The 144179-nt window shown below is 38.9% G+C and overlaps 4 protein-coding genes across 6 annotated transcripts in view; 1 reads left to right on the plus strand and 3 right to left on the minus strand.

The window, feature by feature from the left end:
• plekhn1 (pleckstrin homology domain containing, family N member 1) overlaps nt 1-819 on the minus strand; it is a 12727-nt gene extending 11908 nt beyond the window's left edge. Inside the window, exon 1 of the mRNA XM_056268067.1 lies at nt 629-819. Within this exon, the coding sequence (XP_056124042.1) occupies nt 629-702 (74 nt within the window). The 5' untranslated portion in view covers nt 703-819. The remainder of the gene's footprint in view (nt 1-628) is intronic.
• An 8396-nt stretch (nt 820-9215) lies between these two features.
• Nucleotides 9216-33713, minus strand: klhl17 (kelch-like family member 17). Its single transcript, XM_056268068.1, has 12 exons — nt 33522-33713; nt 27088-27349; nt 22550-22671; nt 21766-21987; nt 16563-16679; nt 16159-16372; nt 15935-16079; nt 14894-15061; nt 14622-14710; nt 12907-12980; nt 12612-12793; nt 9216-10293 (listed from the first exon to the last, which is right to left on the minus strand). Exons 2-12 carry the CDS (start codon nt 27299-27301, stop codon nt 10065-10067), a joined length of 1776 nt encoding a protein of 591 aa, XP_056124043.1. The 5' UTR covers nt 27302-27349; nt 33522-33713; the 3' UTR covers nt 9216-10064.
• A 394-nt stretch (nt 33714-34107) lies between these two features.
• On the plus strand, nt 34108-87588 carry noc2l (NOC2-like nucleolar associated transcriptional repressor). The gene is made up of 19 exons (XM_056268066.1): nt 34108-34178; nt 35184-35312; nt 35483-35678; nt 35843-35965; nt 38389-38503; nt 38594-38687; nt 38776-38854; nt 38952-39062; nt 39179-39292; nt 39866-40054; nt 40901-41040; nt 41853-41964; nt 45717-45830; nt 48746-48847; nt 55254-55397; nt 69900-70013; nt 72591-72720; nt 87098-87193; nt 87336-87588. The coding sequence occupies exons 1-19, from the start codon at nt 34159-34161 to the stop codon at nt 87464-87466; spliced, it is 2253 nt and encodes a 750-aa protein (XP_056124041.1). The 5' UTR covers nt 34108-34158; the 3' UTR covers nt 87467-87588.
• Nucleotides 87589-91341: 3753 nt separating this feature from the next.
• The window catches only part of samd11 (sterile alpha motif domain containing 11), a 58278-nt gene continuing 5440 nt past the window's right edge, over nt 91342-144179 (minus strand). For 2 of the 3 annotated variants that reach the window (XM_056268063.1, XM_056268065.1), the window contains exons 3-13: nt 133434-133606; nt 121346-121455; nt 112147-112239; nt 108150-108305; nt 102586-102730; nt 96957-97069; nt 96462-96540; nt 95535-96259; nt 93544-93668; nt 92998-93108; nt 91342-91938 (exon numbers count right to left, since the gene is read on the minus strand). In XM_056268063.1, coding sequence (XP_056124038.1) covers nt 91696-91938; nt 92998-93108; nt 93544-93668; nt 95535-96259; nt 96462-96540; nt 96957-97069; nt 102586-102730; nt 108150-108305; nt 112147-112239; nt 121346-121455; nt 133434-133606 — 2073 coding nt within the window. In that variant the 3' untranslated portion in view covers nt 91342-91695. The remainder of the gene's footprint in view (nt 91939-92997; nt 93109-93543; nt 93669-95534; nt 96260-96461; nt 96541-96956; nt 97070-102585; nt 102731-108149; nt 108306-112146; nt 112240-121345; nt 121456-133433; nt 133607-144179) is intronic. The other variant, XM_056268064.1, reaches the window with a different exon arrangement.

Below are 144179 nucleotides of genomic sequence, written 5' to 3' on the forward strand. Positions count from 1 at the left end.
CCTAAGGCTACTCTGGAAACAGAAATAGATCTAACTTCATTACACTAGTGAATTCTATTAGCAGATGAGTGTATCAGTCAGTGTGAAGCGAGATCCTGACACTGAGCAAATGAGGTTTGCAGACAGCATCATTACACCGCTAAATTCAAACTTCCAATCCGTGTTCTTCTGATGAGCTATAGGTCTATATTACAGTATTTTGTCTTAAATATTACTAAACATTTTATTTAAGAAGTAAAATGGCAAAAGATGCCAAGTTATGATTATATTATATTATATTCATATACAAGTAAAAAATGTTTGTCAACGGGGTAAGATAAATAAACTTAATTCAAAATATATTCTCTGAAAACTAATCTTACACATTCATTTCTTATACACAAGATTGTATTTTTTCGCTTTTCAAGTGAATGTTTCTTGTTTTTAAAGGCATTTTAACATATTTTTTGCAGTGTTTGAACAGTAATATTGAAGACTCCTGCAACTCCTGGCATATCAATTCAACATCAAACTCATGAAATCACATTAAACATCAGAACATTTACATGACTTCCCTCTATAGTTTGTATGGCATGCCTTCATACTTCCAAAACATCCTAGTTTTAAGGTAGTTTCTCATGGTTCTTACCTGTTCCTGCGTATGAAACTCTTGCTGGAGAACCTGAAGTTGTGTTGGGGAACGCATGACATACTACTCCCCATGTTGATCCTGGATAGTGTGTGTATCTCCTCGACGAAAGAGTGTTGGTGTATCTGTCTGCTAATTCAGTGATCCCTGTTGTAATCCAGCCTCTCTGGAGTGAGTGAGTGTCTGTTCACCAGAGAGACGAGACTGATACTGAAGCAGCAGACAGGCGAGAGGGGAATGTATGAGAGAGGGAGTGTGTCAGTGGGTGGAGATAAAGTGAGGTGTGTGTGTGAGCAAAGAAGAGGAGGGAGGGAGGGAGATGAGGACAGGGGACCGGAGCAATGAAGTTCACACCTTCTGCGTGAGATCCCCTCACTAAGTAAAGCCTAAATGACAAAGGGGAACGTGTAATTTTTCACACCTTATAGTGGGCAAATGGCACTGATTTGAATGTTTGAACACCATGATGAAAGAGCATTAAAGTCTGAATGGAGCCTGCTGGTGTCCCTTAAGAGGTCAGGCCAAACATGTCTGGACATGGACATGCTCTGAATACTACTGGCTGATTATATTATTCACTCACTTAAGTAATTAATACACTTAGGATGTCTGTAAATTAATGTCTGTGAAATTAAAAAGTTCTGTAACAGTAAAAAAAAAGACAATCACAAACGTGGTGAAAACGTGTTTTTATTTTGATTTGATTTTTTGTGTTTATTTTTTTCGTATTTTTTTTAATAATAATAATAGCGTATGAACATTTTGTGGGGTATAAATTGTGGGGTATTATATACATTTTATGATATTAATTACATAATCCATTTTCATAACAAAACAAAATATTGCATGTTGTTATTTACTTTTCCAGTTTTGTTAGGCATGGGCTGATTTTACAATTGTTATTTATTTTTTTATATCAGCATCAAAATCTACATTCATGGCTAAAAATACTAAAATAATAGTAATACTAGCGTGTACAGTTAAACAACATTACAAAATCTCCCATAAAAATGTGATATAATTTAGGAACATAAATATATGTAAAGAGCAGAAGGTATTTCTGAGCATGGAGCAGCATTACACCCATTTGTATTTGCTGTGAACCTGTCACGTGTGACTGTATGGTTTTCAAAGGTGTGAGATATGATCTAATCAAATTAAAAGAGCAACACTCCCTGTATGTAATCAAGAAAGCACAAGTGAAAGTAATCTCATCCTGTGAGGGTTTGTATCCCTGATATCCCAATCTCCCAGATGTCAGACATGCAGATTGCCTCAAGAATATTACATTATAACAAATGCAATTACAAGTTCTATAGCCTCCCTCTTTGTATGTCTTAATGATGATTAGCTATTGCATGAGGAATTTTGTGTTTGAATACATTCTCTGAATGGTTCTTCAGGTCTAATGATGTGTGAATGTATGTAAACTCCATGCATTTCAGCTCTTACTATTTATTGTTTCATTCCCACAGCATATTTTCAAACAAACCCTCAGAAATTGGATTTCGGAGGTTATTGTTCTAGTGTGGGCGGCTGCTGATTCAAACCAGTAGAACCAGGAAATGTAAGTGAGGCCATGCCGGAGGCAACAAACTGTCACATTCCAACTCACACATTCCTAAATTTACTGAATTGCTACAACACCTTTATACACTTATCAAGAATTTTACCAGCTTATTGAGAATTTCCTTGGTTCAGACTAATAGCTTAAGTTGGAAGCAATAAAAATCTGAAGAAGCATTGCCAAAATATGAGGATAGCAACATGTTTTATTAACTCTCATAGGTCCTCTATCTATTTTTTTTTATAATAATAATATGGGAAAGGCAGTTGGTGATAAAAGAAATATATTCTGCTCTTTCATTGTATCAGCATGTCTGTCATGGAAAAACAGAGATGATTTATCATTCCCCCATTCTCACTCTGAGCACAGAACTACGCATGAGTCACAAGCTGTTCACTGTGTATCAAGCTCTGAGCCTCCTTAAGGAAATTACAGCGGGGAAAAAAAGCAGGGAAACATCTGACATAGTCTGGGAAAATCTCACTTCCAGTCATATGGGTTTCTGTCTGCTCCTGATGCAAAGTTTCGATTACTTTGGAATACAGGTCAGATCATCCCTCACATATGCAGGTGTAAGGGAAGGGTAAGATCCATGATTTTCCATCTTTACAAACACTGGTCCCCTCTATTCAGACTTTTTGGCCAACCTAGAGACCCCCAATATATTAATAAAATAAAATTTTATTTATTATAAAATATACAGGTCCTTCTCAAAAAATTAGCATATTGTGATAAAGTTCATTATTTTCCATAATGTAATGATAAAAATTAAACTTTCATATATTTTAGATTCATTGCACACCAACTGAAATATTTCAGGTCTTTTATTGTTTTAATACTGATGATTTTGGCATACAGCTCATGAAAACCCAAAATTCCTGTCTCAAAAAATTAGCATATCATGAAAAGGGCTATTAACCTAAACATCTGAATCAACTAATTAATTCTAAACACCTGCAAAAGATTCCTGAGGCTTTTAAAAACTCCCAGCCTGTTTCATTACTCAAAACCGCAATCATGGGTAAGACTGCCGACCTGACTGCTGTCCAGAAGGCCATCATTGACACCCTCAAGCAAGAGGGTAAGACAGAAAGAAATTTCTGAACAAATAGGCTGTTCCCAGAGTGCTGTATCAAGGCACCTCAGTGGGAAGTCTGTGGGAAGGAAAAAGTGTGGCAAAAAACGCTGCACAACGAGAAGAGGTGACCGGACCCTGAGGAAGATTGTGGAGAAGGACCGATTCCAGACCTTGGGGGACCTGCGGAAGCAGTGGACTGAGTCTGGAGTAGAAACATCCAGAGCCACCGTGCCCAGGCGTTTGCAGGAAATGGGCTACAGGTGCCGCATTCCCCAGGTCAAGCCACTTTTGAACCAGAAACAGCGGCAGAAGCGCCTGACCTGGGCTACAGAGAAGCAGCACTGGACTGTTGCTCAGTTTTGCATGTCATTCGGAAATCAAGGTGCCAGAGTCTGGAGGAAGACTGGGGAGAAGGAAATGCCAAAATGCCTGAAGTCCAGTGTCAAGTACCCACAGTCAGTGATGGTCTGGGGTGCCATATCAGCTGCTGGTGTTGGTGCACTGTGTTTTATCAAGGGCAGGGTCAATGCAGCTAGCTATCAGGAGATTTTGGAGCACTTCATGCTTCCATCTGCTGAAAAGCTTTATGGAGATGAAGATTCATTTTTCAGCACGACCTGGCACCTGCTCACAGTGCCAAAACCACTGGTAAATGGTTTATTGACCATGGTATTACTGTGCTCAATTGGCCTGCCAACTCTCCTGACCTGAACCCCATAGAGAATCTGTGGGATATTGTGAAGAGAAAGTTGAGAGACGCAAGACCCAACACTCTGGATGAGCTTAAGGCCGCTATCGAAGCATCCTGGGCCTCCATAACACCTCAGCAGTGCCACAGGCTGATTGCCTCCATGCCACGCCGCATTGAAGCGGTCATTTCTGCAAAAGGATTCCCGACCAAGTATTGACTATTGAGTGCATAACTGAACATAATTATTTGAAGGTTGACTTTTTTTTTTGTATTAAAAACACTTCTTTTATTGGTCGGATGAAATATGCTAATTTTTTGAGACAGGAATTTTGGGTTTTCATGAGCTGTATGCCAAAATCATCAGTATTAAAACAATAAAAGACCTGAAATATTTCAGTTGGTGTACAATGAATCTAAAATATATGAAAGTTTAATTTTTATCATTACATTATGGAAAATAATGAACTTTATCACAATATGCTAATTTTTTGAGAAGGACCTGTATATAATGTCATTTATAATATATAATGTTTTTACAGCATTTTGGATCAAATAAATGCAGTCCTGGTGAGTGTATTTGAAGGATAGGATTTGAAGTAAGCGGTAAGATAAGCACGTTTTGTTTTAAAATTAGTTTTAACATGTTTTAAAATATTGTCAGTGTCAGACAATTGTCTTTCTGACCCCAAACGTTTGACAAAATAAACCCCTTTAATAGGTTTTACATTGTTACCAGTTTCCACAAAAATATTTTTCTTGAAATATTTCAAGAAAAAAGTTTCTTGAACACCAAATCATCATTATTAGAATGATTTCTGAAGGATTGTGCTACATATACTGTTAAAAAATTATACTATCACTAAGTTATGACAACATATGTTTTTACATTGCTTTAACTCTTCAAAATAAGTTAAGCAATTTTCAAAAAGAAATGATAAGTTATACAAGATTCAACTCATTTTTTTAAAGTAAGTTTAATGTAATTTAAGTTGAAATGACAAACATCCAAGTTGATTGTACTTAAAAATTTAAGGCATACTAAATATGCCTTGTATACTATGAAGAAATTCATTATTGTTGTAGAATAATTATTGTCTAGTAACAACAACCGTATTCTGTTGTAATAGAATGTTTATATTAGGCCATAGAAAATGGTTTTAAGTTGTCACAAAGGAGAAGGAAAGGATACGGAAGGAAGTGGAAAATCAAGCCAAACACAAGAGTGTATCTGACTGCCCACACCATTTTATGTGAGCAGCTCTTCTTACTCAAAACAATGACTGGCTTCCTCATGTGAAAGAGATCTTTTTGTTTGGATCCGATGGGGCTAAATGCTTAACCTGTGAATGGACTATTCCTATAAACAAATGGAGGAAAAATATGTAATTCTCAGTCACCATTCACTTATGATTCATATCCCTAATAGTCATTTTGACCATACTTTGACCTGTGCCTTAGACACCTAATCTACTATGACAGTATCTATTACATAAATTCAAGTAGACCGCTATTTGAAATAAAGATGTAAAAGAAGTGTACAGGGAAAGTTAAAAAGATCCCAAGCATTATAAGACAAATCAGATTTGAGTTCCCAATGTTCTTTCAGAGTCACGAATACTTCACTCAGAATTTCACACACACGTATCAGAGCTGTGGATTGAGCAAGGCTATCGGCACGGCCCTGTCTGGGAAGTCTCTCTGCAATGTTTTTTCAGACTCGCCGGGTGCGTTAGGGGTGCTAACTTCACACCTCTGGATGTTTTCAATGGACCACGTGTGCAAGAGAGAACCATGGGTGTCAGAGCTCTCACAGAACAAAAAAAACATGGTGTAAGAGGTGGAATAAACCCGGCTTTGAAGGGATACATCAAACAGGTGACTTTTTTTTTGTAGAATGCCTTTGTGGATTTTTTTTTTTAACTCGTTTAACAGAAATGGCTGACAGAGATGAAGATAAGGATGTTGTAAATGTCAAATGATGTATTCGGTGATGGAGAAAGTAGAACGGCAAGAAACCAAATCATTCCTTGTTCCCAGGAACACAAGCAGACGCTGAATAATCCACTTCTAAAGGACTGTGCGAACATCCGATTTCTTTGTTATTCAATATATTAGAATTCTAGAGAAGACAATTTAGGACACTACCATTCAAAAGTTTGGTGTTAGTAAGTTTTTTAACACTTTTCTGTATTAAATTGTTCAAAAGTGATAGTAAAAACATTTGACATTTTTTACAAAAGATTTCTGTTCTTTTAAACTTTATATTCATCAAAAGATTTAAAAAAATCAGTTTCCACAAAAGCATTCCATTAAGCAGCACAACTGATTTTTTAGGATTCTTTTGAGTAGCCTATACCATTTTTAAAAAAAGAAGCATTTATTTAAAATAGAAATCCTTTGTAACATCATAAATGTCTGTACTGTTACTTTTGACCAATGTAACGCATCCATGCTAAATAACAGTATTAATTTCTTTAAAAAAAAAAAAAAAAATTCTAACTGACCCCAAACTAAGTAAACAGTCTTTCTATCTAGCTATCTAATACAATACAAAACTGCAAATGCATATTTATGAGCTTGGATTTATGTAGACAGCTAAGGTGAATAAAGCTGAGGTTTGTTTATGGTGACTGGGTATACACTGGACAGAGACGGGCCGGGTGTTAGTGTCTCCTCTCTGCTGTACAGCTATGCCTGCAGCTGCCTTTCCAGACCGTAAACTCATCATAGGCCCTCATATCAGTACGCCACAGGGCTGGAGACATGCGCAGTGGAATGTGACAGAGCCCCCCCCCCCCCCCCCCCCCCCCCCCAGCCCCCAGCCCCCAGCCCCCAGCCCCCTACCCTCATTAAAAGAGCTGCCTAACAACAGATGGCTACAAGGGATATTACGCAAACACACCGATGCTAAAATAACACAGGACAATACTGCATAGTGCCGAAATGAACCTTCTCCTTAAAGCAAACGCTAACGTACATCCTGCTCGTATCAGATGTACTGCCCAAATGTGTCTGTATACGTGTGCGTAAGCACACAGCACAGGTGTTCGTGTCGTGAAGCTGAGGTCATGGTGGTTAAAGCGAGAGTGCTCAGCTGTCTGCTTACATCAGTCAGAGAGCAACACATCTAATGATCCTCTAATGGGCTGAGCTTTGAAGGTCGCTCCTTTAATCCGAAAAATCATTTGGTTTATTTAAGGGACAGATCGACTAAAAATTCTATTCTGTCTTTATTTACTCACCCACACATCGTTCTAAACATGTATGATGTTGAAGCTCAAAAGAAGATAAAATTAGTGAAGTGTCCAATCTGCTTTTTTCTATGTGTAAGTGGATGATGACCAGAGGCAGTCAAGGCAATAAGCAACATAAAGCATAATTAAACTAGTCCATACAACTGAAATGCACTGTTTTCTGAAGCCATTTGTGAGAACAAACTGAGGTTTCAGAACAAATCTCGCTTGACAGCTTTGGTCACCATTCACTTTCATTGTACAGCGGCTTGGACATTCTGCTATGTATCCGTCTGTGTTCTTCTGAAGAAAGACTCTTTTGTGCCATTACTTGAAGTATTTTAACAAATTATAAACCCAGTAACAGTTTTGTCGTCATATTAAAAGGATAAGTTACCCCTAAAAATGAAGACTGTCATCATTAACTCACTCTCATGTCGTTCCAAACTGTATGACTTTTTTCATCTGTGGAACATGAAAAATGGTTTTTGAGAGTTTCTTTATTTTATTGTCCATACAGTGGAAGTCAATGGGCACAAGGTTACCAACATTCTTCAAATATCTTTTGTGTTCCGGAGAAGAAAGCAAGTCATACAGGTTTGAAACAGGTTGTGAGTAAAAGACAGATTTTACATCAGATTGAACATCCCTTTAAAGTGTAAATCTATTTGGTCAAATGAGATTAAACTCTCGTTCCACCTGAAAACAGCTTTATATCATTTACAGTAGTGTTTTTTTAATTTTATACAGCAGTATATTGCTCCATTTTACATTAGTGCAAAAAATTCATGTTTGTTCTTAAATATAGCAAAACATAACCGGCACAATATAACACATTCAACAACATTACAATAAAAAAACAAAAAGACAAAAGAAAAGACAGCCAGTTACGTTGACATTGCACAAAGTTTCAGGATATTTGGTTATATACATACTGTAATTCCTTTCTGTGGGCTCGTGGTCCTGTGGTGTTATGTATTGTCAAAGTGCAGGATGCTTCACCTCTACAGAACTTCTACACACACTCTAATCTCCCTGGACACAAATATATACTGACCTTAAACATGTTTCTCAGAATTAAAGTCCTTAAAAAAGGAAATAAAATCCTAACTTCTCAGAAGTTTTGAAATCATATAATACTACGCTACATTTTAAAACCTACATAAAATGGCAGAGAGCAGAATTTACTTAAAGGATAGTTCACACAAAAATGTTAATCATTTACTCACCCATATGTCGTTCCAAACCGTATGCATTTCTTTCTTCTGTGGAACATAAAAGAAAATATTCAGCAGAATGTCCGAGCTGCTTTTTTCCATTTTGTCCAAACTGCTCTTTTTCACTGTCCCTTGTTCACATTTACTTTCATTGTACAGATAAAACAAAACAAAAAACAGCTTAGACGTTCTACTAAATATCTCCTGTTTTTGTGTTATACGTAGCATAGAACGTCATACAGGTTTGGAACAACATTTTCAATTTTGGGGAAACTATCTCTTGTTTTGGGGTGATCTGTGCTCTCATCAGTTAAACTAATCACAAAACCCACTGTTCACTCATCTGCCAATCTGAGGTAAGATGCATTGGTAGTGGCTGTTACCAATGACATCACAGCACAACACATACATACTGTCTAGATCCAATCGAGCTGCCGAAGCCGACAACCCTAAGCAAAATTTAGAAAATGCAGTATACAATGACATGGTTCAATGTTATCAACTAAAGACTTTTGACAAAAATATTAAGAAATGTGACATACAACATATAGGAGCTTACAATAGCCGAGTTACTCACATTGAAGGGCTTGATATTGAAGTGTCAGTATTACCGATTACCCGTTAGTTAATCAGAATTAGTTCTGAGCACCGATCACCCATTCGAAAAACACGAGAAAGTGCAGCTTTAATGTCACAGCTAGTTTTTAGGTATGGCTATAGTCTTTATTAGAAAGACATTTCTCCTGGTTTGTGATATAGACGTGTCATATTAGAAGAGTTTGTACTCATGTAGAGCTCAAACTCTCAAAAGCTTGTAATGCATGACTGTAGAAACCAAACCGAACATGTCCGCTGGATAAAACACGAAATAACTGTTCTCCATAACACTCACATTTCATACCAAACACCAGTGCTTCTCTGATATGCAATAAGTACGATAAAACTATATCTCCCCTCCTAAGTCAGAGGTGGTCCTTCAAACATCTCTGAAATAGTGTCATATGTTTATATTACATTTGATAAATAAATGGGAAAATACATAAAACATATATTATGTTATCAACTACATAACTGAGCAGACTCAGCTGTATGTAGTGTAGAGTCCAGCCCCCGCTTTGTGAGAATTTTCTGCTTGTAAATGTCCATGCGCATCTGTGGTGAGACAGGGCAGCATTGCACATTACTACCACCTAGTGTGGCACAGCAGCACTACATTATTGTGTTCTGCCAAGACGAAATTTCTGTAAACATGCGTGGCAGAACCTGTCAAGAGCTACATTCCTAAAGTTGTTCATACTTTTTTTTCTGTTTAATATATTATTTCTTAATATTTCAAAAAAGAATCGTAAACATAAATTAAATATACATTTAGATATACATCATACACAAAGTGACCGAAAAATGGCAGAGCAACATTATTTTGCACTTTCAAGCACTGGGGTTTATAGGGTGAGAGTTGTGAGAGTGTGGGATTTTTCTTTTCATCCTTTTTTAACCTTGTGATCTGTTGGAATGCTGCAGTATTCCTCCAGGCAGAGGGAGGCCGCTGTTGCCCACGAAACACTCCTCGCCCGGTGCTCAAACCGAGCAGTTGCGCCTCTTTGCCACGCAGGGCAGGCCGCTGGAGCTAAGCCGGGTTTTTACCCTTTGTCAAAGACTTGTGGAGGAGACGGAAAGAGTGGGAGAGGACGGAGGAGGAAAGTTGAGGAGCTCCAGGACAGCGACTCCGACGCTGCTACGGCGCGTGAACATGCATGACGCCGCCACCCACTTGTTGCTACGAGGGTTGTATTTTTCTATGGAATTGAGACTAGAGCTGCCATCATTGCCTCCAACCGCGTATAACCAGCCATCCATGGCGACCAGGTCATGGGTGCTCCTGAAGAACAAGAGAAGAAAATGTCCATTAGGAACTTACAGGTTTGGATTGACAAATAAGTTGTATGACTCTCTTCTGTCACAAGTGAGACACAAGTCAATGTGTCTCCTTTCTGGGAAGTCAATCAGACTTTAAGATAAGTGATAAAGGTGTTCCACAAGGATCATCCTTAGGTCCTCTTTTGTTCTCAATCTTTATTAATGATCTATCTCAAATCTGTTCTGACTGTCAATTTCATTTATATGCAGATGATACTGTATTATACTTTTCTAGCTCTGATATTTCTCAAATTCAGTCCTCTCTCCAATCTGATTTCAATTTGGTTCAAGGATGGCTTTCCTCGAACAAGCTTCTTTTGAATAAGAGAAAATCATATAGCATGTTGTTTTGCACTCGATCTGATCCTTCGATGTTAAGTAACTGGTCTATTAGCTTTTTTGATGGAACAACAATAGAAAAAATTGAAGAACTCAAATATCTAGGCCTCTGGCTTGATTCTCAGCTATCCTTTAAATCTCATATTAATTTGATTACTAAGAAAATATTTGGTTGTCTGAAATCACTTTATCGTTCTGCTGACTGCTTCTCACTAGAAGTACGTAAGAGAATTATAACCCAATTAATATTCCCGATACTGGACTATGCTGATGTGGTCTATGGTAACACCTCTGGAACAAATCTCCGTCCTCTTAATGTTTTATATAATAGTCTTTGTAGATTTGTGCTCAGGTGTCCTTACAGAACCCATCACTGTCTAATGTATGAGTCATTGAACTGGCCTACGCCGAAGACCAGAAGACAACTCCACTGGTTAACACTTATTTTTAAATGTATTCATTTTAATTTCCCGTCATATCTGAAAGACCTTTTAATTCCTTTCAGCTCTCAATACAACTTAAGGCACATGGACCAACTGTTTCTAGTAACACCTAGAATCAGTAAAGAAATTGGTCGTCGTGCATTCAAATTCAAAGGTCCATCTGATTGGAATAACCTTCCTTCCTCACTAAGGTCGATCACTTCTCTTTATATCTTTAAATCATATTTAATTACTCAATTTCAAACACTTTGCTCGTGTTTCTGAACTGTTTTAGGTCTCATACTACTCACTGTCCAGTGTACTGTATATATGTGTGTATTTGTTTACAAATATGGATTGTATACTTTACTCGTGCATGCAAGCAGATGTATTTATAAGGGGGTGTATAGTATGCTTATGTGTACAAATGTCTATCTCTATTTTTTGTAGAGGGATTTATTTATTTATCTATTATTTAAAAAATAAGAAAAATATTGTTATTATTTTTTATATTCTATATTTTTTATATATATATATTTTTTTTTTCTTATCTTGTCTGTGCATAATCTGTGCATTATTGGCTGGTGAGGGGGTGGGGGGCTAGTTTCAGGGAGCATTGTTGGAGTGTGCGTGGGTGTGTGAGTGTGTGTGTGTGTGTCTTTGTACTTATGTGTTTGGAATTATCTCTAATATTTACTCTATCATCTTGTTTTGTTTGTCATTATTGTAAGGACCCCCTCGAAAATGAGATGGTACATCTCAAGGGGCTATCCTTGAAATAAAGAATAAAGAATAAAACACAAAAGAAAGTATTTTGAATAATGTTTTAGCTGTTTTGTTAATACAATAGCTATGTTTCCATCCACTTATTTGCATGCGCATATTGGGAAAACACTGGATGGAAAAGCAAAGATGCGCATGAATTCTAAAAATACTCATGCGCTCAATTGAGGCGGATAATTGTTTTATCCGATAAGAAGACATGCGCATAAACTGCGATGGAAACACATTTACCGAATAAATCCCTCGATGCACAACAAAAACCTCACGTGACTTTGCCTGTGGATGTGATTGGACAACTGGACTAACCAGCAGACCTATTTCATTGCACAGCATCTCAAATGTTGGATTGATCATCTGAAATGCCTGAGCCAAAGTCTGTCATCAGATTGGTTTGGTTTAATTCCCTCCCAGAAGCATCTCACATGATTGTGTTCCCAAACACCAGGCATTTATGATTTGGGATGGGATGGAAACGGTGCTTTATTTACAAATGTTTTATGCAATGTTTTATTCCCATTTTGCGCATGTTAAATTCACAATTTTGGATGTAAACATAGCTAATGAAAGTCAATGGGGTCCAAAAAAAGCCCAATGGACCCCAATGACTTTCATTGCAAAAAAAAACAAAAAAACACTTTCCAACATAATTTTTAAAGGAGAGAGATGCATATAGGCTTGGGATAACATGACGGTGAGTAAATGATGGCAGTCGAATGCTCGAATGCCACTTTCGAACCTGCGGATGTTCATGGGGGCCACTCCCTCCCAGGTGTTGGTTTTTGGATTGTACCGTTCCACTGAATTTAGGCAGCTGGTACCGTCATTGCCCCCTGCAACATAAAGCATGCCCTCCAGTACAGCCACCCCTGCACTGCTCCTCCTGCTCAGCATGTTGGCAATGGCAGTCCAGAGATTACTCTGAAAAATATAATACCGTCTTTTTAGTCATTTATTTATCCATGGAGAGAAAACATAAAACACACCCACCCTGGAGACATTTTCAACATATCATAGAGAAATGTGTCACATACCTGAGGGTCGTATTTTTCAACTGTGGCTAAGTGTGAGGAACTGTCGTACCCACCGACAGCGTACAAACTGCCATCTAACAGAAGAATGTAGAGCAATTTAGAGCAAACACAGACGACATTAACCATTTCAAGAGGCAAATATATATAAAATATATAGTCACTCCTACTAGCCACTTTGGCAGGTTGAATTTTATATAAAATATATACATTTTTCAATTGTAGTCTTTTAATAAAGGCATCTGAAATAATAAACTAGGTGCGATGTAGTGTTATCAAAAATATAGATTTTTCGATACACATCGATACTGAAATATCTGAAACACTTCAAATGCTCATTTTCCGCAGAATACACTGTAACAGCTGCGCTTTCTCACGCTCTCATCTCTCTGACAGCGAGTTGACACACAAACCCGCCTCCCCTCACTCACTCGTTTCATTTGCTTCAGATAAATATTGTTGGTGTTACAGAGCTTGAATTTCGGTGTGGGATTGCGCATCATTTTACTCATTCCCAAAGTGCGCACATAAAACCACCTCTCAGTATTAAATTGAGTTTGTTTTCGCTGCTTACTGCGCTTAAACAGTCAAATACACATAAAATAATGTCAAAATGCAGATCTTGACAAGTATTCTCGTAAACACAGTCAGTTATGAACGTAAACAGTTGAGAAAGAAAATGTAAGTGTAACAGTATAATGGATCCGTGCGTCAGGTCTTAAAGGGTTAGTTCACCCAAAAATGAAAATTCTGTCAGTAATTACTTACCCTCATGTTGTTCCAACCCCATAAGACTTTCATTCATCTTCGGAACACAAATTAAGGTATTTTTGATTAAATCTGAGAGCTGGATCACTCCTTTATAGGCTTTTTAAGGGATCGAAACTGGCCGGCCGAAAAGTTATGCAAGACATCGTTAAAATAGTCCAAGTGACTACAGTGGCTCAATCTTAAGTTTATCAAGCAACAAGAATACTTTTTGTGCGCAAAAAACAAACAAAAATAACGACTTTATTCAACTACTCATTTCCTTCCCTGTGGGCCTTGAGATTTCACGTAGTGATATTGCGCAAAGCTTCTAGGTTGCACGTCACACGTAGGCTCACTATTGGCCGACGCTGGTCATGTGTGTGATGCGTGTGACGTACAACCTAGAAGCTTTGCACAGTTCCACTACGTGAAATCTCAAGGCCCACACAGAAGGAAATGAGTAGTTGAATAAAGTCGTTGTTTTTGTTTGTTTTTTGCGCACAAAAAGTATTCTTGTTGCTTGATAAACTTAAGATTTAGCCACTGTAGTCACTTGGACTATTTTAACGATGTCTTGCATAACTTTTCGGCCGGCCAGTTTCGATCCCTTAAGAAGCCTATGGAGGAGTGATCCAGCTCTCAGATTTAATAAAAAATATATTAATTTGTGTTCCGAAGATGAATGAAAGTCTTACGGGGTTGGAACAACATGAGGGTGAGTAATTACTGACAGAATTTTCATTTTTGGGTGAACTAACCCTTTAAAGTGACAGCAGCCTAATATACCTGCTGGCAAATTATGAGATAATATTAAAAATATCTATATGGCAGTTTTTCCCCATGGTATTGAAGTCAAAATTGTGGCCAATGAAAATGCTGATTGGCTAGTAACTGTGGAAAACCACTGGCCACAGTGGCTGGTGAGCAAAAAAGTTAATGTCAAGCCCTGAGCATTATATATTTTTTACCTAATGTGGCCACTCTAACATATCTCCTTCTGGTGCTCATGGCAGCAATGGAGGTCCAGGTACTGGTCAGAGGGTCATACCTCTCCGCACTAAAGACAAAATCAAAGAGAGAGAGAGAGAGAGAGAGAAATATTATTACATATTATTTGACAATTACGTAATAAAAAAAGAGACATTTTCCTTGCATATCGTCATCTTATTTCCAATCAAAATATTATTAATACAGTTATATTTAAGAAAAAATGTCACATTTATTTGACTGAATAGCATACCTGTTGAGACAGGAAGCACCATCATATCCTCCAGCTGCATACAACAACCCATGCAGGACCGCCACACCTAAACAGCTCCTCCTTGTTCCCATGGACACTTCAGGTTGCCACACATTTGTTACTGGGTCATACGACTCTACAGTAGCCAAATCAGAGGTGCCATCATACCTGTTTTGGGAAAAGACAGAGAGGAACAATAGATCTTTCATGCGTCTTTGAATAAATTGCATCTTTATCATGCAAGTAAAGACAAGACCGTCATCATTCATAGAATTACATTAGTCAACACCTGACACATTTCCTAACTAACCTGAAGTAACTTCTTGATTGCCTCAGCAGGGAAATCTGAAGGAAATAACATAGCTTTCTGCACATTCTGTTCCCTTTGTAATGTAATATGAAAATAATGAAAAATAGCACAGATTTGATTTATGTATGTACATTTATATGCGTCTTTGGTTGTAGTCACACTTGCTGTTTTTTTCAGCATCTCGCATCATGGGCGCCGTATTTTTAATATGCTGCATCGAGTTTAAGACTGTTCAACTTTCAATCCTGTCAGGATGTTTTTGAGTTTATTGGCTAGTTAAAAAAAAATAGTTTCTATGGAAAGCCATTTTCTCCACATAAGAAAGAAATGTGCTTTGGTAAATCATCCTTATGACAAAATACATTTTTTTCATAGAACGTTATATGAGATAAACGTTGAAAATTCTGACAAAATGTCAGTTATGACAAAGATAAAAAGTAGTTATGAAAAGTCAAAATTACAAGATATTAAGATATAATTATATAACATAAAAATTCTGACATAAAATTCAAAATTTAGATAAAATGTCAATGGGCTTCCCTAGATTTCCAATTATTCCAGGGGTTTAAAATTATAAAATGTTTATTCTAAAGCACTCACACTGATGCCACATAACTCTGAATTTTCAAAAGGTGCACAAAACACAAGGGGCCCTGTCAGTTAAGATTGGTGTTATTAATGGAAAAAGCAGTTGATTCTCTGAAAAAGATGAGGCTTTAGGATCTGCGTACCCGCCCACAGCATAGAGCTTGTTTCCGATAGCAGCCACTCCGACTCGTGCCCGCCGTGTTGACATAGACGCAACCATGTGCCAGCGGTCGGTCCTGGTGTCATAGGCCTCACAGTCTCCATGAATAGCAAAAAGACTGCCCCCACCTGAAAGACACGCATTTAAAGCAATCCAACAACATACAGACATTTGTGCATGTGTGTTTTTACAGTCTCGTTTACAGACCTACGGCGAAGAGGACCGGACTGGCTCCCTCGCATCGACGCGGTCGGGTGCGGCTGTTACTGAGCACGCCCCTCTGCTCGGGCATCAGGTGGTACTTCAGTGCCTCGATCAGCAGGTCTTTGCACTCGGAGTGGTGACGCACCAGCAGCTCTGTATCCACATTACTCATCAGGAAGTCTCGTGTCAGCAGGGGCAGACGTACACACTTCATCAGCTGAACAGAGAAATGGACGGAGAGTGAGAGGTAAGACGTGTGCGTGTGTAAAAAGGATCAGAGAATACAAAGGAAGGGAATAGAGAAACAAGTATCGAGTTGCAGAGACATAATCCTTTATTAAGCACTAATTCTGTGATTTACTGTGATATTGCTAAAAGCGCAGTTTGACAGGAGGAATCACACCCACCCGGGGCACATGTTGCCTCCGCCCATCAATGTCATGCTTGACCCAGCTCAGCACAGCCCTGTACACCTCCTCCTCTGATGGGACATTCAGGTTATCACTGGAGATCAGATCCAGCACCTGCAGAAATCACAAGAAAGGGTTCATAACTGATCTGAAAACTAAAGATTATGGTTCCAGAGTAAGGGACCACAATGGAAATAAGTCTTCGGGCTTTATTTTGTTATCCCTGACTACTTGTGTATTTTTTTTTTTTTTTTTATGTATGACACAGTTTCATACTGTTTCATATTTTTATATTTAAGTGGTCAAATAAAATCAATCAATCAATCATTTACATTTATTCATTTAGCAGACGCTTTTATCCAAAGCGACTTACAAATGAGAACAATAGAAGCAGTTAAACTAACAGTAGGACAACAATGCGTAAGTGCTATAACCCCTCTCAGTTTAATTTTAGTGCAGTTTTTTTTTTTTTTTTATCAGTCAGACTAAAGTCTTTAATTAACATTTTGAAAGACAAATTTGTGTTTTAGTGTGAATGAAGCGCATTTAAATGCACTTGATTTTAAAATAAGTCTCTAATGCTCACCAAAGCTGCATTTATTTGATAAAAAATTACAGTCAAAACAGTAATATTGTGAAATGAAATATTATTATGTTATATATTACTTCCGTTTTCAGTGTTACATGATCTTTCAAAAATTATTCTAATATGCTGATTTGGAGCTCAACATTAACATTTCCTAAATTATTAATGTTGAAAACAATTGTGACATTTAATATTTTTTGTGGAAACCAAGGCATTTAAAAAAAATATATTCTTTGATGAATCCTTGCTGAATAAAAGTTTTATTTTCTTTAAAAGAAATCTTACTGACCCCAAAATTTTGAATGGTAATATGAAAATAAAATTTTGATTTAATAATGTAATTGAATTTTACTTGATAATAATATACATTCCAATTATGTTCCAAAGTTCTTCACATTACTAGTTGTGTTTTGGCAAATTTTTTGGTGACCCAAAATAGTATACCAATCCAGTTAACACATCTTACCTTAAATCCATTCTGCAGTTGTTGTTTTTTTCAAATCGGCATTAAAAAAAATTAAAAACCATAGTTATAATTGACTTACTTTCAAAACATTGCTTTGTTAGCCAACTTCATGTTAACATGTCAACTTCTGGGTCAACCAATAGTGCTGAGTGAGTTTCAGATTGAACAATGGCAGAAGGGGAGGTAGGGGTGGAAGAAGTGATAAGTGTTTGGGAAACCATACCATTATTTTGCAATTTCATTTTCTGCTGTTAGTGATGAAGAAATTGCAAAAATTACTTTATAATTATTATTATTTTTGCAATATGAATTTAAGAGACTTCAGCCAATGCCCGAGACCAGCTCATGGACATGGACAGAGGTTTTAAGGATTACAACCCAAATGACCAGCATCACAGCTGCTCGGGACAAATGTAATACCATCACCATCATCTAATCTACACACTCAGAAGCACTACAACAGCCTTTGCAGAATTCCTGTCACAGATTGTTTGTTCATTTGGGGCAAAGGGCACAGTTAACATGACTACAAGCATTTCCTAGGTCTTGTGGGTTAAATATGGGGCCAGTGGAAGCCTCTAGCCTGCAACAGCTGTTAAGAGAGAGAGAGAGAATCACAGACAGAGAAGGAACAGCAGTCTATGTCATCAGCAAGCCCTAATGGTCCTCTGTAATCAGTGTCTGAACAGCAGGGGGATTTCATGGAATCATGTAACTTTTCAAAACACAGGGACACTAATACAAGCAGCACTCCGATTATTCAAAAGAATGCTCTTCTACGAAGAGAGCGGATTAGAGCTGATGAAATTAGTGTTGTATGAGAGCAGGGGCTGCTTTCTGCTGATTAGCAGTCTCAGCTTCTCATTGACGTGCAGTTGTCACCACATATTCGAGCAGGATGATTGACAGTGTATTGAAGTGCTGATGCAGAGAGCACTTATATCAGTGTCACTGCGGTGTAATGCATGCTGACATTTTCGCTTTGGTGAGTCGAAGAAGAGTTCAAAGTTTGGCTGATTGGCATGGTCCAGTTAGCTGTAACTATATCATCTGGGGCCAAAAAAAAACAGCAATCTCAATTCACAGCCATTCAAACGTTCCTGTGTATTCTGACTGAATACATTTTCCCAAGCAATATATAAAATGCAAAAATTGCAATTATACTTTTGGGGATATATAATCATGTATAAAATATATTTTACGTACACTACACTACCATTCAAACGCTTCGGGATGGTAGGATTTTTTATTTATTTTGAAAGAAGTCTTGTATGCTTGCAAATGAATTTTATTTGACAAAATACAGTACAAACAGTAATATTACGAAATATTATTACAATTTAAAACAAGTTTTCTATTTTAGTATATTTTATAATGTTATGCATTCCTGTGATGGCAAAGTAGAATTTTCAGCAGCCATTACTCCTGTCTTCTGTGTCACATGTTTCAACCGAAATCATTTAATATGCTGATTGATGCAAGACAATTTTCTTCTTATTATTAATGTTTCATAACGGCTGTGCTGCTTAGTAAATACGTTTTTTTCATTCTTTGATGAATGGAACGTTCAAAAGATCAGCATTTATTTGAAACAGAAATATTTTCTAACGTTATAAATACCCTTTTAGTCACTTTTGATCAATTTAATGCATCTTTGCTGAATAAAATAAATTTCATTTCTTTAAGGTGTCTTTTTCGAAACCTTTCATGCAAGTGTGTAATATAGCTGTTTGTTAATGTAAAAGGTCTGCAAAGTTTTGAAGATCAAAGTGCAAGACAAATAAATTTATTGTCTCCTAAAATAAAGAATCGATTCAAAACTGCCGAAACAAGTCGTCAGCAATTCCAGTCTCTCTTCTTGCCCGCAAATAATGTCTACTTTGACCCAAGCCTGGAAGAGTTTGGTTCGTGTTGTCAAAAGGATGAGAACTCACGCTGGCATTTATATGGAAAAACCGACTCCATCGTTCCTGATCGTATCACTGTGTATGAGGTGCTGAGGAAGCCTCCAGAGCCGAAATTCAGATATGGTTATGGGTGTTTTGTTTCCGACACGCACTGTAAGCAGTAGACCAATCACAAGACTGGGCCATCTGACCAATCAGTGCAGAGTAGGCTTTCGGAAAAGAGGGGTTTAGAGAGACTGAGTCTTCAAACAAAACGTTTTCAGACTCTTTGAGAAATGAGGTTATGGGCAATGTATATTATGAGAAAATGTTTTTTGATATTGGATTCAAACCTATTGTAGGAGACCTTCAAAACAAAAAAATAGAAACCTTTAAATGAGCATAATAGGGGCACTTTATTAGTATATTTGTTATATATAAAGTATATATATGTATTTATAAAACGGTTAGTTCCAATCCTTGATTCTGATTGGTCAATAGCTGTGCTTTATTCACGATAAAACACGGCTATGACCGCTTCACCCAACGGTTCTATGTATCACTACACAACACCCCTAGCAACCACTCTTAGCAACTTAAACAGATGTTTCATCTCATTGATATTGTTCATTTAAAGCTAGAGCAGAGCATTGTGAGAGATCGAGTAAGCGAGTGTACCTGCATTTACAGTAGACGTAGCATTTTCCTTCAGGTCAGTCCTATATTCATAATAAAAAAATGCGTTTGAATGTCCGCTGCATATTTTGTCCTTTTAACAGTCATGGGGTTTTCCGTGCATAACGTTAGTCATCTGTCAGTTGCGTCTGTCTTCTCCGTGATCACAAGTTCGAGTCCTTTCAAAAGCCTTCTCTACAGACTCACTCACTCACTCACTCATAAAGACAGTCTTTGCCGCCATCTATTGGCGAAATAATATATGTAACTTCTGTTGCTGTTCACGTTCCGGGACTATTTTTTCCAGCGGAAGGCAGGCTTTTAGTGATTTTACTTCATGAAAGTTGCATAGATACATATTTTTCGGCTTTAATATTTTTATTGTGTGGCAACCGTTTTATAAAAGCAATAAGGTACTCGAGGCAAGTGCTGTATCGTGAATAAGTAACGGCTGAAGGGGTTGCAGGCACTCCGCTTCGCGTCGTGCCTAACAACGCCCTCCAGCCGTTACTTATTCACGATACAGCACAGCCTCTCGTACCTTATTGCTTACATATATATATATATATATATATATGTTAAAAATATATATTTTTAGAGGGATTTTAAAAACATAAATTGACATATGTCTCCCTGCTTGCTTCCTTTGAGACAGTTTAAGATAGTCGCTAGTCGCATGGCTTTTACAGCTCTGGTGATTCAAAACTTCAGTTCCCATAATGCCCATGAGCAAAGATGTCAGAATTTTAACCACTCACTTCTGAGAAACTTCAGCGTCAGCTGAAAAACTGCCATTGAGATTAATGGGAATGCTAATGGACAGCTATCTCCAGACCTTGGGAGAGTTTTTCTTTGAGTAGTATGAGGGGGCGTATTAAAAGCCAGGATGGAACCAGAATTCCTGCAGCGAAGGTCGAAATAGAGCAGGTTTTTTTTATTCTCAGACTAAGTCAGAAGAATCAAGACTTCCCAGACGACAGAGAGGAGGAGAGGCCGGATCAAGTGAAGGGATTGTGTTTTTAAAAAGCTCAAGGCGAAGGTGACAGGAAGTGGTGTCAGTGACAAATATATATAATTAGACATCCGTGGCCAAAACCATTTTTCCCTCAAGGATTGTTATGGCTCAACTCCCCAGCACTCCCCATGCATCATTTAACGGGTACACTTTACACGCTTCTTTTTACATCCTGAATAAATCTATTCTTAAAACCCCTCTTGCATCAGAGTTTCTTACAGTTTGAATTTGTTATGACCCTGGGCGATTCAATCTGTTCCTCACACAAAGCTATCATATGTACTTTTATGGTGTCGTTTTGGTGCTTAACAACCCCAGTCCTCATTCACATTTATGTTTTACCTAAAAAAATTAATTTAGGTTTCACAGAAGAAAGTAGAGAGAAATGTTGCTGTGGCAACTAACTGAAATAAATAAGTTTAAGTACTAAAGCTACTACAAATAAAATAAATTATTATTAATGACAAAATACTAAAATAATGCGGAAAATTATGAAGAATATTTGGGTGACCTATATCCTTTAACTACCTAACTAGTATTCTACTACATTAACTACAAAACAGATCACTCACCTGTTTGAGAGGTAGCAGCATAAACTCCTCAGTCTTCGAGACCTCTACGAAGTGCTGCAGGACGTACTTATGGGCTGACTTGAGAAGGTCGCTGCAGGAGTGAGTGTCTGCAAAGCCACGGATGCCCAGGCAGTTTGAGGGGTCCAGCTGGCTGAGGAGGAATTTACAGCAGGCATCTCTCACTCCGTTGAGCTGCAGGAGACTAGCTGCTGGCAACAAGGTCTGCTCGAGTAAAGCAGTAGAAGTAAGAATTAAGAAGTAGTCATTTTCAGAAATTAATCTTTAACATCATCTTAAGGTGCGGTCACATTTACTGGATTTTGCTCTAACATTTTTTTTTGCCGAACAATAACAAGTTTCGCATGAGGCCAAAAAAGTCCCCCAAGCAGATCTCACTCATGTTTAAGTTTGTAACAATAACCAAGAGAAAGCTGCTTGGTTTGAAAGTGACTTCTGTGTGAGCCTACACTATTGGCAATAGACAATGGACCTTTTGTGCATGCAAAATTTAGCTGGAAATGCACTGAAGTTTCACTGATGTGATTGCACCTTTAGTCTAATCATGAGACAAATTCTTGTAAATTAGCTGCCACATATGCATTTGTTCTTTTGAAACAGCACAAATAGAAGGCCTGCATTTGCAAAGATGCAAATTGTAAGTTTGCACAAACCATCTGACCACACCACCTTGTTAAGCACCTCACAGACCAAACTAGATTACATCCTGGTGATTGTGAGCATGAAAATACAGTATGCTCTTCAAAAGACACTAAAGTCGACGTACCTGCACATTTCCTTCTCCTACTACGATTTCTGCAGTGTAGGCGTACTGCACCAGCTGCTCCAGAGCCTGAGGGTCAATGTCATGCAGGGTCACGTGGGTCTGACGGCTCTCTGACATCTCATCTGCACAGTCACAACACACACAGCTGTGCAATAGAGGCTTTTGAAGAACACTGGTAGATTTAGGCAGTTTCCCAGGGGTTTGACGATGCTGATGTCCCGTTCACACATACAGCGAGCTCTGGTGGTTGTACTGTTTGGCGAAGTGGATGTTCCCATTAGAACGTTATTGGTGCTGCTCCCCTGGCAATAGCTTTTGAAAATCTGATCAGAAATGGGATGATCATCTGCTCTGAGTTCACAGAGTATCTGTGCTGTTGGATGCTAGCAGAATTTCCTACTTGACTGCTATATTTAACTATATCAGACAGTGTACTATATTTGCATGAAATCTGCAAAATTTGCAAACTCTGTTTGATTTTGTTGCATTGTCAACGTTCAGTGACATTCATGAAACCGGAAATCACTTTATGAATGAACGACCCTTGAGACTAGTGTTGTTATTCTCAACTAAAAATATTAAAAATGCTGCCTTGGCAACTAATTAAAATAAAACAAGTTGAAGTTGAAGTACTAAAACTGAAATAAAAAATAAACTAAAGAAATATAATATAATATAATATAATATTGTAAAACCAAGAAAATTACCAAAACTAAAACTAAAAATATAAAAAATAAAAGCAAACTCAAAATAATAATAAATACTATAATAGTATTTATACTAAATATAATAATAAAAACATTAAAATAATAATAATAATACTGCTTGAGACGTATGACAACACTGAACAGTTAAATTAACATTCCACACAAAAATGAACTGCTGGATCATTTAAATAAATTTTTCTAACTTTGTAGACAAATTTGACACTTTTTGCATAATGTCTGTCATTTTATGAAAGGAAAGAGAATATCTTCTTTTGTGTTTTTACATCTATATAATCGTAACCACTTATTTCTATTCTGATATTATTTGTCATCATACTGTTAGCAGATATATAGGCCTGGTTTCACAGATTAGGCCTTCATTCAATTAGGACATTTAAAGGCACAATATGTAGGTTTTTTTCACCACAAGAGGGCGCAGTTTCCAACAATAACAAAGGCGTAGGTTTATGACGCAGCGATGAGCTGAATGATGGGACTTGCTGTCAAGCTGATGGATCTAATAATGTTTATGGATGAGTGCAAACATTCATGTTTTTTAACATTACAGTGGTATGAAGCAGGTCGCGATTGCTAAAGAGACAGATATCACACGCGAGTCCCGCGGATATAAAAGAATAAGGACATTTAATTCTACCGAACTACCCGCAAGTGCTGGATTACTCACACAGGTCAGTTTATTAGACAAATTAAACTTGTGAGGTAACGCAGCGCTGCTTCACTTGGTCTAACGTTACACTATCACACTAAACGGCATTTAAATGTGTGTTGAAAGTTATAATGTTATACTACGTGTTAGTTTGTTTGCTATACGAAACTAGCAGTAAGCTAGATCAACATTAGAATAACATACTGACCATATTCTAACATTTCATCATGTTGAGCTAACGTTACATAACATTGATTTGTTTTATGTACATTTGCTCACCTGTCTAATAAAGCTGTCAAGTCGTGACTGAAGCTCTGTCAAGTCCAAGTTACTCACGGACGTGGAGCTCTCGGCATCTCAAAAACGCCACGCTGATATTGATCCTCATTTTAGTTCTCCTTGTTTGTCCCAAAGTCTGCTTGCCATGGTCTATGTTTGAAAGAAACAAGAACTGCGTGCCGCTAAACGTTACGCACTACGCAGTTGTCCACGTATGTCGCCATGGTTACGTCATGGCTATGGCAGTATGAACGGAAACCAAGGATAGCGAGGATATTGCGTCATTGACAGGCGACATTTTTTTCCGGGACGGCCACTTATTTAAAATTGGAATTTCTCTGAAATAAAAAAATCTTTGGAGACTTTTGGGATCTTGGAAGTACACAACTGCAGGAAATATATCACACTGTGCAAGTGATTTTTGGATATTTTATTACAAAATTCTTACATATTGTACCTTTAAGTAGCTTTTATAAAAGTGCCTTAGAAAAAACATCTTGAGACAAAACAATGGCACTGACATATTTTAAGATATCTCAGTGCAAGTTGCTTTTAGTTAAAACAGCTCAAACATGCATTTTAGTCTGGGACTAGCTTAAGCCTTAAATATGAAAAATAATTTTGTTAGAAATTTGAATTACCTATAAGAGAAATGCAGCACACTCAGTGTTAGTACAAATTAGTCCAGACTCAAGAAGATTATTTGTTGTAAGTTAAGCAAGTTTTGATATGTATAATGGAGTTTAAATCAGTGCATTGTTAGTAGATCTAGTGTATGGTAAGTTCAGAATAGTCATGGCTCTGAAGAGCCCACATTGTCCTGACTCATACCATCACACTCTAGTCTGAGGTGCAGCGGGACTGTTGAGCAATAGGAAAAACCAGGCACCTGCTGATCTGAGACCAAGACAGGGAAGAGAATAAAGCATGGAAAAACATTAGGAGATGACAAAAGGCAGGAAGGAAGGAAGGAAGGAAAGGCTTGAAACAGAAGCTGAGGTAATGTACATAGGAAATAAACACTACACAATACACAATACACGTTCACCTTAAAGACCATGTGTGAAGTCAAAATTGTTTTTTCACCTTTTAGTTCATATGTTAGCTATGGAACTATCTATATGATAGCGTACTCCTGATTTCACAAAAAAACGGATATTAAACTTGTAAAAAAAAAAAAGCATTACCTAGGGATGTGCAAGTGTGCACAAGTACTTGAGTACTCGATCATGAAAACGACTTTAAAAAAGATATTTCTTTTTTTCCTGATTGGTTATTGTGGCATTTTGGGCAGTACCTGAGGTCTGATTGGTTAGCGTTAGGACAGCATGCTGTCCAGACCGGAAAAATAAAGTAAAACTATGGATTTTAAAGTGCGCAGTGATGCCTGAATCACTTTGTATCATGAAAATACAGTTAGGCGCAAGAAGTGCAGCACCAATCTACGAATATACATAATATTATAATTTGAACTATTATACTACTAGTTGTCCGTGTTTCAGTCTTGTTGGTACAGGAAGAGCGCATCCACAACAGGAGTTACACAGTCATCAGACAAGCACGGTCAAGTTCACGTGCAGGTGTAAGTCGTAATATTAATTTTATTAGTAGCCTATATATCTGATTAATCTCATATAGGATGTGTTTGGTTGAGTTGGTGGAGGCATCAGTTCAAACGGCAATGCCCAACATTATTGTGTATGATTGGGTTATTTGAGACAGTCATATTCCTCTTGGATAATAATTGGAATAATCCAGCAGTGTTATTTTTTCTAGTCATATTTTTTTCAACAGTAGGCATATGTTCTAATTAAAATAGTTTCTCGACATAGCTTCGAAAACATGCAGGGATGTCTGGAATTACTTGACAGAAGGTGAAAATACAGTTAGGAGGAAGCTGTGCAGAGCCATAACATTATAATGAGAACACTATAGAATGTTGTGAACTCTTTGTGCTTTAGTAGCCCATGTTTCAGCACACTGTTACGAGGAAGAGTGTATCCACAACGGGAGTAACACTTTCTGCCTAGCACATAACTTAGTTCAAGTTCACTTGCATTTGCGTCTTTTTGTGCAGATACAAGTTGTAATGTTACAGCTATGTTGTGTATCTAGGATTTCTGATTAATCTCATGTAGGATGTGTTATTTAAAACGGGCTTCAGTTTACTGGTGCTCCTTCACTCTTCAGCTTCACTCCATGCAGCTATTCCTTTTAGATGTTTCTTTTTTTTTCGAAAACATTGGTGCATTATTGATAATCTAGCAGTGTTATTTTTATATTTTTATAGAAATATTTTCATGTGATATTTTTATTTGTCAACATTTATTTTTGTAACAGTCTTTTAATTCAAAAAATGTCATTATCACCATGATGGACAAGCCCAACCCCCGAATACTTGATTACTCATTTATGAGACCTATCAGTACTCGAAAAATTGACAAAAATGCCCATCCCTAACATTACTAGGCAAAAAAAAGTTCTCTTTAAGACTAGAGGTGTCGCGATATACTGGTATTGACGATAACCGTGATATTTAAAAAATGTAATATTGTTATCTTGTTAATAAGGGGTGTCGGAATATACCGGTATATTATTTCAAATGAATAGGACACGTATAATAATATGGCACGTATATAATCCAGCGCCAGTATCTGGTTGACATTTCAAAGTACAGTAGGTGGCGGTATTGCACCTGGTTGCCAAAACTTATAAAAACGTATGAATTATCGTATGTTTACTTCAAATATCTTTAGAGAGCAGTGTTTTTTATATTATGGAGTGCTAAAAAAAAAAAAAACTTCTGATACCATGACAGCCCTATTTAAGACATATGGGCCAGAACCATTTTCATTTCTAAAATAGCAATGTAGAATAAGACCTACTTGTAAACATGGCGTGGAAGTATGGACTGCAGGAGGCCAGCACCACCTTGTGTGCCTTGATCTCCTTGTTGGCCACATGAAGCACAATGTCGCAGAGCAGGCCGCGCTGCCGCATGCGGTTCATGGACACGAAGGAGTCGTGGTAGTGGCGTTTGGAGTTGTGTGAGATGCTGTGGCCATCCCGGTTCAGCAGCTGCATACCCCCCTCCATCATGCCGGTGCTCTCCAAGGCCTGCTGGAGCCTGGGCCTCACTCTAGGACACTACAGGAAGAGAGAGAAACACCATATGAAGTCAAAAATTGGGTTTTGTGGCTTTTAGTTCATGTCAAAATACCATTTAACAGATATATACTCTTCAAATCTACACTCTTCCTCTTCAGAAAAAAGTCCAAAAGTATAGATGACTCATCCTACACTACAGATTTTTGTTACAATCAAATGCTGTCTAAAACGAGAATGTCCCTCCCCCTAATAGATGCAACAGTGCCGACCCACTTTTTCAATGGTCTTGGTTCTGGAAGTATTTTTTCCAATAATTTTTCCCATAAGAATTTTGTTAAAAGAGTTATGAGCCATGAACCAAACCAACCAACAAACATTTAATTTGAAGATAAAAGTATTTAAAAATCTGACAAAGGTACAAGAATGACCTTCAATGAACTACAATCTCACGAAGGATTGTGAATGATATACAATTGTGGTCAGAATTATTGGCACCCCTGGTAAATATGATCAAAGATGGCTGTAAAAATAAATCTGCATTGTTTATCCCTTTGATCTTTCATTCAGAAAATTTGCAAAAATCTAACCTTTCATTGAAGTAAAAGAATTGAAAGTAGGAGGTAAATCACATTATGAAATGAATGTTTTTCCTTCGAAACACATTGGCAACAATTATTGGTACCCCTTTTTTGAGTAAAATATCTCTGAAGTATATTCCCATTAATATTTAAATTTTTAGCTAGGAACATGCAATTGTCTAGCAATGACTTTTGTTTCACAGGAGTATAAATATGAGGAAACACAAAGGCTAAATTCCCTTAATCATCCATCACAATGAGTAAAAACCAAAGAATATAGTTCTGATGTGCAGCAAAAGATTGTTGAGCTTCACAAAATAGAAAGTGGCTGTAAGAAAATAGCTAAAGCATTAAAAAAATTCCCATTTCCACCATCAGGGCAAAGATGAAGAAGTTTCAATCAACTAAAGATGTTACGAATCTGCCTGGAAGAGGACGTGTCTCTACATTGCTTTAATGCAAGGCAAGGAGGAAAGTTTGAGTGGCCAAAGACAATCCAAGGATCCCATATGGAGAATTGCAGAGATTCGTTGAGTATTAGGATCAGAAATCCTAAATAATAAAAATAAAAACATCAAACAGCACCTACATCACCACACGTTGTTTGGGAGGGTTCCAAGAAAAGTCCTCCTCGCTCATCCAAAAACAAACTCCAGCATATTTTAGTTTTTAGTTTAGTTTATTTGCACAAATATAAGATATAGGCCTACAATAAAAACAAGAAAATACAATCCAAATACTGTGCTGGGAGAGGCAGAAAATCCAAACAGGCTTATTTAAAGCCTCCACCTAAACAACAAAGAAAAACAGAAACTATGAAATTAAAGAAAGAGCTAAATTACAATAACAAATATAAATGTATGACTGAATTAAGTTAATTACAACATAATAATAATATACAACTAAAAACAAATCCTATAGGGTACATAAAATACTTTTTTTTAAAAAAGAAAACAGTCACAAGACATCAATACAATTATCTATTATACATCTTTTATAACATATTAAAGAACATTTTCTTGCTAGATGGGATAAACCATTCCATAATTTAATACCCCTAAAACTTTTTGAGTATTGACCTCTACAAGTGAGAAATTTAGGAAGATGAAAATTTGAAGATTGACGAGTTTTCAGACACGAGTATTCAGTTGTCAGACACGACTGGAACTTCAAAAGGGACCGGCTTCTATGGTCAGATCAGATGAAATAAAAAAATAGCTTTTTGACAGCAAACCCACAAGATGGGTTTGGTGCAAACAGGGATAAAAAAGTACCCCATGCCCGAGGTTAAATATACCGCTGGATCTTTAATGTTGTGGGCCTATTTTGTTTGCTGGAGGTCCTGGACATCTTGTTCAGATACATGGCATCATGGATTCTAGCAAATACTAACAGATAACATATCAAAAGCTGACGGCCTCTCCTAGAAATCTTATAATGAGCCGTGTTTGGATCTTCCATAAGGACAACGATCCAAAACAAACATCAAAAACATCAAAAATGTGTGACCTATAGAAGATGAGAGTGCAAGAAGCACCAACATGGATCTGTGAATCTGAAGGATCTGGAGAGATTCTGTATGGAGGAATGATCGCTGATCTCTTGTCAGGTGTTCTCCAAACCTGTTTTCCACTGCATGGTATGTCGGCACGGTTCGGTACGGCACGCTTTGTCGCTTTTCCACTGCATGGTACGGTACGGTACGGCTCGGCTCGGTACGGCTCACTTGTGGCGCTTTTCCACTGCATGGTACGGTAAGGTACGGTACGGCACGGCTCGCTTTAAATGGTACCACCTCTGTTGAGGTTCCAAGCGTACCGTACCGATACTAAAATGTGACGTGAACACACTGCAGAATCGCCACTACCAGCTTCATTGTATTTGCGAGACTGTAGCAAACTACTTGATTGACTTGCTTGAAGAAAAAAGAAAGAAAGAAAACTTCCAAAAAAGAAATGGCTGAATGTGGTCAGTGGACGAAGTGCAGACGTTCCTCTCGTTGGTTGCCGAGGAGCGGATAAACTATAACAATCAGACTATAATCCCACCCACTTTGAAGCAGTACTAACCGCAGTGGAAAAGCAAACCGAGCTAAAGCGAACCGAGCCGTGCCGTGCCAAGCCGTACCAGCAGCAGTGGAAAAGCGAAGAGAAGACTCAGAGCTGTTATCTTGGCAAAAGGAGGTTGCAAAAAAATTTAATAAAAGGGTGCCAATAATTGTGGCTAACATCTTTTGGAGAAAAACATTTATTTCATAATGTGATTTTCCCGCCACTATCAATTCGTTTACTTCAATGAAAGGTTAGATTTTTGCACATTTTTTTAATGAAAGCTCAAAAGGATAAACAATGCAGATTTATTTCTACAGCCATCTTTGATCATATTTACCAGGGGTGCCAATAATTCCGACCACAACTGTAATCAAATAAAAATAAAAATAAATCGACAAATATAAAACAATTGTGTTAAATAGACCATAGGCTATGATGAAGTTTATTTCCTATTTAAATAGGAAATAAGTGAAGACAAGAAATAAAAAAATATTTCATGAGGCTCTTTAAGAACTCTCATTTAAGCTAATGCTAATTAATAATTAATGTCATGTTTAACATCTGTGCATTACCTCTAACAATCTTTGAGTTATTTGCCAGACTGTAAATCCATTTTAATTTGTGCCTTCTTGGTTCACATTTCGTTTCCATACAGCATAATGGTTGCTTCAAGGCATTTTGAACAACGAGTACAGAATCATAATGGGAGAAGCGAGCCAGACCGAAGCGCTCAAGCCTTAAATATCATGAAAATTATCACTTCACATTACAAATTCCCGCTCATTTTATAGCTTATAGCTACATATGGTTTGCCCCTCAATACTCAGTGGCCTTTTCTCACTGGCCTGAGGCCTCAAAAGCTATTTAAATTTAGTCTCTCGCACACATAAAGACTCACACTCGCTGCATAAATAAACCGGCTGGTTGATTTTAATAATGAAACTGTGTTCCAGATGAAAGAACGAATGATATGGAACGGTTGAACCGACACGTCGTGACGAGTTGGCCAGCCAGCTGCACACATTCAATTCTCCAAAAGCATCACTATAGAAACCACTGTGCTGTGCCCACGGTAACATGTGCTGGTATCTGTCATACTCTTCACTTTGAGTGGGAAGATTGGATGGAGCAGGAGGATGATAAATAGCAATCCAGTTGACGGCACCTCTTCTATTAGATGTTGAGGTGTATAGTGTTTTAAATCAAATAAACTAAAGCCTTAAGCAATGGGATGTTTTGTTGTTTTCCTAACAATACAGCTCCAACTCTAAAGCATTACTCATGTTACTCCAAATAACAGATGACAGGTGAAAGAGCATGAAAAGAGTCATAGGCTCAGTATTACAGCCAGCAGTGGTGTGGCTGCCCACAAAATGGCTATGGGGTTTCAGATGTATAAATCCTTTAGTTATACAAAGCAAACCATGTGGTCTGAAACCTGAGGTCACTAACTGTTTAAAAATTCAGAATAGATTAGTTATTTGTAGTATGGTAGGCACTCAGGATAGAGTTTCTGTAGATGCCTGCCTCTGTGTGGCCCCTCAAGACAAATTGAGAAAGCATTACTGCTTAATAAAAGTTGTATTATGATGTTTTTTCAGGCAATGACTTCTTCACAAACTTCATTAGTGCTGAACTCAGCTGTGTGTATTATTTCCAGAACTCCTTCAACTGAACACATCTCCCTTGTACTTGTATCTGGTTAAATACAGTATTGCCTTTAAGGTTTTGCTGCTTACCCATAAGGCACTCAATAATTTTACCCCTTCATATTTGTCCGGTTTCTTCTCACATACACACTCGTACTCTTAGATCTTCTTCTGCACTCACTCTTGTTCTATCTCATATCCGCATGACTTCCATGGGTTCGTTTTAGACAGGCTTTAATGTGATTGTATATTTATGTACCCATCTTACTGTATGTTGTGTTTTTTAGGCCATACTGAGTGGCTTTATTTTTTATATTTTATGCTGATATGTGCTTTTTGATGCTTGTAAGGTGTCCTTGCGTGTCATGAATGGTGCCTATTATACAGTATATTATAGTAACTTGCTCACATAAAATTAATAATAAAAAAATATATATTAATCTGATAAAAAGTTTCTGAAAGCTTCTTACGGTGTTGGGAAACAATTTTTTGTTCTTTTTTAGGATTGTACACTAGTAGCAATAGCTGTAATATTTAGCAGAAATGTGAGGACCGGATTATTCAGCATAAAAATATAATTTTTCCTCTTGCATACTAGACAGGCTGATTCAGAGTTACAGCTAAAGACAACCCCTACAAACATCCCCAGTATCATTAATCTGACTCAGCACACCGTGTCCCATCCAGACAGAGCATCTCTCACCCCTCCTCCTCTGATCCATTCAAGTCATCCAGCAGAATAATACTGAGTATAACCAGCACTACCTGAACTGATGGATGACGCCTTTTCCTTTTGTTTCGCTTGTCTGCTTTATGGAGAATATTTTTGATTGAATCCTAGAGTGCAGCGGCTGAGCATCATCACAGTCCATATGAAAAACGAATAAAGCCTCAGTTTGGGAGCTTGTGTGTTGTTGACGTAAATGAAAGCCGCATGAGTGCTGGTCGCTGACGTCACATTTTAAGGTCGCGCCGGATGTTTGCTTTACAATTGGTTTAGTTCTTAATCGAGGCTCCGATGAAACTGCTTACATCCAAACAACATCAACAACAAGTTATCGTCGAGCAATTTGATAACGCTCCATCTACACTGTTTAAAAGCTACTACATCACAATTCTCAAATTACACCTCCTTAACATCAGTTCGCTAGTGATGGAAAGTCCGACTCATTCCTTCGAATCGGTTCCTTCGAACAGTTCGTTACAAAACATTACAGCAATTATTTTACGTCATGAAGTAAATACGTTCCCACGTGTTCCCTGTGTTTCCATCTCTAATGTTATTATCAGCTCAATCATCGGTTATTATCTATCCAATATGTCCGAAAGAGAGGATTCCCAGTGAAACGATACAGTAGGATTCAAATCATTCATTCATTGAAAATCGATTCATTGAAAAGATCCGACTCAAACGAACAATTCGTTCAAGAATTGGAAAAAGAAAACCTCATTGTAGGTGTTTGGGAAATAATTTTCTGCTGGCCATGTACATACCATAACAATAAATGAAACCATACAACAGAATAATATTTTGCCTCATTTAAGAGTATTCGCTTGGTGGCTGATCTCATGTTGCCTTTGTTCAGATGGGATTTTACAGTACAGGCAGGCAGTAGCACTGACAGCTAAAAGACGAAAAACATCATTCAGTCCTCATACCATATTCCAAACGCTTTAAACGACAGCATCACATACAAAGAAATGCTCAATGCACACACTTTAACCTGGATCAATTGACAAATATCTGTCTGAACAAAGAGCACATCATGCGATAAAGCTATTTCATAACACTTGCAGCTCTGGGACGGTGAGCATGCGTTTGCACATCCTGTCTTTTTTGTATAAGCTAAAATGAAGTAAGAAGTAAATAAATGTTGCTTTCATTGTCAGATGAGGTGCAATTCTGTCTGGATGAGATCGAATCTAAGCTCACCTGCTGTCGTCTGTGTCTGATTGACAAGACTCGTTTCTTTCTGTGTAGCGCTCTCTCCAGTTTTGTCCGTGTGTTATTATTAATTTGGATGCATGTGTTGATTTATTTAGCCGTGCGTCAGCGTGGTGAGTTGACATGCTACATCACATGTCGCTTCAAAACAGACGTCTGTCTCTCAGCTCTGATCTGCATTACAAAAAAAATAATACTGTGTTGAACATGTTACGCCCACCACAAATTTGACTGTGCTTTGTTTTAATCACGGTCCCAAATGGGGGTTTGTCCAATTGTGCTTTGCCCAACAGCCTCTGTGGTTGGAGACATGTCTCGGTGGATTTCAGATTTTTGGTTATTTTATGTATTTAAAAAAATAAATACAAAAGCTACTGTTAAAATCGTGTCTGGAAACATTCTGCATTTGGGCAAAAATAAATCCCACAAATTATGTAGAGGTGACAGATTAAATAATCTGTTTATAATAATACTACCAAAAACACAAGCAAGCAGAAATGTAGACTGTGAGTTTTCATTTTTGTTTTGCATTTAACGCAACGTTAAACTAAAGATCAACTCAGCTGAGCTCCTGAAAGCGGTGCATTGTGGGTATTTGCGTCCCTGTGCACGTTTCTTATCCAGCATGGCAGGGAAAAACAAGAGGTATGTCCTATTCTTAGCTATTTAACCTCGTATATATAATCGCATATTCTTGCTTTGGTTCGAGTACAGTCAATTAAACTGTAGATGGTGTTGTCAGAGCTCAATTCACTTCATAAGACACTTATCTGATGATATTTGACGATAGCTAGCTAGTTTTAGCCACAGATGATGTACTAAAACTCATCAGTCTATCAGTACTTCAGCAATAATGGAGAGAACATGATTGTGCTCATTAAATATACAATAGTTAATTCTGAATTGATTTTTTTTTTTTAAATCCATATATATGATTAGCTACAAAATTTGTTAGGGAATCGTCATTTTCTAGTGTACTAAGGCTACATGTGCTTGCTAAAAAGTTGGTTGAACATTGTTAATCTTTTGAAAAAAATGTAATCCTTTTCATAACAATTACTGTGAAAAATACTGTTACAAATAAAAAAATACATTGTAACTTCAGAATATACTAACTTTCTGATAACTTCCTGCACTTTATTCACCTTTTTTGACGTTTTCACTTTTCAGGAAGGTAGGAACGTAGTTTAAACCATAGGTTTAAACATACTTCATTGTAAATAAAAATGCTTTACGCATTAAGAAATGAACAGCTCTTTTGAGGAATATTAAAGCCAGAGTTAAGTCTCAGGACATGTCAGTCTTGTTGTAGAGCAGGGGTTTTCAATCTAAAAACCCCACATTAATACTTTGAAAAATTAATATTATAACAATATCATTTGGAAAATATTTAGTTTCTATTATGTCACATAATTACATCATTTTACTCACTACAGTACTATGCTTTCAAATTTTATTTATTTGAATAAATTCATTGAATTAAATGTATTATGTTTTATTTTACTGTAAAAAAACATAGTTTATTTAACTTAATTTATTTTAATCGAATTTAATTTAAATTAAATTGTATTTATATTATCAACTAGCTAAACGTACTGCAAACAAAAACTTACTGAATGCGTTAGTGATGTTCCATCTAAATTTATGCAGGAAGTTGGAGGATCTCAGTGTGGATGAGTTCATGTTATCTGGGTTTGATTCTGATGAGGAAGATGATTGTGAGGATGAGGAATCAACACAGCAGAAAGGAGAAAAGAAGAAACATACACCTCAGAAGACGTAAGTGTGGCCTTCACATTTTAGTGATAATTCTAGTGTCTCGGTTTTTATTTCCATTCTCTGTTACATGCTAGAAATGTTTGCAGAGGATACACTATTGTCAGAACAGGAGGTACCTAGTTAGATAACATGCTGTTTCAGTGGTCTAACTCTGATCAATGATGCCACAGGTCTGTGAACAAGCAGGGCAAGGCATCTGAGCACAAGGACCAGCTATCAGCCCTCAAGAGCAAAGACCCAGAATTCTATAAGTACTTAGAACAAAATGACCAGGAGCTCCTGAATTTTGATGACTCTGATAGTCTTGAGGATGAGGAGGAGGATGAAGAGGAAAGGATGTACCACAAACTCCCTTCTCAACTGGAGGTCAGCCATTTAGTTCTTCTTATGCAACAAATTATTAATTACTTTTTAATTTATAAATTAAAAGTTTTTCACAATTTGCTGTGAATTGTGTGTGTATGGGTGTATATATATATATTCTTTAATATATAAAGTGTGTGTTTTCCACAATTTTTATGTGACACTAGGATGATGATGATGATGAGGTGGAGGAGGAATCGGAAAAAAAGGTTGCGAAACCATTAAAATCTTCTAAAGAATCTACCAAAGTCACAGAAGCAATGATTGAGAAATGGAGAACTGGACTAAGGGTAACATTTTTATCTTATCCTTTATTCACTATGTTTTCTTTTAGGAGCGTCAGATGATTCTGTAAGAGCTCTCATTCATTTTCAAAAGAGGAGGCTCAACTGTAATGGATGACCAGTGTGGTTTTTGTTTTCTTGTTTTTTTTTTCCAATGCTCAAAGTTGATAAATGGAAAATATTTTTGTTTATAGCAAATGAGACATCTGAGAGTTCCTGAATTTAATTGCATAAAAAGCCATCGATATGGCTAGTTGTATATTTTGGAACTCACACAAGGGAGAGCAATTGTTATTTCTGGTGAATCAGTGAAATGAAAGTTGGGGCAGAGCAGAGACCCCATCACTACCATTCAAAAGTGTTGTTGTTGTTTTATAAAGTGCCCCTATTATGCTATTTTAAAGTTTCCTAATGTTGTTGTGGAGTCTCCTACAACATGTTTACATGCGTCAAAGGTAAAAAAAACGGTTTAATTTCCTCATAATATACATTTGCACATCATCACGTTTTCATTGATTCTCAAACGACTCGTCAAATGAATCAATCTCTCTAAATCCCTCCTTTCCGCGAGCTTCTCTGCTCTGATTGGCCAGACAGCTCAGTCTGTTGTGATTGGCCTACAGTGTACAGCGCACGTGTCGAAAACAAAAACGTCCATTGCCATAACAACGTCAGCTCTGCGTGTCCTGAGGCTTCCTACACTGTAAACTAAACACAGTAACAAACAATGACGTCGATTTGACAATATAATGCGAGCGCGAGTCCGATGATGAAACACTGGAAGAGATAGTTATTCAACCCGAACCTCCATCGCAAGGACGACTCGAGCATGACGTTTCTCAGTGATACACTACTCGGTTTGAGGTACATTATGAGATGTTGTAACTGTAATTCCTCACCATCAGCATTGACAAGTGCATGTCCATCAACAAACCGATTATTTTACTTGTACTAATTTATTTAGCGAGTATTTTTCTAATATATTGCTGTGAATACGTGGAAACTGTATCAATAACAGTGCATGTATGCAATGTACATTAGCCGAGCTCTAGAGGGAATGACTGATGTAACATAAACGTTGGTAAAACAAATATTTCCTCAAAGTAGTGAGAACGACAGACAATCTGCATTAATAGACACAGTTTTAGGTAATAGTGGCCCACAGCTGATCAGCAGAAGTATTTCAGTAAGACAGTAATAATGTGAGTTAACCAGTTAGCAGGAGACCTACACAATATAAAACTTAACACCATCTTTCAAGAGCAAGCGGATTGTGAATCCTGCATTGAACTCCGAGATTTGAGAAGCAGTCGTCAGTAAAATAAAGGGAACACAGCAAAAGTTTAGGATTATACTGCTGTGGTATCATGGTAAAGATGAATTTTAACCACTGATTCTTCACATGCTCGTCCTTGAGCAATGGAAAAAAAACTGCCTTTACCTTCACATTATAGAGCACTGCTTTTTCTCGACATGATGCTGTCCAGTATCCACAGGAATCAGCTGAAGTGTTCAAGTTTTCCCTGGTGTCTGCGTGCGCAATAAGTGGGCGGGCAATATGCTAATGTTTCGTCTTGATGTCAAAACGAAACGGCTTATGACTCGTTTGAAAAACGATTCATTTAATTGACTCAGAGTCGACTCTTACTTTTGAAAGACAATAACTTTAATATACGGTGCACTTTCAGATTTAAAACTTTGCAAGATGTTTTCATTCACTTAGAGCAGTGGTTCTCAATCCTGGTCCTAGGGAGCCACTGCTCTGCACAGTTTGTATGTCTCCCTCATTTAACACACCTGATTCAGATCATCAGCTCGTTAGGAAAGAGCTTTATTAACTGAAGTGGGTGTGTCAGATAAAGGAGACATATAAAATGTGCAGAGCAGTGGCTCCCTAGGACCAAGATTGAGAACCACTGACTTAGAGCAATGTTACACACTACATGAAAGGTCATTAATCCAAAAATCCATAATAGGGGCCCTTTAATTCAGCAAAGATGTAATACATTTACCTAAAACAGAAAAGACATTTATGTTACAAAAGATTTCTATTTCAAATAAATAAAGAAAATTTATGATTATTTGATGAATAGAAAAAAAAACAGTATTACAGTTTCCACAAAAATATAAGTGTGTTACTGACTCTTTGCATCACAGGAATACATTAAATTGAAAAAAATATTCAAATAGAAAACAGTTATTTTAAATTGTAATAATATTTCACAATATATTACTGTGTTTGTTCAAATAAATGTAGCCTTGATGAGCATAGACTTTTTTTTTCTTTTTTTCTTTTTGAAGGATATTGTGTGTTGTGTATATACTTTTTTTTTCTTTCTTTTTTTTTGCTTCAAATCAGAGTCTGTTATGTTGTTCATCTGTGAGCTTGTTTGATTCATGGCTCTTTTTTTTATGTTTTTTGTTTCCAGAAAGAGCCCACACCGAATTTGATTAGGGACATCACACAAGCCTTCAAAGCTGCTGTGGCTACAACGAAGGGTGACACTGAGGAGTTGTGTCGATATACCATCTCAGACAGCACGGGTAACTAACCGGCTTATTTAGAGTATTCGCTTACAGAACGAATATGTTTAATGTGCTCACTGACAGCCTTTTTCTGTTTCCCATTTACAGTGTTCAATTCCCTCGTCCTGTTCTGTATAAAGGACATGTATGCGGCTCTGCACAAAATGCTGAAGCTCAAAGCTCCAGAGAAAGACCAGAAGAAGTAACAGCCTTGTTCCTCCTGCTGTATAGATGGACGTTTGAATCTGTCAGATTTCTTTATAAAACATTGTGTTCATCTGTATTTTCAGATTAATACTCCCATCCTCAAGTCCCAGGTGGCAGAAAAATCAGACTGATATTAAGATGTATGTCGCTGGTGTTGTTCAGGTAGATTTCTTTTTCAGTTTTCACCCACAAAATTACAGTGCTTGAATCTCAGTGCTAACGTGAAGTGATGTGTGGTGGTTTTTTCCCCCCTCCTCAGCTTCTCTCCAGTTTAACCCAGGCCACAGTCATAGCTGCAGTTCTCCGTCACGCCAACCAGATGGTGCCATACTACCTGAGTCTGCCAAAACAGTGCAGGCTCTTTCTCAAAGTAAGCGCTACAAATAGATGACACTAACTTAAAGACCAAAATCGTGCTCAGTGCACTGAGATGGATGTTTTTAATCAAACAATAAAATTTCATTTGTTTTTCATTTGTGACACTAGAGCCTGATCAAACATTGGAGCACAGGAGAGGAGACCGTGAGAGTCCTGGCCTTTCTAGCTCTCAACAAAATCTGCCGGCACAAACAGGAAATCTTCCTAGACTCTGTTCTTAAGGTCAGTTTTACAGCACAGTGTAAGTTTATTTCACAAGTTTTGACATTTTCTTTTGCACTAAATGCCCATGACCATAATGTGCATTACACTGGTGCTGTTAATTTTTTTTCCTCAAAAAAGCAATTAAAAATAATGACATTAGAACTATTGACCAATGTCTTAAATGACAAACTGATATATTGGTTGACCTGAGCTGTCATAAATCGACCACGAATTACTGACTATATTGCATTCACAACCGTTCAAAAGTTTGGGGTCGGTAACATTTTAAAAAATGTTTTTGAAAGAAGTGTTTTGTGCTCACCAAGGCTGCATTTAAAAATACTGTAAAAACAGTAATTTAGTAAAACATTATTACAATTTTAAAAGAACTGTTTATCTTTTTAATAAGTAAAAAAAAATTAATTAATTCCTGTGATGTTAAAGCTGAATTTTCAGCATCATTACTCCAGTCTTCTGTTTCAAATGATCTTTCAAAAATCTATTTATCAATTTATACATTGGTACTTTTGTAATAATGAAATACTTGAAGAAGCCATGGTTCATTATTAACGGTGAGGTTTCTGTTTGCAGCAAATGTACATCGCCTACGTAAAGAACTGCAAGTTCACGTCACCCAACACTCTTCCCATGATTAGTTTCATGCAGCGGACTCTCTCTGAGATGTACTCACTGGACACACAGGTGTCCTACCAGCACGCCTTTATTTACATCCGTCAGCTGGCCATCCACCTCAGGAACGCCATGAATCTGAAGAAGAAGGTAGTTAAAGTCTTGACAGCTTTTCTTCTGTGTGGAAAAAAATGACTCTTTAAGTTAACAATTTAAATTAAAATGGACCATATTTATCTTCTCAGTCTTGATTGAGTGATTCATCATGCTTGTTATTCCAAAGATTTTTTTTCTCCTTTTCTGCTGACACTTTTAAGTAGCTTTTTAGCTTTGTTAAGGCTCGTACACACCGGGACGAATATCGGCGCGCGTTATTCGGCAGCGTTTTTCAATGCGGTTTTTCAATACCACTCCATAACATTCTCTTTTATCAAGATTTTTGTAGTCGCTGTCGCGTTTGTCATATAGTTCTTTATGTTCCGACGCCAACGAGACCAGCAGCTCTACATTCATCTTGCCTTGCATCTTCCTCGTCTTATTTCTTCCAGGCAGTGTAGACGCTACTTGGCGTATATCTTCTTCGCCGTTACGTATGTGTGCTCGGCAAGACCGTTTTGTGTTTGAGCGCCCCCAAGTTGTGTTTTACTGTAACTTTAGAAGCTCCAGACACGTGAGCAAAAGCGCCAATCTCATTGGTCGGATAGTTTTTGACGCGGTGCGTCAAACTAAAAAAACGAACCCGAGGCGTTTTTAAAAAAAGACGCTTTTACGCGTGGCGTTTTTCGTGTCGGTGTGCACACTCACATTGGCGCCCTTTGTTTAGTCACGAGGCGTTAAACGTCGGCGAATATCGCGCGCGAAATTCGTCCCGGTGTGAACAGGCCTTTAGTTGGTGTTCTAGCAAACTCTCATTCACTCACTTTTCACAAATAAATCAATTTCTGGTTTGCAGCTTTATATTGATCTGTATTTTTCTGTTTTGTGCGTTTTCTTCAGGAGACATTTCAGTCTGTGTATAACTGGCAGTATGTGCACTGTCTGTATCTGTGGTGTCGTGTGTTGAGCACCATTTACCCCAGTGAGGTTTTGGAGCCATTGATCTACCCTCTCTGTCAAGTCCTCATCGGCTGCATCAAGTATGATTGATTTTTTTTTTTACATTGTTGGCCTTTTATTTAGTTTTCATTTTCTTTACAGAGCTTTTTCACCCACAAATGAAAAAGTGAATATGGACATATTCTGCCAAGCTCCAAAAATGAGACAAAAATAGTCAAAGTAGTCCCATGTGCCCCTGAGTATTGACCCATAAAAAATGTGATCTGATCCTCACACAAAGCTTTCGTATTACTTCAGAAAACTTTGAATAAAGTGTGTAAGCAGCCAAGTATATTACTTAAAACAGCTGAGGGCTGCTGGACGGTGCCTGTTAATGGACGCGCACGCTCGGGCTGTCATTCACTGCAATGTCCACACACAAGTTAATATGCTTACATTGTAGATTTATTTTACCGTGACTGGTCTTCATTTCAAGTAAGCGAACAGCACTCTTACAAAGTGCATGAGTCAAATTAACCAATTTTATGTTGCTTATTTGTCATTTGTGGAGCTTGAAAGTGTCAGGAAGAAATTAATTCATTAATGTTTGGAACGATTTGAAGGCGAGTAAAAGATGACAATGTACATTTTTGGGTGAACTAATAGTCCTTTAAATGACTTTGTTAGTTACAAACTTTACCAGCAGGTGGCGGCATTTACCATATTTAACTTAACAGGTTTCAGTATGGCAACTTGAGCTCAGAACTTCAGCTTTGAATACTACATTACTTTTTTTGCATGCAAATGTGAAGATTTAATAAAAGATAGAAACGTATATTAAAAAAAATCCACATTACTTGTTTACATACAGAAACTCTATCAGGTCAATAATGGCTCTATGATGTGTCTGTAGGCTTGTGCCCATCTCCCGGTATTACCCTCTGCGACTGCATTGCGTCAGAGCGATCATCCTGCTGTCTGGCAACACCAAGACATTTGTGCCCGCCCTGCCCTTCCTGCTGGAGGTGAGACTGGCATATCATACCATCATCAGTCACTATTCCGATATCTCCCTAGGATCTCCCAGGCTGCCTTGAATAAACAGGTTCCTGTGTGGGTGGACGTGGTTTGGCCATGAGAACTGTACCCACGGCGTCTGTCATCACGGTTTTCCTGCTTTTTAACAGTTAACTATAAAACTTTGCCATACTCTGACCTTTCATCACATCTGAAGTACAATAACAAGAATTCTTCATATGAAAAAAACTGCCAACTAAAGAGTCAATTATTGAGGTCATCTAGCTTTGTTTTTTTTTTTGTTGTTTTTGTTTTTAAACTTGTAATCTGGTTGCTTTTAAAGCAGATTAATTAAGAGATGAAACGTTTCAGAGAGGGTTTTACCATGCTAACAATGTGATGTGGTTTAGCTTGCTGATAGACTGAGCGCTGAAAACGGTCTAAATTCATCCCTTTCACTTCACTGCCATCAAAGTAGTTTTTTTTTATCAAATCCACCATGTTCAACAATGCAAGACAATCCACTGATATGACATATTATATAACACTATTAAATAACATTAACCAATAGCAAAATACACTAACATTTAGAAGTTTAGGTTCAGTAAGATTTTTAAAAAAAGGAATTAATACTTTTATTCAGCAAGGACTCATTAAATTGATCAAAAGTGACAGTAAAGAGTATTATACATGATTTATTATACATTTATAATCTTACAAGGTTTCTATTTCAAACAAGTTATGTTCTTTTGAACTTTCTATTCATCATAGAATCCTGGAAAAAAAATCCAGATTTCCACAGAAATATTAAGCAGCACAGCTGTTTTCACATTGATAATAAGAAGACATGTTTATTGAGCAGCAAATCAACATATTAGAATGATTTCTGAAGGATCATGTGACGCTGAAGACTGGAGGAATGATGCAGAAATTTAGCTTTGTTCATTTCTTTGCTTTGTAATAATATTTCACTATAATACTGTTTTTATTGTATTTTTAATCAAATGAATGCACCCTTGGTGAGCATTAAAAAATGGTATTGTCGCTGTTTATAACCATTCCTGATGGATAAAACCAAGTCCAGCCTCAAACTTCTAAATTTGTCTAATTACAGAACTGTAGTGGGTTGTTAACAGAAAATGAAATTTATCTGATTTTTAAACACAAATACCTGTGCAATATGGTAACTCCCTAATATTGCATCTGGTTGGACCTAATTATTCAAAAGACCCACCGACTAGTCACTATTGAAAAACCAAGTAGTAAGACAAGCAACCCAAACGGTCGACAACCTTTAAATTAAAGACTAAAAGACAAGACAGCAGAGATCAGAGTGTGCGGTCTGCATGAACGCGCATCCTAATGTGTGCGAACACTGCACGTCTTCGTTTTTGGGAGAAGTAGAGGTCACAAACTGTCAACATTTTCCACAGTGTGAGGCGGGTGACAAAACATGTGTGTTTGTGTGTGGCTGGCGTGGGCCCCTGCGGTGACAGCTGTTGTGAGAATAGAAGCGTGGAGGCGACAGCAGCCGAGACCAACGGAAGGGGGGGATGGGGGATGGGGGGTGGTCACTGCTTGGCTGCGATGTCCCACCAGTCCTGACCATACTGCGATAAAGCCTGGGGGGAAGAGAGTACGTGTGTGTGTGTGTGTGCGCGCATGAGGGAGGTCTGTGGTTCTCACTCAGCTCTCAAATGTGTTGCGCAGACCACATCCTCTGTCAGTGTGGCGACTCCCACCGACCCCCTTCTTGCTCCCTGTGTTTATTTGTGATGCAGTCCACTTCCTGTTTTCGCACTCATTTTAAAAGTAGGCGTACAGTGATGTAGAGTAGGGCATCTCTCTTTATTTTTCTCTTTTCCCGCTCTTTCTCTCTCTCATTTTATCAGAGCTCTATGATTTTTAGCTTCCTGTTGCAGCAGCCCCTGAGCGTATCAGGTTGGGACCATGCGCCACAACTTCCTCCTGTGTCCCGCAGGCGACACCACATCCGTTGTTTGTCCATGAGCACATACACACACCTAGCTGGTTCTAGATGACCTCGTCAAGCACTTTCAACTGCTCTCAAATGCGGAAGCACGGAGATAGTCATGCGAGAAGTCACAACCATGTACCAAACTATGCGGCTTCACTGTTTGCAGGCGTAACGGCATGTTTCAGTCATTAGTTGTGGAAAAAGTATGGTGAAAAGTATAGAATAAATATTATAATAAATAAAATTTGTTGTTTGCAAATGAATATTGGAAATAATCTTATAATAATTAAAAGCCAATAAGTTACTTTTACTAAATAGCAGGTTTTGGTAACTTTATTTTGCAAGGGCAAGTTAATTTAGTATTAATAAAATAAGTAAATCGAATACATTTGAATGAATTAGTTCATTCAGAGTGTTCATGTACACTACTGTTCAAAATCAAAAGTTTTTTTATAACTATGTATATACAATAACAATAAGTCTCTTATGTTCACCAAGTCTGCATTTATTTTTTCAAAAATACAGTAAAACGGTAGTATTGTGAAATATATATATTTTTAATTATTGTTTTCATTATTAGCATATATTTATCTCTGAACACTCCAGTCTTCAGTGTCACATGATCCTTCAGAAATCATTCTTATAGTCTGATTTGCTGCTCAAGATGTATTTATTATTATTATCAATGTTGAAAACCGTTGTGGTGCTTGAAATGTTTGTGAAAACAGTGATAATGTTATAAAAGTCTTTACTGTGACTTTTGATCAATTTAATGCATCCTTGCTTAATAGAAGTATTTATTTCTTTCAAAAAAAAAAAAATAGTACAAACTTTTGAATGGTGGTGTAAATTTAAAAATTATTGAGTCCTTGCAGTTCTCACAGGGTGCACTTAGTTTTATTCAGTGGAAATTCTGTATTTAGCGTTAACTTATGTTAACATTGTTACCCTGTTTGATATCTTATACCCTATTTGTTTAAGTGGTGTCATATAAATTGTGCTCCTCTGCTCATTATTTTATTTAATAAAATAAACACTGGCCTGAAATCGCTTCTTTTATACTGATATATATACAGTAATGTGCAAAGTCTTGGGCACATTTGAATTTTCACCAAAATAAATGGTTTTAAGCCAGTTATTTATATATTTTGCTGTAGTGTGTCAGTAGGAAATATCAGTTTAATTGCAATAATCCAGTGTTTTATTGTTAATTTTAATAATCCAGAGAGATTTTTGTATGCACAAGGAGTCTGACAACAGCTAGTGCTCCACACGGAGATCTGATCTCACCATCATCGACTTTGTATATAGTATACACACACACACACACACATATATATATATATATATATATATATATATATATATATATATATATATACATATATACGTCATTAATCATTATCATATCATTAATATAATTTCCTCAATACTTTTACTTCTGATCTACTCCTGTAGATTAGTTAATGAAGAAGGTCATCTGTATATTAGTTGGTAGTTAGCATAAGTGTAGTTGGCAAGGGTTGCAAAAGGGGTTTAATTACTTGAGTAACTGGTTGCTTGGGATGCTGCAGTTTGTATCAGAGTAGCTTCCCCAACACTTGTCTGTACACCCGAGTTAGATTTTTTTTACTTTAAATTACTATAAGCCCTTGAGTAATTCTCTAGTTGTTTGTCTGAATAATCAGTGGGTTACTGCTGTAGTGTTCTTTGTGTGTTTCTGTGCACGTGTGTCTGTGATGGAGTGCTCTGATGTATCTGTTTGTTCACTCTTCCCCTCAGATCCTCCAGCAGGAAGACTTCAATAAGAAACCAGGCCGCATGAGTGTAAAGCCCATCAATTTTGCAGTGATCCTCAAACTCAGCAAGACCAATCTCCAAGAAAAGGCTTATAAGGTGACACATCCTGTACATATTTGAGTTTCAGACATTCATACATCCATAGTGAACATTTTCACTGTATAACTTACAAATAAATACATTATCAAATTTTGGAATTTTTTTGTTGATCTCATTTTGTAAGAACGAAGCATGTTATGCTCACAAAGGCTGCATTTATTTGATCAAAATTAAGTAAAATCATTACATTATGTATTACATTTTCACACAAGTGAAGCGACTCAACTGACACTTGTTGGTCACATGACAGAAACAACAACATGGTGTATGTAGTACATCCGAATTTCATTCATACCAACCATATTCATACTACATAGAACATACTTTGTAACAGCTGCGAAGTAAATTGAAATGTAGTACCTACTCAGACAGTACACTATTTCGGATGCAGCATGTGTTTGTGTAGTCATCCAGTTTGAAATGTTCAACAAACAGATTTCCCGTTGCTGCGTTCTCTCCGTAATTACGATTCTTTGCAGCATTTAGCCACAGCCAGCCAACGTGCTGGATCCCTCACTGGAAACTGAAAGGAACTTACTCTTGCTAAATGTTTACTCTTTGAACTCTTTGAAGTCGGCACCATTATGACTAAAAGTTTGCTAAGAAGTATTTCCTACTAAAGCAAGGCTACTAAATTTGACTCTGGTAAGCGTAACCATAGCAGACTGGGATTGGCCTTAGATGGCAACATGCCCAGTGCATTATGAGTGTTTTTCTACCTATTTGGCAAAAGGGAAGATGACAGTTTTTTTTCTGTTTTCTTTCCTTTTTTTGCCTTTCTACTGTAAAGGCAGCCAAGTTGTATTGAAAGCCCATTTTGCCAGTAGTGAAGTACCCCTTTAAATGCGTAATATTTTTGTGGAAACAGTGATGCATTTTTTTTTCAGGATTCTTTGATGAAAAGAAGTTAAAAGAACAGCATTTATTTTAAATGGGAATCTTTTGTAACATTGTAAATGTCTTTACTGTCACTTTTGATCAATTTACTGCGTTCTTGCTGAATTAAAATTTAAATATTAATTTATTTTCTTTTTTTTAAATCGGTACCTAGCCCTAACAGTAAAATAAATCCAAAATAATGAGCAAAAAGAGATATTACAATGAAACTAAAAAACAACGACATAAATGCATCAGATAAAGATGGCCCCTCCTCCTGGGCTGAGAGCCTGTCATGTGTTCATGCTGACTGGCTGTAACTGGATTGAGGTTAGGAGATGAAAGCCCGAACACGCTGCTACACAGGCTAAAGCGCCGCGCTCCGTGTCGCTGCCAAGAGGATTGCCACACAAGCTGCAGGGATTATCCTGCTCTCCTGGTTAGCACGGGGAAGCTTTCCAGTACATACACCCAGGCCAAGACACCGCAGCCACAGGCCCCCCGAGACGCCGCTCCACCCTTGCTGTCTGGGATCTCTGTCTGACTTACTAAATCTTAAATATTTCCCAACTAGTAAGGGCAGTTACGAGCAGGGCTTTCCCGTTTCCATTGCGGAGGAATGTGTCTGTGAGGGTTGCGGCTGTAAATTTTAGGTAGGGCAAGGGATTTATGTTCAATCCCTGCCCTAAACCGGGTCAGGATTAGTGTGAATGCTTTTATGCCAGGTGTTGAGTAGAGGTGTGAATACTTTGTGGGGGGCAGCCATTTTCGTGTATGGAAAACTGATTGACTTGTAGACATGTTTGTTTTTCCATGTATGTAACCTCCTCAGGGACACTAGGCTACTGCTACTATGACTATTTAAATTTTTGCCCTTTTTTCCTCATTTTGACATGTCACATTTTTAAGTTATCCATTAAAATAGTTACATTTACACTACCATTCAAAAGTTTGGGGACAGTAAGATTTTTATTTTAAGAAATACTTTTATTCAGCAAGGACGTATTAAATTGATCAAAAGTGTCAGTAAAGACATTTATAATGTCACAAAAGATTTCTATTTCAAATGAATGCTGTTACTTTGAACTTTCTATTCATCAAAGAATCCAAAAAAGTCTATCACTGTTTCCACAAAAATATTAAGCAGCACAACTGCCTGCAACATCAACATGCTCTGCGACAATGTTTCTTGCCTGTGTACATAATCCAACTATAAATAATGAGCAAAACAGAAGGCCTAAAACACTCCAATTATGTGAACGCAGACAGTCCTAGCTACCCAAATTCGATATTGTGCAAGTATGCATTACGTTGTAAGGATTCGCCGCAAGAGAGGCTGAGGAGGACACAAGTGTAAACTGTTTTCTTTTAAACTTTTTTCTTTTTCACTTGTAAGTGCACAGCCATGAAAAAGCATGGCCTTGAGACACGTTGTTTTAAAAGGTGAACTTATTATAACTTGAACGCCGCGTTTTTAGAACACCATGTCATGGCTGAGAAGCTACAAAAGATGTGAGATGAATTGTCAAACATGTCCATACAACGGAATGCAAAAACGCATTCTGTATGAACAGCCCTTAGCAGACAGTCTTGCTAAGAAAGTTAGCAAAAGTCAAAGATGTCAGTAGCAACCCTGAGTTACACGTTAGGATACCGTCGCTGTCGGGCGGTAACCTTGTATCTCCAAAAACTCTACTTTTCACAAGATGGGGGCAAAAAACGATTAAAAAAAAATTTAAATCAAGTTTTTAATGTTTGTATGTCTATGTGGTGTTTTTAATATGCTTTAAGACAAACCATGTACAAATTCATCACTCAACACCATTTTCTCCTTAAAACTGCAGTGTACCAAAGACAGTCTCAAAAACGCATCTGTTCCCTACCATCACAAACATGTAACTAATCCACCCGTTTTGTTTTATGGTGTAGACATTTAAAGGTAACTCTATCACTTTCTGTTTGCGTGGTATGTTTCTGGCCTGAGAATGCATCTCATGTGCTTAGTTTTGAATGTCTATGTGTTTTCACTGTTCCAGGATGGTCTAGTGGAGCAGTTGTATGACCTCATTTTGGAGTACTTCCACACTCAGGCCTGCGCCATTGGCTTTCCTGAGCTGGCTCTGCCTGCCATCGTTCAGGTACTGTTCTGACAAGTGTTACCACATCAGCAACAAGTCATAATAAGTGAAAGTTATGGAGCTTGTAGTACACCAGTTGTATTTAATGGTTTTCATTCTTACAGATCACACATACAAACTTATTCACAGGCTGTAGTCCAGCTTCTTCAGTCCTCACACCCCAACATACACATCCCAATACTTACACTAGCAACACAGCATACACTTACTCTGCAGTGTATCTCTCTCTCTCTCTCTCTCTCTCTCTCTCTCTCTCTCTCTCTCTCTCTCTCTCTCTCTCTCTCTCTCTCTCTCTCTCTCTCTCTCTCTCTCTCTCTCTCTCTCTCTCTCTCTCTCTCTCTCTCTCTAATGAGAGATGACTAATGCAGAAGCAAATGTATACTTTTTTTTAATGTGATGTAGTTACACGTTACTACATGTACTCTCTCTCTCTCTCTCTCTCTCTCTCTCTCTCTCTCTCTCTCTCTCTCTCTCTCTCTCTCTCTCTCTCTCTCTCTCTCTCTCTCTCTCTCTCTCTCTCTCTCTCTCTCTCTCTCTCTCTCTCTGAGGAGAGGTTTGGGCATCTGAGGGTTCCCACGTGGAGAGGGTGACTTATTGGGCTTTTTCTGTCTAATAATTTTACTTTCTTTTTTTCGGTTTCTATAATGTAATAAAAAAAAATATATATATTAAAAAAAACATAAAAAAAAAAAACATTTGTGTGAGGTACTTGTGGAGTTTTGTTTGGGATCAGGATGGCGTCCCTCTTCGTAGGGGTAGCGCCACCTGTTTCCCTTCGTCATGGCGTCAGGTGTGTTCCTGTGACCGGTGTGACTGTGGAGGATGTGCTAATGGCTGTTGGAGAGGAGATCGGGCATGGGAATATTGCATCGGCTTCACGCATGAATAAAGCTGTGGTCGTTTTTGTGAAGGAAGAGGTTCAAGTTAGCCGCCTGATAACTAATGGAATTGTGGTAAGTGGAGAGTTTGTTGTTGTTTCGCCGCTTGTTGCGCCAACTACTAAGGTAACTGTATCTAACGTACCTCCATTTATTCCGAATGATGAAATTGAGCGAGGGCTTTCACGTTACGGAAAATTTGCTAGCGCGATAAAAACGCTTCCACTCGGCTGTAAAAATGAAGCGTTAAAACATGTAATGTCTTTCAGAAGACAGGTGTTCATGTTTTTGAATGAACCAAATTTAGACGTGTCTTTTAGAGTGTTGTACGAAGGAAAGGCATATATGATTTATGCTAACACGGGAAGCATGAAATGCTTTGAGTGTGGGGATGTTGGTCATAAGAGACTAGCATGCCCACATAAAGCTGGGAGTAGCGGGACTAGTGGGGCGAGCCCCGGGACTAGTGGGGAGAGCCCCGGGTCTTGTGTGGTGAGTGCCGGTACTAGTGGGGAGAGCCCCGGGACTAGTGTGGTGAGCGCCGGGCCGAGTGCTGCGGTGATGGCGAGGGGCTCAGAGGACGCGCTGCCGCGAGTTGTGGAGGAGCGTGATGCTCGAGTTGTTGAACAGGCTGAAAGCGTTACTGATAACGGTCAAAATGAGAAAGTGGTTGCTGAAACAGAATCAAGTGAAAATTGCGAAATGAACGATGATTCGAGTGACCTGATTTATGGTGAAGTGGCCAGTGCTAATGTTGATGCATCAAGGGATGAGGAAAGTTGTGATACAGAGATAAAAGATGATGATACGCTTTCCGAGTTTTCTGATATGGGCTCACAGATCGTAGGAGAGGTGTACACTTTACAAGAGATAAATGACTTCCTAGAGTCGACATTTGGTAAGACTGTTGATGTGACAGATTTTTTTCCGGATTCCGAGAAATTTATTGCGACAGTGTTGTTGTTGCATAGAACGGTTAGCTATGAGTCTTTGGATAAGAAGAAAAGATATAGACTGAAGAAGATGGTAACAAAACTGCGAAAAGATAAATTTGTTTCTCAAAGACATCAAGATGAATAAATCTCACGTGGTGGCTTTTACACTTTGCTGTTTTTTTCTGTCTCTTCCCACTCTATATTTATTTTCTTACATGGATAGTTTGAGGGTGGGTTCTCTAAATATTAATGGGGGAAGGGACAGGGGTAAATTAGCACTGGTTTCAGAATTTCTTAAAATTAAAAAGGTTAATGTCTCTTTTTTACAAGAAACACATACGAATAAGGATAATGAAATTGAATGGGGTATGTGGTGGGAGGGCAAGTTTGTTTTGAGCCATGGGACATTTAATAGTGCAGGAGTGGCTATTTTATTTTCTGCAAACATGAATGTTAACATTTTAAATGTGGAACAGATTGTTGAAGGTAGAGTATTGCTAATAGAAATTTAGTATGAGGGAAATATGTTTGTGTTTGTTAATGTCTATGCCCCCAATAGTGGTCCTGAACGACAAGATATTTTTTTGAAATGAAGAAATGCCATCCAGAGGTATGATGATAGTGTGTGTCTTGTAATTGGAGGGGACTGGAATTGCACAACAGATTTTACAGTGGATAGAAATGGGGAAGAGCCTCATAGTCAATCAAGTAGCACACTGTTAAAAGTTATGCATGAGTTTCAATTAACAGATGTATGGAGAACAAGAAATATTGGTGTGAAGCAGTATACGTGGTTGAAAGTGTGTGACAATAGATGTTGGGGTGCAAGATTGGATAGGTTTTATATGACAGAAATGTGGAATAATAGAGTAATTGATGCTTGTATTTTTCCAAGCGGGTTTTCGGACCACCATATGATCACGTTGGTCTTAAATGTAAAGAAGACATTAAGATCTAATTATTACTGGCATTTGAATGTTAAATTATTACATGATGCTTTTTTCTGTGAGAGTTTTAAAGTGTTTTGGAGTGAATGGAAGTTGAAGAAGCTTTTGTTTGAGAATCTTTGTCAATGGTGGGATGTGGGAAAGGCGAATATAAGATTATTTTGTCAGAATTATGCTTTTCATACATCAACGTTTCTCAAAACAACAGTAAAAACTCTACAAAAGGACATTGAGTTGTTGGAGAAAAATCTTGTAAATAATAATGAAGGTGTACATTGTGATGGTTTGAAAAAGAAAAAACAAGAACTGAATTCTTTTCTACAAGAGCAGGCCAAAGGAGCACTGATACGGGCAAGATTTTGCACTATCAAAGACATGGATGCTCCAAGTGCTTTCTTTTTTAATCTTGAAAAAATATATACTAATCAAAAACAGATGTGTCATCTTCGCCGTCTGGATGGATCAGTAACATCAAATCCAGTTGAAATGAGAAAGTTATCAAGAGATTTTTATAAACAATTATACAGTGCTGAGAGCTGTGATACTGAAAGTGTTCATGATTTGCTTAAGGAATTACCTCAGCTTGGAGATGAACAGAAAAAGGCTCTGGACAATTTGATCACTTTTAAAGAACTTACAGAAACAATGCGTCAGTTGCATATTGGCCGTTCTCCTGGAATTGATGGACTACCTATAGACTTTTATCAACAGTTCTGGGAAATAATTGGACAAGATTTTTATGAAGTGTTGCTGGACTGCATTAGAAGTGAAACCCTTCCCATAAGTTGTCGTAGAGCAGTCTTGTCGCTGCTTCCAAAGAAAGGGGACTTGGGACTTCTCAAAAATTGGAGACCAGTATCTTTATTATGTTCTGATTACAAAATATTTTCCAAATGTTTATCAAATAGACTTAAACATTGTTTAGATTTGTTGGTTCATAATGATCAAACGTATTGTATAGCTGAAAGATCTATAATGGATCATCTTTTTTTATTACGGGATATAATTAATATCAATAATCTTTATCATGTTGATCTTGGAATTCTCTCATTAGATCAAGAGAAAGCTTTTGATCGGGTTGACCATCAATATCTTTTTAATGTGTTAAAGTATTTTGGGTTTGGTGACAGTTTTATATCCTATATTCGGTTGTTGTATTGTAATGTTTCTGTTATGGTGAAAGTAGGTGGTGGGCTAAGTGAACCAATATCTGTGTCGAGAGGCATTAGACAAGGATGTCCACTTTCCGGGCAATTATACAGTTTGGTTATTGAACCTTTGTTGTGCAGATTGAGGAGGAATCTTGAAGGATTTGTAATTCCTAACTCAAATGATAATTTTAAATTATTTTTATCTGCGTATGCAGATGACATTAGTGTTTTTATCACAAGTCAAAAGGATATTACAACCTTAAATCAAACTATTGAAATATATGAAAAGGCCTCTTCTGCTAGAGTTAATTGGTCTAAAAGTGAAGGGTATATTATTGGTAGGTGGGAAGGTATTGGGTTTCCTCAACTCCCGGGTGGGTTACAGTGGAGACAGGACGGATTGAAAACACTAGGAGTTTTTCTGGGGAATGACCAATTTCAAAAGAAAAATTGGGAGGGTCTGCTGGAGAAGGTGTCTGCTAAATTGTCGAAATGGAAATGGCTATTGCCTCAATTGTCCTATAGGGGGTGAGCTCTGGTTGTCAATAATCTCGCTGCGTCGATGTTGTGGCACAGGACTATAACTATGGAGCCTCCTGAAGAACTTATTTCTATGATACAAAGGACATTTGTTAATTTTTTCTGGAGTGGACAGCACTGGATCCGTGCAGCTGCACTTTACTTACCAGTTCAAGAGGGCGGTCAAGGCTTGGTGGATGTGAGGAGTCGGATCCGGGCCTTTAGGATTCAAGCTGTGCAGAGACTTCTCTACAAAACGAATGTGGGGTGGGCCAAAACTGCAAGTGCGTTTTTGAAGCGGGCAGGAGGACTTGGATTTGATAGACACTTGTTTTTAATGAAACTTGAGGAAGTAAGCCTGTCAGAGCTTCCACCTTTTTATAAGTCTATGCTGCAGACATGGAGAACTGTTTTTAGAGTGGAGCGAGATATGAGTGACCAAGGACATTGGACTCCAGAGGAACCGTTGTTTTTCAACCCAATGGTCCAGACTAGACTGTTGTCCTCCATGAGCGTGAGGAGATGTTTGCTGAGGAATGGTGTTCAGAAACTTGGACATCTCCTGGATGAGAGGGGCTGGAAATCCATTGAGGCACTTCAAGAGATGACGGGGTTAAAGTCCTTGCGTCTTGTTTCAAAATTGAAAGAAGAAATCTGGAATGCACTTCCAAGCAGCTGCAGGACTTGGATAGGACTGAGACAAACGCAGGACATGAGGACTGGTCAAGATTTTCCAGAATTAAAAATTTCACCTGTCATAAATGAAGAAGATGAAGGTGGAGTTGCAGATTCGATTTTATCTTTCAAGACTCCTCAGCTAGACCATTTTAAAAAGGTGTCTAAGAAAGCAATATACTGTACTACAGTTAAAGTCACACATCGAGATTCATTGAAGAGGCAAAAAGCTTCTAGATGGCCAGAACTGTTACAACCAGACTTTCTCGTGCGGGACAGGTGGCGGACCCTGTATAAACCCCCTGTAGAGAAGCGCACTGCTGATCTACAGTGGCGGATCATTCACGGGGCCATAGCTACGGACCGACATGTGGCACACCTAAATCCGGCTGTAGTTGGGGAATGTAGATTTTGTGGGGAGCAGGAGGATCTAGAACATTTGTTTTTAGGGTGTAATAGATTACAAGAGCTTTTTGTTTTGCTTAAGACTTGGTTTAGAAGTTTTAATGAGGATTTTTCCGATAAAGTGTTTATTGGGGGAATGAAGTATAGTTTTTCAATGAGGAGGAAAATATGTTTATTAAATTATTTAATGGGAACAGCTAAACTTGCAATCTGGAAGACAAGAAAGAATAAAGGTCTACAACTTGCTACAATAGATCCTGAAATGATGTTTAGAGGGTTGGTAGAGGGAAGACTGAAAATCGAATTCGCTTATGACAGACTTACAAATAATGTGGTTTTCTTTTGTGATGTATGGTGTTTTAATGAGGTACTATGTATAGTACAAAATGATCAGCTCATTGTGAATTTTTAATTATAAAGTAATTTATTTTAATTTTTTTATTATTATTTTTTAATAACTGCCAGTAATGTAACGTGATGTAAGGTTCAGAGAATAATAAAGTGCTTGTTAAACCTCTCTCTCTCTCTCTCTCTCTCTCTCTCTCTCTCTCTCTCTCTCTCTCTCTCTGGCCACATCCTCTGCTCTGGCCAAAACTGAGCTCTCCTCACTGCTGTTTAAAAATCCTGTTTTTAGTATTTATTCTTTTTGGCCCAGTCGGGTTTATTTATAATATCCACTCCCGGTTCTTCCGTACTTTTCATTCGCAGAATTTGAATTCCAGAATTAAGCTAAACATTGAACAATTGAATCTATACAGAGAGTTATTAGAACTATATGAATTTTTTGAGGATAGTTAGAAATTATGTCTGCATGTGGCTTCATATTCACATAATTTTTATGATATTTCATTTGTTAGCTCTTCCTCCCTCTGTCTCTCTCTTGTTGGTCTCCTCAGCTGAAAGCGTTCTTGAAGGAATGCAAAGTGGCCAATTACTGCAAGCCGATGCGCCAGCTGCTGGAGAAGATACAGGAGAACTGCAGCCACATCACAGGACGAAGGCAGAAAGCTGCGTTTGGCGTGGCTGATGTCACAGCTGTGGTGAGTACAAGAGATTGCGTGTATCATTTTATACCAGGAACATTGAAGTCAACATAAATTCAAAATAAATTAATTTACTTTCTTATTATTATTAAATGTACCTGGTCTTATTATGCAAGATAAAGCTATGAATTAATCTACAACTATCATATATTCCATTAGAAAAATGTAGGCCTTTTATCAGAAATACCATACAGATGAAAAAAAAAAAATATATTAACCATTTATATAAATGTTGAACAATCAGAAACAAGTAAAATCCTAATTGATACAATCAAGTCCTGTCCTACATTATTTTTCACACAATTTTTTTTCTCCACTTTTTCCATCACTGTGGATGAGTGTTTTGTGTCTTAGCCTAAAACTTTGCATACAGATAATTCTACATACATTTTTATATATTATGTATTCATAATATACTATATAATATACAGACTATAATATAATAATTATATAAAAATATTTAATTGATTATAATATAATAATTATATAAAAATATTTAATTGATATGTATAGTTATATTTAACAATAATAAAATTCATAATTTTGATTCAAATAATCATTTTCATATTTAAAACTTTAATCGCTTAATTAATTTTAAGGTGATGTAGTTACATTGTACTTACTCAAATAAGTACTGAGTAACATTAATTAACTACATGCACTTACTATAAAGTTACGGTTAGGGTTTGGTTTAGGGCTGGTTTCTTGTAATTAAGCAGAATTTACTGTTCTTACTATAGTAAGTACATGTAGTAACGTGTAACTACATCACATTAAAAAAAAGTATACATTTGCTTCTGCATTAGTCATTTTTGTACATTTGCTGGGTTGTGACGGTGATGAAATTTTCCCACCGTTGAATCGGCGTTAGGGATGCTCATATTGACCATTTATCCGTTAACCGAAAGTAAACATTTTGACCGATTAATACTATCAGTTAAACGGTTTAACAGTTAAAAAATGTTTGGTTTTTTTTGTAGTTTTTTTTAGTTTTTTAGTTGCTGCATGGTTAAAAAAAATACTACATAGCCTATATTTGTTAACTCAAGTGCCTACAGACATATTTCGTTGAGCAAGCAAAATGAAGCAAGCGAGCGAAAAGAACTACTGTGTGGGACCATTTCGACAGAAAGGGCGACGAAGTTACTTGCCGTATTAAAATACAGCAGTAGTTACAAGTACAATGCAATATCACTTGCGAAGCAAACATCCACAAGCAAATGAAAGTCGCTTCCCGAAGCTGGCCATTCTTGTGAGGCGTTATCTCTGTATTCCCGGGACATCTGTGCCATCAGAGAGGGTGTTTTCTGCCGCGGGTCTAACTCAACAGGCTGCGCTCCAGACTAACCCCACATCATGTAGACATGTTACTTCTTTAAAATTAGGGGTGTAACGGTACACAAAAATCACGGTTCGGTACGTACCTCGGTTTTAAAGTCACGGTTCGGTACGTTTTCGATACAGCAAAAAGTAAGAAATGCCAGAGAAATTTCCTATTTGTTAAAAAAAATATTTTTTAAATAAGTGTGTTTTCCTACATCTTGAAACTTTCAGGTTTATAAATGGGTGTCATCTTTGAAGGATGAACAAATAATGTTTTGGTCATCACATTAAAAATAACATTTAAATATATGAAGAGTTCAGATGCAAAAGCCATTTGAAATTTTCTTCTAGAATGATCATTTTTATCAAGCTTGTATATTTAAGTTCAGTAATTTCACTTAAATGGCAATGATGATTACCTATTAATTGTCATTTGAGTGAAATTACTGAACTTAAATATACAAGCTTCATAAAAATGATCATTCTAGAAGAAAATTTCAAATGGCACAGAGGCTTTTGCATCTGAACTCTTCATATATTTATTTATGTAATATTTGAGTTTTGAAGTGCTGGAAAAAGATGTGTGAAGTACTTGAAAGCATTTCACTATTCCAGCCAAACTGGTTACATTTAGTGTTACTATATTAAATCCATGGTGAATGTTGCTGGTCTGTGGACGTAAAGTATTACTAGATCATTCACGGCACAATATTTCTCCTGGTGTCCACGTCAGCGCTGTTTGATCTAATAGAGATCTACGGTTAATAACGGAGAAATGTGAATGCTTCTCACTAGATCTCGCAGCGATGTTATTACTTCAGTGGCGAATTCAAATGTTTTCTTTACTGGATCTTAGCGCTGTGTTGTAACAGTGTCGCTTGATCGAGATCGGCTCGCGATCCGTGAAGCACATAATGAGTAGCGCAGTTTCGTTCCGCTTTCATTACGCTTGCCATTTGATGTTGCGCAACGTTGTGGTGACGTCGTCCGTTGTCGGCAGGAAAAAGGTCCAAGGAATCGTTCGGTTTGTATGCGTACTGAACCGGAAGCCTCGAACCGAAACGGTTCAATACGAATACATGTACCGTTACACCCCTATTTAAAATAAAAACTAGACAATGTGTGGTTTGAGGTAGGTCTGTTATTTTTATTTGACGAAAAAACTTGGTGGTGGGGGTGGGGGGGGGGGGGAATTTACGTTTTTTCAAAGCTTCAAACGGATTCAGTGATGTCTTTTTGTCATCTTAATTTCTTTAAGTTAAAAAAAATATTTAGTGTAGGCCTATTTTATGTTTTTTATTTATACTATTTTATTCAGTTTTTCTCTGTTGTCACTGTCAAGTGCGTGAAAATTTGATGTGAATCTGGGTTCTGTTGATCTGTTCTGCTGTTTTCACGTTAAAATAAACCCGTGAATTTTTTTTACAAATATATAATAGCTAGGGATGCACCGAATATTCTGCCACCGAAAATTTTCGGCCGAAAATGGCCCAAAAGTGCATTTTCGGTTTTCGGCCGAAAGACTTTTATCACCGAAACAATACGGCCGAAATGTTGTGATGACGCAAACAGAAACCGCGACCTGCACGTGCTTGTCTGAAGCAACGTGTCTGCGGTGTGGACTTATTTCAGTATATCTGAACCCGCGAGGAGAGAGTAGGGGGAGGCTGCAGACCTGGAGCCGGAAGATATACGCCCCTGGCAGTTTTACGCCCCGGCAGTTTTACGACCCTGTTGTTCCTGATGCGTCCAGTAGAGGGATATACTGCGAAATAACATCATTAAATCGCCGCTTAATAAACCGTCCATAGACTTGACAATTTTGTGTTTTTTGTTAATTTAAATATAAACTTTATAGTGTAGATCTGCACGGATTAAATGATCTGTTTAACAAAAAAACAAGGGGGGTAAACGGACATCAAAAGAGATTGAATTAGGGTACACAAATCAATGCAATATTACATTTTGTCAATATAAAAACATGTAAGGTTCTTTACAACAGACTCAATGATATTATTTGTTTTATAAACCTTTGAGTTTAAAGGTTCTGACATTTTCTTAAAGGAAGAAAAAAAAAAGAACTTTATATCAGAGGAGAATATTCTAGAATCAGGATTACTTTGAATGGTTCTGTCTTTATGAAGATGAAACTTGCCCAGAAGACAAAGTAATAATACCGTATAATCAAGTTTAACATCGTTAGAATTAAAATCTGACAAAAATAGATTCTGTCATTTGTATGTTAAATAATCTGCTGAAGTTATTGTTTTTTAGCAATGATGCAACATTTATTATTTATAAACGATTAGCTCGATAGAGCTAGGGTAGGTAGATATCAATTCATTTATATATCAATGGATGGGTCTATAATGTATTTTGACAGGTTTCTGTTCTATCTGGCTTAAACTTAACTAACCACGTGTAGGTTTAGCTTCCCCTATCTTCTCTACTCAATTTAAAATTAATTTTAATTTTAATTTTCTTTTGTTGCCTGTCTTTAGCTTGGCCTCTTCTGGTAAGACTCTGCTTACTCCTTGCATTAAAACATACTCCACATGGTTTATAGAGCAATATTACAGTAGAGAATGGAAATCTGTGAATTTTTTTTTACAGTCTATGGTATGAACACACAAAAGACACATTTATAATAGGTATGTTAATCTCTCTCTCTCTCTCTAAGTAAAGAGTTAAACTGCACACTCACTCAAATACGTTAAAACACATTAAAAACTTTCCCCATATGGTTTGAATGTAGATTCTGGTTTGAGTTGTTTCTTATAAATGAGATGATCCAATTATCTCATTTATATCTTAATATACATTTTTTCTTAAAATAGCTTACTGATCTGGACTCAAAGGTATGTGCACTTAATGTGGGTTTTATCATACTCTGTCTTTACCAAGTTCTCTTTAACTTGGATCTCATAAAGGTGTGTTTGCTTTAGCTATACTTAAGGAAATACACACACACACAAACACACAGGGACAAGGTCAAATTCACCATTGATGTCCTTTTTAACTTTTTTAATGTTTCATTTTTTAATGTTTCATCAGTGAGCAGGAGCAGTTAAAGAAAAAAAACAGTTAAAGAAGAGTGGCAAACCATAGGGGAGTCATCATAATTCATAAATGGTGTTAATAAATATTTTTTTGTGAACAACAATATTGTCTATATCTTCTAAATGGCCCATGGAATTTTAGAAAAGGGATAAATTGGGTTTGTCTTCATAAAATGCTGTGTAGGACACTGTTTTGTAGCTGTATGATGACCAATAGAATAGTACAGCAGATATTTCATCGAGGATCCATATTATTACACGGTACTGCATGTCTAATGGGCTAAATGTAGTTAATATCTAAATGTGACTTTATATAAATTAACAAAAACATATTTCACTCAGTCTCCTGTATATAAAAACCTACGGTGAATTGGCCTATAACTGCAGTAGGTCATAGCATCACCTGTCATAACACATAGTTGATCCAACGAACTATGTGTATTTTTAATTTTTCAATTCACAAAAACAAATAGTCTTCTGTAGGTTGAGTGAAGAGAGTGAAGCCCAACTGAATATCTACAGAAAATTTAATCCGTGGAGATCTACACTGTAACGTTTATATTTAAATTAACAAAAAAACACAAAATTGTCAAGTCTATGGACGGGTTATTAATGTGTAAGCGGCGATTTAATGATGTTATTTCGCAGTATATCCCTCTACTGGACGCATCAGGAACAACAGGGTCCTAAAACTGCCGGGGCGTAAAACTGCCAGGGGCGTATATCTGCTGGCTCCAGGTCTGCAGCCTCCCCATATAGCGAGGAGACGGAAGTCTTGTTTATACTTTCGCCTCAATCACCTGCCTCCGCAGCGCGAGTCTCCACAGACAGCGCGCGCACCTCTCCAAACGGTCGAGGCGTTTATACTTGACGCGCTCGCCGTTGTACTATTCTTTGAAACGACAGGGAGCGACTCAAGTAACTGTCCTGGCTCTAACCATCAGGAATCGGTGAGAAGAAGAAAGATAAACACGTGACAATGTTTATTTTTTAGTATACCACCACCAATACAAAAATAATCATGTAAACCCTGAGATTATTACTTGTGACATTACAAAAAAAATATGTATATGAGAACATGTATGTATACAACTAAATTAACGCTCTCTTGAATATTGTCTAATTTCACTAAACCTATTTCATTAAGTTTCGTGTACATTTGTATTAAACATTGACCTTTGTTCATTAAAAAGGCTTTTTTATGCTATTGTATGCTCATTTTTAAAAATGTAAGCAACTAATTTAGATGTGCAAACTGGGTGCTGGTGTGATGAGAAGTTCGTGCTTGGCTTTGTTTTTATGAGAGAAGAACATTTAATTTTAAAACCTTTCTGCAGGCCAGTAGATTATTATTTAATGTACACATGAGTGGGGTCAAGTTAAACATTTTAGTTTGAATTTGATTTTATACTGTGCATTGTTGCAATGTGCTAAATAAATATTTGCATAATTTGTAATTGATTTATTCTTTGTAAATTTTATATAAATTTTTGCAATGCCTTGATTTTAGTAAAGTTTGTAGACAGTCATAGCCATAAATGCAATGGTACATATAATTGGCATAATTTCTTTCAGTGTTTCGGTTTTCGGCCTTGGTTTCCTCTTTTTCGGTTTTCGGTTTCGGCCAAGAATTTTCATTTCGGTGCATCCCTAATAATAGCTAATATAATCTTATCAGTTAACGGTTAATACTCGGATAACGAGTGGCGGTTGTCGGTCGGGAAAATTAGCATCCCTAATCGGCGTGGGTTGTTTTTCCCTCTTTTGCACCTCGCTTTTAAATCACTAATAAGCAGAGCGAGCGTTTTCAATTAATGAACTGAACTGAAAACGCTCCGCGCCGCTGGACACGCACCGTCATGAATGTCGCTTTTGAATTAGCTGCAATTCGGGGGTGGCAATTGCTTGATTGATGGGTTCATTATTTTTCTTCATGAAAAACACATATAATCCTTTGCAGGTTGCCTGTTAGCATTGGGTTTAAATCCAAAATATTGCTAAATAGGTGCTTTTACATTGTGCTTTGAAACCAAATCTTCCGCCATCATCTTGTCAGTCAGCTCCTCACTCTTGTGATAAATGAAATCTGACTCCTGCTGTTGATCTGTGCTGCGACACTCGTTTGGCTCTCGCTACATTGAGCAGACACGTTCAGTTTTTAAGTGTAGTGTCTGTTCTCTAACTGAACTAAATTATTTTTATTACTATAAAAATGGTGGAGGGTGGGCAAGTGATGTAAGGGATATTTCACCCACAAATTATAATTCTATTATCATTTAGTTGTTCAAAACCTGTATGTTTTTCTTTCTTCTGAACACAGAAGATATTTTTAAGAATGTTGACGTAGCCATTGACTTTCGTAGTATTTTTTTCTATACAATGGAACTCGGTTGCTACCGTCAACTTTTTGGTTACCCAGATTCTTCAAAATATCTTCTGTGTTCATGAAAACATTGGAACAACTGGAGGGTGAATAAACGATGACAGAATTTTCATTTTTGGTTGAACTATCCCTTTAACTACTTTAGCACTCTTTTTTTTTTCATTTTTATCCATGTGTTTTGACAAATTCCTTCAAGCCAATGAAGTTTTTTTTCTCCTTTCTAAGTTTTTTTCCAATTACACGGTGACCGTAACAGCACTTCTAGTCAGACATTTGTGAGCTTTGGGACCAGACATGGCAGTCAGATGTTTATTTTAGTTGTAAAAGCAGACTGTTATCCCTGCAGTTCCTCCTCTTTCCACCCACCTCAAACACCACCCTGCCTTCCGTCCCCTCGCAGGTGACTGCTGGTCACCCACAGTCTTCGTCTGTGTTTGCGTGTTCAGAGCCCTGGGTGTTTACGTGTGAACACATCTGAGCGTGCGTGTTGCTGTGGCCAGTTGAAAACAGCATATGGCGGTTGGCCTGAGGCCTAGTTGACCACACCACCTGCAGGTCAGGAAGTGCAGTCACAGGTCCTCAGACAGACACACACGGCCACCGTGGCACAGAGTACTATTACGACCGTAGCCTGATGCTGGGTCGGTGGCGGATATGAGAGCAGATGAAAGTAATGGAGCGTAAAGCTTTCTAATGCCATTTCTCTCAGCGAGAGACTCTTGAGGACAAGGAGCAGACATTAAGTGCTTTGTTTGTGAGCATCTGGTAACGTCAATTCAGTAGCAGATTGGGGCAGACTTTGTGCTTGCTGTTTAGGATTATTGTAGTTTTGAGAATGTCACTATTTAGTATATATATATATATATATATATATATATATATATATATATATATATATATATATATATATATATATTTTTTTTTTTATTTTTATTTTTTTTATTTTAGCTTTTAGTTAGTTTTCATTGTGCATAAATCATATTTTTTATTTTGAATTAATTTTAGTTTCAGATATTAATGGGCTAGTTGCATATGACCGCCATGGTGTAATTCCGATCTAGCGAGTGTGTGCATAGACACTTCTAGTTTCACCTGACGCCAATGCAGAGAGTTGGAGAATGAGAATGGAGAAAGTCAGGTGAATGACTTATAAGGGTCTAGTGTTGTCACGGTACCAAAATTTCAGTATTCGGTACCAATACCAGTGAAAATCCACGGTTCTCGGTACCAAAAGCTTAATTTAGATAAAATTTACATATATTAAAGTGTATATCACAGTTACAAAGATGGAAACTGTAGTATTAAAAACCCTTTACAATAAGATTATATTTGTTAGATAACATTAGATAAAATTACCTAACAATAAACCATAGTTATATACTGTAGCAATTATTCTCCTTGGGGTTAATTTAAAAATATACTAATACATTTTTAAAATCAAAAGTTTTATCTGTTAACATTATTTAATGCACAATGAATGAAGTGAACAAACATGAACAATCAAGTGTTTGTATTAAATAACATTCACAAACATTAATTAATGTTGTAAAAATATATTGTTCACTCAATGTGTTGATGTTAACACATTAAGTAATGTTAATGAATGGTATCTTATTGTAGTGTTACCAAACTATACAGGAGATAAAACATGTTTTATTTGACTTAACTAGCCTACTTTTATTTAATCCAACACTGCCAAAAATGTCACTCTTGCCTGTCTTCAAAACTTGATAACCCTGTAGCTGATTTCTAATGCGAGGGCTAGAAATCAATTAATTCTTTGCTGATACTTCCTCGTCATCACGGGGAGCGCAGTTTGCACCGCTTTCTCCTTCTCTCCACAAGCGCTCGCTCTCGCGTGTCTCCGCTATGCAACCATAAACAGTGACGCGCCTGGAAAAACAAGCTCACACGTCGCTTCTATTATGAGCGCGCTTCCCGCGCGCCTACATTTGAAATTTGCACGCGCAAAAAACGTGCTATGTGAACGTGTGAACGGCCCTTTATGGCAACGTGACATTAGCCTAATTCAACATATTTCCATATGTGGCTCTTTCCTCCTTTCTAGTCAACAAGTGGATTCAGAGCCAACGCATTAGCAGCGCCGCCGGTCACCATGTCTCAGTGTTTTTATGAAGAGGACGCAACTCTGCACCTTTCGGACAGTGCATCAAGAACCGGATTAACCCGGTACTCGGTACCTAGAAAAGCTGGTACCGTAACCGTTAATTTTTTTTAGTACCGAGTTGGTACCGAAGTACCGAGTTTTTTGACAACACTATAAGGGTCCTATTATGCCTTTTTACGAAGTCTTGATTTTGTTTTTGGGGTGTACTAGAATATGTTTTCATGCTTGGTTGTTCAAAAAACACATTATTTTTCTCATATTTTACATTATTGCAGCACCTCTCTCCCCGGTCTGGCTCGAACACGATGATTTCGATGAAGCCCCTCTTTCCGAAATACGAAATGTGCTGTGATTGGTTAGCTAGCCCTGTGTGTTGTGATTGGCAGTGCTTAGCCTGTTTTCGTGAAATGTCCCACCACTCCATAACTGCGAGTTCTTCTCTAGTGTAAATATTGAGGATGGCGTCAATTTCAAACCAATTCAAGCCTAATTCAGACCCTGACAATGTTAACGAATAAGAGGAGAACGAGATGTGCAGAACCGATTTCATGCACATTCTTTGCAACCACGGATTTCATAGGACATTTCAGAGTGTAATTTTCGTATACATTATAGATACAATAGGCTTGTTTGAGATGCGACTTGCCTCGCCTGAAATGTATGCGAGAGTAGGCGGCTGCAGTGAGGGGAGGAGTGAAAAAAGCGCAGGCAAGCCGGACAGATCTCGCTTCTCGCAGTGGATCAGACACCTGTGAGATCAAAGGTGGATATCGCGGGATTCACGCTCGTGCATGGTGTTGCTAATAAAGTGGATGTAATTTAAGTTTTGTTGCTTTTATATGAAAATATAATGAACAAGACACCCGAAGTACTTATTTAATTCAATTTTAAATAGGCCTACGTGTTTATCAATAATTTTTTCTTTAATACAGACATGTGTTTTTATTAAAAAAATAAAATTACATCACATAGATCGCACTGTCAGAGAGTTTGGGAATATCCACACATAATTTATACACATAAAACATGATGTCAGAGTTTTAAAATCAAACATTTTAAAAGAGAACAATACATCACGGTTGTTTAAACCAATGAGCATTAAGCTGTGCTGTCAGCAAGTCGTTTCCCATCATGCTTTTGATCAGCGCAGTCGGTGGAGAGCAACTGCGCGCGACTGCAGAATCCGACACGTGCGCCCTGCAGTCGCGAGAGTTTTTTGACATACGTCGGCATGACATCAGAGCAAGGCGGACCGCACTCGGACACATTTCTAACCGGCATGCATCTCGCGCTGATCACCGGTGATCGGTTCTGCGCAGATTTTGCTCATCTCAAACAAGCCTAATGTTATCCTCCATTTAATCGTGATATTGGTCGGAAAACTTAGGTAATACAAACAGTAATCGAGCACAAAACCATGGTTAATTTTCAGAAGGAGCGGTGAACAGTCTTACAAAAGCGAGAGCTTACAAAAGCTACAGAAAACAAGCTGTTCTCCATAAAATGTGCAGCGCACAGATACACATTTGGGTTATAATGTTCAGGAACAGTGTTTAAAATAAGTTTTAAGCACTCTTAAGTTCGTCAGCCTTAGGAAGTTCAAACAAATGAGTTTTGGAAACAGGGTGGGATTTGTGTAAAAACAAGGTAAGACATTATACAAACCCATCAGTTATCTACGCATCCACACCCATCAAGAAATATTTTGTGTCTCAAAAATATTAATATAACATGCACTTTTTGCGTGGCATAAGTAAAAAACTGTTTAACTGACATAAGTAAAAAAAAATAAAAAATCTAAATCTTAAAACGATTATACCCATACACTGGAAACCTGTAGCCTACCTGGATCAGAAATATGTTTTGTGCTTCCCTGAGAACAGACTACTCAAATAAAAGCTTACAACAGGAATAGCCTTGATTAGAGAGTTGTTTGCATAACATATCCTGTAAACCTTCACACGTTTGCCCTGTGAAACTTAACTGTTTAACTAAAGTTAACACAAACCGTTTTCAATATAGCTAAGTAAAAATAAGAGTTCGACAATAAAGAAAATAAAAATAGACACCAGACAGACAATGATTTATGCAACAGATGCTCTTTCTTTACTCATCTCACAAAAAATAATGTAATTAATAGAAGTGCACAGCTGAAATACAAACACTGAACATTGTATGCAAACCTATAATAATTCAATTACATATTAAATAATAAACAGATCTTGATTAGGGTAGAGTGTTGTTCCCCCCAGAAAGAGAAGTCAGTTTTGAGCCATTTAGTCCCACAGCAGTCAGAACAAAATCAGGGCATGTATATTATACACTTGAGGGTTTTGTATGAATGCAATCCCTGTGGATTTTCACTAACCACTGAGCCTGAACTGTGGAATCAACAGGAGAAAGAATGAAAGTTAATCTCAGTGTATCTTGATGAGGTAATCTATAAGAATATAAGAATCTGATAGACAGACAACCATCGGTAACACTTTACTTGAAGGGGTGTGCATAAGACTGACATGACACCTTCGTAATCATGACGGAGGAGGGTTTATGCATTTAATTATGACATTTTTAATGCACATATGACATTGTTTGAGATGTCTTTGACAACTTGACATAAATCAATACATCATAACCTGTCAGTGTCTTTGTCATGACAACTTGACATTACTAAGACAACACAACCTGTCATAAATATGTCATACACATGACATAGCAGATTAAATATCAAACTTAAGAAACCACTTAGCTTTATGGTTAGCATTACATTAAACTATCAGGTGGTTGGTTTTGACATTGGCTGTCATGAGGCCATTATAACAATTCAATTTGTACCACTGTAGTTGAGGTCAAGAATAATATTTATGACAGTTATAATGGCCTCATGACAGCCAATGTCAAAACCAACCACATGACATTTTATTGCTAACCCATAAAGCTAAGTGGTTTCTTAAGTTTGATAATTAATCTGCTATGTCATGTTTATGACATATTTATCACAATTTATGATGTAATGGTTTGTCAAGTTGTCATAACAAAGACATCTCAAACAATGTCATATTTGCATTAAAAATGTCATAATTGAGCGAATGACACCTAATGACAGTTTTCATAAACATGCATAAAACCTCCTTCATATGGGTGTACATAAGACTGACATGACACTTTCATAATCATGACATGACACATGTCATGATTATGAAAGTGTCACGTCAGTCTTATGTACACCCCTTCAAGTACAGTGTTACCCAACCATCTTCTCTTTATTAAACAATGTTTTATTATTATTATACCTAACCAAGTTTAATTTATAAGTTTCTCTTTACAGTAAATGCGAACGTTGCTAAGACCAGAAGACAATGAGCGGAAGTAAATGTGCGCACACTCGCATCGCCGAAGCTCACAGGCACCATCTTGTGCACCTAGCCCTTGCACCTAAATTATTTTATAATTTAGTAGTAATTCTCTAAACATGTAATTCAAATTTAATAAATAATATGCATGAATTTGATTAACGTATATCATTGTAATCCATTTCAGTCACTAAACATCGCATACAGAAAATGAACTATTTTGTTTGTTATATATATGTCAATCAGATGCCCCCCTTTCTGTTTGATTTTGCATCTTTTTTTGGCACAATAAACTAGATCAGACCATCTGACATTGATTGGAATTAAAAATATAAATTAAATTGCCAGTATAAAATTAATTTTCTTTGTAATTCTATTTAGGTTTTCTCCATATTGTAGTGCACTTTTTTTCCTTTTTCTTTTATTATTGTTTTTTGTCTTCATAACCGTTTCAGTTAACAATAAAAACCCTGGTGCTGACTGGGATGATAATGACCAAGTTGGTGGGGAGAAAAAAAATGAGGGGACTGCAGGGGTGAAGGTTGTGAGAGAAGGTGAGAAGTTGCTTCCTCTCTGGGGCAAGATCTCTGCTCCATTCATCTCCATCTCCGCTCTCATTTGTCACCCCTGCCGATGCACAGCCCGTTCATCTCTCCTCCCCGCCCCTTGCTGTCTCTGGAACGACTCATGCTTCTGATAAATATTTAAGGGCATTTAAGACTGAAATGAAGGAGGGGTGGTGGACGGGTCTTTCTCTCCTCTGTGTAATGTTGAGCTGTAGGGCAGAGTATGCAGACAGCATGGCACCACGCCGGGGTCCGTCTGTCGCCGGGCTCTGGCCAGCAGGAAAGATGTCCTTTAATAACGAGGGTGGCATGGCAAACTTCTCACCCGGCACTGCCGCCAGCACAGCTGCATAAAGCCGCTTGCCCCACGGATCAGTCCAACAAACAAATATCTGTCTCTGTGGGTCGTGCCAGTGCCTTCAACAGCTCTAATACTACCACACTATGACACACTTCACACAGAGGTTAAATATCTACCTACCTATATTATACCAATATACTACCTACCCACCTACCTAATGTTATGTTAGTATTATTTATATTCCATTATTTATTTATATACTGCTATTAGTTTTTTATTAATATTTTGAATTAGCTTTCATTTTTATATTTATATTTTTAGTTTTAATTTAGTTTTTAGTGATTTTCTAATGTGCTTTTGTCTTTTTTTGTATAATTTATTTCTAAATAGTTATAATTTATATCTATTTCCATTTCCATTTTTTTTCATCTGTCATGATGCATACTAAGATTTACATTTTTATTTTACTAGTACATAAGTTAATATTGAGCAACATAGACACTATATGCCCAGCTATTTTATTTATTATTATTATTATTATGCTTGTATGACATATCAACACTATTAAACTTGAAATTCTGTGTCACCCACTTGAATGGCAAGGTTTAGTGCATTCTAACCATTGCAATGGCTAAAACAATGCATCATGATTTCTTGCGGTTCATTTTAGCCTCAGTACCGTGGTGCGCCAAGTGATCGCATCAGGATTTCTTTCCAGAATGTGCACAGCAGTTATTGAACAGATGCTTCAAAGGATGAAGCCCCCAGTTTGCCAGAGAGCTTAGCCTCACTGGTCATGTACACATCTGTTAGCTTTGTTAGGGTCTGTTGTATCTGTTGTATTATAGCTTTGATCATTTTCACTATTCTACAAACTGCTGCAAATTGTTATAAATAAATTTAGCTAACTGTAGACTGTAGTTGACCTCCAAATCCAATAGACCGTAATAAATCTCAACTTATCTCATTTTACCTGATCAATATCATCCACAAAGACTGGCGGAGATTCACTCTCTTATACCCCCGCTCCTTTATCCTTCTGCGAGCCACCTATTTTTACTTTTTGAGAGCGTGGTCCACTTCAGTTTTTGAAAATTGCTACGATTGGCTTAATTCTTTATTAATATTACTTTAGGGTGAAGTGATAGTCTACAAACTTTACATTTTCTTAGATGATACAGGCCTGCTCTGTTTTTTAGGGGGTTATTGATCCACCATAACAGAAGAGGCCTGTGTGTACTCGTCATGTCTTAGAATTGTAGTCTTTGAGTAACTTTATGGCTTTATTTTGTTTTGAATGTTTATTCAGATCCCTTTTGTCTAGCTCTCCTATGGGTGAACATGCAATAACATTTGTTGTGTGTTTTTATTTTGGTGTGTTTACAGGCAGCCTGGGAGAAGCAAGTAGCAGAGGAAGGCACTCCCATCACTAAATATTACAGCCAGTGGAAGAAACTTCGTGAAAAGGAGATTCAGCTGGAGATCTCTGGGAAAGAAAGGGTAAAAATGCCAAATCCACAGAAACTATTACCATTAGACCAAAATAATCCAAACCACTATGGCGTTATTCCCCTGTCAAATGTCGAGAGCGCATTATTGTTGCGCGAAAGTACATTAATATAATGCGCGAGCGTGAATCTCTCTGCTCGCGCGCGGAATATGATATGCCGAACGTGAATCTCTCTGCTCGCGCGCGGAATATGATATGCCGAGCGCGAATCTCTCTGCGCTCTCAGATACACTTCTCTTGTAAGAATTCTCTCTCTGGGCTGAGTGGGCTCGCTGCCTCGCTCAGAGAATATGCCTGCACTTAAAACGTGTTCAGTGCAATCGCGAATCGCTCCTCTTCCCCAGCTAACAATTTTAGGTTATAAGAACGTTTTCATAACGTTCCCATTAAGTTATAAAAACGTTATTTCTGAATGTTCTAGGGAATTTCAAAAAGTCCAGTTTTTTAGACGTTGTATTAACGTTATTTCTTGGTTATAAGAATGTTCAATTCTCCCGTTATGTAAACGTTGTATTAATGTTATTTCCTGGTTATAATAACGTTAGAACGTTCAATTCTCCCTTTATATAAACGTTGTATTAACGTTCTTGCTTGGTTATAAGAACGTTATTCAAACGTTCAATTCTCCCATTATATAAACGTTCTCTTAATGTTTTTCTAAGATAATGAAAAATGTTTCATTCAATAAAAAAACATTAAGAAATGTTTTAATAATTATTAAAACCTTTCTTAATGTTTTTTATATAACAAGGTAGCCTATATAATAGGCCTAGCCTATATGAAGAACCTAAAACAAGAACTTTCAGATTTTAAAATTAAGACAAAAAATTTAAAAAAGACCCATGAATCATGTCTATAATATGTGTAATGTAGTCCACTGAAGTCGAGTTGAATTGAACCCAAGTAGGCCTATAGTTTATTCCAATAAACCGATTTGGGTTGAAGTGACCATATGAAATTAACATGAACATAAACTTGGACTAAACATAGAATCACCAACAATGGTACAGGGAACAAAGCTAGACAAGAGACAATGGGAACACAAGGACAAGGATTATGACCAAAAACAACCAATGACATTCACAAGTTAAAGTTCATTTAATTTATATAGCTCATTTTTACAACAGCCACTGGCTGGCCAAAGTGCTTTACAAAACAGCAGAAAAAAAGGGAAGAAAAAAAACCCTACATAACATATGGAATAGCAATTTCTGATTGGTTGTTGCCGTTTTGACAGCGTTTATGCCAAGAGCAAAGAGAAAGAAATCGAAGAGAAGAGTAATTAGCCATGCGCGAACGCACGGGACACAGTCTAAGCACATACACGCTTACTTTAAGCGAAGAGGAGAGATTCGCGATTGCACTCAACACGTTTTAAGTGCAGGCATATTCTCTGAGCGAGCCCAGAGAAAATTCTTACAAGAGCAGCGTGTATCTGAGAGCGCGTGCCCAGTTCCCGCGCGCGAGCAGAGAGATTCGCGCTCGGAAACATTATTCCGCGCGTGAGCATTGAGATTCACGCTCGCGCATTATATTAATGTACGTTCGCGCTACAATAATGCGCTCTCGATATTTGACAGGGAAATAACGCCATAAACCACACCTTTCAGCGTAAACTGGATTTAGACAGATTGGGCTGTACACTCATCTTTCACCAGTAGGAGCCACAGTACAATGCTTTAGTTTGATCCTCAGAAAGAATCAAATCATTTTGATTATATATATATATCAAGATGGCTGTTTATCCCAGTGCTATTTTAATGCTAGTCTTAAATTTAAACACACAGTTGTGATCATCTTTGTGAAAACTGTAGTGCTGGTTCTGTGAAAGCACCTACTGTGTGTGTTCTTGTATGTGTGTGGAGCTGGAGCATGTCCATAGGGAGATAATGGAGATGACACCAGGCGGAGTGTTGGCGTCTAGGAAGCGGCAGATTGGCGGAGGAGGCGGCAGGGCTAGTGCTACAGGAAGAGTATTATAGCGCTCAGGGCTGCGTCCCAGGCTTTGATCCACAGAGTCCCCACGCTCAGATCTGATTACCTCTCCCTCCTGCCTCTACTGCCTCTGCCACTTCCTCCATCAATACACACACACACACACTTATATCCTATTATGTTTTTAGGAGAGAATATACATTTATTACCGTTTTGTTTAAAAATTACATTTTTCTCACTACTATTATATTATATTATAATTATATACATTTAAATCCTTTGTATTAGTAAGATATCTATAGATAAAAGAAGTTACATTTTGTGTTGCTCATTTTGTGACATCTGATGTTAATGAGATGGAAGGAAACTTGCAGAATAGCTCATTGCACAACTAGAAGAAGAAAAAAACAACACTTCCACTGTTTTGTTTTTGTTTTGTTTTACATAAACAATTGTAGATGTCTCAACCAGATTTGATCTTAAACTAAATGTCAAACAAAACCCCCAAAAAACAGAAGCATTATGTTCTCATTAACGTCATATCTGCAGCTTTTGTTCACGTTTTTGCCAGTTTTGATTAATGATGGTATTTAAAGATATTTTTTTGTCTTTCTCATCGCTTTTTAATTTAGATGGAGGATTTGAATCTCCCTGAAATCAAGCGCAAGAAGGCTGATGAGAAAAAGGCTGACAAAAAGGAGTTCAAGGGTCTCTTTGATTCAGATTGTGACGATGATGACGGCGACCTGTTCAAATCTAAAGGTAAGTCTTCATGTTAATATACTACTCTGTTCCCACATTGCAACTAATGTATATACCTTACTAACATGTGCAATGGGAAAGATTTTTATTTTCCTGTAATGCAAGGGGCGAAATTGTCAATCACACATTGGGGGGGACAGCTGTGGAACTTTTTGTGTTGGCGCATGCACACATTTTTTTAATCAAAATAAAATAAAAGTCAGAGTCCGAATGTTTGTAATTGTATAACACAACAAGGAATTTTATTACATCTGATCGTCAAACCAACGTATAGCCTACTCACAATGATTACAGCATCGGCATCAATTACAGGCCTGAATTGACAACAAAGCCGTCAGTGATCTCTCTCTCTTATATTCTTCTATAAACATATAGTGACTATAAACATTTTGATTAAATTGCTGTTACAGGATAACAGGATATTTACCATTCATAGATAGCCTATGTGCCAAATGTCTGTCAATTTCCGCGCTCCTCCTAACTCTTCTTCTGTTTGGTTTTTCCTAACTCACTGACGATGCACGAGCTACTAAAGGGATAGGAAAACATGACATGGATTTCAGGAGAAATAGGTTTTGCCAAAAGTATAGTGTAAGGCAAGTCGAATGGATTTGGGAAATGGACCGGCCGGGATTTTATATTTTCGGAGCTGGGAAGAAAGACGTAGGCTATTTGCAATCACATCGATATGGCCCTGCCCGCATAATCATACAAGCCGCGTTTCCATTACCCTTCAAATTGCGCAAATTGAAATTGCGTAATGAAAATGCGCACAATGGAAACACGTCCATTTCGCAAAAACTCCCGTTTATCCCAATAAAGTTTTTACGCTCGCATGAGGAGGTTTTTCAGGCAATTTGAAAAAGGAATATTTTGCAAAACTGCAATGAAAACGGGTTTTGCGCATTTACAGTCACCTGACTTAGAATACGCGGTGTGTTTTGGGTCCGTGTCCGCAAATTATAATAATAATTATCATCATTATTATAACATTTATTATATGTAGAAGACGCTTTTATCCAAAAAAGGAACAAAGCAATTCGTCACATTTCATTCATAATACAGGTTGGACAATAATAGGGCTAAGATTATCACAAATAAACACAAGATTTTGACGCATATCCAAGTGTGTGTGCGGACTGGGTGTGGAGCGCGCACTGGATGGCACGGTGGCGCGGGCGCGAACACTTGCATTTTCCTATCAACAGTCGAAACAACTTAAAATACTCTATCATTTCTGGTCATACAGAATATAATAATACATTATTCGCAACTACTTTTATTTGCGTAATCTCACAATAACAAGAAAACGATGTGCTTTTGTAAAATAAAATAAAACAATCAGGCGCGCTTCATGGTCTCCGTGAACTGAAGCGCGAGAACTGATATATAGCCTTTGTAGACTGAAGCTTTAAATGTCCACTTTAAAAGGAACAAATTTGAATCGAAAGCTAATACCTTCTGATTATGTAATCCGTATGAAAGGTGCATTTCTCTCTAAAGGTGCATCCGGAGATGGAGATATGTTTTTAGCCGACACTGATTTAGGAAAACAATAGTTTTATAATAAACAATTAAAATGCCTCGTTATTTTTTCAGACACATTTATTATAGCCTAACTCACCTATACATCCCCTTTCTGTAGGCTGTGGTTATGGCTCTTCTCATTCAGCACTGCGGGAAAAATATAATTTACAGGTTCTAATTTGGCCTTAGAAAACCAGTAAAATCTACATTTTTTTTCTCCATATTAATTTGTGAATATTTTAAATGTTTAACCTGTTAACTGTCACCCCCCTTTTTTTGAATATACATGAAAATGCACATTTCGAACTTAAATGGCTGTAATTCAAGAATGCTTTGGAATATAGACGTAAGATTGGTCTTGTTTTAAAGAAGACATTTGGCAGATTTTTGTAGAAGTGAAATAAATTAAGAAAGTGAAACAGAAAAAAAGTTATAGAAGTTTGAGTTTATGGAAATGTACAATGTAAAAAAATGTATTATTCATATTTTATATAAAATATATATTTTCAAAACCTGGGCTACTCTAAAACTGCAGAAAAATCAAAGCCAAAAATCTGAACAAGTTGTGTTTCAAATTTTAGGTTGATATCTCAAAAAATGAGCTTTCAGTGAGATTTTGTTTGGGCGCAGTACCAAACTTTTTCACTAGGTCACAACCAGACTCCATTACTGCCCATATAAGGGCGCCTTCATTTCCATATGTGTTTTGAGTGATATGAACCATTATTTCCACAATTTTCATACAATTTATGAAGTAGACATCCTATTCAGAAGTAGTATGGGAAGTTTGGCAGATTTTGATATGAATTCAACCTCTAAGAAACACATACAAAGAACACGCATGTGCGTCATAGCTCGCTGCCACATCACAAATGGCGAATTTATTATTTTTTTCTTTACATTTCAAACATTTTCAGACCTTTTTAAAAAAAAAAAAATTGAATGGATGCTATCTTTTGAACTCTTGGCATGAAAACAAACTGAGGTTTCTACCATTTTTTCATGATTTTTCATGTTCATTGCTATTTCAAAATAAAGGTCTGAACACGCCTTAGGAGTACGAACATATTCTTGTTACAAATTGATAAATTATGGCTCCTCTGTAATTTATTTTGAAAATCAGTCACCAAATATGGAAACTAGAGATTGTAAGCTTTCAAATGATATATAGTTTGTCAATATTACTTAAGGTTTTTACTAAGATATTATTGTTTTAAAAATATAATGTCAAACGTCCCACCTGTGGGACGGTGACAGTAAAGGGGCAAAAAGTCATAAACAAATATCTGAAAATTCGTCTATCTATCTCTCTCTCTCTCTCTCTCTCTCTCTCTCTCTCTCTCTCTCTCTCTCTCTCTCTCTCTCTCTCTCTCTCTCTCTCTCTCATATATATATATATATATATATATATATATAATTTATTTTTTTATTTTTTTGTGCAGCATTTGGTGTAGGCCTACAGGTCAAACTAAAATGTTGGGGTTCACCTTTGCGTTTTAAAAATACAACAACCGTTCATTTTTCGTTTTGCAATTACGGGTTAAATAAGAAACATGAATGCAAGTACACTGACCGTTTGGACATAATACGAGACAGAGTTCTTTATTGAATTCATAAAAGAAACAATAATTACAGGAATATTCTACTGGACTCTAAGCCCACTGATCTATAATGACATTAATAAAGTCATTCTATATTGATCAGTGTCTAAACCTCAAAGAAATGCCAAAATCAAGACATCGGAGCAGAAATGAGGGAGAAACACCCAGGAACTCCGTGTCTTTCCCTGCCATTAACGCTTGGATAACACGACACGTCTCCTTCCATTAATAATAATAATGTCTATGCGGTGGCTGTGATATAGGCTATAAACCTACCAACGTCCGTTGCCATGATTTTTGGAATGACTTATCGCGAGAGGAAAAAAAGACGTTTTAGTCGCATAACATCGGTTAATGGAACGCCGTCATTTCGCAATAGTTTTTTATCGACATTTAGAAAATATCGCAAAAGTTTTGCGCAAATCTGTATTGGAAACGCGCCCCAAATATGATCAAATATTGGGGGGGACAAATTGCCCTTCGTTGAATATTGGGGGGGACGTGTCCCCCTGTCCCCCCATAGAATTACGCCTATGCTGTAATGCCTTTCTTTGTCACTGGGAGGCTGTTGTCCATTGCACTGCGCTGTCAGAAGATTCTGTTATCAGAGATGAGTAATACAAAATGTATTACATTTAGTAGTAGTAAATTAGTAGTAAAGGAGTCAATTTTACCCAACAGATCTATTGAACTTTATTTGAACTCTGATTAAATATTCTTCTCAACCCATTATACTTCTCTATAGCAGCATTTCTGCATGAAACGGGATGTTTAGCAAGAAAAAATCTAGGATGGGTCTTGATTTTCATTATGAATTGTGGTCTCTATATGAGAGGATTAGAGGGGAAGCTGTCAGCTGAAGGGGAAAGTTGTTTTAGAGGTGGAGCAAGCTATAACAATTTGTATAACAAAATATTGTAAAGATAAATATTTTTTCTATATTTTAATATGTGCAGATGAATCATACAAAAAAAGATAAGGAATGTATTAAGAAATCAAACTCTATTTTGATTTCATTTTGGCTTTGAAAAGGTGATTATTAATCTTTACAGTTGATATCGAATATTCATAAACATTTCCGGTAGGAAACGAAACTGTATTATATGCATAATAATTTAAATACAATTTATAATAATATAATTTATTATTAAAAAAAAAAAATATATATATATATATCCATCTGTTCTATTTCAGTTGTATGAGCCCAGTATCTCTCTCTCTCTCTCTCTCTCTCTCTCTCTCTCTCTCTCTCTCTCTCTCTCTCTCTCTCTCTCTCTCTCTCTCTCTCTCTCTCTCTCTCTCTCTCTCTCTCTCTCTCTCTCTCTCTCTCTCTCTCTCTCTCTCTCTCTCTCTCTCTCTCTTTCTTTCTTTCTTTCTTTCTCTCTCTCTCTCTCTCTCTCTCTCTCTCTCTCTCTCTGTGTGTGTGTGTGAATGGATCTCAGTGGAGGGCAGGTCAGCTGTCAGGCGTGCACTTGCCTCTCCTCTTTAACTCTATATCTGGAGTTGTGTGCTGGGTCATGTGTCGGACACATGCCACACTCTCCCACTCCTCCCGCCCATGAGCCGACAGCCGCAGAAAAAGTCCCATGTAGGTGGGAGGCAAGAGGAAGTTTTTTTTTTATACATCTGGTGCTCATTGTGTGGAGTCCTTACAAATCTCTCTCTCTCATTCTGTCGGTCTCTCACTCTCTTACTCTGTTCTCTCTTACAGGAAGCTTTTTTTTGCATACTTGGATCCCAGTGGGGGTTTGTAATTCAAAACATTCGCTTGGAAAGATGTTAGTGGCCGCTCCTTCACCACACGGCTTAACCGGCCCCATGCCTCCAGCGCTTAGACTCAGAGAACAGAGTCACATGACCTCTAATATATTAATTTGTGGTCTCGGTTGCATATTGTCAAACAAAAAGCCCTTTTTTGTTGTTCTGTTCTACTCTTTTACCAAACCAACAAATATACTTCACTTTTTCACACTTTTGATTAAGACATTTTCCCTTCTGCAGTTTGTTTTATGGCAGTCACATGGCAGAGTTTCAGTGTAAGTGGCTGTGGCTGTAGAAGTAGAAGAGGGCTGGAAAAGACAAGAGTGGAGGTGGAAGGAAGAAGAGACTATTTATAATGTAACTTTTTTTTTATTTGTATGGCATACCAATATTTACGTGTCCATACCCCGGATGCTAGGCTAATACAACTTCTGACTATGAGTTGAAGACGGGACTGGTTTTGCTGGGACTGGTTTTGCTGGAACTTGTTTTGAAGCAGGTTACCTTAGCATCAATCCGTTGCTGATGGATAGTATAATACAAATATAAATAAAAATATACTGACAGTTAGCTTAATGTGTACAATATTTACTTTAAAACATGAAAACAGAATGTCCATTATAATTTAGGTGGGTTTTTTGTTGTAATATTATCCCCATTAGTAATATTTTGATATCCTGCAGGGTAGTTTTATAAACCCCCATGCACATTTAATTTCATTTATTTAATAAAAATAATTCTAGAGATTTTTATGAATCATGCATGTTTTAAAGAAAGTACACACATTAAATTGATCAAAGGTAACAGTAATTGCATTTATTTTAAACTGTTCTTTTGACTTTTTTTAATAATTTCCACAAATATATTAAGCAGTACAACTGTTTTCAACACAAGAAATGTTTCACCAATCAGCAGACACTGAGGACTGGATTAATGATGCTGAAAATTTAGATTTACCATCACAAGAATAAATTACATTTTTAAATATATTACAATGGTTATTTAAAATTGTAATAATATGAATTCATATTAATAATTAATTCATCCACCACAGTTGAAAAGAGAAACCATTTTCAAACAGTTCATAAGAACTTTTTTCTTTCTGTAAATGCACGCTTGTAATGGTTCTCTTCTCTAAACTCTCTTTTTGGTTTTTGTTTGTCTATGAAGTTTTGATGTGCTTCACCACCTGCCAGGTTTCTCTACTTTTACCCTATTAATGTTCTTAAGTTGTGTTAGTTTGTCGTTTTGATGTCGCTGCAGTGTGCCAGGCCATTTAATGCTGTCGACTTTCTCAAAGACTTGGCTCGAGGTTCTTCCATCTCAATGTGTGTTTGCTCATTTTGTAAACACCCTGATCTTCAGTGTTCCTGTGTCGAGGCTGTTTTCAGTGCTGAGAGCAACATGTAGATTGTGTCTTTGATTTGTTTCCCCCTCCTACATCATCACTGTATTGATCAGCCCCACAGGCAGTCTTTAAAGTCTTTGCCTCGTGCTCCTGGTGGACTTTCTGCACCCTCTCTGAACTCTACGGTCAGCCGTCCACCGGTTATATTAAGATGCATGAGCCCGCTCTCAGCAGCGAGGTGCGCGCATGGTGTTGAGCTCGGCTCCCCCTCTGGCTGGCTCCAGTGTGTTCTGGGTAATTAGGGTGGAGGGTGTCTATACTGCCATTCACCTCCCAGGCAGCATCGTATCAAATCCCACTTCAAAGCTCAGGGATTTCAACCTTGCGTCTTCAGAGAGCACGAGACACTCCCACACACACCTCTGGATTAGCTAGGCTAAATTGCCGTCAGAAGCTAGCCTTTCTTTTTGCCATGTAAATGGTAACTTGTGCGTGAGCAGCATGGGTAGGTCAGTGGTGTAGTCTTGTCTCTAGATGAATGCTTCGTTGAGTGTTTAATGGGAATCCACATGTGCAGAAGTTTCTTGAAAATGTTAAATATTGTTATATTATAACATGTAGTATTCACTAGCAGAGCAAAAAGTGAAAGGGATTTCTGAAGTCAGTCAAAAAAAAAAAGATTTTAGAGGCAGACCAAGTCATTATACTTTGATTAGTGATGCACCAAATTATTATCATTATTATTTTTTATTTCATTTTTTACAGAAACACCGAAACTGAAGTTAGTTTAAATGTAACCGCGAACCAAAACTGAAAATAACATTTATTTTCTGAATTAATCAAATAAAAAATGTATTAAATGTCTACATGTACATGTATGCATATGTTTAGCATTCTATATGTTAAACAATTATTTATATATGTTAACTCTATATATATATATATATATATATATATATATATATACACTCACTGGCCACTTTATTAGGTACCCCATGCTAGTAACGGGTTGGACCCCCTTTTGCCTTCAGAACTGCCTCAATTCTTCGTGGCATAGATTCAACAAGGTGCTGGAAGCATTCCTCAGGGAGTTTGGTCCATATTGACATGATGGCATCACACAGTTGCCGCAGATTTGTCGGCTGCACATCCATGATGCGAATCTCCCGTTCCACCACATCCCAAAGATGCTCTATTGGGTTGAGATCTGGTGACTGTGGAGGCCATTTTAGTACAGTGAACTCATTGTCATGTTCAAGAAACCAATTTGAAATGATTAGAGCTTTGTGACATGGTGGAAGTAGCCATCAGAGGATGGGTACATGGTGGCCATAAAGGGATGGACATGGTCAGAAACAATGCTCAGGTAGGCCGTGGCATTTAAACGATGCCCAATTGGCACTAAGGGGGCCTAAAGTGTGCCAGGAAAACATCCCCCACACCATTACACCACCACCACCAGCCTGCACAGTGGTAACAAGGCATGATGGTTCCATGTTCTCATTCTGTTTACGCCAAATTCTGACTCTAACATCTGAATGTCTCAACAGAAATCGAGACTCATCAGACCAGGCAACATTTTTCCAGTCTTCAACTGTTCAATTTTGGTGAGCTCTTGCAAATTGTAGCCTCTTTTTCCTATTTGTAGTGGAGATGAGTGGTACCCGGTGGAGTCTTCTGCTGTTGTAACCCATCCGCCTCAAGGTTGTGCGTGTTGTGGCTTCACAAATGCTTTGCTGCATACCTCGGTTGTAACGAGTGGTTATTTCAGTCACTGTTGCCCTTCTATCAGCTCGAACCAGTCTGGCCATTCTCCTCTGACCTCTGGCATCAACAAGGCATTTCCGCCCACAGAACTGCCGCTCACTGGATGTTTTTTCTTTTTCGGACCATTCTCTGTAAACCCTAGAGATGGTTGTGCGTGAAAATCCCAGTAGATTAGCAGTTTCTGAAATACTCAGACCAGCCCTTCTGGCACCAACAATCATGCCACGTTCAAAGTCACTCAAATCACCTTTCTTCCCCATACTGATGCTCGGTTTGAACTGCAGGAGATTGTCTTGACCATGTCTACATGCCTAAATGCACTGAGTTGCCGCCATGTGATTGGCTGCTTAGAAATTAAGTGTTAACGAGCAGTTGGACAGGTGTACCTAATAAAGTGGCCGGTGAGTGTATATATATATATATATATATTAGTGCTGGGCAACGATTAAAAATTTTAATCGCATTGTTACGCGCAAGAGTGAATAATGAATTCTAAAGTAGTGTATTGAGCACTTTTGATTTAAATGTACTGCTATATACACAAAAGTGCAATAACATGTGGTTTGCCAAAACTTTAAACAAATATGGTGCTTTATACCAGCAGTATTCCCTTTACACAGTAGCAATAAAATATTTATTGTAAATCTCAACTTAACCATTAATGTAATCAAATCAAATATTAAAACAAAGCTATGCACTGCCAGGGCATTACCTTTTATCTAGCTTGTTAAAACGAGTCCAGTTTTCTTGTTTTTTTTTCTGAACAGGAATCAACAGGTATCTTTTATCAGGGAGCAGCAGAAACAGTCTATGTAGTCAGAGCCATGATCACTACTACAGATATACACTCACCGGCCACTTTATTAGGTACCCCATGCTAGTAACGGGTTGGACCCCCTTTTGCCTTCAGAACTGCCTCAATTCTTCGTGGCATAGATTCAACAAGGTGCTGGAAGCATTCCTCAGGGAGTTTGGTCCATATTGACATGATGGCATCACACAGTTGCCGCAGATTTGTCGGCTGCACATCCATGATGCGAATCTCCCGTTCCACCACATCCCAAAGATGCTCTATTGGGTTGAGATCTGGTGACTGTGGAGGCCATTTTAGTACAGTGAACTCATTGTCATGTTCAAGAAACCAATTTGAAATGATTAGAGCTTTGTGACATGGTGGAAGTAGCCATCAGAGGATGGGTACATGGTGGCCATAAAGGGATGGACATGGTCAGAAACAATGCTCAGGTAGGCCGTGGCATTTAAACGATGCCCAATTGGCACTAAGGGGCCTAAAGTGTGCCAGGAAAACATCCCCCACACCATTACACCACCACCACCAGCCTGCACAGTGGTAACAAGGCATGATGGTTCCATGTTCTCATTCTGTTTACGCCAAATTCTGACTCTAACATCTGAATGTCTCAACAGAAATCGAGACTCATCAGACCAGGCAACATTTTTCCAGTCTTCAACTGTTCAATTTTGGTGAGCTCTTGCAAATTGTAGCCTCTTTTTCCTATTTGTAGTGGAGATGAGTGGTACCCGGTGGAGTCTTCTGCTGTTGTAGCCCATCCGCCTCAAGGTTGTGCGTGTTGTGGCTTCACAAATGCTTTGCTGCATACCTCGGTTGTAACGAGTGGTTATTTCAGTCACTGTTGCCCTTCTATCAGCTCGAACCAGTCTGGCCATTCTCCTCTGACCTCTGGCATCAACAAGGCATTTCCGCCCACAGAACTGCCGCTCACTGGATGTTTTTTCTTTTTCGGACCATTCTCTGTAAACCCTAGAGATGGTTGTGCGTGAAAATCCCAGTAGATTAGCAGTTTCTGAAATACTCAGACCAGCCCTTCTGGCACCAACAATCATGCCACGTTCAAAGTCACTCAAATCACCTTTCTTCCCCATACTGATGCTCGGTTTGAACTGCAGGAGATTGTCTTGACCATGTCTACATGCCTAAATGCACTGAGTTGCCGCCATGTGATTGGCTGCTTAGAAATTAAGTGTTAACGAGCAGTTGGACAGGTGTACCTAATAAAGTGGCCGGTGAGTGTAAGTCGACCAACGTTACTTCTCTGATAGTAGCTTAGGTTTGGTCATGACATGGTTTCCCACGTACACTAGATTACATTAAACAGATGTAAAGCCCAATTTATATTTCTGCGTCGAACTCACGCCGTAGCTACGTACCTGCTGTGTGTAGCGCGCGTACCCTGACGTGCACCTCTCCAAAAATGTAACAATGCGTCAATTCTACGTGTACCGCAAGCGCTGTGATTGCTAGAACCGCTCCCCGGGTTTCACATGCTCCCTCTGCATGTGTAATTGCGCGTCAAGGGGGACAACGGCGCAGAAGTATAAATAAAAACCAACGCGTAGTCTATAGCGTAGAGGCTCCGGCGTAGGTCCGACGCAGTATTATAAATCAGCTTAGAGTGAGGTGAAGTGGTCGAGCACAGGTGCAGAGACAAGCGGGTGCTTTCCAGTGAAACTGTTGCGGTCATGCTCGCCTCATGCACGCGCCCGCGCCCTCCCGTTGCCGAAGTTGAATTGACGACGCGCAGCACAAATCATTGGAAGAGAGACTGATCCTCGGCTCGCTGTTTGTGAGTTTCCACAATCTAAATAGTTATCAGCACGTCATCAACAGAAGGGAATTCATATGGCAGCGCATCTCCACTAAACTAAACTAAACTAAACGCAGGCCTATCAGGTAAAGTTATGTATAATTTTAATTTAAAAAGGCTACAGCTGCGTAGCGCACAGACGCCGTTGCCATGGTTACTATCCTTGGAGCGCGGTCTCCCTTTCTGTTCACCTGAGAGAACCTTTCAAAGCCTCTCCACTGCTTGTTTGGGTGGGTTATTTGCTGGCTGACCAACATCCCACCCCTCATATGATCCATGGTTTGATTGTAGGCCTATGTGTATTCAGAGCCAGTGAGCAACGGACTTTCAAAATAATAATAAATAAAAAACTGCGTTAACGTGCGAAAAAAAAATTGTCGCCATTAATTAATAAATGCGTTAACGCGATAATAACGCGTTAACTTGCCCAGCCCTAATATATATATATATATACATATATATTAGTTATATTATATATACATACATACATATATATATATACATATATATATATATATATATATATATATATATATATATATATATATATATATATATATATATTAGTTATATTATATAGTAACTGTTTTCAGAGGTGGGTAGTAACGAAGTACATTTACGGTACTTCGTTACATTTACTTGAGTATTTTTTTGGAAAATTTGTACTTTTAAGAGTAGATTTAATTGTGGGTACTTTTACTTTAACTCGAGTAGATTTCTAATGTAGTAACTGTACTTTTACTTCGTTACGTTTGGCGACGTTCCTCTCGTTACTTTATTTTAATGCAATGTTGTTAAAACCGTTTATTCTAAGCGCGCGCTCTCTCTTTTTTCTGGGCATGAGCGATGCTCAATTCACAAATGAATCACTCTTTTGAGTCGATTCTGTTCAAAGACTTCATCAAACAAGTTGGGCAGATCTGTCTAAATCGGTTCGCGAATCAGTTTGAATGATCTGTTCAGTTTCCTCACGCACTGAATCGTCTCGGAGTCGTAACAGGAAGATTTAAAAACATCAAGAGCGTTGTATGAAGTGGCGGTCCACAGTCTACAGTACTAGAAAGTAAATCTGCAAATGCATCATATTTTTTGCCAGCGATGAAGATCTTTATTAGTTGAACATCTTCGTATGTTACTTCATAAGCTGTCTGTGAATGAATTATTCCACACGACGATACATTCGATTTCATTCAGGTAATACATTTTACAACCAAACAGATTATTACGCCATATAGCTAGGGTTGCCAACTGTCCCGAATTAGCCGGGACGTCCCGATTTTTGGGCCTAATTTATTTGTCCCGATCGGGACCTCTCTTGTCCCGATTATTGAGTGCTACGCTGATCTGGCTGATACAACAGCAACACGACCCGTAAATTAGTTCAAATCTCCTAGAATCTAGAGCTGCGCATGCAAGACAGAACATAGCTGTATGTGCGTCAGCGGCAAACCGTGTAGCGCGGAGAGAGAGAGCGAGAGACCTTGCCTGCGAGCAGGGGCGTAGCACAAGATCCCGGGCCCTATGCATAGGCAGTCCTGATGGACCCCACAATGCAATGCAAACAGCCTATCAATTTAAAATTAAACATGTTTCAAATTAGGCTATTATAATGAAGTTTTGTATGCAAACAGCATTATTAGTGTACAGTTTACACGTATAACCAAATTATCATCTGAAAGTGTATGTGGCTGAACATACACTTTCAGATGACAATTTGGTTATATGTAATCTGAGGTAAAGGCTAAATAAGTAAACTGTACACTAATAATGCTGTTTGCATACAAAACTTCATTATAATAGCCTAATTTGAAACTAAAATTTTAAATTAATAGGCTATAATATCTAAAATTAGCAATAATAGGCTAATTAGTCTCACTCATAGGTAGCTTGGTAGCTCTGTAGCTACAGTGAAACTCGAAAAATTAGAATTTTTCTGCTCTTTCATTGGGTTGTCTCAGTTCATTTTTAGCACTAACGAGCAGTTTAGCACTATACATTTCGTGTTCTGGTTTGTGCTCACCTTTCTTTGAAAAGAAGTCCGTAACCAATTGTTTCCCCTCATTTTGTTTTCTTTCCTTCTCCTGTCTTTCCTTTCTTTTTTGGTGGCCTGATTTAGCTTTCTTTGAGAAAGACATTTCTACAGCGCTCAACTAACATTTACAAAATGCGTGCAGATGGACTAAACCATTTGGCACATTAACAAGGGGTGGGACCATAAGACCGTCAATCAATCAATCAACCAAGTTATTCAGTTAATACACTAACTTTACATTTCATCTGACATTCATTATGAAATTTAATTAGGAAATGAAAATATCAAGGTAAAATCAAATATATTCCAGACTTTTCAAGGGCCCTCTCTCCCCTTGGGGCCCTGGTGATCAGTACTGGTTTTACCCCCAGTCCGACGCCCCTGCCTGCGAGACCTTAAACCCCCCCCCCCCCCCCCCCCCGTCAACAAAACCGAAATCGCCAAAATATAGTAGCTAATATGTCCCGCATTTTTCTTTTCGGAAGTTGGCAACCCTACATATAGCACTACTACAAAGAATGACATTACCCTTTTTTTGGACATATAGCATACATTACTTTATAGTTAAACATTAAATAAGCTATCATCGTCCAGTTTATGAATGTTTTGTACACACAATGTGTGTGTATTGTGCAGTGGCGTGCGAACTCGACTTGAAAACGAATGCCTTTGCCTGCCTTATTAGACTCAGTTAACCAGTTTAAAGATGCTTTCATAAATATAGCCTACATTTAAATACATTTTGGAGAACAGACAGAAAAAGATCCGTGCATTTGATCGTTGTTTGAGTTGGGCATGACATGACTGCGAGCCCATGTGAAGAGTTTTAACACTTTCTAATCTGTCTCAATGGTTACCACCCCTTACATATGAATGCAAAACTCCATAGAGTCACTTTATTCCGACATTGTCTAATCCAAATGTAGTTGCATAAGTTACTATACTATACAAACCAAAGGACAGGCAATGGTTTTCAGGCTACAGATATAATACAGATATACAGAAATAATGGTTTTGTTGCAAAGATAGCTTATCTAATTATGATAATAATAGTCATTTAAATGAAAAAATAATATCATGTTACATATACAGTATATATATATATATATATATATATATATATATATATATATATATATATATAGGCCTATGTGTTCCAAAGTAACTAGTAACTAACTACTTGAGTAGTTTTTTCATTGGATACTTTTTTACTCTTACTCAAGTAACTTTTAAGATTATTACTTTTACTTTTACTTTGAGTAAATATTTCTATAAGTACTTTTACTTGAGTACAGTTTTTGGATACTCTACCCACCTCTGACTGTTTTCTAGCTGACTAACAAGCTATTGATATTGAATTGCATTTCTGAGATAAATGTACATTAAACCACCGGTTTGGCCAATGATTTTAGCCAAATGTTTTTTTGTTTTGGTTGAATATTTTCAGTCTACAAAGTTTCAGTGCGTCACTACTACTATTGATAAAAGTTATGAAGATTTCTTTGATTCCTTTTTTTTTTTTTTGTGACATGCACCAAACAATCAGGAACGGTCTGCTTTGATTTGATTTTAACTTAAAATGCTAATTTAATCAGCCTGTTCATCTGACTTTTGCAGTGTCAGGAAGTCCATTTGGATTAGAAATTGTACTGAATGAATGAATAAATGTAAATGATTATTAATGATTAATTACATTTTCTAATTTTCTTTGCAGATGAACAGGGTGACTCTGATGAGGTTGATGAAGGCCTAGAGGACCTTTCAGACCCGAGCGATGAAGAGGATGTAGATGACTTGGAGGATGATTCTGGTGATTATATGTTTCTGTAATAAGCTACGGTTGGCTCTGCTTAGGGATAGATGTTCAATATATTCACTTCAGGATCCCCCTTTTATCTTTCAACCATCTTAACTGTATGTATCATACCATTTATCTGTTCTCTATTCTCCAGATGGTGACCAGAAAAAGCCCTCGTCTTCTAAAGGCAAAGCACCTAAGAAGATGTTGAGCACAGAGCTAAAGGAGGTCGCTGAGGGAGAGGAAGATAAGGTTGAGGACCTAGAGCTCTCTGATCAGGACTAAATTTACAGTGGTACATCAGAGGAACATTTCTATTTCACATCCAAACATGATTGATACAATTATGTTATTAAATGAAAAGCTCACCAAGACATGAATCATTTAGGGGTGAACTGTTCCTTTAAGTACCAACCCCCCCAAAGTTGTTATTATTACATTTCTTTTTTGCACCATTGTATTTTATAAAGTGTACAACAAATGGATGTCTTTTTCATCCAACACTTCATAATGATGTCAAATTAAAGATGGTCAGAACTTTGTTTTAAAACCACATTTTTCTTCAGTGTACTTCAGATATGTAGCATTGTTGTGCCGAGGACACTGCTTGTTTAGGGGTGGTGAATGGGTAAACCAGAGGCGGAGGTGGAGGCACGGGGTCAGCCCTGAGCACCAGGCTGCCAAACACTCGTATCATCCACTGCCAGGCTGTGCTGCCCAGGTGGGGAGAGAGGAAGAGAAGAAAACAGAGAGCAGCCTGTTCTCTCGCCAAAACATCTCTCCCCTTCAGTGCTTTCACATCACTTTCTGAAAACAGTTGGCTTTTTCTAAATGTGTTTAAGCAGCCAGAACTCCACGCAGCTCTAGTAGTGCTGTAGGAAATTGGTTAAAAGAAAAGTTAACTACTAGAATAGTGCAACCAAAATTTCAAATCATCCTTATTTAGATTATTTGTTAGATCATTGTTTTGCGAGTGCAATTCAAAGAGTTGTCTTATCCAGTTTGAGAGTGATTAGTTTAGGAATTGGATCTAGTTCTTGAGTAGTTAACTATCAGCTGGTAGCAGCTTTAAACAGTTCAGTCGGGTGAGGTAGATTATGCACTGATAACTAGTTTAAGGCTAGTTTTAAACCTAACATGTGATGATAAAAGTTGTCGATATGATGTGCTATATTCCAAGTCTTCTATGGTGAATTTGCATACTAAGTCCACATTCAATGTAATTGCATGGAAAGTGCCCAGCAAATTTTCTTTTTGTGTGTCGTCGAAAGTCATATAGGATTATTTATTATATTATTGGGGTCAGTAAACAGTAACATTTTATTCCTTTAACTTTTTAAAATCCTCTGTTATGCTCACAACTGGGTGTGACTGCTGTTGTGGCTGAAGCATCTTTCTTGTTGCATAATGAAAGTTTGCGCACATATTTTTGTTCTGTTCTTTCCATCTCTCCCAGCTTAAAGTAGCCTGACTACATCAGACTTCGTACTTCCGCTCAATTTCAGTTCGCTTCTGTACATTAGTCTGAGATAGCGCCCTATCTCTCAGTTTTCCTCCGGCCTGAAAACAGCCGGCCAATCAACGAACAGAGGGCGGGCTGAGAGCCATGACGTAGACGCTAAGGGCCGAGTTTAAGATTGTATTTTAGGTTAGGGAAATCGAAAACGACTGCGGATATGTAGATACGGGATGCAATTCGCTCTGTTGTGGAGAATATTCCCGGCATTTGCAAACTGAAGCCCGAACAAGAAGAGTGTTTGTTAAACATTTTGAATGGAGGTGATGTTTAAGTTGGAGAGAGAGGTGATTGCGTTATGTGATTGGCTTACGGGTAACCAATGATTTTATACTTCAGACAAGGGCCCCCCCGCGAGAAAGAAAACATTTTTCAATTATGCCATTCCAGACTCTGTCTACGAAGCAAAGCGAAGTAGCAGAGTTTGGTATTACTAGGCTAAGCTTAAAGGGGTGGTTGATGATTTCAGTAGAGAACATTTGTGGGTCTGCTCAAGCTGTCACATCTGTTTTTTCACATTTATTGCAATACAGTACGTAACACAAATGCAATAGCATGTCACTCTGTAGGCATCTTACAACAGTTCCCACACTAGCGATAATCATGAAATAATATGCTACTCAATGACTTGAAGATAGTCAATTCCACATCAGCTACATAAATTCATCAACTAACCATACAGAAACGTCCTATTGCATTCTACAAGTTGTCACTTCTTCTTTAATCTCTCCATCATTGTCCGACTTTGGTCTGAACATAAAAGGCAGAACAGTTTCTGACATTTAAGTGCATATCTGCAAGCTGCTAACACACGAGCTGTTGAAGCTCCGCCTTCTGTGCCGGGAGCAGCAGCTCATTTGCATTTAAAGGGACCCAAAAACGATACGTTTTTCCTCACCCTCAAAAATGGACAATTTTAACATGCTATAAAAAAATTCTCTGTGGGATATTTTGAGCTAAACCTTCACATACACACTCAAACTGGGGACATCAGAGACTTATTTTACATCTTGTAAAAAGGGGCATTATACCACCTACATTAACCCCTTTAAGGTGCTGTTCAGAATGTCAGGCAACGTTAAATTCAGGCCACCATGACTAAACTTCAGCTGGGCTTCATTCACTAGAGCAGCAGCGCTCATGTTTGCGTGAGTCTGGATAACAGGTTTACTCTATCACTCGAAGCACAGTATCACAAGCAGCACCTGGTGCTGACAGTCACGGTTGCAGTAAAAAGATTTTTTAAGAGGCGTATGGTGGACGTCCCTGAGAGTCATTTGTTCTTTGGGTTAGGCGGGGACCACAGGGGCCCTGGCCTGTGACTGAACCTGACGCTCTGACAGCTGTTGTTGACCTGAACCCTACACACACACACACACACACACACTCCCCTAACCAGGGGATTTACCATCCACTGCCATCCACTGGGGCCGCCACTCCCTGCATGACTGTGGAGGAGTTTGGAAATAAACATCACTCGGAGAAGAAAAGAAAAAAAGAGAAACAAGCATCTTTAAGTTTGCAATAGGATTTATTTCACCCAGCGGAGAATAGAAAAATAGGATGAAGACAAAACATTGATGGGAAATCTAGTGACGATTTTAATTAATTGCTTACATATTTAAAAAGAAAAAACTATTTCAAAGATTTGCATAAAGAGCTTTGTGCTGTCCATTTCCCTGCAACAAAGAGAAAAGTATTGTTCTTTGGGATCAATTTAAGGACAATTTAATGACAATTTAATATCTCATTGCTCTAACTACAGCAAACAAATTTCTATAAATATTTTTTTCCTCATTTATATGCTGAAGTGGCATTTAAGATTGGGGCTCATGATTATTACAACTGGAATACACAGCAAACAGAAAAAGAAGAACAAAAGTAACACCGAGTCACCCAGTCACATTTTGTTCAGTAATAAAGAAGATTTTTTACTCGTGCAACTACATTTAACAAAACGTACCACTTATTTCATCTTCAGTATATTCTCATCTTTAGCATGTTTCTATACAATTCAGGATAACATGTCTTTCCCACAGCAGTAATTGTGACCTCACAATGGCATTAATCCATCTATGGACTGGCATAGGGATGGACGTACATCCTTCTCTAATGTCCTTTTTTTGCGGGGTCGTGAAACTAAAACGGGCCCAGATGTTTGTTGGGTGAGAGGGTGGGCCATTGCTTTGGCTGATGGCTTTTGGTCACAGGAAGTCTTAAGTGCTTTACACATCTTTCTTTTTAAGTTTATCTTCCTTCAGTATGGCCCTGTATGTGTACCTTGTTTCATCACCGGAGAGATCAACACTAGATCTCGTTTGAAAATTCCACATCCATCCATCTTTGGTTTTGGACTGTGGAATGCATAGTTGCACTGGTCAAGTCTGCAAATGAGTTCCATCCTGTTCTCATATTTACTCCTCTTTGGAGGATTTAGTCTTTCGAAGCTAAACCAACTCCAGAGAGTTTAAAAACGGCTGGAAGTTGGAGGAGGAGGTGGCGTAAACGCAAGAAAAAAAAAAAAGGGTCTTTGAATGATGCTTTCCTACAAAGTCTGACACAAAAGAATGTTGCATGTGTACCTTGTGCGCTCGCTGGATGCATCTCTCTTCTTTCTGGCATGCTGTTTAGGAGCAGCTGTCTGCTCACGTTCATCTCTCGCACACTCTAACCCTTCCTGTCTCGTCCCCAAGTCCCTATTTGCACATCTTTGGATTTTGGCTTCCTCACAGCCGCTGCGAAGGGTGGAGCTGTTTCAGCCCGCATCATTTCTTCAGTGTCTCTCTTCTTTCTGCACATTTCTCCACACTTTTCCTAAAAAGATTAAGTGCCTCTGCATAAAGGTCCTCAAGTTTGCTTTTTATTTCGGGAGGGGGTAAGAGGAAGGAAAGAATAGTTCAAAGAGGGCCCCCTTCATGCCCTCTTTCCGTCTTTACCTCCTCCCTGAAGCACTGCCTCTGCCATATGGAGAAGCAGTCAAGAGTTTTAATGGCCAATTCTACGAGGGAGGTTTAGTGGAGTCGTAGGCTCCCGCTGAGGAGGGGTTTCCGTTCTCCTGTTTGGGGGAGGCGCGGCAGGCGGGAGGGGGCACGCTGAATGGGGAGGAAGTGCTGCCGGTAGAAGGAGGACGGGTCTCGGCGGGCAGGGGGTCTCTGTCTGTGGGGCGCAGAACAGATGGCGGCAGCGGGAGGGCCAGCGGGAAGCTGGTCATGTAGAATATTCTGCCAATACGTCGCGCCACCTGAGGAAAGCAGCCACATGCCAGCGTTATTTCTCACACCATACACCCAACATGAAGTGCATAAGGATGTACAGTACCAGTGATACAAGATGATTGCGTTCATGTCTGCTCAGAATAATGAACGAAGAAATGTGATAACACATGAAGAAACAAGACAAAAAACTAGGCCTATCTATAGGTTTGTGGGGCCCTGGGCAAGATCATAAAACTAAAAATCAATAAAAATTACAAATATCTTCTGGTCGGAAGTTCTGATAAGTTCATTTATTATGGACCATCTTTGTAGCCCCCTTTGTAGCCCGCTCTTCTGGAGCAGTATGCACTCCTGCTCCTGAAGAGAAACTTTCCTGCAAATATTAGATCCATCCCTTTCCAACACACCGGATCAGAAGTTTTGAGTGATCCTGAAGACCTTGATTAGCTTGTACAAGTGTGTTTTATTAGGATTTGACCTAAACTCAGGAAGTTGGCCCTCCAGAAGCAGGATAGTACACCCTTGCTCTAAGTCCACTGCAATGCAGAGTTTAGCTCCAACCCTGATCAAAACAGTTGGGACAGAGTTACCCACCCTTTCCCTATTGTATATCTGTCCATTATTATTGCAGCATCTTGACATGGAGAGCTATCTTCCTGCAGAGTTTAGCTATAACCCCATTTAAATACCTGAATCAAGTAATCAAGGTCTCAAGAATACTTGAAGTTTTATTTAACAAAGTTCGGGAGGAGCGCAAGAGGAAGCCGGTATAGCCGTCTCTCACCTCTGTCCTGCGACAGTTTCACAGGATCCCTCCACCACCCCATCGCCTCACTCTTGGCTGGTTTCTATCCCAGTCAAGGAGGGGGAGTACTCTGGGTTCGGGCCAAATTCCGAGCTCTGAGCCCTCCCCCGGACAGAACGGCAAATACGCACAAATTACTATATTTGATTTCATGTACATGTAAACTTGTGAAATAATTACAGGCAGGTGTGTTGGAGTAAGGTCTGCATAAAACTCTGCAGGATGTTGGCCCTCCAGGAGCAGGATTTGACACCCCTGGTAAAGCAGGTCTTCTCTTTACCTGAGAGCGGATCTTGAGGGCAGGCCCCAGTTTCAATCCCATGTTGTTGAGCAAGTGGTCCTCAGTTAGCAGTGGCAGAGTCTCGCCATCAATGGCCTGCTCTCTGAAGACCTGAAATAGATGACCTAGCTTCAGCTGACGTTGATGAACATTGACCATTTCACTCAACATGCACACAATTCACGTGACTCATTCCACGGGGAAGCTCATGCATACTCGGCATCTGCAGTGAAATGTGGTGCGCTGTGGTCAAAGGTGGGGTTTTGTTGATGCGTTGAGCATGCGACAGATTGACATTCGGTGTGGTGAAATGTGTGAGACAGAGCTGTGAGTGAGAAAGATAAGAGCAGCGCAGAGCGGCCTTCTAACTTTTTAAAGAACACTCAAGAAACAACTAAATCAAGCTATTCTGGTCTAATGTTCTTGTCTACAAATTGCAGCACGTGGTCTTCCTTCTGTGCTGTACTGTATGTCTCCAGTAGCCCCTGTTAAAGGCAGGGGCAGGAGAGGAGGTATCCAACGCTCTGCTCCTGCTCTTGTCCTCACCTGTGTGTACTCCCCACAGCCTGCTAGGCTGCTGATGAAGCTGCACACCTCCTCCACACTCCACTTGCTGATGTCCTCGACTGCTCCCGCCTCTTCTCCGTCCACAAAAAGACCTCCCATTGCGCCTGTGAGCCCGCCGGGCCGAGAGGAAGCAGAAATCATTAGAGACAGAAGGCCCCCTGTCCCCTTACACACTCACTTGCACCTACACACCGCTCTGTTATTGACCCTGCCTATTACAGAGTTTAGTAAAGGTCAGCGACAGGGCCCCTTCCTGGGGGAGGTCTCTCAGCTGGAGCAGGTAATGCATTTCAGATGGCTGAGGTTGCTCTGCACTCATTCAGTAAGATGGGGAGAAACACTTAAGCTACTCGTCTTTAACTAGATATTAATGTGGGGTTAAACCTTGTATGCTTCGTTGTTATGTGGATAAGAATATTTCACCACATAATTCTATCATCACACCCTCAGTTATTCAAAATCCTTTTTTACTCTTTTTCATACAACAAAAGTGGATAATAATTGTGGCTGTCAAGCTCCAAAATTTACCAGTGAAAGTACATTTAAGTTCCTGACTTTTCATGGTATTCTATTTATTTTATTATTTTTCACCAGACAGCAGCATAGTGCCGGCCAAGATCCTACCCACATCTGGTACACGTGGATTCCACACGGCCTAGATGTGGGCCGGATCTGGGCCAACACTGTTGCTGTCTGGGTTGGATACACTTACATTTATAGAGACAAGAGAAACCTGCATATTATTGTAAATAATTAATTATGGCAGTAAGCAAAAACATAATTTAATTTTTTTTTTAAACTATTATTTTTTTCTCTCTCTGTCTCATCATAAGTAAGATGAGACTTGTTGCATGCTCAGTATTTGCTAGAATGCCTGTTGCCTGAGGTAGATTAGCTCAGCCTCTCTCTGAATTGGTCACTTCCTCATTAGGAGACTCATTTTCCATTAAAACTTGCTCTGGGCTTGCTTGCACTCTGGGCTCAATTTCTCAGTTTCTCTCTAACTGTCTTGCTCACTCTTTCTGTCTCTTTGAGGACAAGGAATACTATGTGAACTCCAGATTTTTATAGTTGAGGAGCAGGCATATGATGTCACTAACACTAGTGCTCTGTATGTTCGTTTTAAATGAGGAGTGCTTTGGAATTTGGAATATGGAAATGTATGTCTCCATGGCTACGTTCACACTGCAAGCCTTAGTGCTCAATTCCGATTTATTGCTCAGATCCGATTTTTTTGTATCGCTGTTCACATTGTTGTTTTAAATGTGGTCAATATCAGATTCCAGTCCGAACAGATCATGGTCCTGAACTAATCAGCATGCGCAAAAGAATGATAAAAAGACGTCACACAGCACACTGTCATACGGAAATAAACACGGAGAACATTAAAGTAAATGATTACTCGTTTATTTATAGTGTGATCTGCTGCAGAAGCCAGCGAATTTATGTGCAGGCAATATATAAAAAAGAAAATAATAATTTTTAAACATTTATGATGCGAGCCCTCGTGTTTTGCTTGAATGAGCTGTCACTGTAATACTTATGAGTTCTGACACATCACTGACTACCTTTCGCAACTATCTTGATAACTTCGGGTATGTAAAATCTTTGAAGTGACTCCCGTGAGCACAGACTTGTGACAAATGTTGCTCTAGAGTGACTTAAAAGTCAAATGAATTCCGATATGACTGTTCAGACTGTAGTCGCATTGCAAAACATCTGACCTGTATCGGATTTAGTACCTCATAAGGAAGTGGCAAAAATCGGAATTGAAAAAACCCCCATCTAACTCCATGGGGTTTGCACTGTTCACACTGTCATGAGGAAAAACAAATCAGAGTCACATGTGAGCAAAAAAAATCGGATTTGGGCCACATTTACCTGCAGTCTGAACGTAGCATAAGATACAATATCTCTCATTGAATGTGATTAGATTTTGTTATCTGAATTTTAAACAGCTGTGAACTCACCGGTGTGAAAGTAAGGGCTGGTGTATGGAAAGGTAAAGGGCAGCGTTTGTCCAGGCAAAGTGGTTAAGGGTGGGATTCCTGGTGGCAGGTATTTGGCCTCACTCTTGCTCAGTCCTGATGTGAAGAGGTGGTGGGTCGGTGACTCTTGGCCAATGGAGCTACAAGGGGCACTGAGCCGTCCTGACCCCTCCCCCAGCTCTTTCACTGTTTCGCTAGACTTGGTCACATCCTTGCCTTGACACGCCTCCGAACCGAGACTATGTCCGTCCACTTTGGAAAGCCTCTCAGGCCTATCTTCCCCAACCTCTGCATCAATCTCAGAGTCTTTCATGTCTTCATCTTGTCCCTCTGTTTCTCCATCCCGCGCACAACCCTCACTGAGCATCTCTTTAGTCTCAGACAAACCCCCTTGTTGGTCCCCTCGGAGTGGTCCTCCTTTCCTCACGCTCTTCCTGTTGCTGAGGTCTTTAGAGGAAGTGCCTACTGCTGCCCCCTGGTGGTTGAGGGAGAGTAATGGGGTGTTGTTGTGCCGCAAAACCAGCATGGCATTGCGGCGATTGAGCTCCTCTCGGAGTGGGTGGCCCTCTGGGATTTCGTGCAGGCTGCGCAAGGCAGGGTGTTCTGCAGGAAGCCCGGGATGCAGGCCCAGTGGGTCCGCCAGCAGTCGCTGCCTGTGGAGGTTCTCTAACTCCTTCTGTCTCAACAACTCAGCAGACATTTCCAACCTGGAGGAACATTCCAAAATCAGAAAGGCACACTGCAACATGGAAATGAACATTTCCTGAGAATAACTTACATAATATAAAATCCCCACAGTCTTTGTGTGCATCATCAATTAAATCTATCTTTTGGTATATTACAAACAAGTGCTCAAACATCAAGTAGTAGTTGATTGAGACATTTATCTGTGCATCTCTATAACATTACCTAGCAAGGTTCTGCTTACGAAGGATCTCCTGTTGACGAGCGAACATCTCTGCCTGAGCAGGCTGCAGGAAACCATAACCTACAGAACAACAGCAAGAGAACATCAATATTACAGGGGGAAGGGAAACATATTCATCCCATTGTACAGCTATCATTAAAAAATAAATAAGGTATACATCAGTTTGTATACAATATACATCGAGTGTTCAGATTATACACATTCAACATAGTGATATATACAGTGGACCCAAAATAAATGATGATAGACCTTTCATCTTTGAGGAATTTTTTTAATTACTTTTTTAACCAACTGATCTCAAGGTCATTTTAAGTGGATGTATGAAGTCAGTTCCACTTGTGTTATATTATTTTAAAATAAATGCTATTGTATATATAACTGTATATATAACCAATACCACATCAAAAAAACTCCCAGGTTAAATGAGTTCGGAGTAAATGTGAGTGTGTGTAACATCTGGCAGAGGTAATGCTCACCTGGGGCTTGGCAGAGGGCAGAAGGCATGCCCAGGAACGGGGGACGCAGGTGAGGCCCCAGAGCAATGTGAGGAGCATTCTGTGGGGACAGCAATGGAGGGTGCGATATGTCTCTGTGCACAAAAAAAAACACACCATCATTACCATCATCAGTCTTTCACAACCTGCTTGAAGTCAATATGAAACAACATTTATAACCCATTTTATATTACAGGATACATTTTTCATAGACGGGATATTCAAAAAGAAAAAATTTATGTACAAAATATAAACATAGATTATGATTATTATTATTATTATTTTTTTGGAATAACGTACACACATGAATCATTCTCAATAAGACTAAACCATGTATGAAGTAAATAGAGTCTGTCTTGGGGTCTGTAAATATGTCATGTTTGACTTCACGAAATTGGTACTTACACAATACATGCACTTTCTTAATTGTGTGGTGTTATGGTATTAAAACAGGTAGGCTTGCAACAGGTCGGTAGCTTGACTGTGTGGTGGTATGGTAATGATACAGGTTTATCAACAGTCTGGTTCAGCTGTACAGCATTATGGTAACGATACAGATTTCCAACAGTCTGTTATGGCTGTGTTTTGTTTTGGAAAGCTAACTATATAGATTTCCAAAAGTCTAATATGGCTGTGTGCCGTTGTGGTAATGATTTAGGTTTTTTTTAAGGAGTCTGGTACAGTTGTACGGTGCTATGGTAATGAACAGGTTGTCAACAATCTGTTACTTCTGTGTGGTGGTATCCTTACAATACAAGGTTTCCAAAGTCGAATACAATATAGCTGTGTGGTGTTATGGTAATGCTGCTTTCTATTCCATCGGTTATTTTTATCGCTCCCTCCGGTGCACACGAGCGACCGTAGCCCCTCATCAGTCCTGTCACACTGCGGACAGCAGCACTGTTTGTATCCTTGCCCCCCCACCCCACCACCACAACCTCCATCATCTCCTCGCTCTCGCTCCCTCCCTCTTGCTCTGCTGCGCTCTGTGGCCCTGCCACTCTGGTAATGAGGCCTGAATGCACAATAAGAGCATGTCATACTCCGACAGCTGGGGCGGCCCCCCAGCCTCGCCCGGGCTACAGGCTGAAGCACCCACTAATTAACACAGTTCTTTCTCTTCCACCCCAACACACACGCACACATCCCCCTCCTCTTCCTGTCTCCCTCCGCCGTATTCAACCAATAAAAAGATGGCGTGTCGCGTAGCCTCAATTAAATTTTTCTCCTTTTGTACAGGTGGAGAACACAGGCTGTTCATATACAATACAGCAGCCGCCTTTATAGAGCCCTGGCAGGGAAGAAGGAAAATGAGAGGAGGGGTAAGGAGAGAAAAGGAGTAGAGGAAAAATATGAAGAAGTGTACTAGTGGCGAGGTGTTGAAATCCAGGCAAATCCTGCGGTGTCTTTTTAAAGCTTTTTACTGCTCCTCTGCCAATGCAAGCCCCTCCATTTACTGCAACTCTTCACTGAGCCCCCCAACACACGCGCTCACACATGCATAGATATAAATGACACCCAACACACCAAAAGCAAGCAAAAGAACAGCGTGGTTGCTTTGTACTTGTGACTGAGCAACGCTTGCTCCAGGGGGAGAGAGACTGAGCAATGCAGTGCAACACAAACACATAAACATCCAAACAGAAGAGACGGAAAACAAAAAAAAAACATCTGAAATGAGGGAAGAAGTCATATTTTGCTATGCTCTACTTAGGTTTTACGCAATTTCTTAGCTAAACACCCCTAGCATGTCTTCCTTGAGCAAAAACAAAGAAGAAATCTAAAAAAACAGGTACAAGCGGAACAAGCATGTGTGTAAATTGAGGGGTTGAGGAAGGTGTGGAGAGACACAAAGGGGGGAAATCATCGATCGATTGGGCGGCTGTTGAAATGTTAATGCTAATCGTATAACCGCTTTCCGCCGGTGCCTCGCACTTCTGTGGCAGCTCCAATTAATCTGGAAGAAGGCAGCGCGTGACCTTGGGGCCGGGAGTCGGGCCGGCAGCCCAGCCATGCTTATGTAATTACACTGTGAAGTGTGTAATCACCTGGCCTAATCCCTCAGGCCTCACAATTAGCCCGGGCGGCGCTGGCCAGGCCTGCCAAACTCTGCGCCGCCCTGCGCGGCCCACAGATGAATAACGGTCAATTAAAGCTGCATGACTGGGGCCGCGAGGCGTCCGCTCGATAGTAATTAGCTGTAATCATGGGGAGACGTGCCCGGCAGACGTGCTTCTCCTTTTATAGGAAGCAATTTTGGAATGAGGCAAGCGTTAACCATTTCACTCTGGGTCTTTGGCCGACAGAAAAAGAAAAATGGGGTTGAAAGAGAACAAGAAAAAAACAGGGCGATATGTTGGAGGGCAGGGATTATGACTCTGTTTTAACATGTATTCTAACAAAATACTCGAAATGTAAAAATTTTAAAGCTGCATTTTGTATTTTGTGCTCCACTAGCTACACCAGACAAAATTGCAAAAATAATGAATATTTCCAAACAGGTTTTCCAGTTGGCATGTTAGTTTTCTCTGTGCTTTAAAGAGATATGAACATTGTGTCACACAAAAAGATATATAAAAAATGTATTTTCAATGTTTTTTTTAATCCATACAATGAAAGTAAGTGGGATCTAATTCCTTGACTTTAATTGTATGGACAAAAGCAACTGAAACATTCTTCAAAACATCTTCTTTTGTGTTTTACAGATTTTTTTTAAAAAAAGGTCAGGTTTAGAAAGACATGAGAGTAAATTATGATTATTTTCATTTTTGAGTGAACTATCCCTTTAAATAGAGATAAAAGTATTTCAACATTTAAAAAAAGTTGCACAAGGCAGCTTTAAAAATTTGTTACATTTATTGTTACACTGACTGCAGTTCAGTTTACAGGCTTAATTACCTCTACATCTTTTGAGGACTGCCTCCGTTCCTCCACCCTGCCCCATCTCTCCTTTTCTCTATCTGTCGATCTCTCTAGCTCTCTCGCAACCTAGCTAGCGGTAGGGCAAGTAGACGCCACTTGTGTTCGCTCATGTGTGACGACCTGTCAGAGTGGCAGCGGCGTCGCTCCCTGCCTGAAAGCAACGGCAGTGTGGAGTGGTGTGTGTGTGCGAGAGAGTGTGTGTGTGTGTGTGTGTGTGTGTGTGTGTGTGTGTGTGTGTGTGTGTGTGTGTGTGTGTGTGTGTGAAGGCAGAAGCAAAGCAACAAACTGGCCAGACGAGAAAAAGAGAGAGAGAGAGAGAAAAGTGGAGCAGAGCTGACAGGATGGCCCTTAATGAGAGGAGCGCGGGGGATTAGCCGCTCGCCACACCGTGCCCGCCTCGCCTTGACTCGAGGCGGGAACACATTTGCACAGGAAGCACATTAAAATGCATAAGGCTCTTGCTCACCCAACGCCCCCCACCCCAGACCACTGTCTGTTGCTTGTGCTGCCCCACATGCCAAACACATTAGGATTTGCCTTGCAGATTCCCTAAATGCAATCTGCCATTTAAACCCAGACAAATGGCCAGCCATGGCTGCAGGACTATTGATCTTGGTAATGATTTGTTTTTAACAATAGCCACTAATGGGCGTCAGATAATCAATTACGGAGAGTCGATAGAAAGGTGAGCTTGAGGAATGGCTTCCGGCGCACTGTTTTAGCCTGGCGGACTCTCTGTCGATACTTTAGAGGGGTTAGCAATGTCACACAATCTGTGCTAAAAGCTTGTAGCCCACCCAAACATACAGGCCAGTATTCTGTCATCATGTTTCCACCGTCATATTCACATATGACGTGGAGAACAAATGGAGAACTCTGGAAGACTGCACTGGTCACTCTTTAACATACAATTTTAATGAGACTGAAGCTTTAAAGCTTCGAATAGGACATAAAACCCACAATTAAGTATCCAAAAGTGTTTCTCCGTGAATTAATCATTCAGACTGATTTTTTTAATCAAATCAAATGATTCATTCTCATGAACTCTTAAGAACGTGCCAAGTCATATAGACCACTTTTATAATACGTTTATTGTGCGTTACATGATTTTTGAAGCTTGGAATCTTTGGTCCCGGTTCATTGTAACTGCATGGAAAAAAGAAAACAATTCCCCCTTATGTGTTCCGCAAAAGAAAGAAAGTTATATGTGTTTGTATCAACATGAGGGTGAGTAAATGACGACAGAATTGTCATTTTGGGTTATTTAACCCATAAATGTGCATTTTAACAGTTTTAACATTTTCTGAGCTCTAACTAAACAAAGGGTTAAAGAACCAATGAACAAAAAAATGAGTGTGTAGGAGCGAGAAAAAACACTTTCCTCCCTCCCTCCTTTCACCCACAACCTAGGAAGTGTGCAGGCCTCGTTAACATCAGCGGTCCTGTGTGGCTAATTACCGTGAGCTGGCGGAGCTGCGGCGGCTGGCTGGTCAAAGCTGCACGCTGAGCTCCTGACATGATGCTGCGCTGGGCCAGGAACCGAACAGAGTTCCCCCACCCACGCTGAGTGACCCCTCCCAATTCACTTCCTCCCTACCGCCTCGCCTCGCTGGCCCATTATCGATCCTCCAGCTTCCCGCGCCACATAAATAATCGACAAGCAATTACCTGCCTACTCCCGCTGCCTGGGCTTTGTTTGGAGGCGGAGGGGAGCGCCACGAGCACAGTGGCCTTGCTGAGATGAGGAGAGAGGGAGGAGGAGAGCAATTCGGTGTGTGTGTGTGTGTGGGGGGGGGGACATTGCTGGAAGGAGAACGGCGTGTGTTGTCCTAGCGACCCGTTCGGTCCTGAGCCCTATAAATGCCTCCTGACAAGATCAAATCGAACAGGGTTGCGAAGAGGTCATCGCAGAGATCATACCCACTGGCACATCCCATTAAGTGGATTTTCTATTCTTTCCGTGGCCTTAACGCCAACTTCCATTTTTCCCTCCCTTTTCCCTCTTCCGTTACTTTGGTGCATAATTTAATTTGTCCCTCTTTTCTCTTCGGCAGGCAGTCACCCACTCCAACATGCATGCAGTATTCATTAGAGTCGGATGTTGGCTTCATTATTAATGTAAAATATTCATGTTATTTTAAAGCTTAGCATTTTTTCCTGTATCCGTGTTCTTAAAGTGCGCCTCAGAGGTTTCCAGAGGGCATTTATCAACCAAACGCACACTCACATGCACATATACAGCTCATCCACTTGTACACGACAATATAGAGTCAAGAAAGCATATGTGTGGTTTCAGCCACTGTCCTAACCAGATGCCACTTACTAAAGTGATCTCTTTTGTGGAAAATCTAAGTTTTTCCTAAATGAGATGCCACCATGAGATAGGATATTTTGTTGGTAGAACAGTGAAATCTTATTAGCCCAAAACCTTTGCCACATAATTGTACAGTAAACATCAAATATCCTCCTATTAGTTGTGATAGTGATAGATTGCTTGTCGCATCTTGTCTGGTTTGGACGCCACGTCAGGCTGTAATATGTTTGCCCATCACAGACCAAGAGGTGGAGAGACAAAAGTGAAAGGCTGAAGATACATTTAGTCTAAAATCTAACAATTTAGATTAAAGTGTGCAGAAAAAGTGTGCAAAAGAGATAGTCCAGAAAGTATGATGTTGTGCATGTGTATTACCGCTCAGGGAACTGTGCGTCTCTGTGCTGGGGAAGGCCCTGTTTGCGCCGCTGGCTAGAGGAGCTGCCTGCAGAGGGGACGTGGGCTTCCATTCCTCCCGCGTTTCTAACGGCAGCCAAGGCTTCCTGACGCACACGCAGCAGCTCTGTGAATGGAATGAACAGACCAGTTAAATCGAGAAACTCGTCCGGTCTGTGTTGTCAGTGCCAAATCTGTCAGTCTAGCTCTGAACCAACACAGTAAGATTTAGTCCAAGAGTCCCAGAGCAGAATATGCTATATGCCACACAGGCAAGACTTCACACTCCTTCCTACAAATGAATCCTTTTAATCAGTTAAAGAAAAACACAGGTGATCTACTGCAGAGTCACTTCTTCACTGTTCAACATGGGGCTCCCAATGAATCGCTGAGCATTATGGGACAAATATGAGTGTAATTGCAGATGAAGCATATTGTTAATTATAATTATAATAAAATAATTGTCACCCATCATTAAAACCAATAAACCTTAAGAAAAATACAATGAGGACTGTCAATAGAATAAAATAAATTATTAATTAATCTCATGATTTCTGACAAGTCTTTAGGAAGCAGAATGTCAAATTTGGTATATTTTTTACACCCAGCAGCCGCTTGCAAAAAATTATAATATGGAAAACATCCATAATAATACACTACAACAATTGGTCACTGGTTGCACAAGCACATTAGAGTAGTATCAATATTCTTTAAAAAAAATCGTGATGTTTGACCGCTGACATATTTCTAGGGTGTTGTGGGTTTCTAAGGTGTTCTTGGTGGCAAATCTATGTATGGATTTTTTGTTGTTGTTGTTTATCATTCACCAAGCAAAAATAATGAGTTTGGTTGCTTATAAAAGTAATTCCGCACCTTGACAAGCCACTCGATTCATGTATCATTCATGTCCGTATTATTAAACGGTGCGGGACGTGCTGGAATTTAATACTTAAAATTTGGAGTTAGTTCATAGAGCTAATCCTTAGCAAACACCATTAACACAAGTCAATAAAATAAAACAAACTACATATGAATAATTTTGACTTAAAGGGATATTCAGCCAAAAATGTAAATTCTGTCATCATTTACTTGCCCTCAAGTTGTTCCAAACCTGCATGAATTTCTTTCTTCTGCTGAACACGAAAGAAGATATTTTGAAGAATATGGGTAACCAACCAGTTGTGGGGCACCATTGACTTCCATAGTATGGAAAAAAAATACTATGGAAGTCAATGGTGCCCAACAACTGTTTGGTAACAAACATTATTTAAAAGTCAGAACGTCTCGAGGGTGAGTAAATGATGAGTAAATGATGACAGAATTGTAATTTTTGGGTGAACTATCCCTTTAAACTGTTTGAGATGACATGACTGAAATGTAATTGAGCTGCTGGTCTCCCTCCTGAATCTGCGATGTTAGACCATCCCAGACCCATCTCCCAACATTACCAAACTAACAGGGTCACAACAGGAAGCGGCTCTCTAATGAAAGAGTGTTAAATAGAAAATCCATCCTGCATGCCTCCCTCTTTTCCTCTCCCTCGCTCTCCTCTCTCGCTCCCTCTCTCCTCTGGCCCTTTTTTAATTAGACGGTTCCCTCGGGAGCTGGCGGCCATTTCCGAGGCTGCCGTGTGGGCCTGAGTGATCGGGTCGGAGGCACCACGACAGATATTAATGTGCACAGGCCCGTTGTATTGATCTGTTTATTGCACTGCCCCGCAGGGGCCCAGACTGACAGCGGACAAACCTCCAACAGCCCGTGAGAGGGAATAAAAGAGAATGAAAAAAAACCCCCAGAAGAATCTACTTTCAAGGAAAAGCTGTAATGCCTGTCACTTGGTCACACACTCATTCCAGATGATCAAAATAATTAGTAGTCTATCCACACACATTATTACCAGCTGGAAAAATCTGGCTAAAGCATGTTGATGTGTTTTGGAAAATGGTAGCTGGTTCCCAGCACATCATTGATGCTCTTAGACCATCTCGGACTGGCAACAAACCTTCTAATAACCAGCTGCTGCTGCAACCATTTTCCAATACACACCTATCAGCTTTCCAGCATGGTAAAACAGCCCCAAAATCCACTAAAACTCAAAAGTCCCTCGGAAGCCCCTTTCCTCGGTTGCCCAGCGATGAATTATTCCCTTTAACCTGCAACAGAGTTAGCACAGGGTCACCAGGGGCTACATGTACAAGCACACCACTCATCCAAACAGTGACATCCTGACACCCATGCAACCATCTCCCACTCACATTCACTCTGTGCCCTCTGTCAAGCCCTAAATTTGCATCGTCTGAGTCAGTTACTGTGGAATCTTTACCTATCGAGATCTGGTTTCCTCTGCCCCACGTACACAAAGAGCTCCCGTGGCAAAGCACTGGCAAGCCTTTGAGAGCTTCTGTATTGCCAGAAGCAGCTGACAGACACAGCACTCATCGGGAATTCTTTCAGGGGGACGACAGATCCTTTTTCTCTTACTGACCTCAAACTTTCCATGTGTATAAAAAGTGTATATTATATATATATATACACACATATATATTTATATATTAAAAGAAAAACAGATAGATATCAACCAGTTTAATTATCAAAGAGATATTCTGCATTCAAAATCCACCCCAAAATCCAAACATGGGCCCCATCAATTTGAATGGTCACAACGAGGACCTATAGCAACCTCATCATAGCCAAAGCTAAAGGTGCACAACACCGTATCAGTATAAACTCCCCCCTCCCCCCCAACCACCACCACCCCCCTTCAAATGCACACACTCACACAAACCTATCCGTGCCTCCTTCATGGCCTTTCATTTCAGGGCCTCCACTTCAAACACATGAAAGGATGCTCTGCGGGGATCCAGGCGAGAATGAACGAGGGAGAAAAGAAAGAGAGAATATAAAAGCAGGGCTGTGTGTAGAGAGTTCTTGTGGAGTGTGTGCGTTTGTCTGGGGGGGGGGAATGGTCAGAAGGGCCTGGCCCTACTCTCTGCCTATGTCAAGGGGTCTTTGGAGCCTACTGTATAGAACCCAGCACTGCATCAACACTTCCCGACACACTTCAGAGGCACACACGAGGGGGTGGGGTGAGTCTAGGGGTATAAAGACGAAGCCATAAGGAAGGTGCAAAGATATGAAGAAAGGAAAGGAGCCAGATAGAAAGAAGGCATCTCAAAGGAGAGAGCAGGGAGATGGAGGCACGTGGAGGTAAAGAAGAGAGGAGAAAACACACAGAAACACAGCTGGGGTTGACGCTTCCCTGCGCCAGAGAGGTTTCTCTGAAAACTCACTCCAGAAAAGTCAAAAGCAGCTCAGTGTGAGCTATGGCGCTGAAGAAACAACAACAACAAAAAAACAAGAAAATAAATTAAAAGCAACTTGAGGACAAAGGGGGGACAACAAGTAAAATATGAAGGATTGGAAAGGGAATGTTTGGGATAGACAGCCAGCTAAAAGAACCAAATTTGTCACAAGTGCAAATAAAACATTAATAAACGGAGCAATTCCAAGAGGGTCCTCACACCATCGGTGCTCTGGCCCTAAAAAAATGATTGCAGGTGAAAACATATAAAAGCTTTGAATTATATAAAAATAATTAAAAAATTGTCATCATTGATTCACCTTTGTGTAGTTCCAACAAAAGGAGAAAAAAATGGACAGCAATAAATGGGGAGTGCAGTTACAATAAAATGGTTGTTCTGACTTAAAAAAGACACAAATGCACCATAAAACCATCATAATAGACTTGTGCAATATATTCAAAGTTTTTTTAAGCCACACAACTAAGAAATACACCAAAGTTCAAGTTAATATTTACTGATAATCTTCCCCTCAGTGAGCTGTTAACAGCTGTGACCAGATTGAGTAAATGAGTTGAACCCGAGAACTGCATTTATTGATAGGATAGTATAGTCAAGACAGGAAACAAAGTGGGAAAGAGATGGGCGACGGGATCAGGAAAGGTCAGCGAGCCGGGACTCAAACTCAGGTCACCCGAAGCACAACCGCGCAAATGACTTACATTTTTGCCTTGAAGTACTTGAATAATAGTTTTACGGTTCTTTTTGAAACTTTGAAACCTCAGACCCTGTTCATTGCAAGTGTATGAAGAAAATGATCAGTACACACACAGTATTTCTATTTTGCATCATACAGTTCTAGAACGACATGTGGGTGAGTAAATGATGACGGAATTTACATTTTGGGTGAACGAATAACTGATGAAACTGAAGAAACATCATAGATGTATACAGTAGACCTTTAGGTGAAAAGGTGAGAATGGGTATCTCACTCATCAAAGTCTTGGCAGCCAGGCATGTTGGCAGTGGTTGACTGGCACGGCCTTATCGTAGGCTTATGAGCTCAGCATGCAGGGGCAAGCCAGCACGCTCGCATTCCTCAGGGGAGGAACAGCGTCTTGGCCTGGTGAGTCTGTTTTCAATGGCAACCATTATGAAACCATACACCTGACATTTTTCCAGATATCTAGGGGAGGGACCAACGGTGACCCCGCAAATCACACGGCTGCTTTCTCTCACTGGATTTCACACAGACGGGTAAACGCCCTGCCTTTTCTTCTCGGATTCAGATTCCTTTTTACAAATAACCACACCTTTTTTAAGGTGGTTGCGGTGGATGAGAGGAGTAGAGATGGAGAACAGAAGGAAGTTGAGCTCGGAAAGTGAAAGCAAGGAGAGAAGAATTGACGGAATCGGGAAGGGAATTGTGTGTGAATCTGTCCACAACGTGCCTCGGTGTGACGGTAGAAAAACAGAGGAACTTTTAGATTGAGGTGACAGGAGAGCGCAGCACCTCTGTCATAAAATCCTAGACACGAACGGCACATATAGTGGCACTAATTTCTTACAGATGTTTGAGAGGGGCAATTAAACCCTTTATAGCGCAACCCCCCCCCCCTTTGGAATTGCAAGCAGTAATTAAGAATCATTACTGATCAAATAAAATTTAAAGTCGTATGCTCTCAGATTTAGCAAGAATGTGAGATTGATTAAATTTATGCTACCAAAAAAAAGGACATTAAAGCTGGAGGCAATTAACGGTTTCTCAGAGAAAAACATCAACAAGGCTCTAAAGCGCAGTTAAGACATAACCAAACAAATAAAACAAAATGATGCTCACTAAATTTCGGTTTACAAATCTTAGAAATCCACATCCGTTAACCCTGGTACCTCGTCAGTGATCGTAAATTTGAAAAGGCATGAGAAAAAAAAGAGCAAAGGAGCCATTTTCATGGTGTTGGTAATTTAGAGGGTTGGCTTGCAGCCAATCAAAGGGCCAAATCGATCCAGTCGACCTCTGGGCCCAATGGCAGTGTTATTTACTACTGTGTGTGGCAGTAGTCACAGATCACCCACTCTGACATCCTACCGTTGGGTGGGCTGAGACCGCAAATAGAATTGTCAGTAATCTCCGCAGTCAAGCTCTAGCTGTTTGTGTGGTATCCAGGAATAAGACTACATGGGTAATTAGAGCGGATATAGAGACAAGCTCACACACACACACATACACAGGTGACGCACACTCACCGTGACTTGGGATGCCCATGTTGTTCGCCAACTGATACAGGCGCTGCTGCTGCTCCTCATAAGAGCCATGCTCGTTCAGAGCTGACATCATGCGCCTGTAGTGCTCCTCGGGGGTCATGTGACTGCCTGGCTCCAGCGCAGGAGTGTGAGAGTTCTCTGTGGGATGAGAAGAAGCTAAATTTAATCAGCTGTTTCAAACTATGTGATCGTATGTGAGATGTTTGAATGTTTGAGTGAAGGAGAAGCCTATGTGTGGTTCTCCTCGGTACACTGGGCGGCAGTAACTCAAGCCAGTGCATGGGGAGAGACTCTTGGGGGAGTGATGAGGAGGAGGAAGAGTGGTGGAAGGGGGGATATTTTACCCTCCTCATTGAAACAGGAGCTTGGCCCCGGGCAGGCGAACAGAAGCAATGCAGCCCGGCGCAGGGGACTGGGGGGAGTGTGTTCTGCCAAGCGCCAGATAATCCACCCGAGAGGCTTCAGGTGTGTATGTGTGTGAGCGTGCTCATGTGGATGATGTTTTGAGGCATTGTGAGTATGAACAGTTCTGCTGTATGGGTGTGTGTGATGCGTGTATGTGTGTGTGGGGGCATATATATACTGTATATATATAATCAAAATTGATTAAAAAAATACTATAAAAACAGTTATAATATGAAATATTATTACAACTTTGAATTACAACTGAAGACTGGATTAATGGCTGCTGAAAATTCAGTCACATGATCCTTCGGATATCATTTTTATATGCTGATTTGGTGATCAAGAAACATTTCTTATTATTATCAATGTTGAAAACAGTGAAGCTGCTTAATATTTTTGTGGAAACATAATACTTGAACATGATTTTTTTCAGGATGCTTTGATGAATAGAAAGTTTATATAAAGTATTTATTTGAAATAGAAATCTTTTGTAAAATAAAAGTCTTACTATAATGTTTTTTTATCAATTTAATGCATCCATGCAGAATAATGCTGAATGTATTTATATATATATATATATATATATATACACAGCACTCTCAATTAAGAAAACGTTCATTCAATTCATGAAAGGCACACATAATATGAGACATAGCAGTCTGGATAGGGGATCAGTACTACCTTCCAGCTGTGTGTGTGTGTTTGTGCGTGCGTGCGTGCATGCGTGCCTGCGTGCGTGCATGTGTGTGTGTGTTTGTTTGGAAGGTAGGACCTTAGACACAACAGCTGCTATGCTCTCAAACTACACACACATGTGCACACAAAAGCATACACATGCAACATGTTATGTTGTTTGGGTGTGGTGATGGATCACAGACACGCAGACACAAGACATTAGATCAGCGGCATTCCAAAGCCATGCTAATCCACAGTGGGTGACCGACGCAAGCCAACTGTAATTCACAGGACTAAAACACACATAACACCCATTTATCATTCTCACTGCAGCAGCCGTGCTGATTGGCTACACGGTGACGAGTGAGCAGGTAATGCCTCAAAATAAAACGCTATCTAAACACAAGACACGTAAACCACTGATTATTGGGTGTGGAATGTGTTGCGACACATATACAGATGTCGCATACTAGATGCAGTTATGTGAAAACTTTATTATTAGAATACTGAAAATATAATATTGAATTTAATAATGACCATAATTATTATTTGTATTTCAGAATGTCACTTCTATGAGAATTGTTTTAGCATATTGAACTTTTTATAACATACATGAGAGAATGAGTTATTTGTATAACATTATTAAAATATATAGCTATTAGCTACAAGATTATCAAAAACACTGTGCCCTAACCAGATATCACACAAAGTGTGGGAAAATCTTCTAGTTTATATGCATACTGGGGAACTGTGCCCACAGTAAAATCTCACTGGCCCAAAATACTGTCACACAAAATATATTCTGATTGGCTGTGATTTGCATAGTATTTTTTTAAAACTTTGTCACACTTGGTAAGCACACAGTATTAATACCACCAGTAAGCAAACAAAAGGCGAAACTAAAGAATGGGTAAGAAAAGGTAAAATTGGATTTGCAGAATGACAGCTTATTTCTTATATACAGTATTTAGAACAATTATTACAGATCTCACTGTTGAAGATATATGTAAATGTCTTGCTAAAAACTTGGGGGGGGGGGGGGGGGGGGAGGGGCTAAACAAAACAAACAAACATTATTAACAAATTAACCTAAAAATATGTTACAATAATGTTAGGTAGATTTGAGGACTGGTCACCTCACTGGTCTGAGGAACAGATCCAGATTACTGCCTGCTCAACTCTTCCTGCTAGATGCTTGATTATATTTGACTTGGTGTCACTGAGTCTGCCTGATGTTTCTGCTGCCTGCCTGTTACGCTGTTACACCTCATTAGCTCAGCCTGTTGACAATACCCAGGAGCCTCACCGATTTGCATTTTAGCTAAATCTTAAGATTGAAATGTTAGCATGAAGATATTGATTTTGAGCTAAATTTTAGATTTGATTACTTCACCCAACTGAACAAAAAAGTGACATTACATGTACAAATGATGTCCAAAAACACAGTAACCTCAAAACCATGGGCTTATCTCACAGACTCAAACACATATCCATGAAAGGAAAAAGAAACCACAATTTCTTTTCCTAGCAGGAGGAGGAAGTCAAACATCACCCAATTCTCCCTACTGTGTCCCTCACTTACTTGCTCATTTTCTCTCCAACAGACCACTGCAAAATATATTAGAATAATCCTAAACTGTACTTCTTGGATTTGGGCCTTTTTTTAATACCTAGTTGAGTCATGACGGTTGTCAGTATGGATGCGGGACACCACCCCAAAGAAGAACCTGTGAGAGCCTGTGTTACAATGGAGAAGGGATGGGCAACTTCGGTCCTGGAGGGCCACTGTCCTGCAGAGTTTAGCTCCAACCCTGATAAAAAACTCCAGTAGATTTCTAGTAATCCTGAAGAAATTGATTAGCTTGTTTAGGTGTGTTTGATTAGGGTTGGAGCTAAACTGAATGACTTCAACATTAATAACCTAATTTTCAGCGTGTCACAACTTTCAGTGTCACAAATTCAAATCAGATCCTGTGTTGTCTTTACAAGCACTATTAGTAATCAGACCATACAGTTCATACAGAACTTATCCCATTCCCCTCTACTAGATCTAGATCCCTGCTGCTTTGACCGTACGACCACAAGAGACTCTTTTAGCAGCTCTAGGCGAAGGTGAGTGTGTTTGGTTAATGACTGTGTCGAGAGCCTCAATGATCCAGCACACATTCATGCAAAACAGTGAATCCAGCTTCAGCAACACTCTTACTTTATTGATTTTCAACTCCTACAACACCCGCTCAACACTAAAAACTCTCCCTTTCTGAGCGTCGGCACCCAAGCGTGGAGGTGTGTAAGTGAGAAGGGCAGGAAATAAAGAAAAAAGAGAGAATCCTAGATTCTGAGAACACATTGAAAGTCTGGGATTCAAAATCTCATTTAAATTTGGAAATACATTTGTGAGAATAGATTTGAGAAGTTTTATAATTTTGAAATAAAGAAATCAATACTCTAAATGTTAATCAATAGTTCAGGTAGTCTAGGTCACACTGATCATGTAACTCTTTGTACAGACAGTTCTTTCTTCCATTGAAGTGCTAAGACATTTAGATTTACGTACATTTCTCAATTTACAATTAACATTTCACTAAACTTTTCGGAACCAAACTCTCTATTTATATCACATGAATTAGCAACGTTGCACTTGTGAACCCGCCACACAGAGTGTGCGCAAAAAGTTAACAGGAGGGGGGAGGAGATGTCTTTCTTCCACTGAGCATTGTTCTCTCCTCCCTCCTCTTACTATCTGTCCACCCCTTCTCTCCACTCTCGCTCAATCTCGCCCCATCAATTCCCACCTACTCCATCTTACGCACTAAGGTTAAACAGCCCTGATTGTGGCGCATTTTCATCTCCAGCACACATACGCACATGCACACACATGCAAGAGAGGGGCCCCTACCTTTAGGTGACACGCTGCGGGACTTCTTGCTGTCAGATGGGCACTCGCTGCTGCTGTTGGGGGAGTAGGCTCTCCTCTTGCCTAGAATGTCATCTGTGGGGAAAAAAAGATAGAGAAAGAGGTTAGGGGGGTTCAGATGCGGTCAGACGGCCCCTAAACCCCTTGGCATGCAGCTCACCACCTGGCTCTGTACCTGCATACATGATGGAGCTGTGAGAGCGACTCAAGATACGAAGAGATGAGAGGGCCCTGCGCCAGCGTGAATGACAGATCTGGTTCTTACTCAGCCAAACGAGAGATTCTTTCACCCGCTCTCTCTCTTTCTCCTATCTCGAACAAACACGCTCCCTCTCTTTTGCACTCACCCTCGCTCTCTACCGTTGTTTCTTGTCTTGACTATCTATCTCTCTATCTGTGCATACAAACGCTCTTGGTCTTCACACCGGCCTAATACGGAGTAAAATGACAAGTAATGAAAAGACGAGCGAGAGAAGAAAAAAAAAAATGGAAAAAAGTAAGCGGTCTAGGCTTCTATCAAACTCCTGTTGTCGTGCTATTATGCCTTTTTGCTTTTTTCACTCACTCTCACTCTCCGTTTTCAGTGAATATAGAGCTCACACCTTTTGCTAATCTCTTCCTTCCTTTCTATCACTCTTTCTCTCCCTCCCCCTTTTCTCTTTATCTTTCTCTCTCTCTCTCTCTCTAGAAAAGTGGAGGCTGTCTGCACAAGCCTAATGCAGCGCTCTAGTGAGCCGCTGGTGTCTAGTGTACGATTACAGCACCCTCCTCCCCCCAAACACATCTCAAATCAATATCCTGCTAATCATGCTGGGAGGGGTGCTGCTGAGAGCATGGTGGTGCATGCATGCAGGAAGGAAGAGACCGTTTGTCATTGCACTCTCCTCTCCCTCTCTCTCTCTCTCTCTCTCTCTGCCCTCATGCGCCACATGAAGTAAAAAAGTCAAAGCCACAGAGTTATGCTCTTCCTTTTGTCTTTTGTTGCTGTCTGATTCTTTATCTAATGGGATTGTGCAATAAATTGAGACAAAATAGATTATGCACGTTGCTTGTATTTGAACGTTTATTGTATTTATTGTGTTTTATTGTCTATAGATATCATAAAAAGTTATTTTAAAAACATTTATGGTGCCCTGTGGGTGCATCATTTTAAAGACCTCATAATATTGCTTGACAAGTGCAGTTTTCTTTCTTATGCTGACGTATTTCCTATTGAAACAGACAATTTGAATGCAACATATTGACATATAGTCTTATTTCTTTTTAAATTGCCAATATGATTTGTTGCATTTGGTATAAAGTGCAACAGTTGGGTTACGGAAGTAATATCATATTCCTTTTATCCATTGGGGAATTGATTTTTAACTTATAAACCTTTAAAGACAGACCTACTGTGAGCTACAAGGTTGTTAATCGATGGTACATGCTTTTGATGAAGCCATCAGTCTGCATTATTTCAACTTTATTTTTAAATAATCATGTTTAACAGCAGAATTCCTGGTAAAAACTACATTCTCCTTGATTTTGCAAGAGATCTCTACCAAGATCTCTACCCCCCCCCCCCCCCCCCCCCCCAAAAAATCTTTAGCACGTCCCACCCCTATGAAGCACTGCAAATGACATAATATTGCGCTTTTCCACTGCATGGTACGGTATGGTACGGCTCGGCTCACTTTGTGGTGCTTTTCCACTGCATGGTACCGATCCCTTCGGCTCGCTTTAAAGGTTGTATCAGCGATTTCAGGCCCAAAAAAGCCCAAACATAAATGATCACATTCATCTAATCTTTCCTAACGATCCGCTAGCTGCCCGCCCCATGAGCAGGCTGTCAAAAAAACGCATCTCTGTAGGCAGCCTAGGCTCTGAGATCTGCACACAAAAACAATTGGTTTCACCAACCACTCGAAACCAAAATAAATAGTGTTCCAACCAATCACCGACAGGGGGTGGGTGTTGTGAGGTTTTACGCTCGTGCATGGCTGCACGCGAAGTCGGAGCTGAAGAAGAAGCCAGCGTCAATCAACGAATCCATGTCGGTGCATGTCGAAGTACCGAATCCATGTCGGTACTTCTGGACCCAAAGCTGAAAAAGTGGACAGACACTGTTGCACTCTATTAGGTGTGGAACATTCTCATTCTATTCTTTGATTGGAGAAAAATCTGTGTAGTGCATGATGATGTCAACAATACCTATTTTTGTTATATTGTATAAATACCTAATATTTTGTAAATATTTTGTTAAAGTTAAGGAGTGTAGTAGCATTAGCCTCATAGCTAACAGATATAAACTAAAAACCCACAAAACTCTCATTTTTATTTCACAGGGTCTTTAAAGGAAGCCACTATTACAGATGACCCTTACATGTAATCCATGAATAAAGCTCTACACATCAAAGAAGAGTGAAGGGGGAGATTCTTAGATGGCAACAAAACCGAGAGAGCCTACTGCACCTCTGTATATGTCCGACACAAAAGTACAAACTACTCTCTCACACCCCAGCCTCTCGACACCAAGCGTACTGTTCATCCCTCTCTCAGATAAGAGTACTGGAGAGAGACACAGAGCGGGAAAGAAAAGCAAGCCTGCGCTTGAAAGGGCTTTTGGAGTGGCAGAGCTCGGTCTGGGATTCTTTGTGGGGAGCGAGCTTTGCTAATGACGCTGTTTGATGTCTTCTCATCAGGGGGGGGAGGCTGTCTATCCCACTCCAAAGAGAAAAAGGGGCCTCTCTAATGGGCCCCCATATCCTCTCCTAACCTCCGCCCAAAGACAACAACAACACTCCCTCCGTCTGTCTCTCACTCCACTTCTCCCTTAGTCGGCCTTTGAGGTGAAGAATCTCCCTTGGCGTATTCAATTATTTTCCGCTCTCTATCTTCACGTAGAACTGATACGATCACTGCATAAGTGTAAAACTATAGCAATTGGCTGCTCCTGTCTCTTTGGCTTTTGAGCCAAAAGAGCTCAAAAGCAATATGCAAAAACCTCAGTAAAAGGTGTTTATGATATAATATGAGTTAAAAGGAGCACATTTCTGGTTTGGTGTAGATAAAAGAGTACTTACAAATGGAGTTGTGAAGGTACCCAAGACAAAAAGGGTTGGGAAACACTTATACAAACCACAGGACCCTCTGGTTTCTGTACCAGCTGTGTTGATCTGCTCTCTCTTCCTCCCTGTATGTCTCTCTTTGACCCTAATCTCTTAGCGGTGTCTTTCCCACAGGGCTCAGCCACCCTAGTGCTGCTATCTCCAGCCCAGCCTGTTCTCCAAGCTCCATCGTGTCTTATCAGGCAACCTCCTGCCTGCCAAGACTCCCAAAGCCCTGGGCTGAGTCCAGTTCCATCTCCATCAGTTCAACCTCCATCTCCATCTCTCAATCAACAGTCCTGAACTGTCACTCAGACCTACAGCTCAAACTCACACAGCACTCTATCCCCCGAATCAAACCTCCCCAAGTGATTAAACACAACTTTTAACACCTTTAAACTTCATGATGTGATTTGACAGTGCAGGACACAGTGATTTGCAGTAGAAATGCTTTCGTAAGTGAGAGGGGAAAAGTTTTTGAGCAGGGCAGTGTGCCCATGACGTCGTCTCATTCGGAGAGGAAACCTGGCTCTGTACCGCTCTTAGCACTTTGGTCTCTAGCTGAAGCAAGGCGCTCAACAAAAGAATAGAGTTCGGGACCATGAGGAGGAAGCCGCTATTCTGCAAGGAGGAGCTGGAGGCGGGAAGCGACACTGACTCACTCATAGCTTCTTTTCTCCTTATAAAACTTCATGTTAACTGTTCACCCACTGCTCTCCTGCTCCTGTCCATTTATTGTTCTCTGTTTTGTGTTATTATTTTATACTATACTTTATACTAGCATACTCAGTGCACAGTGCAGTGTATATACTTCATTCGGACTACTACTTTATAGTAGGTTATGCTGTGTCTACACTGCATGACATAAAATATAGTATGCATATTAAATGTTACATTTAAAATATTTTTTGCTTCCCTGTTGTCATATGACTTGAGTAGGTTGTGCATTTAATCCAGCAATAGTCAGAAAATAAAAGGTAATTTTGCATTTTTGACACAATTTTGGGTAAAATGTTTCACTCGAAAAAGAAGGTCAAGTTGAAAGCACTGCATTTTCTGTTGCTTTTCCACACATAGCTTTATCTGACTTTGGAATAGCAAATTAGCATACTACTCATAAGGCAGAAATAGTAATAGTATGCTAGTACACGAATTTCCAAATTAAACTTTAGTCTTATTATTCAAACTTTTTTAGTAAAAATATGCTATTCATACTTGATATACTTCTCTACCCTGAAATTAAGTGCTCATTTGAAAAATAAATGCAAAAAAAAAGATTCAAAGAGCTTCAAAAATCCACAGCAGCAGCAAGAATACTGCGCTCTCTCTGTCTCTCAGTGCACTCAAGGGAGAGGCAGGGTTTCAGCAGCGCCTGTCTGCCTCAGGGTCAGAGATTTTAAGGCGGAAAGCCTTTAATACCAATTAAATGTTGCCTCTTAAAGCTGTGATGCTCACATTTAACACCAAACAGTGAGGCTCGGAGCTGCCTCGTGCCTCAGCCATGTTACCCAACTCACGGAACGGCTCCTGTCGCCAGCACTGCTGCTAATTCCTTTCAACTCCAGCCAGAGCGGTGCAGAGCTGGGCCAAAACAACGGCAGAACTTTAATAAAGGGAGGAGAGGAGAAAAGAGAAAGCTAGATGGATGGAGAAATAGCAAAACGACTAAATGAGAGGGAGAGAGGGAGGCTCTTGGTTTTCTCCTCCTTCTCCCTTTGCTCCTTCCGTCTCTCTCCAGCTACTGACAAGTTGGACAGGCCACACTCCTTAATTCCCTTTTCTTATTCCCTTAATCTGTCATCTTTATCAGGCAGGGGAAGTGGCGGGCGGCGCGGCGGAGCCCCAACCTCCAATCAATCTCCACATTACAGCTGACAGAATGGTGCTAATAACTTATTGATCCCCCTGTTTGCGGGGCTCGGCCAGAACTGAAAGGATGGCATTGATTGGCTATGGGGGGGGGAGCAGTACGGCGCTTCCGCCAGCCCAGAGGATTCAGAACCGTCCTCCTCTACTGCTGCTCCCCCACTGAGAGCCTTAGGGGAGAGACAGACAGAAAGAGGGAGAGACAGAAAATGAGGGAGGGAAACGAACAGAGAAAAAAGATAGAGAGATTAAAATCATGGGAAAGAGAACGAGAAAACAACAGAACAAGGCAGAAAAAAATGCTGCAATTGAACGAAAAATAAAGACGGGGAGACAAAAGGTGGTTGAGGAAAATGCAGGAAGATGCAGAAAAGGCAGCCAGTGAACGGGCAGAAAATCAACAGAGATAGAAAAGGTAAAAAAAAAAAAAGTATAATTATGCCTGCACCGTTTGACGGTAGCATTAACTAGGCCAGACTGCTTTACAGATTAGGAGAGATGAAAAATCATGGAAAAATATGAAAATTCTAAGTTGATTGTATCCCAAACAACTCTAGATTAAAAAAACTTGTTATTTAAGGGATTGTTAGACACTAGACTCTAGAAACTCCACTCTACATGTGACTTTTCGCAATTGATGTTAAATTGATTCAGCACATTACCACGGCTTCTAATGTAGCTCATCCAATCAAAATTTAGAGCTGGAACTTTCAGTTTCATAAAATTTGTTTTGCTGTTTGGAATATACTTTTTTTTTACTCAAGTGGAACAAAATGTAAAGCCGTTTTTTGACTTATATATAATTCCAATTAAAATGTACAGTTATTTAAAACTATATTTTATTATATTTTATTTAATAAAATAAATATAATATCAGTTTATATATTTTTTTTATGTTTTATTCAATATTTTATATTAAATAAATACATATAAGCACACACACATACTATTGTGAAATATTAAATAAAATTAAAATAACTGTTTTAATACATTGTAAAATGTAGCCGAATTTCTTCCTGTGATGTCAAAGCTGAACTTTCAGCATCATTACTCCAATCTTCAGTAACATGATCCTTCAGAAATCATTAAATCACTAAAATGCTGATTTGGTGATCAAGAAACATTTCTTTTTATTATCAATGTTGAAAACAGTTGTGCTGCTTAAAATTTCTGTGGGAACCGGGATTTAAATTTTTTAAGGATACTTTGATGAATAGAAAGTTCAAAAGAACAGCTTTTATTTAAAATATAAATATTTTGTAACATTATAAATGTATTTACTGTCACTTTAGATTGATTTGAATTCATCCTTGATGAATAAAAGTATTAAAAGAAAAAAAACATGCCCCCAAAATTTTGAATGGTAGTTCACAAAAATATTAAGCAGCAAAAACAACACTGACTGTTTTAAACATTGATAATAATAATAAATGTTTCTTGAACATTTCTTAAAGTAATTTTATTTCATATTTTTATATAATATACGTGTACATTTTTTGTATTTGTTAGACTGTTAAATCCCAAGTGATTTACAGTGTATCAGTCGGTTAAGGCCCACACTTAAGTACAATAATGTTCATGCACAGGATAAGTAGACTAGATTTGTAGGAGGAAAAAAGATAAACATCAGTGACTGGACACTTCAATTGCGGTATAAACATGCAAATGCTGCGTCTTCAGAGAGAAGATTAAGATTATAACATACAAATTCAGGGAATCTACGTCTACGCACTGGTCCAGATACACAACAGACTCCCCCAGACGCTCTTGTCTGCCTTTAGGAAAGCATGAGTGCGACAGAGAGGGAGGGGAAAAAAGCAAAAACACCTTATACGCCTATTAAGAGTCTCTGGTCTGACCGCAAAGCCACGTTTAGGAGTCTACACAGAGAGCCAGACGAGCTGCCGGCGCCCTGCCCTCCCCCATCCCTCGCTGGGGCCAGCAGGCCGGCCGGCCGGACGGAGGGGGTGAGGGTGGGGGAGCAGGAGCCGCCTCTCCTCCGTCGCTGACTGGCTGCGGCTGACGCCTGGGTCAGCTCTCATGTCTGTCCCTCAGATTTAATTAACGGGCCTCTCCGGTGCACAGCAACCCCAGCGCGGCAGTCGGCTTCCTCTTCCTCCGCCTGTCTCGCGACTCCACACTGCAGTCCACCCTCCCTTGATACCATACGACGCTCTGCTCATTCATTTGTTCTGCACTTTTCCAACCTTTTCTTCTCTCTCTCTCTCTCGCTCAACCACATACCCACAGAAGAAGTCAGACTTGAAAGGAAGTAAAAGAGACTGTGTGACGGAGAAAAAAAAGCTGTTGGAGTCTCACAGCTGAACATGGAAAAACGGACACTTACGTCTGCGTTGATTTAAGCTTATTTAAGGTCAACCTTTAACATACTGGTACATCCAACATCCTCTACTTTGCAACGGCATGTGGTGAAATGCAAAATTTGATAAATGTGCATCATTCTGATGATCTGATCATGCAAAAAGAAAAAAGAAAACGCATGTCCAAATGGGTCTGTTCTATCCGTTCGACCCTTAACCTGGCCCAGAGACGGAGGCTCTCTAATTTCACTGGCAGACAGAATTAGATGCGCTGGGTGATCGGATTGGACTTGTTTACAGACATGAGTCTAGCTGCTTAAACCCGTTAAACCTCTTTTAAATGCTCAAATTGACAGATTTTGGTCATCAGCCACACTGCAGGTGGCTTCCTCTCTTATTACTTTGTGTCTTCTCCAATTAAGATTAAGATTAATTGAGCATCTTCCATTTAAATTATGAGAGATTATACTAGACTTGTTTTTAACCCAACCCTTAGATCTCTACACTAGTATAAATCTCAAGTCCAGTAAAGGTGATTTGATCCATCTTCGGAGCTATTGGATCAGGACTGGGACTGTTTTATGCTGGACCAATGCCACTGTAATAGGATTTAGCCACATACAGTATATTCACATATGGCCATTTGTCCACAAACCAATAATAGGATCCTCCATAGTATGACTCAACTATGCAGTATTAACTACAACCTAAACAAATAAAATTAATTTAAATAATAATTTCTATAAATAAATAAAACTTTTTAGTGCAAATTAGAAAATGTCTAAACTTCGAAAATAGTTTCCATCGGAAGCTGTATAACTGTAAACACTTTTCAATGGTAATAGTCATTTGCAAACTTGTTATGAAATAAGTATTATTTAAATATTTAATGAAATAAATAACATGATAAATAAATAAACATAATAATTTAGATAATTGATTAAATACCATTTCAAAAAATTACAAATAAATCTATATATATATAATTTTATAAATAAATTAATTAAAAAGCAACAATAAAAAAACAAAAATCTTCAAACAATACATTTAAGCATAACTGTAAAACAAGATAGGTCAAAATTACTTAACCTGAGGGTGACCATGTGATTCAGACTTGTAATATAAACTGTAATTAAAACTATAAATATAAAATATAATGAAATAAAATTTAGAAAATACATTAAGTTATTGTTATTAAAATAAATTACATTCAAATAGTCAAATAAAAATAAAAATAAAATGCAACATAAATCTTCAAACAATACATAAACCATAACTCAAAAACTAGACTGATCAAAATGACTTAACCCTTGAGTAAGCACATGGAGTTCAGATGACCAATGAGATTAACACAAAGTATGTCCGGTAGTCCTTCTGTTTGGTCCGAGATTAATGACAAATAAAGCTATTTACTGAGAGTAGTTTTAACGGTGGTTTAAGTTGTGTGCTAAGAGAGGCGAAGACAAGAGCATTAATGAAGATGGCCACAATGGAGCGAGTAATGAGCTTACAGCCCTCAATCATGCAAATTAAACCGAATTAAAATACTAACACGCAGTCAGTGTAATTGTTCTACATCAATCAAAGGATAAACCCTGTAAAAAAAACTGCAATAAAACAGAATAATGTAGACAGAGAGAGCCTTAGAAACAATTATAGCAATAATCCAAGACTATAGGTCAGATACTGCACATTTCACAGATTTGAGTGTGTATCATAATCATAAAAGTATTTTCAACTGCTTTTATCCAGACTACTTCCTATTCATGTCCATGGATCTGCTTTTGCCCCATACGTATGTATTCACTTCATAAGGGCCGTAAACACATGGATAATAACAGACCAGAACATTAATCTCCGATTATGTGTAAGTGTGTCTCAGGTGTGCTGTCTCTAGGCGTGTCCTACCTGAGTGTGCGGAGGCGAGGCTGAGGTCGGAGCAGGGCTGGCCCTCGGGCATGCCGTGCTGTCGGGTGTGGTGCAGGTTGGAGATGATCGTTGAGAGGTCACTGTCACGACTGAAAAAGTAAAGAGATAACAAGAAGTTAGAGGGAGGGTAAATATCTCTAGAGATTCCTAATCTCAGGCTCATAATGCAAAGAAACAGCACACTCACACATTAAGCATATTAGTACAAAAAAAACCTTTCAATATAAACACTAACAATTCTGTCCATTTAAACTGGAATGATCAACCTTACCAATTGAACACAAGAAGAAGAATAAAACAGTATGCAGTAAGTAAACCGTAAACCAAATGTAATTCCACCACAAACAACCTCGACTGAATCAAACACGGCCGACCTGCTGCACTCCGGTCTGGTCCCTTGAAGCTGAAACGCTCTCTGCCTTTGGCTCTTTTGCTTCGCTTCTGCATTCATTGTCTTTTGGATTTTAAGCGTATAATGAGCGCTGACAGATTCCTGTGTCAAGCAATTTTGAGTTTCATCCAGACTCATCTTCAACCTTAAGATGTTCTAATCAACACATTCAACTCATAAGCAGTTTATGAGCTTAAAACCAGGTGATTATGGTTTTTATGATCGCTCTGCTGAAATCGCTTGGGTCTCTGGAGGCGCGGGGGATGAGTGTAATCTCTAGAGATCTGCCATTTCATAAAGGAACCCGATAAGTGGCAAATAAAAGGGGCTGGTTTTAGCATTCAACATGTGCGTGCGGATTTAGAAATTACAATGGATAATAAAATCTGTATGTAATTCTGGAGATATTTAAGAAAGTATTTATGCCCCAGTGTCAAAAAAACCTTATACGCAAACTTGTATTGCTTGACTGCAACCAGAGAACTGATCTTGACAGCTGTTTTGGACAGGTGAAGAAACCGATGAATGCTTAAGATTGAGAGACCCCAAACTTTCTCTATGAAAAATATTATCTGATTTGTTTAGGGTCTCAGAGACCCCAGTTTAACACTATATAAGGTCATTTATGCCATGAGGAATGGCTTTATTATATATTTCAAAGTTTTTGCCAGGATAAAATTGACCCCGAAAAGAATCAATGATATTATATTTGATTATAATATCTTTGATATTATTTTTAAAAACATTATCTGTTAAATGGGTTCAAGGTCAGAGAGGAACATATTAAAACAATTTGAATGGAAAATATGAGGTAAATTCAGAAAAGAACATTTTTAGATTATATTTTTAATTATGTTATATTTTAAAATGATAATTTGTTATCTTCTATAATTGTTTAGTCATGAGTCATATTTACCCTTTAAATATATAGCCTTTTTTTTTTTTTTTTTTTTTACAATACTACATTTTATTATCTTTTATAATAATGTTTCTACACATGAATCATGTACACACATTAAACATGAAAAAAGAGGGTTAAAGTACAGAGCTCTTTGCAGACTGATAAACTGATCTCAGGCCAGTAAAGGCGTCCACGTCGCACACTTGTCTTCCTCTCTCGGGTCGTCTCTTCAAGGCCAACTGAAGGGTTTACAGATTAGGACTGGACAAGGCCGTTCCCTCAACCTCCCTTCCTCCCTCCTTCCCACTCTCATCCTTTCCTCACTCATCCTTCATTAACCCTTTTTAGTCCTGCTTGGCCCATGTTGTCTCTATAGAAAGTGATAGAAGAAGTGTGTCACTGAGGTATTTTAATGCAATCTGATTACAGCTGTGATCGCATTATAACGCATAATGATTTCAAATACCCGATTAGCAAATATCAGATGCATATCTCACAGTGCCTGGCAGTCTGTGGGGCGCACTAATATCAAGAGAGTTCTGAGGGACATTTTTACGGGCTGTCACAGGGCAGTCCAAATGCTTGAGCATGAGCATAGCCCTGCTGTGTGTGGCAGTCCAAATGCTAGTTTTACAGTCCGTAGATTACAGGCTGGGCTTCAGTAATGTCAGCCTGCCACAGTTTCAGTTCGGCTACAAACAACACAGCACGTACAGGAATTTATTCTCCATGACCAAACTGGGCTGCAAATTCACTTGTCATTCCGAGAACCCAAAAGGCTGACAGAAATGCCATTGGTCAACTGTACGACACAAGATCAGATACACGATACTTATACATAATGACAGCATTCACTGAGCTATATATATATTGTTGGACAAATTATGATTTTATCTTACGTTCTGACAATATTGTAATGTCATGAGTTAAAAAAGCATAGTTAAATGCAAATTATTAAAAATCATTTAAAAAAATCATGTTGGTCAAATAATGATTACAAATAATGCATACATAAAAACATTAAACATAAAATGAATACTACTTAAATTAAATACTATTTAATTTAAAATAATACATACATATATACATATAGAAGTGGAACAAAATATTATTATATAAATAAATATTAACCTTTTTTACTAATATAGAAATACTGTCATTTAAATAAACAATTTCAATTAAATACTATTCAAATACTATTAAATACTATATATATATATATATATATATATATATATATAATACATTATATACATACTATATTATACATAAATATAAACCTTACAGTACACAATACAGCAAAAGCACAATCACTGTTGTACATTTACAAGAATACGAAAAAATCATATTTCATTTGAGGCTGGCAAACTCCCAGATGAATAAAAAGATAAATGAGACTGAAATAAATTAATAAAAGAAACAAATTCCCTGCAAAGTGATTTCACACAATATGCTACATCTATATAAGTTACACCATAGAAAACACCCAAACAACTTAAACAAACTCTAGTACAAAACATTTTAAATAGCGTTTAGATTTAAATATTATTTCAAATTTCATGTTTGTCTATTCTATTTTGGCAACAGCGCTATAAAATATTAAAAACTTGCGTGAAACTATGCTACTCTGTGTAGCGCAAACATCCATTTAACCTTTATCTAGGAAACAACTCTGCCGTTCTCTATAGGTCATCCAAGTTCCCCCATCCATCCCCTTAACAGGGCATCAGTCCAAACAACAGCTCCATCTTCCAGCTCCTCCTCTGGCAGCTAAGGAAGGCTATTATCCTCGGACGGAGGCTCTGCAGTGAGCTCACTAAGCAAGGACATTGTTAGCAGGTTAATTAGCACACTTTTTCTGGGCTGTCCCGGTGTGTGCCGCTAATGAGGCCTCCCACGACTGTCAGCCAAGGTCATAATCTGCGTCAGGGCTGGATCTAAGACCCGGCCGCCTGAGTCAGCGATCCCACACAGGGGAGCACAGGGCGGACCTGACAACTCCGCTTAGGACATGAGCTGCGGCTTATCGCGCAGTGAAGACGATCAGCATAATCTCCACCTAAACTGGTCAATACCTCTTACACTTCCCCGTCAACCGCACAGACACTTTGCCCCAGATATGACCCACTGTGAGAGGACATGCACTGGGCACGACGATTTAGAATAAAAAACTGCAGCAAATGGGCCGGATGACTCTACTTAGTTAAAAAGGCTTAAAAATAACAAAGAATTGTGAAACTGTAAAACCTACATGAAAAGATTGTAAACTAGGACAAATAGTATATTTTAATAATATAGTATATTTGAATAATATGTAATTCATGTACAGTATATGCAACAACTATAAAAGGATCTACTGAACATAAGCAAACTATATTTCTACCAAAAATGTAGACAAATCTGAATGATGTGACCGATTTAGCAGCTATTTCATGTTAAATGATATTTTATGATAAATAAAAATGATAAATAAAAAATGGTCGGCTGGTCAGTATACAGTCAACCAGTAGAAAATATGCTATACTGTTACACCGCAATATGTCTGTGACACAATTTAAAGTATGTTTTGACATAAAAGCCTCGCAATGTTGTTTATGGTTGCCAAGCAATGTTGTAACTTAACTTAATAAGCATTAACATATAATTTAACTAATGTACAGTGAGCTTGGCTCCTCTAATCATATTTTAAATATACATTACTTTTACTTTGTAAAGTATTAAATTCACTAAATACTTTTACATACAAAATTACTATTGTATGTGTTTTTTTTGTGTGTTTTTTATGTAGCCTATAACATTTCTCTTGCTGAATTTCCAGCTACATTTTAAAATGTACCATTACATTGATATAAAATTTCAGAAAGATTGCTCACCCCCAATGGCTGGTGCATGAGGAAAGCGATTGTTATGGAAGAGGGTTTTTGAGTAAAATACCATATTTGGAAGGTGCCAAAAAAATCAGAGGCATTCAATGCAGTTTCAGAGTCAGTGCTTTAAAACAAAACGAAAATCCGTGACACCGCAACGAACAGCAAAACATCTTTCCGATGCCAGAAAGATATGGGTTTTTGCATCAACTGTGTTGTTGCTGGTAGCAGACACATTTCCTCACCACAGCACTCTCATGCAGAGCTGAAAGCACTTCCATCTGTTCTTGACGTGCGTCTGATATAGGAGCACTAGGCCTAGGAGTAGGGTTTGCGGTTGAATTTGGAGAAAACCAGCAGCACACCTGCACTAAGCTTTGCTTAACTCTGAACTGAGATTCAAATGCTGCTAAAGGGATAAAGTCCTGTAATAGGTAGCTGTGCAAGGGGTTTAAAGGAATAGTTCACCCAAAAATGAAAATTATTCACTGATAATCTTCACCTACAGTGAGCTCTGCTCAAGACCCGTTACAACCGAATCACTCATTCAAGAACCGGATCAGTGAATGAATCATTCAAAATTGTTTTGTGAACTGAACAGATAAATAGAACAGATGCATCTCCAAAGTATGATTTGCTCACTAATCAGTGATACAGACTAAAGACGTTTAGTAAATATTAAGTGGACTACATTTTTTTCTTAAAGCTTGAAAGCTCTAGTCCTCATTCATTGTAACTGCAATTGAAAAGTAAAAGCATTCTTTAAATTGTTCCAGGGAAGAAACAAAGTTATACAGGTTTGGAACAACATGACGGTGAGTAAATGATGACACAATTTTCATTTGCGAGTGAACTGTTCCTCTAAGAAAATGCTTGTTTTGTTCACAAATGGCTGGGTATTCAAACATGACAGGGGCAACATCTGGATGAAAGGCATCTGATGAATGGCAGGTATTCAAGAACTGACTTGAGTTTAAGGCAGCGTGGAAGGCCATTGGACAGACGTGGTGTTCCTCAAGGCAGCAGGAGTGTCAGGGAGGGAAATAGTGCCAGCGCAAGTGCCCCTGCAGTGATACGGGAGACGAGAGCTGGCGCCAGATATAGAGGTCACACAGAGAGTTGGCAGACTGGGCATCCTGACGCCAGGGCTTACACCGTTACTGAACACAGCGATGATAGTCTCACCCTGACACACACACACACACAAAGCGGTGCCAAGCAGAAAGTGGCAAGGCATGTGGAGAGGATCCCTCCTTTTTACAGAAAGTGACAGACATGTTGCACTATGAACTAGCACTGTAAAAAAAAAAGAAGAAGCTGAACATGCTACAAAATTGAAAATGTTGTGGTTACTTTTCCCAAACAATTGTTCTGAACACTCATTCCATGTCCAGTGAAACCAGTACAGTTAAAAAAAAAAAAATGCAATGCTAGAACGGGGGTGGGGGGAATCAATATTTCTCTCTGGGGTTTTTTAACAACCAAAAAAACACATCTGTTGTTATTCTGCTCACATTCAGACCAAGCAGCCGGGCCTCAGCTAGCGAGGAGAGCAATAAATAAATATCGAAACAGATACATAAATAAATGAGAGTGCAGTGCGTTCTCCTGAGCTTTCCTGTTGTTCCTGCCTTATAAAACCTGATGGGAGGTCGATAAGCATGCGGGAACCCAGAAAAGTAGAAGTGGAACGAAACATTATTTCGCCACATTGAACATTGTGGTGTTGGATAATTTGAAAAGTAAACAGTGGAAAAAGCCTAAAAGAGCTCTGAGATGGGGTGCAACGTTTTTTTTAAAGACAGTTAGCTGCCCTCTGTAGATGTGACATTAATGACATTGATTAACTGATGTGGCTGAAGCAAAACCAATCAAAGGAGATGCTAACAGGAAAACAACACCTGATTAAAACATCTTCACTGCTTTAACTACTTACTCTCACTTGACAGGCAAGGGAAACGTAGTGAGTAGGGATGCGTAATCATTTCCTAAGAACGTAAATATATCGAATATCTTATAACACAGTCATTTACAATGCAGAGGGATTTTACAGCAACAAGTGGTCTACGGTTACATTCGAAGCAGTTTTATGGTTTTAATATCCTACAATGAGCTGGATGACTGAAAACATTTGCAGAATTAGCGGAACTGCAAACAAAAGCTTGGTTCACCCAAACTCTAACGAAGACACCAAATATATTTCACGCCAAAAGTATTCAAAGTCTGAGGGAAAAGAGTCTATGTATTCTGCAAATTATTCTAAGCTTATTTGAATGATAGCAATGAGTTAAGAAAATATTAATATAGCTTCAAAAAAAGTATGTGTAAACATAAAAAACATAAAAAGTTAAAAATGTTGTGTAAACAAATTCACAGAGACACGTTTTGTGATGCATGTTCTTGTGTCTTAATTCCAGCCCTATGAATTTAGAGGTTACCGATATAAATCAACAAAACAGTTGTACTGTATAGCGGGATGCATTTGTCCATTTCTAACAACAGGGTTTTAAACGGCACTAGTTTTCCTGTAAAGAGTAAACTGTAGAACATTAAGCCTACAGCTGTTACTTGGGAAGAGCCCTGGACATTTTAAAGTTCCAGAACTGGAACCCAACCACTAATTATTGCCTTAAGAGAAGGTTCTTTCCAGGAATCCTACAGCATCACGTCCCCTTCCCAGCAGTGTGTCGTGCAACGCTCCAGAACTGTACAGAGAAATGCCTTAACAAAACAGATGAATGAATGGAGCACATGGTCACATCATTTAAAGTAAACTTTTGAGTAGCCATCATTTCCTCCGGTGGACCACACAAATGACTGAATATGAATGATTCTACTAAACCTGTGTGAGCGTACTAAAACCAGCCAACCAAAAAAATAGCCCTTTTGTTAAAAAAAAAAGTAATCATCAGCCGAATGTCTTTTTGCAAAAACACTTTAAAGGAAAATTATTCACAACTACCCATTCCTACTACCCATTCCTTGTAAATGTACAGTATAACATGTGGGTCTAGAATTTTGTCTGTTGTACAGTACATCAGAATAAAATTTCCAAAAATACCAAAACACTGGTGTCGAGACACTCAACAATATTGCTATAATAATAAATGTTTTTTTTAAAAAAAACAGTTTAAGCGTCAGATGAAAATGCCCTTGACTGTACATACCAGCATTTTAAGAGCCTGGCCAGTTACAGTGCGCTAAAGACAGCGGTTTGGGTTGGCTTCAGTCCTGAGGTTTGGACCAGCTGATTTCCACTTCTGGATAGCCAAATGCTTACATTCAGGTCCAGACAGCCACCAGGGAAGAAGACGGCAAGCCTTGCTGGACAAACGCTTCCAATGCTAAACACAGACAGGTCAGGCCCTTCTCTGAAGAGGCCGCAGAAACCCGGGGGAAGACAAACAGAATTTCTATCCAGACAGGTGCAACAGTTGTTTGATTTATTTCCTTTCCCTGTCCCTCGTGCTGAAGGGGAGGGTCCACCATTCTGGAATCAACCTGCCTCCTCCTCCCCTCCTTCATCTAATCCACTTATGTTTCTGCACTTAGTTTTTTCCATAGGTTGTAAATAAGAAACAAAATCAACAAAAATCATGAGAGTATCCTAAATAAATCAGCAGTTAAATACCAGGTAGTTATACACAAGAGAAGAAATTGGCTTTATAATTACATTAGAAATATTACAATAGAACATATGGGATGGGCAATGTTTTTTTGGAGGCTTTTCTAAGCAGGTTGTCCTCTGAGTAAGTATACTATCTTATATAATCCATGATGGTTACTCAGTAATTACCCAGACAAGCAGTCAGCACTTCTCAAAGCCCTGGTGTTGACACACCTGACTGTGCACAGGTAGGCTTCAGGAAATGATTGGCATGACCTTGAAGACTAATACTAAGACAAACATCTCATACCAGCAAATTTTATTGCTAAAGCATATCGCGAAAGTGGTTGTTTTCAGATAGGATGCCAGTCGATGCATGACGTTGTCTTTATCGGTTGATTTAATTAAATTTCAAAGATTATAAAACCAAGCCTGTTATTCTGTTATTCAGTACGGTATTTATACAGATATTCTAGTGCATCGTGACCCGAAGACCCTCAACCTCCACATGCGAAATCACTAAGATAAAGGAATATAAAAGACCAAGCTAAGGCGCTACACTTCAGGCTAAGCACTGCTTGTTTTTGAAGAAAGAAAGGTCTGTATCCCTGCAGGATACAGGAGGAATGAGGACTAATCACCTATAAACCTGCTGGCCATTAACATTAATCTGGTTAAAAGATCTAGGGAGTCTTCTTTAAGGTGTCAAAGTGTACCAGCTTTTCTCACGGCAGTGGCTGGAAATCCCTTGAAAACTGACTGCACACTATTGCGGAAATGTATATTCGTCAGCCTCATGTGAAATTGCACTATTTTTGGTTTAAAATACCTTTAGGCAGAATGTTAAAGTACAGTGGGGTCCAAAAGTCTGAGTCCACATAGAAAATCTGGGAAAATCTTATTTAAACCTGTAAATAAACAGAAAGTTTTAGGATTTAAAAAAATTTAAACGAAGAAACATTGACATGAAATGATTAATACACGTCACCAATCCAAATAAATTTGTGACACTGATCATGTGAACTACTTTGTACAGATGGTGAGATGTTCTTCTTCCACTGAAGCTCAAGAGGTTCATCTCAAATCATGCTAGAGCAAGAACTTGTGGAGTGCATGCAGCTAAAGTGCTGCAGTCATTAAAGGAAAAGTGAAAAACAAATACGAAGGCATTCTGAAATTAAATGCTACTTTTCATTCAAAGATGATAATATAGTTTGCCATGAAAAAATTGCATTAAATTAGAAAAATGTCTTGTGTTTGGGACTCCACTATATATAAGCAGATACATTTGGACTGAAGAAACGCTATGCACACTACCACAACACTAATATAAACTGCAAATGATGAGGCGTAAATACGATCAAACGCAAAAAAGAATTCCCCATCCTTCACCATCCATTGACTAAATCCAATTTGTTAAGACCCCTCCACAACTCACTTACCCAGTCCAGATCAATGGAAATTGAATTTCATAGATTGAACATCCCATTATCTCTTTCGGTCAGATCCTCATCTGAGTAAAGTAGGGGTGAGGTGAGCGGCCCCGGAACAGAGAAGAGACGTGGCTCCTTGCAGTCCGCCGCCTTTAACAGGGTAAAAGCCCTAGATATTAGTCATAAGTGTTCTTTAAATTCATTAGCATCTTCACACGCGGGCCTCTGAAGTGTTGGGGGGAGATCACTGTAATGAGTTTAGCTGGCCGGTTCTGGTTCCTGTGCCGTCCTCGATGTCACAGGGTAAGTGGCTGCTAGGAGCCAGCGGCTCGGGGTTGAGAGAAGGAAGTGACCAAGAAACTCTTGCAGATGAGGGCTTATATTTGTACCTGGGCATTCAGGGCTGATCCGCTCCAAGGTAAGAACTCAAAGCCCTTCTTTATTCCACAACAAAATCAAATTCAAGTTACGCTTAAACACGTGGTGTTTTCAATGCACAGCACAGTATTAAGCACCCTCACATCACTCAGTTTTGGCCAATGATATTTTTAATGAATATTGTTAGCTTGTAGGGCTCAACAAAAAGGACTGATTCAGCTATGACCTGCCTATGCTGGAAGAGGGCATGGCCTCATACATACGTAAATGCTGTCTTGAGAATGATATCCTAACAGTGCTGTGTAATGACCCAAATGTACCGCTTAACACCAATGGGCATAAACCCAAGCCTCTTACACTCAACTGACTCAACCATTGGAATTCATTCACCATTTACTGCAGCAAAAAAATACAGTATATAACTGTACAGCTACGACAATTACGCCAACTAAATAAGTCAAATTATCGCTATACGCATTGGCGGTTGCTCTAAGAAAACCTGACAGGAGCTAGGGCTGGTGGCTAATGAGAAAAAGGGAATATTGTCTTCTCTTACTCCTCTCATTAGAAGCACTGAAGCTTCCTGGAGATTTAACAATCCAGCATAGCGCAACATACACCGCCAACACAAACTCTCACTGCAAACACCATCGAAACTGCTGCTGACACTTCTATTCAAAAAACATGAGTGAAAAATCACCTAAAGACCCCCGAAAGCCAGAAAACCTGCATTCTCAAAGCAACAGCCAGCTTTGAAAGGCATGCTCTAGTGATTAAAGGAAACTTAATAATAGATCAGAACCTCAAGGCCGGGCTTTTCAACAAGTTCTTTAGTACAAGCGGAGATGGTCTGACAAAAATGTGGTTCCCCAGACTCACCTGCCAGGGCTGACATCTGCTGGATAGTTATCACCTGTAATGCATTTAGGCAGAGCGAAACCACTGGCGGAAAAACCGTTCGCTTTAGCCACTGCTCTTAGCTCACTGCTGCACTGACCGCAGGCTCATAAGCTTCTTCAGGCTTGTGTGCCAAGGAGGAGGGAGGCCAAACACAGCTCATGAAGATTTAATGAACACTGAATTCCCTCGCACTGATTGAAGACGGAGATGTGGAATTTGTAGCACATCACTGGATGAATTTTATTTTTTGTGGAAAGCAGATATTTTGACTGTTCCAAAAACTGGGAAACTTAATTATGCTGCCTCATTTAGGCCAAATTTTAAAGCACCATTGCATACTTCACAGAGACTGCAATCCCATAATGTATTGCAATGGCCTCAATAAAAAAAAAGTAACACTAAAAAGTATCAATAAATATGCTTAGTGTAATTAAAAATAGATAATTTGACCCATTATTTGTGCTTGGAGTAAGTGGAGTAACTCACTAGTCTGCTCTAGCCAGATTGTTATAGCATAAATGGCATGGCATCACAAACAAAAAAGTTCAGGTACTTTGATACACCATGGTACTCAATGATCACTACAACATTTAAATGGTACTTTCAGGTACTACCATGGTCCCACCATAGCACATGAGCAAAAACCCTGACATAAAATGCCGTGGTACACAGCATGGTAATTTCAAACCAGGAACGCTAACTATAAAGATTACTATAGCAATAACTAGGCTCCAAACCAATGAACATGCATTGCAATTATGTAAAAAAAGGCAAATGGATTTTGATTGGCTGTCAATGTTTTTATGGTTCACTAGCTATAAAAAAAATTATTCTGAAAGTGATTCCAATGATATTGTTCCTCTGTTGTTATTGTTATATAGCTGTGGTGTGGACTGCACTATTCTCATAGAATTACAACGATTGTTAAAACTTTATTGTTACAGTTTTTGTCCTCGATCTGAACAGCCCTTTAGCCGTTGGTGACCAAGCACTCTCTTGCTTCCCACATTCTTTAGCAAGTGCTATGACCAAAATATAATTATGCATGCGGTCAGGGCACATACTGAAAATTTTAAAGGTGAGAAATTTAACTTTAACACGCATCAGGAAAAGCATAAGGTGAAAACTCTCGAACCATTCTGAGATCTATGGCATTAAGAAAGTTGCCACATGACTGCAAATACCTCATCAACAATATCACTTTTCATATGGTTCATGAGAAGACCTCATGTTTATTTCTGTGCATGTATCCTGTGGGCTCCCAAGCATGGGTATTTAGAGTTGGCACATCCTGTGTGTCTGTAGTATCTGCCAAAAGAGTAAATGAGTGAATTTGTGTGTTAAAGGGTATGTGTGTGTCAAAATAGGGGGCTATGGGGGTAAAGACCTAAGGGTTCTTTAAAGCTCTTTGGTGCTATACTGATGTCTGATATGGCTAACCCCTTTCCGGCAGATCCTGGTTGATGTATCAATCCCTGGCACAGGGATTGGCACTCTACTTTTTGCCCACCCACGCTCTCTCTCTCTCTCACACACACACACACACACACACACACACACACACACACACACACACACACACATTCTCACCTCTTTCTCATGATAGTGTAATGCAGCTCTTCCTGTTTGATGTCTGCATGATCTCCACTGGCTCGCTCGCTGCCCTCGCTGTCGTCACTGCTGAAAACGGAGGCCAGCTCCTTTTTGGGCACCCGTGTTGGCGGCAAGGGGATGGTGCGTTTCTCTGCCAGTCGCCCACGGTTCTGCAGGAGCACAGAGGGGACAGACAGACTGAGACTCTGGGAACAGCCTTCTCTGATTTTACTGGCTTGAACTGCAATACAGAGAAATGGCTAATGTTCCCGATTCGTCACACTTTCAATTCTCTTTAGGCTGATAAATCACATTTTGAATGTATTACTGTTGTATTCATTATGTTTTTGGATTTGCATTATGAATCAGTTTCAGTAAAACTGATTCATAAAAGGCTAGAGTTTTTGGTGCACACATAGACATAAAGCAATTCATAATTTAACTCAGCAGATACACTACTCTATTTTGTCATTTAGCACAGGGGTTTTGAATCAGCAAAAGTAAATAAATAAATGAAAAAATAAAAAATAAATAAATAAACTAAAAATAAATAAATAAAAAGGACCAAATTATTAATGTTTAATCTAAAATCATAATATTCAAAATCAATAATGGGGATCACATTTAAGGGATCCAGGATTGATGGCATCAAAAAGTTTGAAAACCCCTGATTTAGCTGACACTTTTATCTAAAGCAATCTGGGAATGCAAATGACACAATGGTGATAGTTCAAACACTCCTTGTGCAACCTTTTGGTTCTTGAGTCATTTATCTAACCACTAAGCTACACCACTCCCAATATTAACACCTTCTTATATTATGCAGTTGTAAAGAATTAAAAGTTGCAGTTAAAGTTAGTTTTTACACTAAATTCCAGAAAATAGTCACTCCAATTTCTCCTGCTGTCATATGACCTACACAGATCAGTCTCACTCACATGTCATGAATCATGAAACACAGGTCACAAATCATGAAGAAGTAATGACAGAATAAAAGGTGGAAATGCTGAACTCCCTAAATAACAGCAAAACTCAGTCAGAGAGATCCATGCAGAGGGAGAGACCATTGATCCACGAGACAAGTAATGGAGGATGGGTGAGTGAATGGGACGTGATAGTGATTCCTTCTTTTCCTTTTCCCTCTATCCGCATCAGACATCTAAAGACAGCGAAGGATGAAGGGGATGAGAGGCCCTCAGGGTTTAGTGTGTGAAGCTGGGCGACCTTTAATGTGACCTGAAGGGGTCAGTGCAGATTTATGTGCCTCTATCGCTATCCATGAGTGAACAGAGAAGGAGAGAGTGGATTTGAAGGGAAAAAGAAAAGACGAAGAAGAAAAGGAAAAAGAAAGAGGAAAAAAGAGGGATGGTTGCAAAAACAGTATGAAAAATACAAGTAAAATAAAAAAATGTTGCCATGTGATCATATATTTATTCAACGCCCATCATGCTGCTTATGACTGAGAGGTACATGTGAAAAAATTGCTAAAAACTGACATAAAACTTATGTAAAAGAACATTTTAGGGTGTACTCACACCAGGCAATCTGAACCGTGCCCGAACACGTTGTTTGACCCCCAAAGTCTGGTTCGTTGGACTAGTGTGATCGCTCCGTACCATGCCCGGGCGCCGTTTGTTTAACCGCTGCCTGGCCTGCTTGGAAGAGGTGGGCCAGAGCACGGTTCGGTTGGGCTTGGGCGCGGAACGCATATAGTGTGATAATCGCTAACCGCACCAGGGAACATTACAAGGCAACCGTGCCTAGTGTGAGTACACTCTTATTGTCATACCTAACTGGCCGAACTCAGCAAGGCATGGACATTTTTCTAACCCTCCTCCTTCCCCAGCACCACCTGCCTAGATCTGCTAGGGGATTCATCCTTCTTTTCTTGCAGCAGTTTGCATTCTATTCACTGTTTTTATGTGCATGTTTCGGGAGTAGTCTTCACTCATGCAGCAGCGTAGCAGATTTAGTCTGCCCAGACTGAGCCTATGTACATTCCGCTCTTATCAATAAATGCTGTTTAAATCTATTCTGCGAGTTGTCATGGTTGAAATATATATATATATATATATATATATATATATACACACACACCAGGGACGTTTCATCCGAGGAGGCAATGGAGGCAATGCCTCCTCAAAAAAAGAAGCACTTTTCCCAAAATTATGGCTATGGGGTGTCTTTATTTGGCTATATCTTATAGACACTTTCTTCTCATTTCAGTTCATAGCAAAAAAAAGTAAAAAGTGGCACAGCTTACCCCAATATCCCCTATAGGAGTGTTGTTCACAGATCCATAAAAATGAATCCGGCTTTGAAAAACTTCAACTGAAAAGTCTGTTTGTGTGAATGGGTGGTGTGTGTGTGTGTGTGTGTGTGTGTGTGTGTGTGTGTGTGTGTGTGTGTGAGCATGCTTGCATCTCAGGCTCTGTCAAACTTTGCCGAGCCCTGCAGCTATCCTTCCTCCACACCCAAAGCTCGCACGCGTGCACATACACATATGCAGAGCATCCCACAGGAGCCGAGGCGTGAGTGGCAGGCCGGGGCAGGAGGTGGAGAGACTAGCCAAGAGGCAAACAGGTGCAGCCCCTCTGGATTCTCTCAAGTGGCATACATTAAAAAGAAGAGGGGAAAAAAGCTGAAAAAGATGAAAACATCCCTGAGGATGGGCAAGATGAACACACTTTTTTTCCAGAGCGACTGTCTTTTCTTTTTTTTCTCTCTCTCTCTTTTTGCAGAGGAAGCGAATTTTTGTCTATATATTTTCTATTTTAACATAGAAAATTAGATCTATTTAGTTTGAGCACAACATCAAGTGATAGGTTTATTTAAATGTCCAAGTTGTTTAAACTGAGATGAATCTTGTATAAACTCATGTGAAATGATATCAACATAGAACCGCGAACACACAAACAAACACTGCTTTTTTTGTGACATTCTATTCGTGCGGCAAGTGAGTTTTGGAGCTGTTAACAGCCACTGGAAGCCGCGTATGAAGTGCGCCAGCACTAGTGATGCTTTATCTGATAAAGTTAGCGTTGAGAGACGGCTGTTACCCACATGGCCTCAGCGGAGACACGCACACACAAACACACTTCCCTGCCCCCATTCCTCCTCTCCAACCCCCACCCTTCTCAACGTCCTCCCGGAAAGCCCCCGTCCAGCCCCCTCGCTTTATTCAGCGTAACTGACGCAGAACCGGGGGCGGCTGCACACTATTTCCGGTAACACTTCCGCACAGAGGGAGTCAGGGAGGGTGCTTCAAAACAAAAACATAAAAAACCTGGGCTTCAATTCCCGCCTACATGTACATACACACACATTCACACCCTCACACACACTCTGTCACTCAGGCATGGAAAAAATATTGAATATGAATTTCCTCTAAGCAGCATTTCTATGAATAAGCCCTCCCACACTTGATGTCTGCCCTTCAATGACACAAGCTATACATTTGTACAAAAAACACACACACACACACACACACGTAAATATAAAACCACACATGTAAACTCGAAGTGAGTAATCAGCTTGGATGATTTATCTGTCTAAAGCCCCATAAAACTCTTGAGCTGAGACGCTTCGAAAGTTCTCACCGTATCCTCGTAGAAAAGACCTCACAACAGGGAGTAAGAAAACAGCAGAATTACAGCACAGTAAAGCTGTAAGCCATAACAAGCCAGACACAAACTTTGCTCAAAGTTATGCTGGGTTGTTACAAGCTAAGATTGTATTAACACACACACTATGACCTCTGGTTGAAGATGATGGATATGTACACACTACTGTTCAAAAGTTTGGAGTCCTTAAGATTTTTTGAAAATAAATTAATACTTTTATACAGCGAGGATGCATTAAATTGATCAAAAGTGACAGTAAAGTCATTTATAATGTTACAAAAGATGCCTATTTCAAATCAATTCTGTTCTTTTGAACCTTTTATTCATCACAGAGCTCTGACAAAAATGTAGTACAGTTTCCACAAAAAATATTAAGCAGCACAACTGTTTTCAACATTGACAATATTAAGAAATGTTTCTTGACCAGCAAATCGCCATATTAGAATGATTTCTGAAGGATCATGTGACACTGAAGACTTGGAGTAATGATGCTGAAAATTCAGCTTTCCAATCACAGGAATTCATTTCATTTTAAAATATATTAGAATAGAAAACAGTTATTTTAAATAATTATTTTACAATAGTTCTTTTTTAACTGTATTTATTATCAAATATATGCAGCCTTTGTGAGCATAAGAAACTTTTTTCAAAACTCTTACCGACCCCAAACTTTTGAACGGAAGTGTAGGTTCTTACTAAAGAACTTACTACAGAAGAGCCGCAGTCTCACACTAGACTTTGAGCTCCACTGACTTTTATTCATATACACCTGAATACAGGAAACACAAGCTCAAGCGAAGAAGAAAGTTTGTGCTCCGCTGCCTACAAAAGTTCAGTGAACTCTGACCCGCAAATTCGTACGACAAGAAGATGCGGGACCAATAGAGGATCTAGCGTCACAGATTGACCTCCTGTCTGAATTCAAATGTTATTGGCAAATTCAGTAGATGCTATGTTTTCACATTACAAACACAAATTAGTATTATTTGTATCGTTTTTCATATTATTATTAAAGAAAGAAGCCAAGAGTGGGACATATCACCCGGTTTCACATACTCAAAGTCTAATGTGACCGTAATAAGATTCGAGAGCTACTGCTAAATAATAAAAAATGTTAAAAGAAACTAATTTTCATTAAACATTATTTTCTTAAACAGCTTCATAACTGCTAGAAGACTCAGTCCCTTTCAAGTACACTATGTTTAATAGTTGGTCTCTATGGTGAAGAGCAGTGATATAGTGAACAGGTGTTTCACGTCATAGCCGTTACCATATTGTACATTTTAAACCAGAACGCTGTATGACAAATCAGCAGGCGGGACCAGATCTATCCGGTGTATAATCTGCCGTATAATGTGTTTCAGTCTACTTTTGAGTTCTGAAGGCATCCTCACATTTTTTATTGTTGGCTCAGACAGTAAGGATGATATGGAAAAGCAGAGAGACGCTTTCTTGATGCTGTGTTTTCTGAAAGGTGCGCTGGCCTTCTGCTAAGGTACACACACACACACACACACACATTTGCACACAGCAGTAGCAGCTCATGACATTCCTGCAGCTGTGGCGCTCTCCCCCAGCACTGTCCCCGGGGGACGAATGCCTAATGAGTCACGCGTCTGTCTGCTCTAACCTCTGTGTGTGTGTGTGTGTGTGTGTGTGTGTGTGTGTGTGTGTGTGTGTGTGTGTGTGTGTGTGTGTGTGTGTGTGTGTGTGTGTGTGTGTGTGTGTGTGTGTGTGTGTGTGTGTGTGTGTGTGTGTGTGTGTGTGTGTGTTTGTGTGTGTGTGTGCGCCGCAACCACGCTGAGGGTAAGTGTGGAGGCGGGACGCTGGGCAGACTTGGCACAAGCTGGGGGTGTGGGCATGTGGGTCGGTGTGGCGGGGTTTAATGTGCCTACTTAAATCTATTGGCACATTCGCTAAAACAGAGAAAGAAACGCTAAATAGTTTACATGCACACTTCTGTGGGAGCCTTGCCACAAATTTGCCATAGTGTTCTGTTACATCCACATGACGAGATCTACTCAACTTTTTTCAAGTATATAGTTGAAAAACAATGCCAAACAACTTCCTTTCACCAACCCAAATTAACACTTTACAATAAGGTTTAATTTGTTAACATTAGTTAATTACAACATAACTAACAATGAACAGTACTTCTACAGCATTTATTAATATTAGTCAACATTTACTACAATTTTACTACAAAGTTAACGAAAAAAACAATGAACAATTGATTAAAAAATGTTTTAAATCCTTTAAAAATATATTGCTCATTGTCAGTTAATGTTAGCTAATTCATTTACAAATATTAACAAATGCCACCTTATTACAAAGTTTTCACAAATGTACACCAGTTTTGCCAGTGTTACATGTACACTTTGTTGCCAGTGTTACAATGTAGCTTATTTATGGGAGTAAGTTTATGGTGAGTAAAAGAGCTGAAGGGCAGTGTGCTTCCCATCCTCACCCAGAACAACCCCCCTCCCCGCCAACCTCCCCCCGACCCATAGGGTGAGCGGGCTGTGTCAGCCCAGTGAAGCGTTCGCCGACACGGGGAGGTCAGTGGCAGTCCAGCCATGCGTGCCAAGATTTCTCTGCCTGCGCTTGGATCCCCCCTCCCTTCAAAAAAAGACAGCCACAGGAGACCTTTATGGATAGGTACTGACTTCAACACACTCCCAAGAGACCAAAATGTAGAAGCTGGAACTGAATGTATGACTGAAAAGTGGAGAAGAAAGATTTATGGGCCACATTTAAGATAAAGCAAGCCAAAGCTTTCCATATAAACTGAACAAAAACACAACACAGTCAATATAGCATATATTCTGTTCCGGACCAGCTTTACTGCTTTTCTAATATTTAGGTAACCCTACCAGGACATGAATTATTATTATTTTAATATTAAGATTTTAGGTTCATTTAAATGCATATTATGTGAAAATAAAGTATTTATTTTAGCAGCTGTGGTCATCTCTGTTGTAAGTGGTCATAATTGTTTTTAAATTGTAATCTTTTTTTGGCAAAATATATATTATTTAATATATGCATTACTGTTCAAAAGTTTGGGGTCAGTAAGATGGTACAATTAAAAAAAATTGAAAGCAGTCTCTTATGCTCACAAAGGATGTATTTATTTGATCAAAAATACAATAAAACCGTTATATTGTAAAATATTATTAGAATTTAAAATAACTGTTTTCTATTTTTTTTATATAGCAAGTAATTTATTCCTGTAATGCAAAGCTGAATTTTCAGCATAATTACTCAATTCAGTGTCACATGATCCTTCAGAAATCATTCTAATGGTTGATTTGCTGCTCAAGAAACATTTCTTATCATCAATGTTGTAAACAGTTGTGATGCTTAATATTTTTGTGGAACCGGTGATAGATTTTTGATGAATAGAAAGTTCAAAGAAATGCCTTTAGTTTTTAGCAATTTAATGCATGCAAAGTTAATATTGAGTAACTTACATTTTAGACATCATTTAGACAAATTATGATGCACTGACTAAAACACAAAATGATGCCAAAGCAGGATCAGCTGCAAAGACAGCTGCAAAAAATTGGTCCAGAATTACGCAAACAAAGCACAGTGATGCAAAGAGCGAAAAGCCCCAGCCCCTAAAATGAGCACTCTTGAAATGCTGCTTGGCATTCAGATTTGAGGACTGTAACCAAATGTTGTGTAAAATTAAGTTATAAAATTGAAATAAAAGGCATATATTTATTTATATTATTTACAATAAATAAATAATGAAAAAATAATTATACAATAATATAAAGAAGTTTTAGATGAAGTTTAGCATAGCATTAAACCATGTGGGATGGCATCAAACTGTATTTCAACAGTTGAGAGAAGAACTGGGTCAGTCGTATGTAAAAACTGACATTTGGAGGAGTGCGTCCATATGTAGCCGCAGTGGCTTTGTAATGATCAGCTGCATGAGCTGATAAATAAGCCCTGTACCTTTCCCACCAACACCCACATCGACACACCCAGCTCTGATACCAGTACACACAGTCAGGCATCCCCCACCTGCCTGTAAAGCTTTCCTGCACTGTTTTCCTATAACCGACTTAGTGACAACATATCCTGAATTATATCTCCAAATGATCTGAGAAATATGTGACAGTTTGAGATGTGCACAAACTCAGTTAAATGCTCACCTGTTCGTCACTAGAGGAAGAGGTTAGTGAGCTTCAAAACACTCATCTCTGCGGCAGCACAATCACGATTTGAAGCAAAAACAGCTAATAAAAATCAACGGAAAAAGCCTGTTGTGAGTTTGGTGCGGTTTACTAGTGGGCTCTAATTTGCTTTAATTCATGAATGCATCACACTGCAGAGACTGCCTGGCTGCTCGCTGCTGTCCTGAGGAGGGATCCTGCCGTTGCCATAGCAGCATAGCCTCGGCTCCATGTGAGGGATACAAACACACCGCTACACAAACTCTCGTACGGCGCACAGACACGCGCACACATCGAGTCTAACCCCCCACAGCGAGGGAGCTGTTGTGAGACTGTGTGGCGTCAGCCCCCGTTCCTGCCTGTACCCAGCCCTCCAGCAACCCTCTGCCAAATGAGCGCTGGCCTACTCTAACAAACCTCACCTAATACCACACGCTTCACAGCAAAAATATCACTGTCTAATTATGCTGCTGTTGACGCAGCTCTAGTGAATTTGAATCGCACAGTCGACACCTGAATTACTTGCATAAACAAGCCGTTTTAACCACGTCATCCAGAGTGGAAGATCTGGAATAAAAGAACAAAACTTAAATAAAGGGTTATAGTTCACTTAAACTGGACAATCCTGTCATTATTTACTCACTCTCATGCTGTTCTAAACCTGTAGGACTTTTTCTCTTCTATGGAACACAAAAGAAGATAATTTGAGAAATGGTTCAGGTTTTTTTTTTTTTTTTTTTATTATCTATACAATGGAAGTCAATGGTAACCAAAGCTGTTCGGTTACCAACAATCTTCAAATCTTCTTCTTTTGTGGTTCGCAGAAGAATGTATGTCATACTCATTAAAAACAACATGAGGGTGAGTAAATGATGACAGAATTTTAATTTCTGAGTGAACTATCCCTTTAAAGACGTATGCCAAACTTCTCCCATCATTTAGTCCACTTAAACCCCATCCCTCCATAATCAACTAAAAGCTTGCATTCATGTTTGAGTGCAAAGGCCACATCTCACAATCCAATCAACAACCGATGCATAGAACCAAGTTCCCGTCCTACATTTATTCTTTTCCGACAATCTGTTAAACTCACAATGCAGAAGAAAAGGTCTGTCGCTACTTTCGTTTCATTGCTACTTTAAAGGGTTAGTTCACCCAAAAATGAAAATTATGTCATTAATGACTCACCCTCATGTCGTCCCAAGCCCGTAAGACCTCCGTTCATCTTCGGAACACAGTTTAAGATATTTTAGATTTAGTCTGAGAGGTTTCTGTCCCTCCATTGAAAATGTATACACGGTATACTGTCCTTGTCCAGAAAGGAAATATAGACATCATCAAAGTAGTCCATGTGACATCAGTGGGTTAGTTAGAATGTTTTGAAGCATCGAAAATACATTTTGGTCCAAAAATAACAAACTCCGACTTTATTCAGCATTGTATTCTCTTCCGGTTATGTTGTCGAGCCGCGTTCAGTGACGCTGATGACGTGTTATTTTCAAGCTTCGTTTACAGTCTGAGGGAGACGCACTCTGTAAACAAAACAATCTTCGCAAACATGTCTAAGGATTTCGACACAGAGGAAGACTTGCATTTTTTTGCCCAGCCATATTTATTTGAACCCGAATACACGGACACACCAGATAACACGTCAGCAGCGTCTTACGTCAGCAGCGTCACTGCGGACTCGTGAACGCAGCTTGACAACAGAACCGGAAGAGAATACAATGCTGAATAAATTCGTAGTAGTTTTTGTTATTTTTGGACCAAAATGTATTTTCGATGCTTCAAAAAATTCTAACTAATCCACTGATGTCACATGGACTACTTTGATGATGTCTTTATTTCCTTTCTGGACAAGGACAGTATACCGTATATACATTTTCAATGGAGGGACAGAAAGCTCTCGGACTAAATCTAAAATATCTTAAACTGGGTTCCGAAGATGAATGGAGGTCTTACGGGCTTGGAACGACATGAGGGTGAGTCATTAATGACATAATTTTCATTTTTGGGTGAGCTAACCCTTTAAGCAGTTTTTTTCAGTACAACAATTTTAAGCCGTGTCCACCAAAGTGTATTTTTCCAATGGTTTTCTTAAGACCACTAAAGCGTTTTTCCCGCGGCTAGCGTATATTTTTGCAATTGTTTTCAATGGGAGCGACGCGTTTTTAAACCGCCAGGATCGTAACAAGGCGCTGAGCGCTCTGCGTTTTTACCGTTCACCGAGAGTTGAAGAATGTTCAACTTTAGGTAAAACGCAGCGGTCATCACTCATCACTGTCACTTTTTACCCAGCCGTCCAATCACAGTGGAGGAGGGGAGGCATAAATACCACACCCACAAACCGCCCACATCCTGCTTGTACAAAGTCAACAGATGACAACAAGAAGCATAATAACCGAACAAAATAATTTAAAACAAGAGCCAGAGCAAATACTATACATTGTATCGACATTTTTATAGAAACAAAAAAGAAATAAACAATCGGTGATATTAGATACTAGTAACCCTTCCGTGGATATTCTATATCATAGCAAGCAAAGCGTCTCAACTGAAAAAAACGTTGTCCTGCCAAAACGCTCTCAAGCGCCCACAGCTAGGCGTTTTCTGCTGCCTAAAAATGCTTTGGTGAACACGCGGCCTACATATGACAAATAACATAATTAAAATTTTTGGGTGGACTATTGCTTTCATGTTCAGTTACAGTACTTCTTGCCTCAGAAGGCTGTGTACTAGGAGTGCAATAAATGCATCAATAACTGCTGAGATTGTTCTCTTTGAAGGACCAACTCTGAAATGTTTAGACTGCGACATCACCATCCTCCATGTTTTTTTAACCAGCCTTGTTCCCAACCCCCCAGTGACAACTTTTTCTTGACCCGGGACGCAGCCGGGAGAAGCCCAGATTCTAAGAGATATTTACGAGA

Source organism: Rhinichthys klamathensis, unplaced genomic scaffold, assembly GCF_029890125.1.
Source record: "Rhinichthys klamathensis goyatoka isolate OS25496 unplaced genomic scaffold, OSU_Roscu_1.1 h1tg000269l_1, whole genome shotgun sequence".
NCBI lineage: Eukaryota > Metazoa > Chordata > Actinopteri > Cypriniformes > Leuciscidae > Rhinichthys > Rhinichthys klamathensis.

Coding starts and splice junctions, on each gene's coding strand:
- klhl17 (XM_056268068.1), bottom strand. CDS start 27,301: ATGATGGAGGGGGGTATGCAGCTGCTGAACCGGGATGGCCACAGCATC. Junction 22,672..27,087: donor CTTCCACGCCATGTTTACAA/GTAGGTCTTATT, acceptor GTGACTGTGCAG/ATGAGATGTCAGAGAGCCGT. Junction 15,062..15,934: donor AAGCTCTATGCTGTGGGCGG/GTACGCAGATCC, acceptor TTCCCAAAACAG/GTATGATGGCACCTCTGATT.
- noc2l (XM_056268066.1), top strand. CDS start 34,159: ATGGCAGGGAAAAACAAGAG. Junction 34,179..35,183: donor ATGGCAGGGAAAAACAAGAG/GTATGTCCTATT, acceptor AAATTTATGCAG/GAAGTTGGAGGATCTCAGTG. Junction 35,966..38,388: donor AATGGAGAACTGGACTAAGG/GTAACATTTTTA, acceptor TTTTGTTTCCAG/AAAGAGCCCACACCGAATTT.